This window comes from Marmota flaviventris, chromosome 4 (genome assembly GCF_047511675.1).
Source record: "Marmota flaviventris isolate mMarFla1 chromosome 4, mMarFla1.hap1, whole genome shotgun sequence".
NCBI lineage: Eukaryota > Metazoa > Chordata > Mammalia > Rodentia > Sciuridae > Marmota > Marmota flaviventris.
Window position 1 is genome coordinate 78,446,499 of NC_092501.1, and position 144,179 is coordinate 78,590,677.

At 43.5% G+C, this 144,179-nt stretch overlaps 3 protein-coding genes and 3 long non-coding RNA genes across 14 annotated transcripts in view; 4 read left to right on the forward strand and 2 right to left on the reverse strand.

Annotated features, from left to right (window-relative positions):
* The window catches only part of Hnrnpf (heterogeneous nuclear ribonucleoprotein F), a 22,030-nt gene extending 14,431 nt beyond the window's left edge, over positions 1 to 7,599 (forward strand). For all 4 annotated transcript variants that reach the window (XM_027947865.2, XM_027947867.2, XM_027947866.2 and 1 more), the window contains exon 4: positions 5,674 to 7,599. In XM_027947865.2, the coding sequence (XP_027803666.1) occupies positions 5,725 to 6,972 (1,248 nt within the window). In that variant the 5' untranslated portion in view covers positions 5,674 to 5,724 and the 3' untranslated portion in view covers positions 6,973 to 7,599. The remainder of the gene's footprint in view (positions 1 to 5,673) is intronic.
* A 9,421-nt stretch (positions 7,600 to 17,020) lies between these two features.
* Positions 17,021 to 23,087, reverse strand: Fxyd4 (FXYD domain containing ion transport regulator 4). 6 transcript variants are annotated; one of them, XM_071611293.1, is made up of 8 exons: positions 22,897 to 23,087; positions 22,329 to 22,371; positions 20,260 to 20,292; positions 20,120 to 20,143; positions 19,510 to 19,584; positions 19,392 to 19,428; positions 18,991 to 19,028; positions 17,021 to 17,464 (listed from the first exon to the last, which is right to left on the reverse strand). In XM_071611293.1, the coding sequence occupies exons 1-8, from the start codon at positions 23,065 to 23,067 to the stop codon at positions 17,418 to 17,420; spliced, it is 468 nt and encodes a 155-aa protein (XP_071467394.1). In that variant the 5' UTR covers positions 23,068 to 23,087; the 3' UTR covers positions 17,021 to 17,417. The 6 variants fall into 6 exon arrangements, with proteins under 6 accessions (XP_071467394.1, XP_071467396.1, XP_071467397.1 ...); XM_071611292.1 differs by lacking the exon at positions 17,021 to 17,464 and adding an exon at positions 17,465 to 17,551; XM_071611294.1 differs by lacking the exon at positions 17,021 to 17,464 and adding an exon at positions 18,704 to 18,905.
* LOC114102432 (uncharacterized) lies at positions 23,031 to 79,545 on the forward strand. The gene is made up of 3 exons (XR_011707337.1): positions 23,031 to 23,146; positions 77,149 to 77,245; positions 79,340 to 79,545. It is a non-coding gene; the product is annotated as an uncharacterized lncRNA (long non-coding RNA).
* On the forward strand, positions 52,878 to 53,895 carry LOC114102409 (small ribosomal subunit protein uS2-like). The gene has a single exon (XM_027947872.2). It carries the CDS (start codon positions 52,893 to 52,895, stop codon positions 53,778 to 53,780), a length of 888 nt encoding a protein of 295 aa, XP_027803673.1. The 5' UTR covers positions 52,878 to 52,892; the 3' UTR covers positions 53,781 to 53,895.
* LOC139705440 (uncharacterized) lies at positions 63,741 to 65,358 on the forward strand. The gene is made up of 2 exons (XR_011707339.1): positions 63,741 to 63,830; positions 64,730 to 65,358. It is a non-coding gene; the product is annotated as an uncharacterized lncRNA (long non-coding RNA).
* On the reverse strand, positions 71,875 to 72,711 carry LOC114102413 (uncharacterized). Its single transcript, XR_003584508.2, has 2 exons — positions 72,445 to 72,711; positions 71,875 to 72,350 (listed from the first exon to the last, which is right to left on the reverse strand). It is a non-coding gene; the product is annotated as an uncharacterized lncRNA (long non-coding RNA).
* Positions 79,546 to 144,179: the final 64,634 nt, after the last annotated feature.

The following is a 144,179-nucleotide window of genomic DNA, read 5'->3' on the forward strand; positions in this document are numbered from 1 at the left end:
AAGCAACATTTATAATCTGTAAGGGTTTCTGCTAGGGGTCATTTTAAGTCATTCTTTGAAATGTCTGTGTTGTTTTATGCTTCTCTTGCATGTCTTTTCAGCCTAGCTAGGCTGCTGCATTCTTGAGGAAGCTGTTGACCCCACATTGGCCAGTTAATCCTTTGCTAATCTTGGTCCTGCTGTGCCAGGCCTGTGCTGAGGATGAGGTCACAGTGGACAACAGAACAGAGTCTGTTCCCAGTAGATATCCAATGCAGTTTTTAAGACACTTTAAACCACAAAAAGAGTACTATGGGAATGTAGGACTATGAGTTTTAGGTTGTGGATAATGGGAAGATCTTTTGGAAAGATGAGCTATTGAAGCAGAGACCTAAAGGATTAGCAGGATTTAGCTAGAAAGAAGGTTGGGCAGGGTATATTTGGAGGGAGAATTACCATGTGTGTCAAATCCCTGAGATTGGGGGTGTGTGTATCTCAGAATAAAACAAAAAAAAGCTTGAGCTATGATTGGGTTGGATTGTTTTTTGTTGTTTAATATTTATTATTTAGTTGTAGTTGGACAGAATACCTTTACTTAATATTTATTTTTATGTGGTGCTGAGGATCGAACCCGGGCCGCACGCATGCCAGGCGAGCATGCTACCGCTTGAGCCACATCCCCAGCCCTGGGTTGGGTTTTTTGATGGAGTGTTTGTTTGGTACTAGGGATTGAACCCAGGGCCTCACACATGCTGAGCAGATACTGTACCACTGGATTACATCCCCAGCCTATGCTTGGAAAAAAATTTTTAAATGAGACAAGGGTAGCTAGAAATAGGCTATCCTTTGTATTGGAATTAATAGATGGATATGAAAGAAATGCAGAAAGAAAATTCTTTCCTTTGGTAAAGGAGGGAATTAATGAGTTCTTACTCTGCCATGCAATGTATATACCTGTGAGAAACTTTTTATATTTTTATTTTGTTTGGTACTGGAGATTGAACCCAGGGGTGCTTTACCATTAAGCTACAGTCTTTTTTTTTTTGGTAAGAGAGTGTCTTGCTAATATGCTTGAATATCTTGCTAAGTTGTTGAGTCTGACTTCAAACATGCAATCCTCTTCCCTCAGCCTCCTGAATCAAGTTCCTAAGATCACAAGCATGCTTCATCACACCCAGCTGTGAGAAACCTTTAAATGGTCCCTAACTTATCATGATTGAATGATTTTTCAACTTTCTGATGGTGTAAAGAAGGCCCCATTCAGCACTATTTTAAGATGGACTTTGTGTAACTATAGACTGATGTAAATATGCTAAGCATATTTAAGTGTATTAAAAGGCGTTTTAGGATATGTCCAACTTATGATGATAGGTTTATTGGCATTTAACCCCGTCATGATTATATCTGTTGTTGGAAATCAAGAAATAACACAGGGCAGGAGACAGTAGCACATGCCTGTGATAACAGCAACCTGGGAGGCTGAGGCAGGAGGATTGCAAGATAAAGGCCAGCAGCCTCAGAAACTTAGCAAGGCCCTAAACAACTTGGTGTGAGACCCTGTTTCAAAATAAGTAAAAAGGACTGGGGATGTAGCTCACTGGTAAATTGCCTCTGAGTTCCAGTATCAAAAGAAAGAAAAAGAAATACTGAACAGGATTTAGGAATGAGAGCCCTGTGGAAAATGAGATAACATAAGGGTTTGAGAGGCTGGGAGAAGTTAAGAATTCAGTTATTTTCTGATGCCTCTGGTTGCAGGTAAGGCCATTCATGCTGTTATTGGAAGGCTATAGAGATAGAGAAAATGATGAGTTCATTTTTGGTACAGGGGAGCTATGCATTTGTATGTATACATCAGGCTTATTATTAAATAGGTTGCCAGAAGCATATTTTATCATTAGGAAATAAAGTGAAAATGAGGAGAGTTAAATGTTAGTGGTGATGCATGTGTATAATCAATCCTAGTTACTTGGGAGGCTGAGGCAGGAGGATTGTAAGTTTGAGACCAGCTAGGGCAACTTAGCTAGGCACTCCCCAAAAATGAAAAGAATTGGACTGGTAATATATGTAGCTCAGTGATAGAGTACTAGAGTGTTTGTCCTAGTATGTGTGAGGCCCCAGCTTGGATCCCCAACACTGCAAAAAAGAAAAGTGTTTTGGATGTAGGTCAGTGGTAAGCACCCTGGCTTCAATTCTCTGAAGAAGAACTTCTCTAGGTGGTTGTCCAGGACAGAGGTATGGGTGAGGATATCAGCTATAAGAAGGGGCAAATTTTTGTTTTATAGATTCCTGCTACAGCCATGGAACAGATACTTGGAATCTTCCAAGGGTCTGGTTTTATTGGCATATAAAATAATAAAGAAGCACATGGAAATTCTGTTTTAGAAGGGACTGAAATATGGTTCATGAAACCTAAGCTGGGTCGTGAGAAATAAGGAGAGAAGGGGGTGTGGATAAGGAAGCTGGGGTCTATGAAGAACATTGGCAGTTGTGAAGTTGAGAAGATATGATTGCAGAGTGGGATTTCAACAGGGTTATGCTTGGACTTGTGGAAGTCAACTGGTGGTAACAGTACCTAGGGAATGGGGAGATCCCTAGGTCATTGGACATAGGAATCCAGGAAGAAATGATATGTTAGATGAATTATGTATTCTCCAGGGTGGCTAGACCTAAGGCTGGGAACAGAAAGTAGTATTTCCAGATTCTTCCATAAGTGAGAAGTATATCCAGAGTGTAGGTCATGGACAACAGGACAGAGTGTTGGGCCTGACTGGGCAATGGGAATGGAAGAGCTCAAGGAACCCTCACTTTTTTATTTATTTATTTATTTATATGTGATGCTGAGGATCAAACCCGGGGCCTCCCATGTACTAGATGAGCAATCTACTGCTGAGCCATAACCCCAGCCCCTAGGAAGCCTCACTCTTGGTCATCACCCTAAGGAGTCCAATAAAAACGTTTCCTGAAAAGATTACTAAATTGTTAGTGTAGAATTTCCTTAGTGGGCAGGAGGAGAGCTATTAGTACTTTTTGCCACAGCAGCATGTTGTTGCACTGAGGGGACCAGTGCCAGTTACAGGGTCTTCAGTAAGGCCTAGGAGGTAGTGCTCAGGAAGTACATGTTTATTCAATTTGTATGTGCCGTTGATATGTTTATGCATAGGAGAACAATATAGATTAGTCCCCCCTCATCCCTTTCCCATCAGCAAGGGTAACACCTTAAGTACATGTGGCATTTGCATTCTAAATCGTGATAATGTGGATAAATTCTCAGTGTTAGGTCTTGGTGATATTTTCAGGTTATCGCATATAGAGGTGTTTTTTTGTGCCCTTACACCATTACTGGGGGATGTGGAGAGGCTATTTTTCAATTCTTCATTTACAAGTAAGCATGCAGGTAGCATTCTTGTCATTTGTGGTCTGATGTAGATACAGGTGAGTGAAATTCTTACACAATGTAGTGTGTGCCTTTTTAACTTTAGAAGAATTTTAAAATTAACCTGCTAAGCATGGGTGGTTTTGAATGAGTTGTATATCACTATGGTACTAATATAATGTCATTAATTTGATTTTCCTTGATGCCTGTGCAGCTCAGTAGTCCATATATCATAAATTTCCCTTTTTTTCCCCTTTCCTCAAATCTTTTTCTACATGATAGTTTACACTTCTTAAGAAAGCCACCAGTTTTTGTTTGATTTGGGGGGGAAGGTTGATGCTGGAGATTAAACCCAGGATCTCATACATGCTAAATATACACTTTACTACTGAATGAAATATACACCACAAATTTCCATATACTTCAGTGTCATCTTGTACATTGATGATTTAAAATATTTTTTACTGTAAATTGCAGTATGCTTATTATTATACCTCATATACAGACTTTTCTTCTTGTCTTTCAGTTTGGCTTCAGACTTGACTGGCATTTGGTTGAAGTGACAGGAGAACAGAATCATACTTGTTATCTTGTATTCTGACAGCATTATTGCTGAGGAGAATACTGATGATTTTATTTACTTGGATTGGAACTAGGGTGCTCTACCACTGAGCTACATCCCCAGCCTTTTATTTTGAGACAGGGTCTCACTGAGCTGCTGATGCTGGTCTCAAGTAACTAGAGTATACCACCCCACCCAGGGAGAATAATGAAAAGGTTTCACCCCAGTATTTAAAAAAAAACAACACTTAACTGTCTTGATTTTTATGTGATGCTGAGGAGCAGATCCAGTGCTTCATGCATGCTAGGTGATCACTCTACCACTGAGCCACAACCCCAGCCCCAAAAGAGCTATTTTTTATTTGGTGCTAGGGATTTAACCTAAGCCTTGTACAAAAACATGTGCTGTGCACCGACCTTCACACCCTAACCCCAAATTTTATTGGGTGCCAGGGATTGTCTCTGGGGGCTGGGGAGCTTAATCATTGAGCCATATCCCCAGCCCTTTGTATTTTTGGAGAGAGGGTCTTACTAAATTGTTTACGACCTCGCCAAGCTATTTGATATGGGGTTTTCCTAAGTTGTTTAAGACCTAGCTAAGTGAAGACTGGCTTTGAATTTCCAATCCTCCTGCCTCAGTCTCCCAAGTCCCTGCGATTATATCCATGCAAACTATGCCCAGCTCCAAATTCATTTTTTTACCAATTATAAAACAAAACTACATATTAGTGGAGTAATGTAATATTTCCAAGTGTGTGTATGTATACATACACTCCGTACATGTATAATATTTTAATCAGGCTAAACATACCTGTTAAACATTTGTTTTTTCATGGTGAAAACTTTGGAATTTTTGTATGTAACTGTCTGTGGTCATATTCTGCTGTGTAGTAACACTAGAACTTGTTCCTATCTAACTAACTTAGTGTATTCATTGGTCAGTTTTTCCCAATCTCTGGAAACTACCATTTCTGCCTAACTTCTATAAGATCAACTTTTCTTCCCCCCCCCCCCCCTTCTTATTTAATTCTACACATATCTATCTTTCCTGGGTTTTTTCATGTATTGTCCACTTCTACCTCAAATTTTTTTTTTTAGTGGGTTGACACAATGATGCTGAGGATTAAACCCAGTGTCTCGCGCATGCTAGGCAAGCACTCTACCTCTGAGCCACAATCCCAGCCCCATCCACTTCTATTGTTAAGCAACAGAATTCCATCTGTTTTATTCATTAGTTGACAAGACATTCTGCTTGTTTCCATTTCTTGGCTATTGTGAATAGTGCTACAATGGACATGGGAATTCAGATGTCTCTTTGGTCAACTGATTTAATTTCCTCTGGATATATACCCAGTAGTGGGATTGCTGAATTATATGGTGTAGCTTAAGAAGCTGGTGTCTCTCTCTGGCACAGGCTGCCCTGAAATTCCTAGGTTTAAGTGATCTCCCACCTTAGCCTCTCAAATGCTGGAACTACAGGTAGGTACCACCACATACCTGCCTTTTGTTTGTTATTTAAGACAGGGTCTGACTAAGTTACCAAGCTTAGGCTGGCCTCCTACTTGGTCCTCCTACCTTGACCTCCCAAGTCATTTGGATTCCAGGTGCATGTGGTACATCTCACTATTTCTATTTCACTCATCCTTAACCTTCTGCATTATTAAAAAAAAATGGGGACATTATTTATTGCATGTTGTTTTGCGTAGTAATGAAAAGTTATGTAAAGTTGTTTTTGCCTTTTTTTTTTTTTTTTTCTCCAGCCACAGAAACCTGTGCCCAAGCTTGTCTGACATCTGCCTTGTCAAGTGTCCATGATGCTGGGCCCTGAGGGAGGTGAAGGTTTTGTGGTCAAACTCCGTGGCCTGCCCTGGTCCTGCTCAATTGAGGACGTGCAGAACTTTCTCTCCGACTGCACAATTCACGATGGGGTTGCAGGTGTCCATTTCATTTACACTAGAGAAGGCAGGCAGAGTGGTGAGGCTTTTGTTGAACTTGAATCAGAAGATGATGTAAAAATGGCCCTGAAAAAAGACAGGGAAAGCATGGGACACCGATACATCGAGGTGTTCAAGTCACACAGAACCGAGATGGATTGGGTGTTGAAGCACAGTGGTCCAAACAGCGCCGACACTGCCAATGACGGCTTCGTGCGGCTTCGGGGACTCCCGTTTGGATGCACAAAGGAAGAAATCGTTCAGTTCTTCTCAGGGTTGGAAATTGTGCCAAACGGGATCACATTGCCTGTGGACCCCGAGGGCAAGATTACAGGGGAGGCCTTCGTGCAGTTTGCCTCACAGGAATTAGCTGAAAAGGCTCTAGGGAAGCACAAGGAGAGAATAGGGCATAGGTATATCGAAGTGTTTAAGAGCAGTCAGGAGGAAGTTAGGTCATATTCTGATCCGCCTCTGAAGTTCATGTCTGTGCAGCGGCCGGGGCCCTATGACCGGCCAGGCACAGCCCGGAGGTACATTGGCATCGTGAAGCAGGCGGGCCTGGAGAGGATGAGGTCTGGTGCCTACAGTGCAGGCTATGGGGGCTATGAGGAGTACAGCGGCCTGAGTGATGGCTACGGCTTTACCACCGACCTGTTTGGGAGAGACCTCAGTTACTGTCTCTCAGGAATGTATGACCATAGATATGGAGATGGTGAATTCACAGTGCAGAGCACCACTGGCCACTGTGTCCACATGAGGGGGCTGCCCTACAAAGCAACAGAGAACGACATTTACAACTTCTTCTCTCCACTCAACCCTGTGAGAGTCCATATTGAGATTGGCCCTGATGGTAGAGTGACGGGCGAAGCAGATGTTGAGTTTGCCACCCATGAAGAAGCTGTGGCAGCTATGTCAAAAGACAGGGCCAACATGCAGCACAGATACATAGAACTCTTCCTGAATTCAACAACAGGGGCCAGCAATGGGGCTTATAGCAGCCAGGTGATGCAGGGCATGGGGGTGTCAGCTGCCCAGGCCACCTATAGTGGCCTGGAGAGCCAGTCAGTGAGTGGCTGTTATGGGGCCGGCTATAGCGGTCAGAACAGCATGGGTGGATATGACTAGTTTTGTAGTAACATTTGAGTTATTTCAATCAAATTTTCACAGGCAGCCAACAAGCAGTGAAAGCAGTTTATAACTAGAGAAAGCTGTGGGACCCATTTTGCACCATGAGTTTGTGAAATCTGGATTAAAAAATTACCTCTTCAGTGTTTTCTCATGCAAACTTTTCTTCTAGCATGTGATATTGAGTAAACTAAAAACTATTTTCTTCCGCTTTTCTTGATTAACATTTTGGTAGTATACTTCAGAGTGATGTTATCTGAGTTAAAGTAGTTTTAAGTATGTTAAATGTGGATCTTTTACACAACACCACAGTGAACACATTGGGGAGATGTACTTTTTTGGAGAACTCAAAGGTGCTAGATCCCTAATTCAAAGAGAAACATTTCTCATGTTTGTTTGTTCTATTTTTTTTTCTTCTTCATTTAAAATTTTTAGGTTAAGATTAAGCTTTTTAAAGTTAGTTTTGAGAACTGAGACACAATACTAATACTGTAGGAATTGGTGAGGCCTTGACTTAAAGCTTTCTTTGTATTGTGATTTCCTTTTGGGTGTATTTTGCTAAGTGAAACTTGTTAAATTTTTTGTTAACTAAATTTTTTTCTTAAAATAAAGACTTTTTCACAATGACTGGCACAGATTATCTACTCAGCAAAGGTAGCAAAATGGGTGGTTGGAAAGAACTCATTTTAATCCTAATGTATTTTAGTGTCAATTTGAAAATTACTTAGTTATCAAATATATGATCTTTATATTCTTAGAATTGAGGTTAAAATAAAAGTAATAAAAATGTTCAATATGTGCATGGTGGAAATGGTGACTGGAAACATCCCAGCAAATATGAAGGACACAACCCCAGCCACCTTTGACTTGCATGCATTTGTGTATTTTGTTATCTATTTTTTGTGCTCCGTACTTAAGTTGTTTGCAATATCCCACTTTTCCCTATGATGCTAGAGTTCAATATTGTTCATAGCTAGAGCCGTTAGCCACAGCTCTTTTCACATGTTTTATAAAATGTGCTGTTTAAATGTTCTGGATTTTTTTTTTTTTTTAAGATTATTTCCATAGGAACATCATTCCTGAATTAGAATTAGCAATGACAGATTTTTACAGGATGTGCATACTTTCTTTTACTTTTTGTATTACTGGAGATTGAACTCAGTCATTTTACCACAGAGCTATATATCCCTAGCCTTTATTTTGACTCAGGGCCTTGTAGCAAGTTGATCTTGAATTTATATTCCTCCCCCCTCAGCTTCTCAAGTAGCTGGAATTACAGATATGTGTTGTGTACCTAGCTGGTTTGTACATATTCTTAAATTTGAGGCCTTTTTTCAAATTGCTACTAAAATTACTATGTCCAAATTCACTTCCAGGCAGTTCTACACCTTTTTTCATTTTATAACACTTAAACCATTAGGAGTTTAAGAATGTGAATGGAGGTTATTTTAGAAGCATTCTGTGTAAAAATGCTTTGCTATTATTTTCCCAAATTTCACATTTAAAAAAAAATTATAAGTGAACACAATACCTTTTGTCTTTAATGTGGTGCTGAGTATCAAACCCAGTTCCTTACCACATGATAGGCAAGTGCTCTACCACTGAGCCACAACCCTATTTTTCACATAAGTCAAAATATTATTTTAAGGATTTTCATCTGGTGTCCTAATTCCTGCTTTTGCAAAGAAAATGTTCTTGATGAAGTCCCTAGGGGTTTTGTGTAAAAAAAAAAAAAAAGTGACTTATAGACCTGAATCTAGCAATCTCAGGCCTCATTGGACTTCACAGGCCCACCTGACGAGCCAGCCTTTTCTCCAGTGTTGTGGGTTCTCCAATGGCACAACAAGGTAGGAGCATTGGCCTCTAATATATGAGTATAGGGCTATAAGTGGGTACTGTGGGAGGGGGTCCTGGAACACCCTGATTTTCACCATGCTCCAGATGTGGAGCAACAGTGCATCACGGGGAAGCAGAGATCCACAGGTTGTAAAGGAGCATTAGAGGAACTGATGGAATTCAATTCCAGGTGAGGTTTGGGCTGCCATGAAAAAGACTTTCATTGGGCAGTGGGCTTTCAAGGAACCTGCTTTCAGTATTCATAAGGATGGGTTCCAGGAACTTTGGTAGAATTTGGAGTGGGGAACCTACAGTGACAAGTAGGCCTATCATTGGAAGGTCAGTCATGCTAATATACGGGTTGATGTATGCCCTATGTTGTCTCATTTGCAGAATGGGTTGGTAAACCTGATCCACAATCTAAGTCTTCAGATGCATCAACTTTACCAGGAACTTAGAATCCCTCAAAGATGAAGAGCTGTAGTAAAAAGGATTTTACTGTTTTACACAGTGCTGGCAATGGAATCTAAAAATGTCCTATCACTGAGCTATACGCATAGGGCTTTATTTAATAAACAGGCTCTCCCCAAACAGGTCTCAACTTGGTCATAGTAAAAATACGAAGACAAGGTTTGCCTCACTTTCCAAATCCTGAAATAAAAGTTTGTCCACCCAGCTCAGCATGGTGGTGGTGGGAGTTCAAAGCCAGCCTTACCACTCTGCCTGTCTTTTCTAGTGTAAATGGGCTTGGGGTGTGGCTCAGTGGTTAAGTGCCCTTGCATTAAATCCCCAGTACCAGAAAAATGTTAATAGTCAATCCCAGTTGTAGAAAACTGGAAATGGGTGAGGACGTAGCTCTGGTAGAGTGCTTACCTAGCATGTAGGATGCCCTGGGTTTCATCCCTGGGGAGGGGGGGGGAGAGAGGCACTTGGTACAGAAGGAAGAGGAAGTTTATTTTCATCAAAGATTCTGAGGAGCCTGATGTTACAAATTTCGAATCAATTAGGATCATAGCATATGAAAAGGCCTTATGACATCTGTTGATTGGAATATCTCCCATATTACAGCTTAGTGGCAAGGGCACATAGCTAGGAAATGGTCTCTGTTGAAACGGGTGGTTATACTAGGAAACCCTGGGGCCAGAGAAAACAGCAAAGAATATTTTCTGGAAGTGACCAGGGACACTGGATTGATACAGAGGGATGTGCTGGAGGAGTGGCATCAGCATTTTGAGAAGCTTAATGGAAGATCAGCCCAAGGATTCCACACATAGGTAGTGTTGGCCATCAGGGGTGGTAAACATGATTGTAGTAATGGCAGTGAGGGACCTTGATCATCCTGGATCTGTGGCAAAGGCTAGCAATGAGGACAACTAATGAAGGTATATCTTGGCTAAAATAGCCAAAGGAGAAGACTGGAAACAACTGACATCGACCATGTTTTTCTTGTGGTTGGTTTTATGTTCTTAGTACTGAGGATTGAAACAGGCACTCTACCACTGAGCTACATCCTGAGGTCCCTGATGTCAGCCATTTTAGCAGAATCTTGTTCTATTTACAACCAGTTCTCAGACCCAAAGACCATGATCAGTTGAGGAAAGGCATGGCACCATTACAACTACACAATATTTTACTATATTTCTCTCCAGGGCCAGGGCAGAAGGAATGAATGATCCCAGTCTCTCGGGGCTGTTGGACATTGGGTCTAAGTCAGCATGAATATCGGGACCCATTATTCCCTGATGACCCCTTTGTTAGAGAACAATTCCAGAAAGGTAGAGTGGCCTTGGATTCTCTGAATGGATAACTGTGTCTCAGGTTTTATAGACCGTTATGATGTCAAAACCCAAGTGTGAGTGGGCAAGGGTACTCCAGAAAGCCAATCTCACTGGGTCCCTGGTTTGTGAAGAGTCACAATGGTAGGAAAGACCAAGAACAACCCAAATGGTTTTCCCCATCCAGGAAAGTAAATCAGCATTGTGCAACTTTTGAGGTTAGGAACATGTATAGAGACCAAAAAATTTCAATTTTTTTTCCTGCTGTATTGAACCAAAGCAGCACACATGCTAGGCAAGTGCTCTACCACTATATTCCCAGCCCTGCATCTTGCAACAATTTGTGGTAGGACATTTTGGATTTTGAAGAAAGATTGACACTTGAAAAACTGTTGCCCAATTGCCAAAAGGCTGCAAGAGTTCTGTCAGCTGCTCTGCCATCTGCTACAAATGACAGAGCAGGCCCTACCACAGAGGTACCTGTGTTCATAAATGATTCCAGCTGAGTACAGTGGCACATGCTATAATCCCGGAGACTCAGAGGCTGAGGCAGGTGATTCTCCGTTCAAGTCAAACCTGGGCAACTTAGTGAGATCCTGTCTCAAAAAAGTAAAAAGCTCAGTAGTTAAAGCGCCCTTGGGTTCAATTCGTAGGACCAAAATATAAAGGAGAGGAGGCTGCAAATGAAGCTCAATGGTAGAGTACTCCTGGTACTACCAAAAAATAAGATGATTTTATGTGGTGACTGAGAAAGCTAAATAAACAGTTCAAATCCCAAGTGTCTGAATCAAGGCCACATCTTCTGCAGGAGAGAGCTAGTAGTTATTAAAAAATCAGCCCTTAGCCAGGCACAGTGGCATATGCCTGTAATTCCAGCAACTCCAAAGGTGGGAACAGGAGGACAAAAGTTCAAACCACCCTCAGCAACTTAATGAGACCCTGTCTCAAAGTTAAAAAAAAAAGAAAGAAAGCTAGGGATGTAGCTTAGTGGTAAAACACCCTGGGTTCAATCTCCAGCAGCCACCCACTTAAAAAAAAAAAAAAATCAGCCCCTGAGTACTACTGAATTCATCAGAGCTGGGCCCAGTGCATGGGAGACCAAGTCACCCTGTAGTAAGACCAACTTCATGTGCCAGGTGCTGGCGGGTGCATTTATGTTTCCCAGTCTGGTTTAGAACTCCTGGACTCAAGCAATCCTCCTGCCTTAGTCTCCCAAGTAGCTAGGGTTACAGGCATATGCCCCTGTGTCCAGCTTATTTGTATTTTCTACATACAAAATCATATGACATTATGTAGCTCAATGATAGTGTTTGCCTGGCATGCAGGAAGCCCTAGGCTTAATCCCCAGGACCACAGAATAAATAAAAATATCATTCACAAATAATGACAGTTTTGCCAGGCTCAGTGGCACCAGAGGCTGAGGCAGGAGGATTGCAAGTTCAGCCTCAGCAAAAACGAGGTCCTAGGCAACTTAGTGAGACCCTGTCTCTAAATAAAAAACAAAATAAGGCTGGGGAGGTGGCTCAGTGGTTGAGTGCCCCTGAGTTTAATGCCCAGGACCCCCCAAAATAATAATACTGACAGTTTTATTAATTTCTTTTAATCCTTATGTATGGACATCATTCTGTCTATGCTTAGATTTGTTGCTATTTTAGCACTAGAAAATTTGATGCTAGCTGGCACGGTAGCCCAGATTTATAATCCTAGCATCAAGTTTTTGAGACAGGGTTTGGTCTCACTAAGTTGCTTAAGGTCTCACTAAATTCTGAGACTCGCCTTGAATTTGCAATTCTCCTGCCTCAGTCTCCCAAGCCTCTGGAATTACAGGTATATCACTGCACAGACACCCAACCACAATTATATTTAGGTTTTCTTCTAATCATTTCAACATGTGTATCTTCTGTTTGTTTAAAAATGTCTATTTATGGCCGGATACAGTGGAACACACCTATAATCCCAGTGGTTCAGGAGGCTGAGGCAGAAGGATCTGGAGGCCAGACTCAGCAATTTATCGAGGCCTTAAGCAACTTATTTATTTTTAAATAAATAAAAAGTGCTGGGGATGTGGCTCAGTGGTTAAGCACCCCTGGATTCAATTCCTGATTCAAAAAATAAAAATGTCTTTTTCTGGCCAGGTGCTGTGGTACATGCCTATAATCTTAGCAACTCAGGAGGCTGAGGCAGGAAGATTGCAAATTCAAAGGCCCTACGCAATTTAGCAAGACCCTTTCTCAAAAAAGGCTGGGAATGTTGCTCGTGGTTAAGCACATCTGTGTTCAATGTTTTCAAAAATAAATATTCATACCAAAAACATTTTTTAAAATAAAATGTTTTTTTGTTTGTTTGTTTGTTTTTTTGTTTTGTACTAGGGATTGAACTCAGGGGCACTGAACCACTCAGCCATATCCCCAGCCCTTCTTATTTTTTTCTTTTGAGACAGGATCTCACTAAGTTGCTTAGGGCCTTGCTTGCTAAATTGCTGAGACTGGCCTTGAACTTGCAATCCTCCTGGATACTTTTGATTATTAGACGTTATGTACATAAATTGTAGGCATGGGATAGCTATTAGAACCACATGATATTCTCATCTTTTGGAGAACTGGTGGAAGCAGTGCAACCAGAATATTTTTCCCTAACCAGGGATTGAATAACCACTGAGCCACATCCCCGGTGTTCCCACCCCCACCCCCCTACCCTTTATTTTTTTTTTTTTATTTCTTATTTTGAAACAAGTCTTGCTAAATTGCTGAGGCTGGCCTTGAACTTACAATCCTTTTGCCTCAGCCTCCTGAATCACTGGGATTACAGGCATAAGCCATCTAGCCTGGCACCAGATTTTTTTAAAAAAATTACCCTGAGAATTTGAAAACCTCAAAATAACCAATATGTACTTAATGGAAATCACAAAACTGCAATCTGAGAATGGCAAACACATGAGCCAAAACTCAAGAGAATTCATTCTGCAAATGAAAAATTGTAATTTACACTCTGGTAGGAGTGGGGGACCATAGCAACAAATAAATGGAATAGTTTGGGCTATGTACAAAGAGACGTCAACAGTGGTTGGAAGGATGACTTTGGTGCTGCAGTTTTAGAGATTCAGAGAAACCTACTGAGACGGTCCAAAGGATGGGAATTGGTGACCTAGAAAGCCTGGGGGGTTGGGGAAATGTGCAGCAGAGGGACTAAAGTACCCCCGTGCCTTAAGGCTACACTGGGAGGCATGGTGAGAGTACAGAAGGTAAAATTGGAGCTCTAATGATGAGGCCTGTTGAGCCTATAGGGGATTGATAACAGGTGTGCACCACAACACCCGACTGAATTTTTTTATATATATAAAATAAATAAAGCACATTTTGAGCAGAGTTGATATGACCTTGCCTTATGAACATTCTTCCACTTGCTGAGTTGGGACTTAAGTGATTCCTCTATAGAGCCAGGCACAGGACTTAATCAGAGAACCCTGAGACATCCTGTTTATCATCTCTCATGTTAACTGCTAACCCTCACTTCTTATCCTGCGTTTATAGTCTTAAAAAATAATAATAATAATGAGAGTAGGATTCTGCAACCTTCTGGGAAACAGAAATATAACAGTGTTCTCAAGCCAATGATCTTAGAATAAACCTTAAAACTGTTTTTCTTTAGTTTCTTACATAAGACCCTTATTTCTAAAGCACTTTCCTGGACTACTTAACAATAGAAATGAACAAACTATTGATTCACACCACAACTTGGAGGGAATTCTAGAGAATTATGCTCAGTAAAAAAAGCTAATCTTAAAAGGACACATATTGCCAAGTGTGATGGTGCAAGTCCATAATCCCAGCTACTAAGGAGGCTGAGGCAGGGGGATCACAATTTCAAGGCCCCTTCAGCAATTTAGCAAGACCTTGTCTCAAAATAAAATTTAAAAGGGTTGGGATGTAGCTCAGTGGTAGTGTGCCCCAGTTTAATTCCCAGTACTGCAAACAAAACAAAAAACATACTATGTGATTCTATTTATATAACATCTCTCTCCATTCTTTCCTTTCCTCCCTCCCTCCTTCCTTTCTTTCCTTGCTTCCAGTCCTGGGAATGGATCCCAGGGCCCACTGAGCTACATCCCCAGCCCCATTTATATAACATCCATGAAATAATAAGATTATAGACATAAAGAACAGGTTACTAATTGACAGGGGTTAAGCCTGGGGTTTTGATAGGGAGGGGGGGTAAATATGACTATATTTTTATTTTATTTTATTTTGGTACTAGGGATTGAACCCAGTGGTGCTTAACCATTGAGCAACATCTCCAGCACCATATATATATATTGTTTTAGGACCTCGCTAAATTGCTGACACTGGCTTTGAATTTGTGGTCCTCCTGCCTTAGCCTCCTGAACCACTGCGATTACAGGCATGTGCTACCACGCCCAGCATAAGTGTGACTCTAAAAGGTTGGCATGAGGGATCCCTCTGATTTGTGGTGGTTGCTACACAAATCTACACATAAACTGCACAGAACTAAACATACTTACACATACAAAAGAATGAGGTAAAACTGGTATAGTTTCAATAAGGTTAGTTGGTGTATCCTGGTGTTTGGTGTGAGGGATTGAACCCAGGGGAACTTTTATTACTGAACTACATCTCCAACACTTTCTAAAAATTTTTATTTTGAAAAAGGGTCTTGTTAAGTTGCCAGTGTTGTTCTCAGACTTGTAATCCTTCTGCCTCAGCCTCCCGAGGTGCTGGGATTACAGGCCTGTACCACTGTGCCTAGTCTGTATCCTGGTTTTGATAGTGTACTCTAGTTATGCAAGAAGTTTCCAGGGCTGGGAGTACTTCTCTGCATTATTTTTTACAATTTCATGTAAGTATCTAATTATCTCAAAATAAATGCAAAGTTTTTGTTTAATTGAAAAAAAAATAGCACAGGAACAAAAATAACAGATCTAATTAAAAGATTAGGAAGTCCAGAATTTGATATTTATTTTCTTATGCATTATTTATTTATCTATTTTTGGTACTGGGGATTGAACCCATCCAGGTTCAATCTGAGCCACATCTCTAGCTCTTTTTATATTTTATTTTGAGACAGAGTCTCACTGAGTTGCTTAGAGCCTTGATAAGTTGCTGAGGCTGACTTTGAATTTAGGATCTTTCTGCCTCAGCCTCCTGAGCCACTGGGATTACAGGCGTGTGCCACTACACCCAGCTATTTATTAATCTTTGTGATATTGAGGATTGATACCCAGGCCTCATGTATGCCAGGCAAGTGCTATACCCCTAGCTTTGTATATAAATATAAATAAATCCTATTATACAGTAATCAGAAAAAAAAAATCCTTTTCTCAATTGTCACCTTTGAGTTCTGTCATAGCCTGAATTCTGGTCGCCAACTCACATGTAAAAGAGAGAGGAAATGCTCTCAAAGACTAGTAAGCTTTTAGCCTTGATTATTTCTTGATGGTAGGTCAGGAATTGGTTTATCTTCTGAGTGATATGTCTTTGTAAATGCCTATAAAAATCGTGAAAGACCAATAATAAATCAAGATAAAAATAAATAATAGATAATAAAGTATCCAAAAATAAGATTTAATTATAAAAGAGGGAGCTCAAAAAAAAAAAAAAAAAAAAAAAAAAAAAAAGGCAAGCTTCCCCAGAGCTCAGGAACAGACTGCTGAGAGCTAAACCAAACAGTTTTCTATGAAAGTTTTTTTTTAAATAAACTTATTGACCAACAAGCTTATTAACCAAGCAGCAAAAGATTAATTAAACACATATTAAAATAAGAAATATATAATCACCTAGTAGGCCCAGCTACTGGGCTCTCTCTGGGACAGTATAAATGTCAGAAACAACCCAGTCCTTCAGAAACATAGCTCAGAAGCTATGGGTTGGAGGCTATCTGTGTACTTCATCTGCCTGTGAGAATTCTGAGTGCTTCAGTATCCCCTTATGAACAGCAAGGAAAATAGAGTCCCTATCTCATAAGTTACTGGGAAAACTGAATTAGCATGCACAAAGTGTTTATAACAGTATCTGTCACATAATAAGTGCTGAATATAGTGGAAGTTATTCTTTACCTTTTCTTTCTCCTGGGCAGCCCTTCATCTAGGAGAAGATGAGCCCAGGGAGTAATCGCACAAAGAGAAACCTGGAGAGAGATGCCTCTAATCTCATGGCTACATATTTCACTCCTTACTCCAAGGAGGGAAACATAAAAGCTTGTTTCCCTAGGGATTCAGCAGCCCAATCCCATGGCCCTCCCCTGTCCATCCATATGGCCCGCCCTTGTCCATCCATATGGCGCTAACACTGACTTCACCCTGCATCTTCTCGTACCACGAGCACACTGCCTCCCGGCACAGTATCACACGCCATGATTAACCCAATCTCCCTGATATCCCCTTCACAGGTGTCATATTTGACAATGTAAGGATAAGCCTGCAGTTGGTCACTGGTCAGGTTTATTGACTAATGGTGATAAGGGGGCTACACACAGGGCACTGTGTGACTTCTAGCCTAGAGTAGTTTCTTAAAGAAATGGAACAATTGTGGGATTTAAATTTCGAGTGACATTTATAAAAATAAAGCACGAAGCCAAAGCAGGATTGGATGTAACAGGTCTCCACTACCATGAAGCCCAGCAGGAACAACCTGAAGATGCATGTGGAATACCATATCCAGCAACCTGTCCCCCCATGCTAGATGCTCTGGTTGGAAATGGAGGCTGCATCTCATGTCAGTGACAAGTGCACCAAGCAAGGGTGGGGTTTCATTTTAACAGGATTTCATACAGTAGAGCTTCTCAAGGTTTGTTGATTGTGGTGATCCAGGTTTCTCTGAGTCAGAGTGCCATGCTGTTTCCTTTCACCTTGACAGGCTGGTTCCCTCCTGTTAACCCAGACTTGGATCAGGCAGAGCTTTTTTTTCCCTCCTCCTTTCTCAGAAGCCATCCATCACACCAACATTCTCCTGAGTCTAAAGATGAGAGGAACTCTTGCACCACTCCCTCTAAGATTGAAGGGTGGGCTTGGAAGCCACCTTGAGTGGGCTCTACTGGGATGGCCTCCCCATGAGGGCCCATCAATCCTCCTGCTCCAGCCCTCCCACAGGGCTCTGCTGCATAGCTAGCGGCCCTCTGTGTGCCTGAGAAAGGTGCTCCCTGCAGCGCTGCACCGCACCTGCCTCCCTTTTGATTTTATCACCTGCATTCCAGTCACACTGCCTTTTTTCTACTCCTGAGAATCAGCGAGGTCATCATGCCCTCCAGTAGTTTGCATGCACAAACTCTATGAAGGTGGTTTGTGTGGCTCCTCTAACCTTTCACCTCTGAGGACTCAGCTCCTGTGTCACCTCTTGGCTGGAAAACTGGTCTACCACAGAGCTTATCCCCGCTCCCGCTGCAAATGCTGGGATCCTGCAGGCTTTATGGGGCCAGCAGGGCAACGGGGAGAGCTTGCCCAGGTCCTCAGGCCTTTTGTCCACTGGACCTGGACCTGCCTGGGCCACTACAGCATGTCAAATGGCATGTCGAGAATGCATGACTGGCAGGCACTTCCACACACCTCCTGGTGGAGGAAGACAAAATGAGGCCTTCAGGGAGCAGGCTTTGGATATACCAAGGAACTCAGATTTGCATAGATGACTTTTGTTTCTAAAGTGCATCATGCATGGCTTTTTGGCATGGAGTTCTTTGTGAGGTCTCTCAGGAAATTGGGGATGGGTATATCATGTGTTGGTCTAGGGGGATACAGGGTTTTCCTGGGGTGGACAGGTCAATGAAGGAATTGCTGCATTTCCTGGGCTGTGCCAGCTAGAGAGTGCTCATTGAATAAGGGTAAACCACTGAGGGTCATTCTAGGTCACAGGACTTCTAGTGTTTCTAGGCAAGGGGTGAAAAGTATAAAGTTTTTTGATAAAAACATTGTGGTTTTTCATGTGGTGCATGGATCCCTATGGGGCTGGCTAGAATGGGAGATATGGTATATATTGGGGAAGGGGTTCAACAATGGGAAGGGTCTCAAAATCTTTCTATGAGTGGGCCTCCAGACACATAGGAGGCTAAAAGGAGCAATCTGCAGGATGCCCCCTGCCATTTCCTCCCAGACCTAGAGAGGATCACAAGATCGCTTGAGGGTGAAAACCAATTTAATTTATAAATAAATTTTGGACAGCCCCCTGATCAGAAGGGCACCTAACAGCCCATCCTGGAAGAGAGACCATTCCAGAGGGTAAGGCCTCCAGTGGGGAGACAGGAGCAGCCACTGGCAAAGGCTGAGATCATGAGGAGTCCCTCCAAGCTGGTCCTGCGCTCAGCAGGTATTGGCAGAGCCTGCAAAGAGTTGGGACCGGCCTCAGAGATGCATCCCTATGCAGTCACCCCTTCCCTCTCCCAACTCCTCAGAAGCCCAGCTCACCTGGAGTGATGAGTGGAGTGGTTTTTTCAGGTAAGGGACTAGAGAAAGGATGTAACCAGATTAGCATCAGGTTAGCTTTGAGGATCTTCTATCTTCCTCCCCCAGGACTCCTGGTTTCCCTCCCTCTGGGGGCACACCTTGCTTGCTGCATGGCCCCTTCTACAATGAGCAGAGCTTTCTCTGATTTGGGGCCCCTTGGGTAAATTATTTGTCAATAACAAATCCCACTGTAATCTCAGTGAGTAACCTCCAGGCTGCTTCCCAGGCCTTACTACTTTACCACCTAATAAGTCTGCTCATAAAAAAAGAAAAAGAAAAAGAAAGAAAGAAAGAAAAGTAAAGAAAAGAAAAGAAATAAGTCTGCTCAGCAGGAAGTGCACACAGTAGTGTCCCTGTCTCACCTGGGGGTCTGATTGCACTTGCATTTGCATTTGCCACCTAGGAGAGGAAGAGCCAGTGTGAGAGCCAGCTGGAGTCAGTTCCCCCCAACTCTCCCACTCTGACAGCCCCACCACTCACTCAGGGCCATGGCACATCCAGCGACACAGAAGAGACCTGCGAAGATCAGCCCACCCAGCTGCAGGCTTTCCCAGTCTGAGGTGGAGATAGTTAGGAGAGGACAAAGAATGAGCTCACATCAACCTGTGGACTCACATTCATTCAGAAGATATTTATGGGGATGGGGGTGTGGTTCAGTTGTAGAGCACATGTGGGAGGTTCTGGGTTCATTCCCCAGCCAAAAAGAAAGAAAAAAGGTGTTTATAAGCACTTGCTTGGGTGGAGTACTATAAATAAATGCCTGCCCACCCGGCACTTACATTCCAGGCAATGAAAAGATATGAAACCAGTAGATAGTACATCATGTAGTATTTGATGAGGTCAAACACTATGAGGAAGCCAGGCTTGGTGGCACATGCCTGTAATCCCAGCCACTCTGGAGGCTGAGGTGGGAGAATCACTAAGTTCAAGGTCAGCCTCAGCAACTTAGTGAGGCCCTGAGCAACTCTCACAAAAAACAGGTTGAATCTACCGCCCCGCTTTGCCTACACTGGTCTCCACACCACCCTTTGCCAACTTGTCTGGCAAAGAGGCCCAGGATAGAAAAAGGGTGGGGGATATCAGCTCTTACCATAGTAGAAGGGACTATCTTTATCTGCAGGAAAAAGAAAATAAAGAAAGAATAAAGGCCAGAACCAGGAGACAGGATGTGGGGTCTCAGAGGGGAAACACATGGGGCAGAGTGGGCATGCAGCTGGGGGCCTCACTCACCGAACAGCATGTTGGCTCTCAAGACAGGCAGGCCTGGATGGGAAAAGGAGAGGAAGTGACACTGGTGTCCAAATAGGTCAGTTGGGGAGGTGATTCTGGAACCACCAGATGCATTTTTATACCTTCTCCAGCTCCAACACTCCTGGGATTTTGCTTCCCACCCTGAATCCTTCACCATACCCATCCCCCACACACACACACACCCACAGGCTTCCTATTTCTCAGCCTTCCTGCTATTCTTTCTTGCATTCTATCTTATTCTTTTCTTTTGTGTGTGTTGAGGGGTTACCAGGGATTGAATTCAGAGGCACTAGACGACAAAGCCACATCCCCAGGCCTATTTTTTTATTTTATTTAGAGACAGGGTCTCCCTGAGTTGCTTAGCACCTCACTTTTGCTGAGGCTGTTTTTCAACTCGCCATCCTCCTGCCTTAACCTCCCTAGCTGCTGGGATTACAGGCGTGTGCCGCCACACCGGGCCTTCTTTCTTGCATTCTGAATGAGATAACTTGTTGGTACCTGTTTAACCTTTCCTGGGAAGCTTTCTGCCAGAAACAGGTGACTTTTCTGCCTTCTCAAAAAAACAGGACATGCCTTTCTTTTTTTTTTTTATTCTGGGGATTGAACCTAGGGCCATTTTACCATTGAGCTACACCTCCAACCCTTTTTATGTTTTATTTTGAGACAGGGTCTCACTAAGTTGCTTTGGGCCTCACTAAGTTGCTAAGGCTGATCTCCAACTTGCAATCCTCCTACCTCAACCTCTGGAATTGCTAGGATTACAGGCATGTACCACCATGTCCAGCCAAGGCATGCCTTTCTGTTTGTGCCACAGATAGTCAATTTTCCACAGTTCAATGACTCAGGAACCATTAGAACAATTTTGAGAGTCCACATTCCACCATACTAAAATATCCTTCAGTTGACAGTTTAAATGTAAACACATTTATTGGACACCTACCCTCCTTTTAGGAGAGGCTGTCTGATCTTTACTGCCTTGGTCAGTGAGTAAGATGACTAGACAACTATGTCAAGAGGCTGAGAGGACTTACCTGCCAGCACCAAGAGAAAGGCCCAGGTCACTCTTTCCATGTCACAACTTGTAAGGCAGTACTGCAGGGTGAGACACACGGGGAGAAAGAGGTGGTTTGGGGTCCACAATCCAAAATCTGCCCAAGGCTCATCGTGTAACCCATATTAGCGAGAGGGGGCAAGCGAAGGGCAGAGCCCCGTTGTGAGAGTAGGATACAAACCTGGACAAAAGCACCTGCTTATAGGGTGATTCTGGGCTATTTTGTTTTCTCATCTAGACTGCCTAGAGGAGTTATGTGGATTGGTTAATTCTAGTTAAGCACTCAGAGCAGTGCCTGTACATAGTAAGGACTATAGAAGGCTTTTGAGGAGATAAGATATTTACAGCACCTTTCTTCCCATTAGAAAGATATTATCATTATCTCCCTTTCCAGAAGGGAAAAAAAAGGGGGGGGGGCGATTCAGAAAGGGGAAACAAGATGCCCAAGATCAGGTGGCTGTTCTTCCAAGTCAGGGTTGGAGGGTGCTGACTATCAGACCCTGGCTATTCACAAGGGTCTGAGCTGGGGTGGCCAAACTCTGGAACTCTCTGGCTGAGTTCCCAGACAGCCCTAGAATCCCAGCACCTAGGGCAAAAGGGCAAAAAGGAGTGAGCCACTCATCTCTGAGGAAAAGGGACTGCTGCAGTGAGGACCTCCTCTTTCAGCCAACCCCCCATCTCTGCTCCAGGCAGCCCTAGATTCCACTCTCAGGATGTAGATGATATCGTCTAGAAAGATCCACTGAGGGTGGGACACTGATCCTTCTCAGGCAGGTAGTTGCTACCCACAATCCCATTTATTTGTCTCTAAGGTGGCTGAGTCCTTGAGATAAAGCCCTTCCCAGCTTTCTGCATATTGTTAGCCACCGGCAGGCTCGTGTCACAGGCTCAGTTCTGAAGCCACTGTTATTATCTGCTATGCCCAGCTTTGGCCTCCTAATGAGATCACAGATCCCAGGCCAGCTGGCTGGGCTTGAGTCCTCTCTGAGCCACTTACCAGTTTTGTGACTCAGCAAGTTGCTTCTCTGGGCTTCAGGGTCCTGTAAATAATAGCAACCTTGTAAGTTATAACGATGGAATGAAATGAACTACTATTTGTCTAGCCTAAGAAATATGCCTAGCACTGAAAACCTGTTATAATACATATATATGTAAACAAACACGTGGGTCCTTTCACCCTAGGAGGAGGTACTATTGGCATGGCTTCTGAATGCAGTAGGTGGGAGTGCATTACATGCTAGGCCAGTCTGAGAATCTGGCTTTCTTTTGCCCTTCGTTGGCCTCTCCCCCCACCCTTTTCTGCCAAAGTTTCTGAACTTTTAGGCTCTTATCTCCAGTTCATATATTCTTCAGCCAAAGGCTGGCTCCTCTTTCCTCCAGCCTCCAACCCATCATCCAGACAGCGATCAAGCTCCAGGAGGCTGCTACAGCCTCCGACCTCAAAACCTCTAAGCTCTATACCATAACTCAAATTCCTGGCGCACCCCCCATCCCTTATGAACATGGGTCCCAGGTCATCCCCCCTCCACCTAGCAGCTTCAAAATCCTAGCAAGTGCTTGCTCACCCGAGAGCTCACCTGAGCCAGGTGCACAGAGTTCTGAGGAGCCTGCTGGGCTATGGACAGCCCAGGTGGGTTCCGGCTCTTTAAACCCAGGGGCCCCGCCCAGGGCAACACACCAGCAGGCTGGAGGGAACTGGTCAGACTCCTTGGATTCCTGCAGCCACCCCTCCCCATGTGCTAATCTTAAGGAGACAGCTCACCTGCCACACCCAGAGCACGGCCATCTGGGGTCCCAGGCCTGCTCAGAGCTGAGGTATGAGGGGGAAAGGGAGAGGGATGGGCTAGGACTCAGACCCTCTCTGGAGGATTCAGCTTCCTTAATTCACCTAAATTCTAAAAGATGGTCCAGAGGGGTGTGATTGAGGGGACAGACAGGTGTTGCCATGGGGTGGGGGGTTCCAAGGCTTCTGTGTGTGGGTGTCCTGGGGACAGTAGAGTGGTTGAGAAGTTGAGAACTGGTCTTGAGGCTCCATTTGCTCAGTGGTCTCATTGCTTTTACTTGAACTGGGTGTTCGTGGATGGAGAGGGCTGGGGCTGACGGATACTCCTTGAATTGCTTCCCCTCTGACCAGGCCCTCATAACATATGACTCTGGTCATAATCAGAAACTGCCTACCTCACAGAGGTGGGGTGGAGTTGGGCGGAGGGGGGTGCAGTACCAGGAGGAAGACAGTTGGCTCTATTTGTTGCTGGCCAAACTCACCCTGTCACACACATGCCTTTAGATGACCTCATCAGGCCTCTGTTCTGCTGTTCTTCCTACCTGATTCTTCTTTGCCAAATGAGGGACAATTTATCTAGAAGGTAAAGGGGATGGCTGAAAAGGAAGTGGAGGTCTCTGGCCTGGACTTGCTGGGAAAGGCCACATGGATAAGTTGTTGGTAGAAGTTGGAGAGGGGATGCTCTCCACTCCACTAGGACAGAACTGGGACAGAACACAGAGACTCTATGAGTAGAACACTCTACCAGGCCATTGACCCAGAGTTGGGGGAGGGGTTGGGAGGGGCAGGCACACTCTGAAAGTAGAGATGCCAGGTAGGAGGAACCCCAGACCCACCGTCTACATGATTCCTCCAGGAGATTCATCAGACTCTGCACAGAATCAAGCAAGCTGGAGGGCTGACATTACTTCTCCCTGTGTTTACTGGGGACTGAGAGAGTTGCCATCAATGAGAGGGCTCAGGGCGGGCACAGGGCAAGGGAAGGTAGGGGAAGTTGGGAATAGAGAATTGGGCTTGGTAAGGTATCCTTGGGAACTAAGTGGCTGAGAAACCTTTGGGCTCGGTAAAAAGCATCTCTCATTCAGAGACATGGGGTTCTCTGTCTCCCTGGGAGGCCCCCAGCAGGATGGGGACAGATTGGGGATTTCTCCTGGGCACTGTCTATGACCTCTGCCCAAGATTTCATGACCAAGGGTATGGAAAAAACAGGCACACTTTCTACCTAAGCATGCAGTCTCTGCAAAGACTGAAGCAATTCTGTGCATACTAACTTGAAAATATCCCCCAGACTGACATGGTGACGCATGCCTGTAAGCCCAGTGTCTTAGGAGGTTGAGGCAGGAGGATGGTGAGTTCAAAACCAGCCTCAGCAAAAGCAAGGCACTAAGCAACTTAGTGAGACCCTATCTCTAAATAAAATAAAATTAAAAAAGGGGCTGGGGCTGTGGTTCAGTAGTTGAATGCCCCTGAGTTCAATCCCTGGTACCGGTACCCCACCCCCACCAAAAATTTCTCAGACATGTTTATAATTGAAAAAAGCATAGATCAGTCTGAATAGGATGCTGGCACACTTGTGGAAAAAATTATGAAATGTCCATAAATGCTGCAATCTGCAGGGACTCAGAAGCTGCAGGTGGCAGGGCTTCCTGGGCAAGAAGTCCAACAGCTGAGGCACAGGTAGAGGGGGCACTCTCAACTGGCCCTTCTGTGCCTACCACATGTGTTCAGAAACAGAAGTACACACACTAGTTAAGGGCAAACTCTGTGGGCCAGGCCTGCTGTGGCTGCTGTTGCCTTCATGACCTGTGCCCCTGTGTGCTCCTCCACTCTGGGCATAGTATAGAGGTGTCCAAACAGTCTCTGAGAGTTTGGTACTTACTCAGCCCAGCTCTTTCCTTGAGCTTATTTCACATAATATTTCATGTGTATCTCATGGCTCACAAGTGTCCTATGAGGTACATATTCTAATTATTCCCACTTTATGGGTAAGAAAATTAAGGAGTCTAGGGTGATGTCAGGACCGTACCTCAGCAGTTATGACAGTGACACTTTCACCTGTTATCACCTATGGCAGCTGCCTTGCTGTGCTTTTGGCCTTTCTGGGCACCAGTCTCCTGAAGAGTGGATCTGAGCCTTCTTGGCACTGACATTCTAGGTGTCTGTCTCCTGCTCTTTCTTTTTTCACATCTCTGGGTGTTCCCTGACATTCTCCCCAAGTGTGGGAAGTAGAGTTTGATAGCTTTGAAGTAGTAAGAGTTTGAACCTGAGACCCGTCTTCCAAGATGTGTGACACTGGAGGGGGGTTCAACCTCTCTGGGTCTCTGTGTTTATTTTATTTTTTTCATATGAGGGATTGAACCCAGGGGTACTTAACCACTGAGCCACATCCCTAGCCCTTCTTATTTCTTCTTTTGAGACAAAGTCTCACTAAGTTGCTGAGGCTGATTTTGAGCTTATGATCCTCCTGCCTCAGCTTCTTGAGTTACTGGAATTACAGGCATGCACCACCATGCCCTGCTGGGTCTCTGTGTTTAAATTTATTAAGGGAGAATAGTAAGGGGGGGCTAGAGATATAACTCAGTGGTAGAGCTGTTGCTTGGCATGCAGGAGGCCCTGGGTTCAACACCTAGCACTGTTTAAAAACAAAAACAAAAACAAAACAAAACAAAAAAAAAAACAAGAAGTGAAAGCCTGGTGTAGGACTTGATTGCTGAAAAGGGCTATCTTGTCATGGTGGTCTCCATGGTGGTATTAGGGTTGCACACAGCAGCACGTGTCTCTCTTAACTTCTGCTTTTTCTGCCTGAGTCTCTTGTGTCTTTTCAAGTCTCTCCCATTGCTGGGTGTGGTGGCATATCCAGCTACTTTGGAGGCTAAGACAGGAGAATCAACTTCGAGGTCAACCAGGAGCAATTTAGGAAGATCCTGTCTCAAAAAACAAAAGGGCTGGAATGTAGCTCGTGGTAGATTTCACCCCTGGATTCAATATCCAGTACTGCATAAACAAACAAACCAAAAAACTAATTAGTATGTGTATTCATACACAGCCTCTGTGTATGAATGTGTGTGTGTGTGTGTGTGTGTGAGAGAGAGAGAGAGAGAGAGAGAGAGAGAGAGAGAAACTCACATGCACATGCAGAGACATCAAAATAGACAATCTCAGCTTTCTGATGCCTATGACTTTTGGCATATCTTGGAAAGTAGGAGAAATCTCACTATATGCCAGGCAAAATAGTAGCCATGTCCTCTGGTCAATCTTAAATAATTCCTGTCTTGTTTCCTTACCCCAGGAAAATGGATGCTTTTGAGGATGCATCTATATTCTTTTTTTAAAATATGTTTAATTAATTAATTTATTTTTATGTGGTGCTGAGGATTGAACCCAGGGCCTTGCCCGTGCTCTACTGTTGAGCCACAACTCCAGCCTGCATCTATATTCTTCACAGAGCTAAAAATAGAGTTTGGAGACAGGAAAAGTGCATTTAGGGAGGGAAAAGTGCATTTTGGTAAGTATTAGACTAGTGATGACAGTGACTGATGGGAGGGATACAGGTGTATGTTCTTTTTTTTTTTTTTTAATATTGTTAGTTATAGATAGACACAATAACTTTATTTTTATTTATTTACTTTTTTTTATGTGGTGCTGAGGATCAAACCCAGGGTCTCACACTTGCAAGGCACATACTCTTCCCCTGAGCCACAACCCCAGCCTGTAAGTAGTGTTGTTTAGATTCCATACTCCTCCACCTTCCACGTTCTTTGTATCCTTGACAATGCTGGCTCTGGAGGGAGAAGAGTTGAAGCAGTTTTCTCTCTTTGATATTTTTTGATACCTTCAGGCTTTGATCTGTGCCCACCCAGCTCAGGTGCACTGGCTAGCTATCACCAGCTGCCCTTGATTTCCCTGTAGGTTTCATTGCCTTCCACTCAGCTTCCCCTAGTAGTAGATAAGAAATCAGACCCCAATACAAGGCTCCAGGGGCTCTGATAAGGAATGCATATTCAGGAAGCAGGGAAAGTAACTTCTGAAAACAGACTTCACTGCCAGTCCAAATCCTCAGGAATCACCAAGAGAGGGCTATCATTTATTCTAAACTCTCCTAGTGGATAAAAGGACAGTTAATTGAAAACTTTGTTGATCTTCTTTCCACTGTCTCTCTCTTTTTGGTGTTGCTGTGGATTGAACATAGGACCTTGAGCATGCTAAGCACAAACTCTAACATTGAGCTACATCCCCAGCCCTAGTAAACATTTCTTAATATACATAGCTTTGAAAGCTTCCTGCACCCACTTTTGTGACCATTTACAAGTAATGGGTTTAATATCTAAAAAGATAAGTTTATTAACATAGGAACTGGCTTTGTACCATTTCAGCATAAAAGGTGTGGCTGTGGGCCCTTGAATGTGTGGCCAGCCTTAGGGGCCTCTCAGAAGGGACAGAAACAGTGCCCAGTGCCCAGGCCACTTTATAGATGGTGGTGACTTATCATTGTGCTTGCAGAAGTTACACACAGGACCTGGGTTCCTAATTCCTGGACCCCTACCTTGGATGGGGACAAGTTTTCTTTCCACCTGTAAAAGGTGATGATAAGGGTTGGGATTATAGCTCAGTAGTGGAGTGCTTGCCTTGTACATGTGAGGCACTGGGTTCAAGCCTAACCATCACATAAAAATAAATAAATAAAATGTATTGTGTCCATCTCCAATTAAAAAACAAAAAAATATTTAAAAAGGTGATGATAATACCTCATGGCAATAGGGATGGAATGATGCATCCCTGAAAAGGGCAGAAGTTATGAGTAATGGGGAAATGCTAGGGTCTTCTGGAGATGTGGATCTGAGGTCCCTTCCAGGAGACCTTCCAAAGTGAAGGTGGCACTTGGGACTTACAAATGCCTTCTTTCTTTCTGCTTATTCTCTGTAGACTGATAGGATAGAAATTAGCAGGGGAAATGGAAATTTGTGGGCTGAGTCCTCACTCTCCTACCAGGGTGTAGTGTAACCTAGCCCAAGATCTTTCTTTTCTCTAGAACAGTTTCCTTCTGGAGGGGTCTCTCATGGTGGTTCCCTTTCTTTCAGGCTGCAGATCTTATCATTTGTGTATCAAGATCAACTACAATAACAGCTCCTGCAAACTAAGCCCTCACCATGCAACTGTCTGCTAAGCACAGGCAGTATAATCAGAAATAATTGTCACAAATACTCTAAGTATTTGGTCGTTGGGAATGCAGCTCAGTGGAAAAAGCACTTGTCTAGCATGTGTTAGATTTTGGAGTCCTCAGTAACACCAAAAAAAAAAAAAGAGGGGAGGGGATCAAAGTTGATTTGGTCATTCACTGTTCCTATTTCATGGGTGAAGGGATAAAAATAAGTTGGTTGTTGAAATGCATGCAGCAAATAACTAACAGGACTCTAAAATATGTGTTAGTGGTGCCTCTGAATCTGAGGTTAGGGAACTTTATTTACATCCTGACCTGAAAGGCATTCATTCCATAAATATGTATTGAGAGTATTAATGGCCCCTGCCTCTTGCTGCTTGTGCATGATTGCTCATCAGAAGATTGAGATTGTCTATTTTGAGGGATCTAGTAGAGGAAAAAAAATAAACGCTTCCTGAGAGAACCCGAGGAAGGGCAGAGGAGTCTCTCCTCTGGGGTCTCTCCCAGTTGTCTTGGATGAGGTCTGACCCCTTCTCAGTGCCCTCTTCCTCAGGTTCCCTATGACTGCCCAGGTAAGCAGATCTGGGGTTCACTCTCTCTGAGGAACCTCAGGAAAGATGCAGCTGACTTCTCGCCTGCCTAACTGTTTGAGGGCGGGAGGTGCGCAGAGCCCTACCAAGGGGGCCGTCCCTTGGGACGCGGGTTCGCTGTTCCGGTTCTGGGTTGGACACTTGCCGGAAGCTGCCCTTTGCCAGGCGGGCTTTGAACTCACTGGAGAAGGAGATACGGAAACAACGTGAGGGTCTCGAAGGCAGCCACGCCCCTCGGGACCCAAGGGAGGGCCTAGCCTCCTTTACTGCGCACAATCAGGCCCACACAAACAACCCCATAAGCCTCTTGGAGGCTCCTAGGCGAGGAGCCAAAAGACAGCCAATTGGAGCTGGCTCATTGGTGACAAATAGCCAATGAGCACAAGGAATGTCGGTTGAGGCGGGTCCTCAGGTGAAGCCTTCTCTGAGGCGAAGGTCCAGGCAATGTGGGTGGGGCTTTCCTGCAGCGGAAATGATTCCGCCCCTCTCCCGGTGAATTGGCTCCTCTGGTTCAACGGAAGTGCCTGTCAAGCTGCCACCTACGACGCTTGCGCAGCCCGTGGGGCGCTCCTCTACGTACTCAACACAGTGGGGGTTTTTGTGTGTTCTTTCACCCGTTTGAGGGTCTGCGGTCTACCTTGAGGGTGGTGGTCTTTAGTAATCATAGCCTTAGAGGATGTGAGGGGCAGTCGACATGAAGGGACAGCATAGTGGGTGAGGCAGGCAGGGGGGAGTGCGCCCTTGGCAGATCCTGTGAGTGAGGCCAGATGCCCAGCAACGGGCCTTAGATCCTGGAAGAGTTTCCAGCAAAGGGGAGATACTAGTAGATTTGCATTTGAAAACGTCCTTTGGGGAGCTGTTTAGGAGAGTAAGAATGAAGACCTGGGTAAGAAGAGAGCACCTGAAAAGGTTCTCCTTCTCAGGCTATGACTCTTATCAAAAGGAATAGACAATGGGCTATGAGCTCAAAAGTCATATCACTCAGCATGATCAGCCTGTCAGTGGACCAACACTGTTAGGAGGTTATGCAACACAACTCCCTTTCCCTGCCACATTCAATCCAGTTCTACAAGCAACTCCATATCTCCCTTATTCAGTCCTTTCTTTCCATCCTAGACCTTATCCCCTCACCGTGGGCACCGAGCCTTTCCCAATGTGAGCAACTCAGTAGCTGCCCTGTTTAGGCATACTTTTCCTGCTCATGTGCCTCTATTGCCCCCATGGAGGGGCCCACTCCATGCATTGGTGTGTTTATTTTGATCACTCGTCTCCCTTTTCTCCCATTTCCATTGACTGCTTATTATTCATGGCATTGCTCTCATGACTCGTGGCAGGAAGTGGATATATGTATGAAATAAATATTGAACAAAATGATGAATAAATTACTGAGCAATATGTGAATGAATGGATACACTTATGGATGGATAATTAGGTCTTTAAAAATTCCTCTTAAGCCAGGGGTGGTGGCACCACATGCCTGTAATCCCAGTGACTCCAGAGGGTGAGGCAGAAGGATTTTAAATTCAAAACCAGCCTCAGCAATTTAGTGAGGCCCTAAGCATTTTATCAATACTGTCTCAAATAATAAATAAGAAGGGCTGGGGGTGTGGCTCTGTGGTTGAGCGCCCCTGGGTTCAATCCCCAGTACCAAGCAGCATCTGAGAATTGACCATCCTCCTTGACCAGTCTTCTCTCTTTCTCTTCTCAGCTCTAGACCACCATGCCTACTTCTGTCTCCTGTCACCACATGAATGTTTCACTGGCTTCTAAATCTCAAAATTTCCCAAAATAAACGCTTGGTTTCCTCTTTAGACTACTCCACCTACTCTCTATCCTCCATCCAAGTGGTAAAAACAAAAACCCTGAGCATCATCCTAGATTTTACCTGCCCCCTAAGTCTTTATATCCAATCATAAAACAATGCTTGTCCTTTCTGCTTCCTAAATATCTCTATGACTCATGTGTTTTCCTCCTCTGCTAGTCACACAAAGTACAAGCTTTGGCTTTCAAGGCTCTGCTAGAACCACCCTCTCTGAACTCTGCCTCAGTTCTCCCCCATGCTTGATAAGCTCAAGCAACTCCAGAGTCTTTTGTCAATTCAAGACCTTTTAAGTCTTTGAACATTGCTACTCCTTCTGGAGCATTCCCTGTTCTCCTTATCCATGTACTGAAGTAATCTTTGAAGGTTTTTGAAGAACTATAATACTTTTTGCATAGCTTTAATTTATTTAAAGTTTTTAGCATAAACTTAAATAATTGCAAAAATATAATTTCTGGCATATTTTAATATAAATAAGTTAAAGTAAAAAAATTATGTGATGGGGCTGGGGCTGTAGCTCAGTGGCAGAGCAATTGCCTAGCATGCATGAGGTACTGGGTTCTATCCTCAGTACCACATAAAAATAAACAAATAAAATAAAGGCATTCTGTCCATCTACAACTACAAAAAAAAAAAAAAGATTAAAAAAAAAGTTATGTGACTCTTACTAGAGCCAGTGGAATCTGAATACCATACTATTTGACTTAAATCATAGTCCATTTGAGATTTGCATAAACTCTTTGTTTAGCATTAGTTTATTTCACACTCTTTTTCCTCCTCGGTCTATATTTCCTTACTCTTTCACCCATAGAACCTAACTTCATATATTTTATTCTTGAAAGGGTTTTATTGACCACCTGTCAAGTGTCAAATACTTTCTGTGTCTTCTTAGCCTAGTGCATGATCCTTATGTTTACTGAGTGCTTGCTATCTGGTTGACTTTTTCCAACACTTTCTTTGTGTTAACTCATATAATCCTCACAACTGTTCCTAGAATTAAGATCTGAGCTGCCTGAATCAAAGGCCAATATTTGTGAGAGGAAGTTTAGTAGGAAGAAATCAGGCTTGAGAGCTAGCAATCTTTTTTTTTTTTTTTTCCATTTTGGGGCTTGAACTCAGGGGTGCTTTACCACTGTGCTACATCTCCAGCTGTCTTTATTATTATTTTTTTTTAATCTTGAGACAGGCTCTTGCTAAATTTCCAATGCTGGCCTCAAAATTGTAATTCTCTTGCCTCAGCCTCACAAATTATTGGGATAAGACATGTAACAGTGGTCCACTTTATGTTTTGAGTATAGCCCTTCCTGCTCTGCCACATGCAACTGATTTTTAAAATGGATATATTTCTTTCTCTTCCTCTCTCTGGTCCTCCTTAATCTCTCCCCTTCCCTAATCTCATGGGAAATAGGATTACCCTTTTTTCCCTATCCTAAACAGTTATCTGTCCTTGAGTACTCACCCACCATAGGAACCAAGTAATCCAGATTTTGGGAATGGCATCAGAAGATCTCAGAAATGACTATCTCTCAGCTCTGTTGGTAGAGTGCTTGCCTTGTATGCACAATGTCCTAGCATCCCCCCACCCCCCCCCAAAAAAAGACTATCTCCCGACTTAACAAGTGAATTACAACTCTAAACAGAGAACATGAGGAATGTATCCTTTGAATCACCTCTTAAAAGCCACCTGTTCTTGCTGATGGGCAGAATCACACACATCCTTTGAGACAAGAGTCCCCTGTGTTTCTCCTTTGCTAACAAAGCAATAAACTCTTTTTTTTTTCTTTCTTCAAAACTGTATCCTCATTATTGGATTAGCATCAGGGACAAGGACCAAGCTTTTTTTTTTTTTTTTTTTTTTAAACATATTTATTTATTTAGTTAGTTATTGACAGACACAACATCTTTGTTGGTATGTGGTGCTGAGGATCGAACCCGGGCCACACGCATGCCAAACGAGCGTGCTACCGCTTGAGCCACATCCCCAGCCCCAAGGACCAAGCTTTGGGCAACACACAGGGCTGGTAATCTTGATAGAATGGAGAGTTTCTCTCCTCAAAGCTCAGTCTTAGGGACTTAGGGGCACAAAGGGCTTTGATAGGGAGGGAAAGGAAGAGTCTGGCAGGAATACCATGTGCTGCAGGGTCTTTCTCATCCAGGATGTAGGTATTCTTTCTTTTTATCAGTGGGATTGTGAAATGGACCTCAACTTCCTGTGGCTTGTTCCTATAGTCCTTTTTAGACAGAATTAAAATCTGAGAAGGTCTACCATGCGGCCTGCGCAATGGTTTCATTAATGAGGTTCTAGGCATAAAGTTAGTTAGAAGAGATCGAAATAAAACACACAGACTCAGTTACCTTATTTTTATTGCCAGGTCCGAGACGGCTCCCCTCTATGGCTCCAACCTCTAACCGCCCAGCAGGGCAGCAAGGATTACTCAGGACTAGCAGGAGAGAGAGAGAGTGAACACGCCAGGGAGTAGCCTTTTATTGGGGAACAAGAAATTTAGGGGATAATTCCATCCAATGAAGGTTGAGGGGGGACTGCACTCCAAGGTCAGGGTCAGTGATTGGGCCCCCGGGGTCAGTGGTCAGTCACACCCCCACACGGACGGGTTCTCTCATCAGGAAAGGGCCGGGAAAATTCCGACACAGCCAGAAGCCTCAGACCCTTAACGGGAGTCGCCCAGTCACGTGTCAGGATGGCTTCCCACAAGAAGGGGTGCTACAAAGGTTATCAGATATTCTCTGCTCTGTAAATCTAGTGAAATATTATTTAGCCGATTACACCTTAACTATTTAGGTGGGGCTTCTCTTTAGAATTTAGAATGCTGAGCAAAAAGAAGGGAACCTACAAGAATAAGAGGGGGCAGGGCAGGCAAGGCAAAAGTAACTGCCACAGACAACTTTTCAAAACAGCTGCTCTGTTTTAAAACCACCCTGGAGGGAGGCCTCATCACCCCAATTTTAGGATGAGAAAATGAGGTGCAGTGAGGTTAGGTGGTGTGCCTCAATAACATAGCTGGAGGTGGCTGCTTGTCCCCAGAGATCGATTTAAGCGATCTGTGCATTCTTTATGCACAGCTGTGCATATAATTTATTTTTTATTTTTTTAAATATTTATTTTTTAGTTGTAATTGAACACAATATCTCTTTTTATTTATAAATAAATAAAATATTAGATATATAGATAAACAAATAATATTTTATTTATTATTTATTTAATGGTGCTGAGGGCCTCTCATGTGCGAGGCAAGCGCTCTACCGCTGAGCCACAACCCCAGCCACTGTAATTTATTTTTAATGTGATATAAAAGCAGTTTTAGGGAGATGTGACTCTCTAACCATACATTTGACTCATTTAAAATGTACAGTTCAACCTGGTGTGGTGGTGTATACCTGTAGTTCAAGCTACTTGAGAGGTTGAACTTAAAAATAAAGAGGTTATCTTAAAAATAAATAAATACTCAGCAAAAATAAAGTTGTTGTGTAAGCTTAGAAATAAATAACGGGTACAATTCAATGGTTCTTAATAAGTTGATAAAATTTATACACATTTTTAAAAAATATGTTTCTCTTTGGGGTGTATGATTTTTATGCAGATAGTAATGTTCAATATTTTATGTAATCGTACATTTTATTTTCACGAGAGTGCCAACTGTTGAAAAGTTGTTATCATTATAAATGTACCATGTATATACCATGTTTTTAAAATAAAAAGTATTTTGTATTTTTACTTATTTATAGATAGGGTCTCACTGAGTTGCTTAGCACCTTGATTTTACTGAGGCTAGCTTTGAACTCATGATCCTCCTACCTCAGCCTCCAGAGCCACTGGGATTACAAGCATGCACCAATGTGCCTGGCCTGCGACTATTTTTAAAATGGACATGTTTCTTTCTCTTCCTCTCTCCCTATTCCTCCCTAATCTCAGGGGAAACATGATTACCTTTCTTCCTCATTTTAGGCAGAGTTGTGTACCCATCATAGGAACAAAGTAATCTAGACTTTGGGGATGTTACCAGAAGATCTCAGAAATGACTGTCTCCCAAATTAACAAGTGAATTACAACTCCAGACAGAGAACATGAGGAATGTAGCCTTTGAATCACCTCTTTAAAATACCCCTGTTCCTGTAGATAGGAAGAATCACAGCCTTTGGGGCAGGAATCTCCTGAGTTTCTCCTCTGCTAGCAAAGCAATACACCTTCTTTTTCCTTTTTCTCAAAACTGTTCTTGTTATTGGATTAGTGTCAGGAAAAGGACAGAGCTTTCAGCAACAATTTCATCTATATTAACACAAGAATGTTGGGGAACACATCATTTTTAAATCATAGCACTAACCAAGTAAGAAAACTGCCTCAGGGCTAGATTTGTAGGTTAGTGGTATAGACCATGGGTTCCATCCCCAGCACCAAAAACAAAAACAAAAAATGTGTAAACTAAACTCAAAATTTCGCCATGTTATTTTTTTCCCAGTTAAGCTGAGCCAAAGAAGCCAACTATAAACCAGGTGTATTGGCACACTCTTGTAATGCCAGCTATTCAGAAGGCTAAGGGAGCTTTGGCAACTCAGCAAGACCCTGTTTCAAAATAAAACATAAAAAGGGCGGAGATGTAGCTCAGGGGTAAAGCACCCCTTTGTTCAACTCCCAAAACCTGGAAGAAAGAAGTTAAATATATACCAAGAGGGGGCTGGAGTTGTGGCTCAGTGGTACTCACTTGGCAAGTGTGAGGCCCTAGGTTTGATCCTCAGCACCACATAAAAATAAATAAAATAAAGGTATTGTGTCCAACTACAACTAAAAAGTAAATATTAAAAAAAAAAAAAAATACCAAGATTTTATTGCAGGGGAACAGATGCTGGGAAATTGAACCCAGGAACTCATGCCTGTGCTCCTACTCCCCTCAGCCCTACACTGTAGATTAGAATTTAATTATGAAAAAGCTATCTTATCTCAGACCAGAGGCTCTCATTCCAAGAAATATCTTTCTAACTTCTTTATCTATATCTTTATCAAAATAAGTTAGTTATAATGAGATTAAGTGTCTGATAAGAAGAACCACTTGCTTAAAGTTGAAAGAATGTAAACATGCTACTTCAGAGACCAAAGGCCGTACAATTTGTAGAGTCTAACATTTCAGCTGCTTTTAGCTTTGTTTGTTAGCATACAAGTGGGAATGAATGTCTGTAGTTTCTAGAAGCTTGTCTGTTAAATAAATTACTCATTGAATTTGTGGCCACCTAAAATCTGGACTTCAGTGCAATCAGAGTTTGACAAAGTCTTTATTGTCTACACACAGCAGTAGCTAATTTAAAAACTGCAACATTTTGCAGTCATTTGTTATTCTGCTTTACACTAAACAAAGGGAATTGTGTTACATTCTACTAAATCAGACTACAAAAGAGAATAACAAGTTCCTTAAAGCATTGTTTACCAAACTAAAAAAAACTAATGAAAAAATTAAAATTTAGTAAACAATATGGAAAAATCCAATTATGTTAAGAAATTTGGAAGCAGTATTAACCTTTTTTTTTTTTTTTTTTAATAGAAGAAGGAAAAAGAAGTTTTATTGCTTTGCTAGCCCAGGAGAAACACAGGGGACTCCTGTCCCAGAGGATGTGATTCTGCCCATGGGGAAAATGGGAGTGGGAAGTGGTGGGGGGTAGGAAGGTGTTAAAGAGGTGATTCAAAGGTTACATTCCACATGTTCTCTGTCTGGAATTGTAATTCACCTGTTGGGAGATGAGATAGTCATTTCTGAAATCTGGTGCTGTTCCCCACCTTCCTGTGGTAGGTGCCATACCCACCTTCCTATGGTGAGTATGTGCTCAGGGACAGATAACTCTGTCTAGGATGGGGAAGAAAGGTAATCCTATTTCTTTTGAGATTAGAGAGAGGGAGGGATTAGGGAGGGAGAGAGACTAAAAGAAACATGTCTGTTAAAAAAATAAGTGTCAGTGGCAGAGCATCAAGGGATATATATATATATATATATATATATATATATATATATATATATTTATTTATTTATTTTTTATAGTTGTAGATGGATATAATACCTTTATTTTATTTATTTGTGTGGTGCAGAGGGTCAAACCCAGGGCCTCTCACATGCTACGCAAGTGCTCTACCACTGAGCTACAACCCCAGCCCCTATATATTTTTTTTAATATATATATATATATTTTTTTTTAGTTGTAGTTGGACACAATACCTTTATTTTATTTACTTTTATGTGGTGCTGAGGATTGAACCCAGGGCCTTGCATGTGCTAGGCAGGTGTTCTACCACTGAGCCACAACCCCAGCCCAGCAAGGGCTATATTTAAAGCATAAAGTGGACCACTGTTTCATTTCCCCACTGTCAATTTCTACATTTCATTTCTCTGGAAGAATGGGCTACAACATCTCCAAGCTGCTTCCTACTGAGAGAGGGTGAAATTGGGAAAAGGGACCTGAAATCCTTGTTCTTTATCAGGTGGGACATGAACAATTAAGATTAACCTTTTTTTCTTTTTTTTTACTTTATTTATTTTTTTATTAGTTGCTCATGACAATACAATGATCTTGACACATCATACATTTGAATCAAATGGGGTATAATTTCTCATTTTTCTGAGTGTACAGGTTGCAGAATCAAATTGGTTATACAGACACGTATATACATACATCAATACTAGTGTCTATTTTATTCTGCTGCCCTTCCTATCCCCTCTTCCCCTCTCCTCCCCTCCCATCACCTCTCTCTACCCAATCTAATGTGACACATTTCTTTTTTTTTTCCCCTCACATCATCATACATGTATTTTGTATAATGATGAGGGTGTCCTTCCATCTTCGTGCAATTCCCCTTCTCCCTCCCATTCCCTCCCACCTCTCTTCCCTATTTAGTGGTAATCTTCTCATGCTCTTCCTCCTTACCCCATTTTGAGTCATTCCCCTTATATCAGAGAAGACATTTGTTTTTTAGGGATTGGCTAACTTCACTTAGCATAATCTGCTCTAATGCAATCCATTTCCCTGCAAATGCCATGATCTTGTTATTTTTTTAGTGCTGCATAATAACCTTTTTTCAATAATAAAAATTAAAATGTCTTGTACTTTGCATGTAAATTATTTATTATTTTTTAGTTGTAGTTGGACACAATGCCTTTATTTTGTTTACTTATTTTTATGTGGTGCTGAGAATCGAACACAGGGCCTCACACGTGCTAGGTGAGCGTGCTACTACTGAGCCACAACCCCTGTCCCTTTAAATATAAATTATTATTATTATTAATATTATTATTATTATTTAATATATATATATATATTTTTAGTTTTCAGTGGACACAACATCTTTGTATGTGGTGCTGAGGATCGAATCTGGGCTGCACACATGCCAGGCGAGCGCGCTACCGCTTGAGCCACATCCCCAGCCCCAGTAATATTATTTTTGAGACAGGGTCTCACTATGTTGCCCAGTTGGACTTGAATTACTGAACCTAAGTGACTTCCTGCCTAAGTTTTTGGAGTATCTGGGACTACAAATGTACTTTTTTTTTTTTTTTTTGTATTGGACCCAGGGTGGTTAACTACTGAGCCACATCCCCAACCCTTTTTTTGCTTATTTTGAGACAGGGTCTTGCTAAGTTGCTGAGACTGGCTTTGAACTCATAATTCTCCTGCTTTATCCTCCCAAATCACTGGGATTACAGGCATGTACCATGGCACCCAGCCAGGGGCACCACCATGCCCAGCCAAAACATAAATTCTTAAGTGCTATTATTTGCCTCTAAGTCCTTCATAAATTAGTAAAATATTAATATATTAACTTCTAATGAACAACATTGGGATTTTCCATGCTGAGGATCCGAAGCCATCATGGATACCACAGAGGAGCTGGAGAACCGGTTTTTCCTGGAGGGATGGAGGAGTTTGCCATTTTCTACCTGTTTACCAACAGTAATGACTAATACCTTCTACTAGGCTCTTTCCATTTCTAATTGGTGCTCCTACCTTGGAAAAAAATTGGCATTGCTTGTAAAAGCTACTGTTCTGCAAACATGGTGCCCATTAGCAGTGTCCCCTTCTATCCCTCAAAATAACATACAGTCCTGCCCCAGGAACAGGAAGGCAGATCCAGAAGTGGGAGCTGAATTCAGCAAAATATGGGGGTTATCTCTAAGAAAAGAACACAAACTTGTGAATGTACCAGGTTTGTCTGAAGTTTATATTTACTTATTTATTTATTTTTGGTACCAGGGATTGAATCCATGGGCACTTACTGCTAATCCTATCCACAGTTCTTTTTAAAAATTTATTATTTTGAGACAGGGCCTCACTAAATTGCTGAGGCTGGTCTTAAATTTATGATCCACCTGCTTCAGCCTCCTGAGTCTCTGGGATTATAGGTGTATGCTACCACGCTAGGCTTCATATTTATTTAGAATTATTAAAAGTTAGATTAAAAGGTTGAGGGTTTAGCTTAGTGGTGGGTTCCTTGCTACCATGTGAGGGGCCCTGAGTAAGAAAAGAAAGGACTAATAACCATAAAATTTTAATAATCATGGATTTTAATAACCATGAAAGTTGATAAGCCAACTACCATGTATGGAAACAAAATATAATTTTGTTAATAATTTTAGAAGAAAATTAATATACCTTTTGGTATTTTAGCTAAATAAAAATATCAAGGGCCATTACATGCAAATCAATGCTGACATATTTATTTATTTGTTAAAATATTTTTTTTTTAAAGAGAGAGAGAGAGAGAGAATTTCAATATTTATTTTTCAGTTTTTGGCAGACACAACATCTTTGTTTGTATGTGGTGCTAAGGATAGAACCCGGGCTGCACACATGCCAGGTGAGCGTGTTACCGCTTGAGCCACATCCCCAGCCCTGCTGACATATTTAAACATTACAAATTTCTACCCCAAATATAAAATTAATGAATAAATAACCAGGCAGTATCAAAATTCTTAATTTCAATATCTTTTCAATATAAAAATTCTTTAGATGTAAAAGTTTGTTTTAAAATATTTATTTTTTTAGTAAAATAAATAAAATAAAGGACTTTTATTTTATTTATTTTACTAAAAAAATAAATAAAATAAAGGACTTTATTTTATTTATTTTTATGTGGTGCTGAGGATCGAACCCAGGGCCTCACACATGTGAGGCAAGTGCTCCACCTCTGAGCCACAACCCCAGTCCCATAGATGTAAAAGTTTTGTAAGTATGTGTAACCATAAACTTTAATTAATATGGTAGAAAATCTGGTTTTCTGGTTTTACTTAGACTGTTTACAATAGTGGATTATTCTATTCTGAAATAATTACACAAATACAGACCAACACATACTGCTTAATATCCTTTTCTGGATTCATAGTTCGTTGGCTTCTTATCAATCAAATATGGATTGGTCAAAAGTTAAGACAGAGAAACTTAAAAATAGAACATTGACATTTAATAATAAAAAGAAAGGGGGAAAAGAAGGCAAAGTAGCAGGATATAAAACCAACACCCATAAATCAAGTACATTTCTGTACATTAGGATAAATCCTCTGAAAAAGGAATTGGGAAAGCTACCCCATTTATAATAGCCTCAAAAAACAAACAAACAAAAACACTTGGGAATCAATGTAACAAAAAAGTGAAAACTAGAGAACACTAAACAAAGAAATTAAAGAAGATCTTAGAAGATGAAAGAATCTCCCTTGTTTTCTTGGATAGGCAAAATTAATATTGTCAAAATGTGTTAATATTGTCAAAATGTGTATTACCAAAAGTGTTATACAGATTTCATTCAAATCTAATCAAAATCCCAATGATATTCCTCATAGAAATAGAAAAAGCAATCATGAAATTCATATGGAAAAATAAGAGACTCAAAATAGCCAAAGTAATCCTTAGCAAGAAGAGTAAAGCACAATACCAGACCTTAAACTATACTACAGAGCTGTAGTAACAAAAACAGCATAGTATCAGCACCAAAATAGACATGTAGACCAATGTTACAGAATAGATGACACAGAGACAAACCCACATAAATACAGTTATCTCATACTAGACAAAGGTGCCAAAAACATACATTGGAGAAAGGATAGCCTCTTCAACAAAAGGGGCTGAGAAAAAATGGAAATTCATATGCAGCAAAATGAAATTAAATTTCTTTCTTTCACCCTGCATAAAACTCAACTCAAAGTGGATCAAGGAACTAGGAATTAGACTAGAGAGTCTGCACTTAACAGAAGAAAAAGCAAGCCAAATCTTCATCATGTTGGCTTATGACCTGACTTCCTTAATAAGACTCCTAAAGTGCAAGAAATAAAATTAAGAATCAATAAATGGGATGGATTCAAACTAAAAAGCTTCTTTGCAACAAAGGAAACAATAATGTAAGAGAGCCCCAACAGAATGGGAGAAAATCTTTACCACACACACATCAGATAGAGCACTGCAGGATATATAAAGAACTCAAAAAACTTAACACCAAAAAAACCAAATAACCAAATCAATAAATGCGCTAAGGAAATCAGCAGACACTTCACAGAAGAAGACATACAATAGATCAACAAATATATGAAAAAAAAAATCTTCAACATCTCTAGCAATTACAGAAATGCAAATCAAAACTACTCTAAGATTTCATCTCACTTCAGTCAGAATGAAGAAGTCAAGCAACAATATGTGCTGGCAAGGATGTGGGGAAAAAGGCATACTGATTCATTGTTGATGGGATTGCAAAATGGTGCAACCACTTTGGAAAGCAGAATGGAGATTCCTTAGAAAACTTGGAATTGAACCACTATTTGACCCAGCTATCCCACTTCTCGGTCTATACCCAAAGGACTTAAAATCAGCATACAACAGTGATACAGCCACCTCAATGTTTATAGCAAGCAGCTCAATTCACAATAGCTAAACTGTGGAACTAACCTAGATGACCTTCAATAGATGAATGGAAACTGTTGTATATATACACAATGGAATATTACTCAGCCTTAAAGAAGAATGAAATTATGGCATTTACAGGTAAATGGATGAATTTGGAGAATATCATGCTAAGCAATGTAAGCCAATCCCATAAAACCAAAGGCCAAATGTTTTCTGTGATAAGTGGATGCTGATTCATATTGGGGGGTGGGGACAAGGGAAGAATAGAGGAATTTTGGATTTGGCAGAAGAGGAGGAAAGGAGGGGAGGGTGTGTGTGTGTGGGGGGGGGAAGGTGGTAGAATGAGATGGACATTATTACCCTATGTGTGGGTATGATTGCACGAATGGTGTGACTCTACATCACGTACAACCAGAGAAATGAAAAGTTGCACACCATTTGTGTAAAAAGTAAAAGTAAATAAAAAAAAAAATCCTCGCCGGGCATGGTGGTACACATGCTGGGGAGGCTGAGGCAGAAGGATCGAGAGTTCAAAGCCATTTTCAGCAAAGGCAAGGTGCTTAGCAACTCAGTGAGACCCTGTCTCTAAATAAAATACAAAATAGGACTAGGGATGTGGCTCAGTAGTGGAGTGTCCCCCGAGTTCGATCCCTAGTACCCCCCCTCAAAAAAAAAACCCAATTAGAACAAATCCCCCAAATAAAAAAAAAAGAAAATTCCAAAAATTTTTAAAAATTAATTGCCTGTCACATTATTAATGCATAATCACCATCATTGCTTCATACAGCAACTTAGAATATTAGAATACTTTATGAGAAAGAGAATGGAAGACAATGGGTCCTCCAATGTGATTGATGTACTTCTTTTTTTTTTTTTTTAAATTTGCTTTAATTAGTTACATATGACAGTACAATGACCTTGACATATCATACATTTGAATCAGATGGGATATAATTTCTCATTTTTCTGAGTGTACAGGTTGCAGAATCATATTGGTCATGTGGTCACATATATACACACAGTAATAATAATGTCTATTTCATTCTACTATCCTTCCTTGAAAAAAAATTTTATTGAAAGCTTAGAAAACATGGTTCCTGGTGCATGCCTATCATTTCAGCAACTTGGGAGACTAAGGAAGAAAGATTCAAAGTTCAAGGCCAGCTTGTGCAATTTAACAAGACGCTGTCTCAAAATAAAAAATATAATAAAAGGGCTGAAGATATAATTCAGTGTAGAGTACTCCTTGGTTTAATGCCCAATAACACACACACACACCCACACACACATAAAGGGAAAATTTGCTTTCAGCCTCACCATTTATTATTGTTAATGTCTCAAAAGTTTTGGATGTTGTCAAATTTGGGAAAATCTCTATTAAGTGTTTTCAATAATGAGCAGCAAGATTCCAGGGTGTTTGAAGTCTTCCTGCGCAGTGCCTGGTCTTTGAATTGACAGATTCATTAGCCACATTGCTGCCACCAAACCTCCAAAGGCTTTTGGAGGGGGCCCTAAGTGGGTCTAGCCTGAAGAGGGCTTGGGGCAGTCTGGGTATGAGGTGGGGACCTGAGCGGAGAGAGGGACAGCAGTTGGGAAGGCCCTGTTCCTTGGGGAATAGCAAGACTATGGGAGTGCCTGATGTGGGGTGGGGGCTGGGACATGGGGGAGGATGGACTGGGTTGCAGGTGTGGAAGGCCTGGAATGCAGAGGTACTGGGACATTGGGAAACTACCTTGGGGGCCTAAGGGATGCGGGCAGGGCTGGGCATGGGAGGGGCCTCAGCTGTGGGGGATTGTAGGGGCAGCTTTAAGGCCTGAGTGTGGGGAAAGAACATGGGGAGGGTCTGAAAAGAGGGGTCTATAACTTGGGTATCCTCTAGCCATGTACGGTAGCTAGGCATAGGAGTCTGATCATAGGTGGAGATCTAAGCAGGAGAGGACTGGCTGTGTGTAAGGGGGTCAGGTTGTGGGGGTGCATGGGATTTAAATAAATTTCAGGAGGGCAGAAAAGGTCTTGTCAAGAACAGTTTTTCCCCCCCTTTTCCATATAAAGACTGTTTTTAATAGAAAAACCAAAACAATACTTAACTAAACCAAACAGCCAAACAAAAACAACACAAATCTCCATTAACAAAAGACATTTTCTCCATTGAGCAGAGAAAGATAATTACCATATTTTTTGTGGGTAATAATAAGGACCTTATTCCACATAAACTGAGTGAACTGGAGTCACATATACCTAATGTAATGTAAATATCAGAGTATGACTGAAAGGAGGATGCAAAGATAGCATATAAGTAAAATTCAAGACTATATATGTAGTAAAACTAAATATGGAAGTACAGAGTAGACACAATTTTAAAGGTAACTGTATTATTCAGACTGGGGTTGTCTCTGCCCCATCCCATACCCTGAAGAATCAAAGTGAGGTGATGGGGTTCTTGAGGGAGGCTTCCACTATCTGGGTAACAATGAGGCTCTTCAGCTGCAGTGGGTATAACCTATTCAATTGATTGTACATTAGGATACACAAGAAAATCAGCTAGGGCACTGTTAGCATAATTAAGATTCTTCTAAGGTTGCTGTTCCCCTTGAAGAGGCAAAAGGGTGGCTATTTGGGGAAGACAGGGGAGGTGTTTGATGGAGGTGGTACAGCCATTTTCTGAAGAGGGAACAGAGAGATTCTTTGAAGGATCAAGAGCTAGACACAGGGCAGCCTGTGTGTGTGTGTGTGTGTGTGTGTGTGTGTGTGTTGGGGGGTGCTGTTCTCCAGGACTGGCAATCATCCATTGTTTGGGTAGTCTGTGTGTGATGAGGATTGAGGGATTATTTGGGGGGATTAGCAGCCATAAAATAGGCAGGCAGGATTCTATGGGGAGGGAGGGACCAAGAGGAGAAGAGGTGAGGAGAATTTTGGAAAGTCACTGTAGCTAAACCTCCTGTCTTAAGTCTTGCATTAAGCTTAATTAGATACCTCCCACCTAAGGGTTTAGAGCCCTTGTGCTGCTTTTACAGATGAGAAACTGAAGTATCTTCCCTAAGGCCAGTCTAACTCCAAAGCCCTGTTCTTCATTCTTTTCAGTGAAATTGATGCTATCAGTATTCCATATATATGGGGTAAAACTGAGGCACAGAGAGGTAATCACTTGCTACTAAGTGGTCAGACCAGAATTAGAATTCAGGCAATCAGGATCCAGAATCTTGGCCTCAGCAGTGGCAGTGTTTGTGGAAGAAACCGGAATGTGGCCTGAGGCAGGTGCATGAGGTGGGGGAAGGTATGAGAGTGCAGGGGAAAGTTTCTCAGTGCAGATTGCAGGGGAGGGAGTTTGCATCTCTAACTTTCTCTAGTCCCTCCCCATTCACTTTCCAGCATGTTCCAGAGCCTGCTAAGTGCTGATGTGGGGCCCCATGAGGCCACTTCTTTGGGGAGGGAAACTATGCTGGGGATCTATGGTGATCAAACCCAGTGCCTCATATGCTAGGCAAACACTCTACCACTGAACTTTTACCCCCAGCCCAAGTTCTTAACTCCTTATGTTGGTAGGAGTCTAAAACTTCTGGTCTCAAGTGATTCTCCTGCCTCAGCTTCCGAAGGAGCTGGGACTACAACTGTTCGCCATCATGTTGAGTTGGTGTTATTAACAAAAACAACAAAAAGAATGTACACACATATATACATACATTTATATATAGAAAGAATATAAATACTCATATATGTATATCATTCATTCATATATATTTACTTTTGTCATTGATATATATGTCATTCATAGGTATATGTCATATACATACACACAATCACACACACTTTTTAAGACAAACATACTTTCTCGAAGAAAGATTCTCTTTCAGAGACATAACAGAGGTACAGAGACATAACAGCTGAACTTGGGAAGCAGTAAAGCTGAACCCTATCTACCAGAATAATCCTGGTCCAGCCTGGGTAAGTCCCACAACAAGCCCATTTGTACCAACAAATTCCAGAATGAATCAGGAATTGAAGCTTCCAGGAGTTTCTAGAATTGAGGTGGGAGAGACTAGGGTGGGTAGATTGGCTACAAGTTCAGAGGAAGAACAGAGTAGAGCTCTTCTGTCTGTCTCTTGAAGTCTGAGTTGTTTCCATCTTTATTCTGCGTCTTTGCATTTCCAAGTGTTTCTCAATGCCTCCCAGTATTTGTCTCGCTGGAATTTCCTTGGTCCAAGCCAAGCTCAATAGCTCCCTCTTCTGGACACAGTACCACCAGACACAAAGTGATAAAGTGAGGGCTTTTCATTCACTTGGGGCGCTTTCCCGGGTCTAGCCTCTGAGGGTGTGGAATCCTTTGGCAGTTTTCATTTGTGGGAGATCGGCCAGTTTTACCTCCAATGGCCAAAAGGGGGCGATGAAGGATTGTCTCAGCATCATTCCTACCCTCCCAGCAGCTCCTCTCGGTACTGGACATTTGCACCCGGAGTAGATTTCGGTGGCTAGAAATTTGTTCAAACCTGAAGCCTGTTCTCTGGCGTGCCGTCTCTCTGTTTCTCTCTCTGTCTAATGGGGATGGAACAAAGGGCTTCGTGTATGTAGTAGGCAAGCGCTCCATCACTGACCTATATCCTCAAGCTCTGAAGTTTTCAAGATCAGGTCTAGCCTACCCAATCTCATTTCATTGTGATGATTTGTAAAGTTACTGGTGTGCCAGCTGTTCTTTCTTGAGCTCTAGTTTCCTTTACTTGAACTTGGTAGAATAATCTACCTCAGGGTAGGTAAAAGTGAAAGAAGTAATTTTTGTACAGGTTTTAGGAGAGAGCTTATTATACATTTCATACCATGGCTGTCACTTTCTTGCATTTCCCATTCAATGTCCTCACTGACTATGGGTACGGGGGACCACAGGCTCTCAGTTTTCCTGCGGGCACCTTTAACACTGGACTGAACAGGACCACTTGCAGCTTGAGCCAACTGGAGTTTTTGGTGGAAAAAAACATGTTTGTTTAATGTCCAGGTGCCTTCACAGCTAAACTTAACTAACCATTAAATATCTGTATATACATTTATTTAATAACTACATACAGCTTATCTGTCAAGAAATGTGAGGGCTTGGGGTTTAGCTCAGTGATAGAGCACTCCTCTAGCATGTTCCAGGTTCTGGGTTCCATCCAGTACCCAAAACAAAACAAAACGAAAACAAACAAACAAAAAAACCCCCAACTTTTTAAAAAAGCAAATATGTGGGGCTGGGTTTGTGGCTCAGTGGTTGAGCACTTACCTAGTGTGTGTGAGGCACTGTGTTTGATTCCCAGCATTGTATATAAATTAAATAATTAAATAAAGTTCCATCAACAACTAAAAAAATTAATTTAAAAAAAAGCAAATATGTTTTTTTTTTTTTTTTTTGTCTCTTGAGTTTTGAGACTGGAGACCAGGCACTCTACCAAATGAGCACTCTACCAATTGAGCTCCATCCCCAGGCCTATAGTATTTTTATTTCCTCTCTCTCTTTCTCTCACTCTTTCTATATATACCCATCTAAACATTTACGTAACCACTGAATATAGGAAATGCATAATTTTCAATTTGTAGAGATTCATGTGTGTATATCTTTTCTTTAATTATAATTGATTTAAAAAATAAAAAATATATTTATTTTATTTTACTTGATAAGAGGACTGAATTCAGCTGGGGGCTTAATTATTGAGTCATATCCTCAGACCTATTTATTTATTTAGGTACCAGTAACTGAACCAAGGGTTGTTGAACCATTGAACCATCATTTTTATCCCCAATTTTTAAAAATATTTTTATTTTGAGACAGGGTCTTGCAAAGTTGCTTAGGCTAAGTTGCTGAGGCTGGCTTTGAAAATTAAGTTCTCCTGCCTCAGCCTCTTGAATCATTGGTATTTCAGGTATGAGCCACCATGCCTGGCTAGAATTGATTTTAATCCTATTCTACACTTTTAAATTTATCCTTTAATATTTTTATAACTACTGTATTTGTCTAACCATGCTATGCATTTTTATACAGATGCTCCTTTACTTATATGGTGTTGCATCCCTGCAAGCCTATCATAAATTGAAAATGTTATAAGTAAAAAAATGTAGTTTACACATCTAATCCATAAGACTGTAGCTTAGCCTTACCTACCTTAAATGTGCTCAGAACATTTAGGTTACCCTACAATTCGATTATTGTAGGGCAATCTACTCCAACTGTAGCGTAATCTAACATAAAGTCTATTTTATAATAAAGTGTTGAATATCTCATGTGATATATTAAATATCTATATCTAAAAAACAATGGCAACACACTCCATTGTAAAGTATGGGTATTCAATCCGGAAAAAGAGCAAAATTCCAAATTCTAAAATTCTCAGTACACCTTTTCTTTCTTTTTCCATGTCCTTAGCCCCCACTGCCCTTCTTTCTTTTTGGTGGTACTGGGGATCAAACTCAGGGGCACTTTACCTTCATCTATCTTTATTTTGAAACAGGATCCAGCTCCTCAGTAAAAATTTTTAACATCACTTTCCCCTATTAACATCACTTTCTACCTATTTTACCTCAGTTCTAATTGTTCCCCCAATCTAGTGTCTATTCCAGGTAGCCAGCTGTCCCAGGACAGTTCAAACCCATAGTGTGCTCAGCCTGATTGCCCCTTCCACTCTCCTTTCCATGCCTTTTGGTACTGTCTGGCAGTTTGGTCCTCATGGGATTAGAAACTGGAAGTATACTCATCCTCAGTATCACATATCCCTTGTGGAGCCCTGGAGCTGCACAGAGGGGCAAGGGATGATGGTGCTGGAAGGGATATTCAGAGAAATCTGTGCTTTGTGCACCAGGGGAAACTTCAGGGAAGGAATGGCAGTGGGAGCAGGGACCCATGGCCAAGAACCTCTCAAGGTATAGGCACTTAGTCCTGCAGCTACAGAGAACAGTGGCTGCTGATGGCAGTTAGCAGTCTCTTCCTGAAATTATCCTTGCCCCAAGGTCATGTCCCCTCTCTTGGAAACTTGGCCCTGGCTTGGCAATATAGATGTTTCTTGCCTCCAGGCAGGACATCTTTGACCAACAACCAGGCCAAATTCCAGAGCTCCCTGTGAAGTGAAAGGAGGCACATCCTGACTCAACACTGCTTCTGACCAGTCAGTTCCCCTCACCATCCATAGGTGCTGTTCCTGAGCATAGTCTCCAGTGAACTTCCTGCTGCACATGGCAAGTGTGTTCTATTTCCCAGGGAACCTAATCTAAGGCACTTGGGTCCAGGGAGGCTACAGGAAGCAGACTCTAAAATGGGATTCTGGAGCTGCACCCCGAGCTGGTCCCCACCTCTGAGGGACAAATGCCCTGGCATGCTGTAGTAGGTGAAATTACCAGGACTTTCACAGTTGGTGAGTTGGGATGGGATGTAATATCAAGCTTCTGAAAGATTCTGGGTCAGGACGAATGATAAGGTCTGGAAGTTGGATGGATGCTGTTGAGACTGTTGACTGAGAAAGACAAAGGCAAGCATGACTAGGTGATGAGTTAAGTGTCAAAGCCACTGGACTTTCCAGGCTGCATTTAAAGAGACTTTATTTCTTGTTGTTAGAGAGCTGAAAATGCCAAGAATGTGGCCCAGAGCTTAACAGAGCTCAAAAACAAAATGATGAACTCTCAGGCTGGGTCAGTCTAGATGGGAGGAGGCAGAACATAAAGTTGGATATGACAGAGTTTACTAATGTAAGAACACTCTTACAGACCATCCTGTTCACCCATTGCATTGACAATATCACTGCAATTGGTTAATTGGTACAGAAGATAAAGAAGCATGGAAATTATGTTTGAAGACTTTGTAAGGTATAGACACTTCAGAGGAATGGAGACAAATTCTATGGGTTCAGGGGGTTCCCACATTTGTGAAGGTTTTTTTTTTTTTTTTTTTTTTTTTTTTTTAAAGAAAGAGAGAGAGAGAGAGAGAGAGAGAGAGAGAGAGAGAAATTTTTTAGTGTTTATTTTTTAGTTTTCAGCGGACACAACATCTTTGTTTGTATGTGGTGCTGAGGATCGAACCCGGGCCACACGCATGCCAGGTGAGCACGCTACCGCTTGAGCCACATCCCCAGCCCCTGTGAAGGTTTTTCTTGTTATAATTTTACTGAGTAATATTTGACAGACAATAAGCTGCCTATATATATTTTAGGAGATGTGTCCTGAGATTTGAACCCAGGGCCTTGTGCATGCATGTGCTCTACCACTGAGCTACATTCATAGCCCTGAAACTGACTATATTTATATTGTAAAATTTGGACTGGTTAGTGCTCAATGATAGAGTGCTTGCCTAGCCTGTGCAAGACATTCCAGCATTTGATGTTATATGATCATCAAATCAAACAAACATAAAAATCAATGTAAAACATAAAGTTTGAAGAGTTTTTTGACAGGTGTATATGACCATGAAATCAGAATAGTCAAGAAAATTAACCCTAAACCTTCCTTTCATAGTACTATTTTTTTTTTTTTTAAGGTGGTGATGGTGTTGTGGATCAAACCCAGGGCTTTCTGTATGCCCTCTCCCACTGAGCCACATTCTCAGTCCCTAAAGCCCTAGAGGTTTTTTGTAATTCATTTCTCCCTTTCCTGCTGACCCACTCCCCAGTGCCAGTACCCAAGCAGCTTTCTGTCTGATTAGTTTACATTTTCTAGACTTTTATATAGATGGAGCCATATAGTCTATACTCCTTTATCTGGTTTCTTTGCACCAGTATAGTTGTTTTTAGATCCATATTTGTTGATTTCTCTCCTTATTTTGAAATAGTATTCTATTATTTAAATATGTCATAACTTATCAATTCACCTGTTGATGAACATTCAGATTGTTTTTAACTATTACAAATAAAACTCATTTTGGATGGTGAGGGGTTTCTGGATTGAACCCAGGGTTGCTCAAACACTGAGCCACATCTCCAGCCCTTTTTAATATTTTGTTTATATACATATAAAAAAAACCTTCTCACTAAGTTTTAGGGTCTTGCTAAATTGCTGAGGCTGACTTTGAACTTGCCATCCTCCTGCCTCACCCCCGAGCTGCTGTGATTACGGACATGTGCCATTATGCCAGACATATAAAACCTCTATAAATATTAAATGTGTAAGTCTTCCTGTGGGGCATATATTTTCATTAAACTTGGGTAAATACCTAAGAGTATACCTGGCTAAATCATATGATTGTAGCATTTTACATTCCCACCAGCATTGAGGGAAGAATTCAGTTTCTCCACATCCTTACCAATACTTGGTATGATCAGTCTTTTTTTTTTCTTTGCTGGGAAACAAACCCAGGGCCTCATGCATACTAAGCAAATGCTGTGTCACTAAGGTACACCCCCAGCCTCTGGTCAGTCTTTTTGGTAATAGGCATCCATAGTGAGTGTGTAAGACTAGAGGATAGAGAGACTTTGAGGAAGTTTTGCTTCCCAGGCCCCTCAGGAAAACCCCAAGCTCTTTATACTATTCATGTCTTTTTGAAGGATCTGTGTCACTATACTCATGATCCTGGAGAAAGGCATGGAGTTCTGGAGGTTTTATTTGTATTTTATTCAAACGCTGAGCATTTATGGTTTTATTCTTGGTGCTATTTTAAGAAACTGTTGCCTGTGATAGAAGAATGACAATAATGAGGAGAAGGTGAGGAAGCCTCTTTAAAAATAAGATGTACTGATGGGTACATCTTGCATGCATGTACTCCATGCCTATGATCCCAGTGGATTAGGAAGCTGAGGCAGGAGGATTATGAGTTCAAAGCCAGCCTCAGCAACTTAGCAAGGCACTAAGCAACTCAGTGAGACCTTGTCTCTAAATAAAATACAAAATAGGGCTGAGAATATGGCTCAGTGGTTGAGTGCCCCTGAGTTCAATCCCTGGTACAAAAAAAAAATGTATTAACTTTAAAAAAAATTTTTTTTGAAATGATTATAGATCCACAGGAAACTGAAAAAAGATGTATAAGGAAGTTTCATGTAAATTACTCTTCACCCAGTGGTAACAACTTCACTATGAAGCAATATGAAAAACAGGAAACTGAAATTGATATAGTCCAGAATTTATTCAGATTTCATCAGTTAATACATATTTGTGATGTGTTATGTATATGAATGTGACTAGGTCAATGCAGTTTTACCACATGTAAATATTTGTGTAACCAGCACCACAATCAAGATATGGATGGAGCTGTGGATGTAGCTCAGTGTTACAGCATGTGCTTAGCATGTATGAGGCCCTGGGTCAATTCCTAGTACTGAAAAAAAAAAAAAGATACTGAACAATTTTGTCATAACAAGAGTACTTCCTTTACTTACATCCATGTCCCTCTCCTTTACCCCTACTCTGGCAACCACTAATTTGACTTTTAGCTCTATATTTTCCCATTTCAGAAATGTTATACAAGCTGTGAACCGTCATATTCACCTGTAATCTCATCACTTGGGAAGCTGAGAAAGGAAGATTGTGAGTTCAAGGCCAGCCTTGGCTATTTAGGGAGGTCCTGTCTCAAAGTAAAAAATAAAAAAGAGCTGGGGATACAGCTCAGTGGTAGAGCCCCTGGGGTTCAGTCCCCAGTACAGCCTCATCCCAAAAAAGTTCATAATGGAATTAAGCAATATGTACTCTTTTTAGATGGGTTTCTTTTTTGTGTGGTGTTGGGATTTGAACCCAGGGCTTCATGCATGCTAGACACTCACTCTACCAGTGAGCCATGATCCTAGCCCCAAGGTTGGCTTTTTTCTTTTTCTTTCTTTCCTTTTTTTGAGTGTCAGGGGGATACTGGGGATTAATCCAAAGGGCACTTAACCACTGAGCCACATACTCATTCCTTTTTATTTGTTGAGACAAGGTCTTATTAAGTTGCTTAGGGTTTTACTAAATTGCTGAGGCTGGCCCTGCACTTGAGTTCCTCATGTGTCAGACTCCAGAGCCTCTGGGACTATAGGTGTGATCCTATAGTCAATATAGATAGACTATAGATTGACTTTTTTTTGCTCAGCATAATTTGCTTGAGATCCTTCTAAGATGTTGAACATATTAATAATCTGTTCCTTTTTATTGCCAAGAAATATTACATGGTATCAAATGTGCCAAAATTTGTTTAACCATTCATCCATGAAGGGCATTTGAGTTTCTCTCCAGTTAAGGCAATTATTAATAATGCCTCTATGAATATTTATGGTCAAGGGTTGGAGTGAGCATAAGTTTTCACATTTTTTTAAGCCTAATTTATTTATTTTAAAGAGAGAGGGAGCCTTTCCGCGCTGCCCAGGGAGGGATCCATAGGGCGTTGTTCTTGATTCCCGTCGTAACTTTAAAGGGAAACTGTCACAATGTCCGGAGCCCTTGATGTCCTGAAAATGAAGGAGGAGGATGTCCTCAAATTCCTTGCAGCAGGAACCCACTTAGGTGGCACCAACCTTGATTTCCAGATGGAACAGTATATCTACAAAAGGAAAAGCGATGGCATCTACATCATAAATCTGAAGAGGACCTGGGAGAAGCTTCTGCTGGCAGCTGGTGCCATTGTTGCCATTGAAAACCCTGCTGATGTCAGTGTAATATCCTCTAGGAATACTGGCCAGCGGGCTGTGCTGAAGTTTGCTGCTGCCACTGGAGCCACCCCTATTGCTGGCCGCTTCACTCCTGGAACCTTCACTAACCAGATCCAGGCAGCTTTCCGGGAGCCACCTCTTCTGGTGGTTACTGATCCCAGGGCTGACCACCAGCCTCTTACAGAAGCGTCCTATGTCAATCTGCCTACCATTGCTTTGTGTAACACAGACTCTCCTCTGCGCTATGTGGACATTGCCATTCCGTGCAACAACAAGGGAGCTCATTCTGTGGGTCTGATGTGGTGGATGCTGGCCCGAGAAGTTCTGCGCATGCGTGGCACCATTTCCCGTGAGCACCCATGGGAGGTTATGCCTGATCTATACTTCTACAGAGATCCTGAAGAGATTGAAAAGGAAGAGCAGGCTGCTGCTGAAAAGGCTGTGACCAAGGAGGAATTTCAGGGTGAATGGACTGCTCCAGCTCCTGAGTTCACTGCTACTCAACCTGAGGTTGCAGACTGGTCTGAAGGTGTGCAGGTGCCCTCTGTGCCTATCCAGCAGTTCCCTACTGAAGACTGGAGTGCCCAGCCAGCCACTGAAGACTGGTCTGCAGCTCCCACTGCTCAGGCCACTGAGTGGGTAGGAACAACAACCGAGTGGTCTTGAGTTGTTCTGCAGTCACACATTAATAAGCAAGGTGGAAATAAGGAGAATAAGCACCAATTTACGGAGAATAAACAACCAATTTCTAAAATAAATAAATAAATAAATAAAGAGAGAGGGAGAGAGAGAGAAAAAATTTTTAATATTTATTTTTTATTTTATTTTATTTTTTTTTTTGCGGACACAACATCTTTGTTTGTATGTGGTGCTGAGGATCGAACCTGGGCTGCACACATGCCAGGTGAGCACGCTACCGCTTGAGCCACATCCCCAGCCCGAAGTTTTCACATTTTTAAAAAGAATTTTTAGTGTAGATGGGCACAATCTTTATTTCTTTATTTACTTTTATGTGGTGCTGAGGATCGAACCCAGTGCCTCATGTGTGCTAGGCAGGCGCTCTACCACTAGCCACAACTCCAGCCCCAAGTTTTTACTTTTTTGTGATAGACTCCAAATATGTGAATGTTGAGTTGTATGGTGAGTGTATGTTCAGTTTTATTAGAAACTACCATCTGTATCCAGGGTGACTGTACCATTTTGTATTACTTTGAGCAATGTGTGCATTATTTTGTGTCACACTATTTTTTTTTCTTCCTACAGTACTAGAGACAGAACCCAGGGCCACTCTACCACTGAGTTACATCTCCAGCTCCCCCGCCCCCCGCTTATTTTTAATTTTGAGACAGTCTCTAAGTTGTGGACTCGTGATCCTCCTGCCTGAGCTTCTCAGTAGCTACAGCACCTGGCTCTTCATCTTCACTCTTTCTCCATTGAACACTATCTCCTAGCAATGTAATAAATAAAATAAAACAAAAATATTCTTTTGTATGTATGTGGGTGGTACTGGATGGAACTCAGGGCTTTGCCCCATACTAGGCAAGCACACTATCTCTGAGCTGTATCCCCATCTCTAATTTTTTTTTTTTTTTTTGGTTCCCAGGATTGAACCCAGGGACACTCAATCACTGAGCCACATCCCCAGCCCTCTTTTGTATTTTATTTAGAGACAGAGTCTCACTGAATTGCTTAGTGCCTCGCTAAGTTGCCGAGGCTGGCTTTGAACTCACGATCCTCCTGCCTCAGCCTCCTGAGCTGCTGGATTATAGGCATGTGCCACCACGCCTGGCCCTCTATGTTTATAGTGATATCTTATTGTGGATTTAATTTGCATTATTCTAATAGCTAATAATGTTGAATATCTTTTCATGAGTTATGCCAGTGTATATCCTTTTTGGTGAAATATATGTTCATGCCTTTTGGTCATTTACTCTTTGAATTGTTGAAACATTGGGTGTCTTTTTTTAGTGGGGGTACCAGGGATTGAACTCAGGGGTACTCAGCCACTGAGCCACATCCCCAGCCCTATTTTGTATTTTATATAGAGACAGGTTCTCACTGAGTTGCTTAGCGCCTCTCTCTCTCTCTTTTTATCTCCCTCTCTCTCTCTCTCTCTTTTTTTTTTTTTTTGCTAAAGCTGGCTTTGAACTAGTAGTTTTAGCTTTCACATTTAGATTGTTAATCCATTTTGAGTCATTTTCTGCATATACAATTAATTTGCATATATTGACCTTAGATATTCTTCCATTATGCTAAACTCATCACTGGAGATTTTAGGGGTCCGGTAGTTTAGGATATTCTTGAACATTCCCTCCAAAGTAAACTGATTGCATTTTTTTTAAAATCAGGGATTGAACCCAGGGCACTTATACCCAGCCCATTTTTTTTTTTTTTATTTAAAAATTTTTGAGAAGGACTGGGGATGTGGCTCAAGCGGTGGCGCGCTCGCCTGGCATGCGTGCGGCCCGGGTTCGATCCTCAGCACCACATACAAACTAAAAAATAAATATTAAAATTCTCTTAAAAAAATTTTGAGGGGCTGGGGTTGTGGCTCAGAGGTAGAGTGCTCGCCTACCATGCGTGAGGCACTGGGTTCGATCCTCAGCACCACATAAAAATGAAATAAAGATATTGTGTCCACATATAACTAAAAAAATATATAATTTTTTTTTTTTGAGATTGGGTCTTGTTAAGTTGCTCAGGGTTTCACTAAGTTGCTCAGGCTGGCTTTGAACTTGCAATTCTCTTGCCTCAGCCTCATGAGTTGCTGGGATTACAGGCATGTGCCACTGTGCCCAGTATAGATGATTTTTTTTTTTATCCCCCATCAACAAGATAAAAGTAACATGCATGGTAAACTTGCTTGGGCTTGAAGATAGCAAATTTCATGGGTGGAGATGCTGTTCCGGCTCATTTACTGAGCTGCATGAAGGGCTGTTGGCTTTGATTGGGATCCAGAGCAGGAAAGGGGTCTTATAGTAAGTTCAGGTTGTGGCAATGTAAACAGCTGTACCCCTTGTACCGTAAAATCTGACAGAACTTACTGTATTTCTGTGATAAGAAAAGATGCTATTTAGAGCTATTTATGGCAAGTACCAATGTGAGTATCACAATGTAGACCCTTAGGTTTCTGGATCAAGGCCATACCATGTATAATTGAGAATTATAGATATATGCCATCCAACCCAAGCCCCCCCCTGCTTAAACAAAATAGCCCCTAGAGTGCTCCTGGATTCTGATGGGGGAGAGAACACCTTCTAAGAGACATCTTAAGTGACAGCCAGAGCCACTTGGCTTGAGCCAGGTTCTGCTAGACTCATCAAGTCAAGAGGTCACTGGACCCAAGAGCAGCCCACAGTTAATGGTAGTATTTCATCCCAGATTGGGCATGAAAGAGCCAGATGACATATATAAACTGCACAGCAGATGGTCCGGGCCCTGCATCACCCACTAATATTGCATCAGGGCTGCTCTCTTATTCATTTCTGAACTGGAGCTGTGCAAAGTGTCCTGACACAGGTGGGAGGAAAGGGACCAAGCTTGGACAGGCTAGCTTGCTGGGTGGTTGTAAGCAAAAAACATTGCTGTACCATAGCCGAACATGAGGAAACCCTGAGAAACAATGGTGAGGGAAAATCCTCCCAATGGGCAGAAATTCTGGCAATGCACTTAGTCATTCAATGTATGAAAAGAAGTAGACTATGGTTATACACTATGTTAACACATGGACAGGGATTAATTGCTTAGCTGGTGATCAGAAACCCAGGAGAAAGACTGGGAGATATGGTAGGCTGAAAATTACATCCTCCCCAGATATACCCTTGTCCTAATCCTGGAACCTGTGAACATGATCTTACTTGGAAAAAGTGTCTTTGCATTTGAGATTTAGTGTTTTTCAAATGTGATCATTTTGAATTATCTGGATGGGCCCTAAATATTATGAGTGTCCTATAAGAGAGTGACAAAAGGAGATTAGATGCACACAGAAGAGGCCACATGACTACGAAATGCAGACACAAACCCCAGGTTGCTGGCATGTTCTAGAACAACTTGGTATCAGTATATGAGAACAGATCCCTAAAGTACCATAAAACCAAATAAAAAGGCAGACAGAGTCAGGATTGCTTGCGCTTGAAGATAGCATTGGGAGTGCATTGGGAGATATACTGACATAAATGTGGTGCTTGGTTAGGACTAAAAATGTCTTCATCCAAGTCAGAATGGACCTAGTTTATCTTAGGTTAATAATATAGAAGAGTTAGGCACATTCCTAGTGCCAGGGTCCTGTTGAAAAGCTCCACACAGCACTATAATGGTTTTATCTTTTTTTCTTTTTTGCAGTGCTGGAGATCCAACCCAGGGATGCTGGGCAAATACTCTACCACTGAGCTATACCCGCAGCTCTGTTTTATCTATTTATAGTATGCTAGAAAGCTTTGCAGCATCAACCAACCAGTGGTAATCAGACATGTGGTTAAGACTTCAGATGATGCAGTCATGTCAAGCTGAATTCAAACAAGTTGATACCATAAGCTGAAAGGAGCAAGGCACAGATTTAGCCCTCGAGCCTCTGTAGTGAGTTCAGCCCTGATGACAACTTGGTTTCCTTGATTTCAGACTCCTGGCCTCGGCCTCTGTAGTGAGTTTAGCCCTGATGACAACTTGGTTTCCTTGATTTCAGACTCCTGGCCTCCAGAACTGTGTGAGAAAAAAAAAAAATCTGTTCTTTTATGTCACTAAGTTTTTGGCAATTTGTTATAGCAGCTCAAGAAAGTAACAAGTGTAAGCACGAGAAGTCTCTGTAGAGGCCCATGCATGGAGCTGCAGGAATGGACATGTGAAGGTCCATGCATCACATGTAGCTATCTCAAGTAGATGTGCATTCTGCTTCTGTTGCAGAACCCCAAACATCAGTTGATGGAGGTCATAAAGCTTCTCCATAAGATCTTGTATTTACTCTCTAGTCTTACTTGGGCCTCTACAATGTATCATGACCTTGCTATCTGTGGCTCACATAGCATTGGAACTACTTGCCTCCTTTTTCAACCCTCATCAAGAAAAATTTTGTGTGGTGACATCTGTACTCTCTTGTGATGTTTATCTTCTCTCTCTGGTCAGGCCAGGTTTCTGCTCCCCATTGCAAGTGTTTGTAATCTCACATCATTTATTTTGTAAGGCAAAGCTTCTGGAAGAAAACTTCTGGGAGTTCTCACCGGCTCCTGCTGGCTTGGGGCTTCCTGTTTTAACTGCTCCAGCATCTTCTGCAAGCCAGTGTTTTCCATCTGAACTGGATGGAGTTCAGCTTTGTGGGGTGATGGGGCCTTTTAACCTCTAAGATTTTGGCCTGTAAAATTCTTTATAAAATCTTCAATTACTCCATAGATAAACAACTTTATAGTATATTTTTAAAATTCTTTTTGGTTTTTAAACTAGCAAGAAGATTTTCTAATATTAGCAAATCTTTAAGCCTAGACACTTCCTTGAAGAGATTTTTTTTTTTTAATTGTGTGCTTTGTGCCTTAGTTCCTCAAATAGGGGGTTTACTATTTGGGGCTTTTCTTCACTGTCTGACAAGGTTTGAAGCATTTTAAATTTTTGTTTACATTTTAGCTCCATTTGTGGTTCAGTTATTCCCCCCTTCCATAGAAAGAACTCTCCAGAAAAAAATGCCTCCCAAAATCATATGCTCAAAACCCTCCTGACAATTAGAACCAGGCTTCAGATTTTCAGGCAGAGGACCACTAGCACCTCTGTCATGAAGAGAGCTCTCTGCCGCGCTCTGAGCCCCAATCACTACCTCATTGGCAGCCTCAAAATCCGGTCTAAGCTCTTTCAGGCCTTTCCATTGGAGACATCCTGGTGTATGTTGCAGCTCCAGAGTCAAGGCTGTTGGCTGGGCCAGGATACTCCGAATTCCTTCATTGTCATCTGTCAGCCAGAACCCATTTCCAGTTGGTTCCTGTGTACATTTCTTTGCAGGCCAAGAAGTGGCCTATGGGTGGCACAAGCTGGGCATCAATGACATTACCTGTGGGGTGTATTTGAAGCCTCTGTCTCTTTTCTACAGCTCCTTTGCTCTGTGATGTCCATACAGGGTGGTAAGAAGGGATCTAAGTCTCTTTTTTGCCAGACCCAGGCAGAGCCTTTACCTGAACCACACATACGTCCCAGTATCCCAGCTTCCGGAGATCTCTCAGCCCCGCCCCTCCTGCCTTCCTCAGCTCCGCCCCCACCCAAACAACAAATCAGAGGCTCTGTTCAAGGTGCGTCACAAAGGTATTAATTGCCCCGCCCTCCACAATTCTGCCTAGAACTCGGTGTCCCCATGGTGAGCAGAGTTGTGCTGCTTTTCCTGCAGGAAGTGGTCTCACACAGGGAGATCCTAGCACAGATACCCTAGGAACAGGTGAGGGGCTGAGGGGCCCTTGCCCTTGTTGGTTAGTGACTTTGTCTCTGCCTGCATCTCTTCCTCTTTCATGGTTTCTTCACTTTCTTGCAGGGACCATGGTTTCCTAGGGCCTTCACTCCTTATTTCTGAAAACAAAGTTATTTCTTCCCCAAGAATCAATCCTTTTCCCCTCTAAGCAATACCATTCTTTGGGTGATCTGAGCCAAGTTCACAGAGAGCAGGGTCTTCTGACGGCCTTTCCTTTTGTCAGGGATTAGAGTTGGATCAGATTGACAGTTTGGTCCAGCTCTGTCCAGCAAGACTGGAGCAAGGGAGGAAGAGTATGGTGTGTGTGTGTGTGTGTGTGTGTGTGTGAGAGAGAGAGAGAGAGAGAGAGAGAGAGAGAGAGAGAGAGAGAGAGAATCAGGAAAAATATCCTCCTTAATAAGTGATGTGTGGAGCTCCTGTGCCATCTATACCATGAGGAGAAGTCTGCCAGGAGCCCTGCTTGTGTGGTTAAGAGATCTCTGACTTTGGAGATCATATCCCATTATCTAAACTACATTGGTTAGATTTTCCCATCCTTGATACTGGAAGCATCCTTTATGATATACCATCCTTTATGACATGTTGTATCCCACCTTAAACACCCATGTGGCTCCAGATCTCAGGGTTACTAGTCACTGTACTGCCTCCAAATACATAGGTTAGCAATCTCACACCCACATTTCCCAGCTTTCCATCTGACCTCACTCTCCCTTATCCTTTGAAACTCTTTCCCCACTTGGCTTGAGGTGACATTCCCTGGTCATTTCTTAACGGGCCTCCATGAGTTTCACTTTATCTACCTTCAACAGTGGCAGTGCCATGGGTCCAGCCTTTGGACTTTTCCCTCTTTAATCTTTTAATCCTCCTTAAATGAAGTAGCTTTAAATTTCATCTGTGCTAACTCTACAAACTTCTATCATTTTTGTGAATGCAATACTCAAGTGGCAGTTCTTGTGCACATCCATGCTTGAGTGTCTTATAACCAACTTGAATCAAGCATGTTCAAAATAAGAGTTCCTGATGATCATAGCTCAAGGAACACAGCCCTCCATCAGTATTCTCCATTTCAGTAAAAAGATCTAGGCTCAAAAAACAAAACAAAAACAAAAACAAAAAAACAAAACAAAACAAAAAGATTAGGCTCTCCTGGAGGCCTAGTCTGTTTTTCTCCCATTTTCTCTTTAATGCATGTCAAATCCCATCAGACTTTCACCATCTTCATTGCTCCTGCTCTAGTCTTTATTCTGGCATCTAAACTATTGAAAGCCTTAGATAGGCTTTTCCTGCTGCCTTCTAATTCCCAATGGACTCTCTGCAATTTTTATTTTATTCATTTATTTTTTGGTACTGGGGATTGAAGCCAAGGATGCTTAACCACTGAATCACATCTCCAGCCCTTTTTATTTTGAGTTAGGTTCTCACTAAAATTGCTGAGGGTCTGGTTAAGTTGCTGAGGTTGTCTTTGAACTTGTGACCTCCTGCCTCAGCTTTCTGCGTCTCTAGGATTATAGGTGTGCACCACTGTGCCTGGCTTTCTCTACACAATGAAATCAATCAGAGCGTGTCACTGTGATCTGTAGGCCCCTTCCCCATCTTCCTCTCCTTCCCTGCTCTGCTACGCTGACCCCATGCTATTCTAATGTGATAAGCCTATTCTTATCCCAGGACTTTTACCCTCCCTGACCATATCTAAAACTGTCCACTGGCCCAAGGCACCCCTACATAGACAACACTCCAAAGGAAGACATACTACTGCAGCATGTGCTGTAGCTTCAAGGTAGAGGTTGAATGATTGCTCTGAATGCTTCACTCTCCTGCAGTAGTAGCATTTAGCCATATGGCATCATAGTGATGGGTGTGGACTTCCAGCCTCCTTGACATTAGGCTTGGCAGGTGGATTGCTTTGGCTACAGAAACATACTGAGATGATTTCTTGAGCTTGCGTCCAATGTCATCAATGACCCTTGATGAAGCACTTACTTATTGTCTCAGTTCACCTGCAGATAGGGCTGAGATGATACCAGTCACCAGAGCTCAAAGGCATCTTCCTTCAGTTCTCCATCAACAGTAAAAAGAAGGGACCATACCACAAGTACAGTCATGATGTATGCTGTCTAAAGCTCCTTGCACATAGTAACTTATTTAAAATTCACAAGCCAAGGGGAGGCTCTTTTATCATTGTTCCATACAAAGGCAAAATGAAAGTACAGTGTGGTCACAGCCAGCTTGTGATATAGTTGAATTCAAGAGTACCCAGCCTCCACACCCTGAGCCAGGATCCCAGCTGCTGTGAGGGCTACCTCTCTGGTTTTTAGCCTAGCTCTCAAACTCCTCCTGTTTTACTCTGGCAGAGGAGCAGTCTTGTTCTGACTGACCATGATGGGCATTACTTAGAAATATAAGGATTCTCCATGATGTTGAAAACCAGGTCTGAAGCAGAAGATGAGTCTGCAGAGGTGTCCCTAGTAGAGCTGGGCTGTCCTGCATCTGCCCAGGCATACCCCACCTACCCAGGCACCTCACTTGTGGGGCAGGAGCTGGACAGCAGGCTCACTTAGCTATTACCAAGTCAATGTGTTTTCTTCTCCATCACCAGAGCAAATGCAGATGGAAAGCCACATCATGTTTATTCATGGAGTTTGTAAGTTAGTGTGAGGGCACATTGCCTGGAGCTATGTGACTTGGTTTACCTCACATTGAGGGCAATGTGGTGCTAATGCCCAATGCAACATGCTTACCTCCATGGATTCCCAAATCAAGTCCATGCCCACCAGCTACAGAGTCTGGTGTTTTACTTGCTTCTGTTCTACCCTAAGAGTCCTAGAAGCCCTCACTCAAGTCCCCAGTCAAATCTTGTGGGACATGTTAGCTGGTGCGAAGAAGCCTGTATCACCATCAGTTTCTTTTTATTTATTTTGAAATGGGATCTTGCTATGTAGCCCAAGCTGGCCTCAAACTTCTGGGTTCCAGGCTATTCCCCTGCCTCAGCTTCCCAAGTAGCTGAGACTATAGGCACATGCTATGGCATCTGGCCTACCATCAGTTTCTTTCTTTTTTATAAAAAATTTCAATAATCTATTTTTTTCCTACCATAAATTTCTTGTGGCATCATTTGCTGAATATCCAATCCTGTCCTTACAATCCTGGCTGTGAGACCACCATTTGTTAAAGATGTAATTTCTGGACTTTAGTTTAAAATGGGTCTTTTGGCAAGCATGGCCAAAAAGCAGAAATCATCCAATGATGTCAAGACTAAGTGGCCTGGTTAAATGATTACAATAACCAGCAATAGAAGAATGAAGGTGAGAAATCCCTTCTGGGGTTTGATACAGAACTATTTTATAAGATTGTTCCCAGGGGGAAGATAGCAAGGACATTGACACAGCTCCAGGCCTTCTAATCACCCTGAAAAGTGTATGAATTCTAGGACATTTTTATTAATATAACATTCTATTAATATTTTGTACATTTTGCCTGTGAAAAATTAACCTCTGAACTACACTTTTAGATTTTAGAGATTTTTCTACCCTGTGGGCTGGATAAACAGGTCAGCAGGTCATCTTTTTAATGTTGTGCAATTAAAAAATGTGAAGCTAATTAAATGTAAAGGATGTCATCATGCCTATTATTTCTAGGACCTCACTTCTGTTTGATTACCATGCCAAGGTGGTAAGGTGAGGGGAACTTTTGGCTGTCCAGGAAGCACCAAGTGTTTTTGGATCTTGGTTATTTCCAAGTTTAGCGTCCAATCATAAGGAAGACAACATCACAAAGGCTTGTCTGAAGATATTGGCTGCTTGGCTGAGGTTGAATTATAAGTACCTGAGAGGAGACAGGTACAAGATCATGTATAGAGAATGGTAAAGGGCATGCAGAGACAGCTGATGCATTCTTTCAAACTACAACACAAATGTTGGAAAACTACAAAGGAAAGTAAGGAAATGATTACAATTGGGAGTAAGAGTGAAGCCCTATGGTTGGGGGAATGTGTTCATCTCCAAGGTCATCAGTTTGCACCCTTAAGATGCAAACTCAGGCAGACACAGGTTGTCTGAGGTAATAGTGTGTCTAGCTTTATATGCTGAGTCCTTATTATTATTATTATTATTGGTACCAGGGGTGCTTAATCATGAGCTACTTCCCCAGCCCTTTTTATTTTTTATTTTGAGACAGGGTCTCACTAAGTTGCCTAGGGTCTTGCTAAGTTGCTGAGACTGGCCTCAAACTTGCAATCCTTCTGCCTCAGACTCTCAACACTGGGATTACACATGTGTACCACCGTGAGTCCTTAATTTTAGACTTATTTTTTATATTTTTTACTTTCCCCCTTGCAAAGATCTCTCTCTCTCTCTCTCTCTCTCTCTCTCTCTCTCTCTCTCTCTCTCTCTCTATATATATATATATATATATATATATATATATATAAAAATTATTTTTTTGGTGCTGGGGATTGACTCCAGGGCCTTGTACATGCAAGGTAAGCAGGTAAGCACTCTAAAAATTGAGCTGTACCCCTAGTCCAGGATATATTTTTATTACTGTTTCCCCTATTGGTCCTGTTTTGTTTTGTTTTTTTTTTGGTACCAGGGATTGAACCCAGGGATGCTTAACTACTGAGCCACATCCTCATCCCTTTAATGTATTTTATTTAGAGACGGTTTTTCTGAGTTGCTTAGTGCCTTGCTGAGTTTCTTAGTCCTTGCTGAGTTGCTGAGTCTGGCTTTGAACTCATGATCCTCCTGTCTCAGCCTTCCAAGTCTATAGGATTACAGGCATGCACCACCGCCCCCAGCTCCTGGCCCTTATTTTTGAAAATAGTTTTTATTGGTGCATTATAATTATACAAAATAGTGGGATTCATTGTGACATATTTAAACATGCACATAATTTGAAAAATCTTTTATTTGGGGGGGTACTGGGGATTGAACTCAGGGGCAATCGACCACTGAGCCACATCCCCAGCTGTATTTTATATTTTATTTAGAGACAGGGTCTTACTGAGTTGCTTAGCACCTCACTTTTTTTGCTGAGGCTGGCTTTGAACTTGTAATCCTCCTGCCTCAGCCTCCCAAACTGCTGGGATTACGGATGTGTGCCACCATGCCCAAGCTTTTTAGAACTCTTTATGTTTTATCTTTATAATTTTTCATGTTCAAAATATCTCATTTGTTCTTTAAAGGTGAGGAAAATGACAACGTACAAAACTTCAATCACAGCAAAATCTACATGAGCCTAGGAAACAGCCCTGGATTGCTCCTGACAAACATCCTGTGAAAACCTGGTTCAGGAAAAATTCACTTTCATACATTGAGTTAGGTGAAAGGAACCAGCAAAGGATCTCTCTAAAGACACTGCACACCTAGGAAGTGAAGGAAACACAGATAGATGAGTCAGAGCATTACTGCAAGATATTTCCACAAGGATTTAAAAAAGCAGGATAAGGCATTCATCAAATGATGCCCAGTGATAAAGCCATCACTTCTGCAAACCAGAGACTTGTGACTTTTTTTAAAAATATTTTTTTAGTTGTTGATAGACCTTTATTTTATTTATTTATACATGGTGCTGAGAATCATACCCAGTGCCTCACACATGCCAGGCCAACGCGCTACCACTGAACCACAGCCTCAGCCCGAGACTTGTGACTTTTGAGGAGATAAAACACTACCTGACCAAGCTCAGGGATGGAAGAACTCAAGTTGGAAATGATGTGCTCCAGATCTGACCATGGGAAAAGATTGAGTCACTCTTTTCTGTGACTTAGAGAAATATTTGATTCTTCAAACCTCATGATATAACTTTTTTTTTTTAAAGATCATTCTTCTTTTTAACCATTAATTAATTAATTAATTATTTTTTTAGGTGGTGCTGAGGATTGAACCCAGTGCCTCACAAGTGCTACGCAAGCACTCTACCACTGAGCCACAACCCCAGCCCCCTCATGATATAATTTTGATTTACGAATGACAGATAGAAAATATTTTCTTTAAATATTTATTTTTTAGTTTTAGGTGGACACAATATCTTTATTTTACATTTGTGTGGTGTTGAGGATCAAACCCAAGGCCTCGTGCATGCTAGGCAAGCACTCTACCACTGAGCCACAACCCCAGCCTGAAAATATATTTTTTTAAATATTTATTTTTTGGTGTAGTTGGACACAATACCTTTATTAATTATTTTTATGTGGTGCTAAGGATCGAATCCCAGTCCTTGCACATGTTAGGTGAGCACTCTACCTCTAAGCCACAACCCCAGCCCAGAAAATATTTTTTAAAAACTGACTGTATTAAACATGTACAGACTTTTTTCAAACAATACATTATAATAACCATTTACATAACATTTACATTGCATGAGTTATAAGTCATCTAGAGATGATTTAGAGTATATAAGAGGAGCTGATATAGTAGTGCATGTCTGTGCTTGGTGGGTCTCTTGAGAGCTTTAGGATAGGGGTTGGTCACCCAGTGGAACCAATCGTATGAATAGAGGGTAGGAATTTTCAGGGAAAGGAGAGGGCCTGGAGATTGCAATGACAAATGATTTAATCAGTCATAGTACATAATGAAACCTCCATGACAATCCCTAAGCTGTGGGTCTGGGGAGCTTCCAGGTTGGTGAATACATGACAGTGCTGGAAGAGTGGTGTACCCAGAGAGGACATGGAAGCTCTGTCCCTTGGGGACACCCAGGACATATGTCTGGCATTTGTCATGGAGGCGCACACACACATATACGTACAGACATATATCTCAAGAGACCCACCAAGCACATAGCACTTTCACTGTCTTAAAAAAAATCTTTGCTCTGTCTTTTCATTCCTCTCTTCTTCCTAACCTCTGGCAATTGCTGATATTTTTACTGTCTATTTTTGCTTTTTCTAGAATGTCAAAGAGTTGAATCATGCCAATATGTAGCCTTTTCATATTGTTTTCTTTCACTTAGTAATATGCATTTAAGTTTCCTCCTGTTCATGGCTTCATAGCTTATTTCTTTCTAGCACTGAACAATATTCTGTCATCTCCATGCACCACAGTTGATTTGTCCATTCATTTGCTGAAGGACAGCCTCCAAGCTCCTTACATGTAGAATCAGAAACCAGAAGTCCTCACATATTACCATTTTATTCTTGGAGCTCCACTTTATTGAAGATGTCAAGTGAATCACTGATGAATCGAGCCAAAGTTTCAAAGCATCTATACAGAAATGCAAGCACTTAGACTATTGCCAAGTGAATAGAAGGCCAAAACAGTAAAGTTGGCCAACTTGCAGAAGTTCATGAAACCTTTCCAGAAAAATCACATCTGAGTCAAGAAGACTATTTTGGCCCATCCACTGGAATTAGGGAAGTCCTTGACAACTAGTTGTGTGCACAACGAATTTGCCTGGAAACAGGCTTCACTTAGGGAATCACCTAAGAAGCCTTCAAGAGCCAGGGCATAGTGGCACACACGCCTGTAATCCCAGCAGTCCCAGAGGCTGAGGCAGGAGGATCATGAGTTCAAAGCCAGTCTCAGCAAAAAAGCAAGGTGCTAAGCAACTCAGTGAGACCCTGTCTCTAAATAAATTACAAAAAGGGGCTGGGGATGTAGCTAAGTGGTCGACTGCCCCTGAGTTCAATCCCTGGTACAAAAAGAAGGAGAAGAAAGAGGAGGAGGAGGAGGAGGAGGAGGAGGAGGCGGCGGTGGCTCCAAGAAGTCAAGCCAAGAGTAGAGATTCATAGATCAGGGATGATAGGAAGCATAGGGCTGGAATGAGCAGTGGAGAAGGCCTTAGATCTATAAAGAAAGAGAAAAAAAGGAACTAAACGTGCACAAAAAGAAGGAACCAGAAAGATCATCTGAAGAAATAAACACAAGAAAAGGAGGGAAATAGTCAAATAGTGAAGTAAAAACTGACAGAAAAGACGCACTTCTCTGAAACACAGGCAGGTGTCCCTGGTAACAGAGAGCCCATATTTCCTTACTCCAGTGCCAGCTGCAGGGTAAGCTCTGGGCAAGGAGGACATAGACATTGCCAATTGCTAGACAGTTTTCAGAGAAGCACATCTCAACATTGAAGTGCTTCAAAGATTGAACAGCATAAAATCATTCTCCAAGAAGACCTGGGCCTCAAACAACTACTGAAGGAAATCCTAGACCCCAAACTGACCTTGTCTTCCTGGGGCGAGTGGTCTCTGAAGGCAATGCTTTGCAACATTTTCATGAAAATATGATGGTCTTAGAATAGAATCTGGGCCTGTTGAAGGCCTTCTTCCTTTCCTCCAGGGGATGGAGAACTTTAGTGTAAATGTTATTATTTTCAAGAATACTTTTAGCTGGATGCAGTGGTGTAAGCCTGTAATTATAATCCCAGCTACTCAGGGGGCTGAGGCAGGAGGATCACAAGTTTGAGGCCAGCCTCGGAATTTATTGAGATCCTATTTAAAAGTAAAATAAAAATAAGGCTGGGGATGTATATCAGTGATAGAATGCTTGCCTAGTATGGATGAGGCCCAGCCAGATACTGGGGCTTAAATCCAGGGGGCACTTTACCACTAAGCTACATTCTTAGTCTCCCCTCCCCCCTTTTTTTCTTTTCTTGAGACAGGGTCTCACTAAGTTGTGCAGGCTGACCTCCAACTTGTGATGTTCTTGCTTTAGCCTCTTGAGTCACTGGAATTACAGGTGTATGAAACCATTTCTGGCTTGTTTTGTTATTTTAATGTGCTCCAAGAGAATCTGCGGCAAACCTCTAGATGGGCACCAACTGTCATAGCAATTCTAGACCTGATATTTTAGAAATCAGGAGTTTATTACAATGTTCCCTTGAAAAGACATTCTACCTGTCATCCCATTTGGCACTCAGGATGGTGCGGTGAGGGAGGCAGGATCACCAAGTATAAACGAAGTTCTCTCATGACCTCCATAGCAAAGACATCATCTATCAGGAGAACCAACATTGGAGAACTCCTTGTTGACGTTCTGAGCACTTGGCACTTCTACTCATTCAAAACGGACAATCAACAATTTTTGGAAAGTGAGAGGAAGCCAGAGATATAGAATTATTTGCCCGAGATTGCACAGCCAGAGCGTGACCGAACTGGCATCTGAAATCAGGTGCTGTGAGTCAAAGTTTATCCCTGTTCTCTGGCTTCCAGAAATTCTGTTGCCTGCATCTAAAGTTCACTACTTCATGCTTCCACCTGAGGCTTATTCTCTCTGGGAGGGCAGGTTCAGCCTCAGTCTCCTTAGTAATGGTCAAGGTGGTGAGGCTTGTGCTCAGTTCTAATAGAGTCCCTTTTCCACCAAAGTAGAATGAGGGAGGAGCCAATGGATGCTGAGTGTTTATTGGTAGAGTGGGATAGTTGGCTTAGTCAGTGTTGGGTGAGCAAAGGGTTTATTGTCCCCCACCTACCCAGCAGAGGCCAGTGCCTGCTCCCATGGTCACTGTTTTCACAGTCATTGAGAGGTCACCCTATCTCCAAATGCAATAGCACTTGGAACTGCATGGGTTCTTGTTGTTCCCATTAACTCTGATTTTCTCAGGCTCTCTCTGGTTTTCCAAAATACCTCGCTGAAGGTGGACAGGGCAGGGAGGTGGGGAGAGCCAGTGGAGCAGTGAATGAAGCTTGGTTTGCATCCATCCTGAGATACATCTCCAGGTGTCCCCTGATTCCCTGGCTCAGAGACACCTACCTCCTCCCAGAACTCCTTCAGCCTCCTCCCAGGGGTGAGCTCTGCTGTCTTCATGCTTTCATGATGCCTGGATCTGGCTAAGGCAGGTTTTCTGTTCTCTTTCCAGGGCACTTTGATGTTGATCAAATGACAGTAACATCCTTGCCCTAGAATGAGCTTGTCCTGTGCACTATCATCCTAACCCCAGCTGACCATTGGAGTATCCAGCATTTGGCCCAGCTAAAAGACAGCCCCAGTGTTCAAGACCAACTCCTGCCTGGATGACCCCTGGGTGAACAGTTGTTCTCATCACTTGGGTCATGTGGCAGGCAGTGAAATAACTTTTCTCCAAGTCCTCGACTATTTTCCTGATGTATGATCATGAAACAGCGTGGTGGCTAATGAAATAACTAACTTCAACTAGCTGCCTGGCTGACAGACACCCTATCTGGTCCCAGGAGGCCTGGACAATGTTGGTTGGCCCCTTCCTCATGCTTAGGGCCTTGAGGACCATTAACAGTCCTCAGGAGTGGGTCTGTGCAAACAGTCTTGACTTGAGATCCACGCTTGGAATCACATTCAAACTTGTGTAGGGAGATGATGTATTCAGAATTATGGGATGATGTGCATTTTCTAAGATAACCAGTTTTTTCAGCTCTCAAGAGGTCCATAAACCCTGAGGGTGAGAATCACCTGAGGAGAGCCATCCTCCTCTTTAAGGCCAAAGATAAGCCTCCCTTGGATCCCATTCTTCTCCCATTCCCAGAAGCTAACGGGGCAGAGACTGGGGATTCTCAAAAACTGGGCTGGGATAAGGTGTTAGAGTCTGTAAACAAGTCAGGTGGTGCCTGGCATTTTGCCAGAGAATGTTAGAGTTCATAAACAAGTCTGGATGGTGCCTGGCAAAATGCCAGAGGGAGTGGTTTGAGAAGTAACAAAAGCGAGCCATTAAGTGTGGAGATTCCTTATTGGTTGACTGATGTATCTAGTTTATGCTAATTAGATAAGCTGTGTGGAATGTATAAATACTGCTCCTGTCCTGCAATAAATGGCTCCCATTCCTGCTGTATCAATCTACACAAGTTGTTTGTCACCCCCCGGTTATTCTGCTGCAGTCGGACTGCGGCAATAAGGTCCTGGGAAGCAGTTCAAGACCCATGGCTTCTGTGTCTCATTTAGGGTCCTGCATGAATGACCTAATGACCCCCACAATAGCTTCAAGGATATGTGAAGGGCACTGCTATGCACAAAGGTGGAGTGACTTCCAAGGAGGATAAGTGTTGGTCTTTGCTGCAGGCTGGGGATAGCTCAAGGTAGCATGTTCTGAAGCCAGTAATTTATCTGTGATTAAAGCATGTGACCAGTTGACTAGTGGGGCTTGTCCTCATTTTTCTTTGGGACTTACTCAGGTTCCCTTGGTGGCAGTATCTTGTTCCTGGGCAAGTGGACTGAACCATGAGGTGACTTTTTAGGTGACAAACACCACAATGGATCAGGTCTCTAAAACCAAATTATGTACTACCTTAACAATTCTGGGGACATTGGTGGGAGCTGCTCTGTGTATCTGGCCTTTCACTGAGCCGGAACTGGATGGCAGCAGACCAGGGTGCAGATGTTGCCTACCTGGAGGCGGTCTTGCCTGTTATAGCTCTATTTGACGCTTTTCTTTTGCCTTAGACCTAATGGTTTGGAGGTTGCTAGTTTCATTGCCTGGCATCTAGGTTTTCTTGGGAAGTGATACCCAAAGTGTAACCCAAAGGCCACAACACTGTGACTATTTGACTGTCTTAAAGTGGTATACATGCTCTTCAACTTAGGATAGATTTATACCTGGATAAACCCATTGTAAGTTGAAAATAATGTAAATAAAATGCATTTAATAACCTAACCTACTGAACATCATAGTTCAGCCTTGTCTGCCTTCAATGTGATCAGAACTCTGATGTTAACCTACTGCTGGCCACATTCACCTTAGTATAAAGCCTATTTTTATAATAAAATGTTGAATATCTCATTATAAAATACTCTACCAAAAGCAAAGAAAAGAATGTTGTATAGCCATACTTCTGTACTAAAAGTAAAAAAAAAAATCACTGTTACTGAGGAAAAAACCTAAGTAAACCCTCTAGCTTCACTTGCTCTTTTTTATACCAAATTTTTTATTGGTGCATTATAGTTGTACATAATGATGTGATTTGTTGTTATATATTGGTATATTCTCACATTATAGCAATATAATTTTACCAATATCAGTTGATCCTCTTGGTTGATTTAAAAATGATGAAACTTGGGCTGAGGATATAGCTCAGTTAGTAGAGTGATTGCCTTGCATGCACAAAGCCCTGGGTTCAGTCCCCAGCACCACACACAAACACACACACACACACACACACACGATGAAACTTGCTGGGCATGGTGGAACATACCTGTAATCCCAGAGACTCAGGAGGTGGACGCAAGAGAATTGTAAGTTAGAGGCCAGCCTCATTAAATTAATGAGGCCTTTAGCAATTCAGTGAGATCCTGTTCAAAAAAAAAAAAAAAAAAGCTGGGGGGTAGCTCAATGGTAAAGTGCCCCTGGGTTCAATCCTCAGAATAAATAAACAAATCCAGGAAGGAAAAATAAAAAGAGACAAAAAAGAGAGATCAGAATGCAGAATGTGACTACTGTTATTCTTGATGTTTCTCATTCTTCAAATTGCAGATAAGATTTGTTCCTTGGGATTAATCTGGAGTCATCTGCTCTGGCCTGAAGAGCAACTACATACTGATGATAATCTTTCTCTGCGTTCCATTGTTGACTGTTTTATCTTCAGGGTGCTAACTGATGCTATACAGGTGTGCCCAGTAAATGATCCAACAGATGACCAGCCTGAGAAGGGAACAGGAAAACCTCAGGGAGGCAGAAACCACGCCTCCTTCCAGGACAAGCGACCTTGCGGACTTCTGCTTTGAATCAGCCCAGGCACGAGCACATGTGATCTTCAGACCACAAGGGGGCGCCAAGGCAACGTCCACAGCTCAGGGTCCACGCAGGTGGACGTTGCCTTTGGGTTTCCTTCATCAGCACAGTCTTCAGTCTTCCTATCTTCCCTGACAGCATTAGTGTTCATTCCAGAGACTTCTGGAAAGATGCATCAACTGTTTAGTAAAAAGTAGGAAACAAGTTTATACCCTAGACTCTGAAGTCCTAACCAGCCCCTACCCTGAAAGATCCACCCCAAACCAGACTTACAGTCTTAAGTATCTCAGCTGTGCCCTTTGGTTCATAATCTCAGTTTCATTTGTGAGAAAGGAAGGAGCCGGGTGCAGTGTCACAAACCTGAAATCCCAGTGACTTCAGGGGCTGAGGCAGGATACTAAGTTTGCGACCAGCCTCAGCAACTTAGCAAGGCTCCAAGCAACTCAGTGAGCGCCTATCTCAAAAAAAAAAAAAAAAAAAAAAAGACTGAGGTTGTAGCTCAGTGTAAAGTGCCCCTTGTTTTAACCCAGTAACCCCTCCCCCCACCCCCAAGAAAAAAAGCAGAACAAAGGTAGAGAACAAAACCTAAAACAAACAGAAGGAGACAGTGAGATGGAAGGAAGGAAAATAGAAAAGAACTAAAAAATAAAAATAAACATATAGCTGGGTGCATTGGTGCACACCCATTATTGCAGCGGCTCAGGAGTCTGACACAGGAAAAGCACAAGTTCAAAGCCAGCCTCAGCAACTTAGTGAGGCCCTAAGCAACTTAGCAAGACCCTGTCTCAAAAAGTTAAAAGAGCTGGGGATGTAGCTTAGTGGTTAAGCACCCCTGGGTTCAATCCCTGGTACCAAAATTAAATAAATTTTTTTAAAAAGATAAAATTGTATCTTATTTAATTAATTTTTGGTTCTGGGGATTGAACCTAAGTCTGAGCTACATTCCTAACCCTGTTTATTATTTATTTATTTTGGGGGGTATGGGGGATGGAACTCAGGGACACTTTTTATTTAGAGAGAGGGTTTCACTGAGTTGCTTAGTGCCTCACTTTTGCTGAGGCTATCTTTGGACTCATGAGCCTCTTGTCTCAGCCTCCTTAGTCACTGGGATTACAGGCGTGTACCACAGCCTTTGTGATAGAGTCTCACTAAGTTTCTGAGGCTGGTCTTGAAATTGCCATTCCTCTGCCTCTGCTACTGAGTAGCTGGGATTATAGGTATGCTCCATCATATCTGCCAACCACACTGCTTTCAATGTGACAGCCATGTTCCCTCCCCAAAGTACCTTTCTAGCCCCCATTTCAGCTGGAGATAACCCTGAGACTACTATCCATCCATTGATATGTACCCAAATGACTGTTTATGGTTTATTTTCCTTAATAGGGAGTGTGTGGGCCCTTCTTCCCTTCCTCTTCTTTGCAGTCCAGAACATGGTTGTGATAGGTGGAGCAAAGCAGCAATTCTGGGCCATCCTGCTCCCTAGGATGCTGAACAGAAAGTTATAAACCTGAAATTTCTGAGGATAAACAAACTCTTATTCATGTTCACACTGTATCTACTCAGGGTTTGTTTAGGACAACTGTTACTCCTCCCAAAAGGGAGGTGTTGGAATTGCCTTGTGGACATCCAGGTCCATGTGGCAAACATCTGAGAAGAACCTTCTAGAAGGCCACAAAATAAAGCATGTCACATAACTAAGCTTTGCATTGGGGAATTTTAGGTGACTACCATTTTTTCTTCTTTCTGTTTTTTTTTTTTTTACTAGTTATTATATTTTGGTGGTACTGGGAATTGAACTCAGGGGTCCTTTAGCATTGAGGCATGTCATTAGTGCTCTTTTTATTTTTTATTTTTAGATAAGGTCTCTCTTACTTGCTGAGGCTGGGCTCAAACTTGCCATCCTCCTCCCTTAGCCTCCTGAGTGGCTGAGATTACAGGTTGCCACTGCTTCTGGTGGTTTTTACTAATTATTATGGCTTAAATATGACATCTCACCCATGTCCCACGCAGGCAATGGAATTTGGGTTTCCTCTGCATGAAGCGGCTTGGCTGCGAAATAAAGCTAAGAAAAGAAGGTGGTGAAAAAAACACTAAGCAGAAAGTAATTTTAGAAAGCGAGGGCTGGACGGCTCTTCGACCTCAGAGGTCGACTTCCACAATGGAAAGAGAAAGCTAAAGCCCGGTTTGCTTTATTTATATTTTATTGAATATATATTTATATGGAACTTCAAAGGCTTTCTACAGAATGTTCTTCACCAAATAAAGTAGGAGGTGGGCTTTCCGGTTCCCAAGGGTCACGCCCAACTGGGGAGTTATGGATGGATCAGTCTTCCTAGGTGAGCCAGGATAGAGGTCATGTGCATTGTGCAATCCATTAAGTGGGAGGAACCACAAAATAGCTTGCAATGCCAAACCAAAATCTCCTTGGCTCAAGGCCAAGTGAAGACTTCTCAAATGGCTCAGGGGTGGCTCCCCACAATGACATGTTCCAGAAAAGCTCCCATGTCAATACAGGACTATTCGGAGGTAAAAGATCAGATTTTATAAGAGCTATAACTTAATCAGTCCAACCGAGCTTGAATAGACTGGGTGGTAACTGTGGACAGATGGGAAATGGCTGGAGAGGGTCATGGTCACCGGGGGCAGGCCTTAGAAGTGGTGGCCCTTACCTGCTCTTGTTCTTCCTGGTCACCATGATTAGAGCAGCTTACCTCAGCCATCCTCTTCTGCCACAATGTTCTACCTCATCTTGGGACCAGAGCAATGGAGTCAGTCAATCATGGACTAAATCTCTGAAACTGTGAGCTCCAAATAAACGTTTCTTCCGCTAAGTTGTTCTTGTCAGGTATTTTGGTCACAGTGACAAAATGCTGACTAACAGACATTTTCTACAATCAACAAGTGTTACATAACAAATACTAAGAGGAATTTAAAAAAAGGAAATAGCAAAGAGCACCAACAGATAATTCACAGAACCAGCAACACACATTGACTGCTATGAAAACAGTGTTCAATATCTTGGATTATTAAATGAAAACCAAAATACTGATATTCCTTTTTTCAGTTCTCATAGGAACGCATGTACCTTACATAACATCCAGGGTAAGACAAGACACTATGAGCCATCCTCCTCCCTTAGCCTCCATGTGGCAAACGTCTTATAAATGTACATGAAACTTTTAAGTGAGACACAGGATGTATGGAGTGGGAGATGTGGCAGGAGTTTGAGAGTTTGCTAAGGTTATTTTTGTGGTGGGAAAGAGATACTATTCAGTTTAAGAAAGAAATATAAGTAAATAAATATGAGTTTTAAAGGATAACCACTATAAAAATAAACAGAGTATGTTGCTTTTAAGGGACCAGGAAAACAAAAACAACAACCAAAAAAAAAACAACCCAATAAAATCCAAATCTTGATGTAGCCATGGACACACGAGAAACAGACAATACTTCTTAGTCAACTACAAGGGAGTTTCCTTTCTTTGTTAAAGGTCATATTCTAAAACCTATAATATCTACATTTAAAACTTGAGGGACCTTGAAGCTGGGTGTGGTGGTGCACACTCCCAGTAACCTGGGAAGCTGAAGGCAGGGGAAACACAAGTTTGAGGCTAGACTCAGTAGCTTAGTCAGACCCTATCTCAAAAAAAAAAAAAAAAAGGACTGGGGATATAGCTCAACGGAAAAGCACCCCTAGATTCAGTTCCTAGTAACCCCCTTGACAAAAACAAAACAAATATTTAGGGATTTTGATAGTTGATTGACCAATAGAAGATTGGTAGGTAGATGATAGATACCCATAAATGAGAGGAAAGAATCGGAAGGGGTGGGTAGTACCAACATGACTTGCAGGCAATGTGACCAACTATTTAGAATACCTACCAAATAAAACTCTTGTTTCTTGCCTTTTGTGCAGGAGCTACCTCATGTTCCTTTTAATCTGGTGTCTTGTCCCTGTGGATATGCCAGGGTTGGCTTTAAGGAAGGAGGTCAGAAATGCTCAGAACCATGACTTCTCCCATGAAAAAAAGAAAAGTGTTGATTTCCACCACTGGCATCCTATGGGGATCCTTGGATCAGCGTCAGAGGCATCAGAAAGGATTATCCCGGCTCTAAAAGCCAGCTTTTCTATTTGATTCAGTACAAAAATAGTATATGTGTGTATCATATACCCACACTCACAGACAGACCCACAGACACCTTGACCAAGGAAGTGCACTCTGGAATGAGGAAAAGTTCATTCGCGACATCTTTTACTGGGCCTCTTAGGTTTTACTTTTCAGATTTTTCTCTTTTGTATTGCTGGTTGAAACCCTGGGCTTTGCCACTGAGTTATGCACCCTCTCCCTGCTTAGGTTTTTTTTTTTTTTTTTTTTTTTTTTTGTACTGGGGATTGAACCCAGGGGCACTTAACTACTGAGCAACATCCCCAGCCCTTTTTAATATTTTATTTAGAGACAGGGTCTCACTGAGTTGTTTAGGGCCTCACTATGTTGCTGAGGCTGGCTTTGAACCCATAATTCTTCTGCCTTGGCCTCCCAAGCCGCTGAGATTACAGGCACACACCCCCCCCTAGATTTTACATTAGGAATATTAGTAATTTATAATAAGTAATTTCACAAGGGAACAAATCCCAAACCCTATAATGGCCAAAGAAAACTCTCTGATTTACCTTTTCTGGGGTCAATTCCAGGATTTGTTTTGTCGTGAAGGGAAATTCAAGGACCAACACATGATCCCAGTGATTGTTTTCAGGAACTGAGCCCAGAGCAAGGAAGGCATTTATAATGAAAACCCTGTTTCCATTTTTGGGAACAGATTTCCTTTGATTGCCACTTCTTGCCTTTCCGGATGAATCAGAAAATAATTTGATGGGACGAGTTAAGCACTTAGCCTGTGCCTGATGCATGCTGAGATTTCAGTCTTCATGAACTCAGATGGCATAAGCCACAAGCTCACATGGCTGGTCCCTTCCAGGGCTCAAGGTTGGGAAACTACCAGATCTGAGTATGTCATCCAGTTACATGGGAGCACACAGACAAGTGGAAGATACTCTGGCTATCAGTATACAGAGGTAAGAAATAAGCCGTATGTTAACAGGCTAATTTATAATCTAAGCACTATCATTTTGTTTTGTTTTTTTTGTTTTTAGGCATACTGAGGCTTGAACACGGCACTCAACCACTGAGCCACATCCCCATTCCTATTTTGTATTTTATTTAGAGACAGGGTCTCAGTGAGTTGCTTAGCACTTCGATTTTGCTGAGACTGGCTTTGAACTCGTGATCTTCCTGTCTCAGCCTCCCAAACTCTGGGATTACAGGTGTGTGCCACCACACTCGGCTAAGCACTACCATTTGGATAAAATAAAACAATCTTTATTATTAAAAAAAGCTACATTGTGAGATTAAAATGTACAATTGCTAAAGAATTCTTCAGTAAGTGACATGTTTCATATAAAAAGGAACAAAAGATTGGAGTAGAACTTGAGAATGTCATATTTTCTAACTCAAAATATTAGTTCTCAATTTAAAAAGTAATAGGAAGAATAAGGGGTAGGTAGAAAGTGAGTTTTCATGTCAGATCTATGCAAAATGATACTTAATTCAAATCACCTGGAATTTTTTTTTGTAGGGCTGGGTTTTGAACTCTTAGACAAGCTCTATCATGGATCTCCACCCCCAGCACCTGAAGAGATTTTAGATCACAATGCTCGGGGTCATATCCAGAAATACCAGTGCAGGTGTAGACTGGGTAATACATACTTTTAATAGAAGTATCTCAGGGTCTTTGCATTTAAAGATAGTGACACAAGATGGACATTTCCTTTTTCCTGTAGTGGGGGCCTAGTTGGGGGAAGTAGGTCACTGGGACTGTCCTTGGAAGGCATATCTTTGACCTTTTCCTCTCCCTCTTTGCTTCTGGGCTGTCATGAGGTGAGCTACTTTCCCCTCCACATTGCTCTGCCTTACCACAGGCTCAGAAACAATAGAACCACGTGACCATGGACTGAAATCTCTCTAATGGTGTTTTTTTCCCCCTCTTTTTTCAGTTGTTTTTATCAGGTATTTTTCTCACAGCAGTGGAAAGCTGACTAACACAGAATGGGAATACAAATGTGGTGAAGGATGTGTTCTAAAATTAGATTGTGGTGATGGTTGCACAGCTCTATAAATCAACTTTAAAAAACCATTGAATTTACACCCCAAATGGGTGAATTTTGGGGGGAAGGGAGGTACAGGTACCGCCTCTCAGGAACAGGTCAAGTTCAGATGAAATGTCCCAGCAGGGGAGATGACTGTGCTGTGGAAGGCTATGTTGGTGGCAGGCTGGGTCTGCACTGAATTCTGCTGCCCATTTGTTGGACATTGCAGAAGCCTCAGCCTCTTCATTTTCATAGGCTGGGATGAGGATACTGTCAGACAGGTTCCATAAGAGATGCAGCATCCTGCCTGGAAGGTCCCCATTTACCCCTCAGTCCAGGAGGAGCCTCCCAGCCAATCTTGGTGTTTTCCAGGGCTGTATAGCTCCCATGTAGATTTAATTTTTTTTCTAGTGAAAGCAAAAAGAAGCAGGTATAATTCATTCCAATGTTTTACTTAACCTAATATATCCCAAATATCATCAACGGACATGTAATCAGTATGACTCTGTGTGTGTGTGTGTGTGTGTGTGTGTGTGTGTAGCACTGGAACCTAACTCATGGCCTTTCACATGCTAGGCAAGTGCTCTGCCACTGAGCTGCACCCCAACCCCTTTGATATAACTGTTATTAATGAGATGTTTTATATCCCTTTTTCTTATAAACTATTCAAAACCCAGTGTCTACTTTGCACTTATATCATACTTCATTTGGGGCCAGCTGTGTTTCAAATGCCTATCAGCTGCCTGCCTGCAGTGGCCAACATGAACTTGAGTTACAAAGGGCCTGAAGGGGGTTCACCAAACCTGGGGTGCCTTTGTGTGTGACTTCCCTTTTTCTTACCTGTGGTAGAAGCAAAGGAAATTCAAGGCCAAATAGAGTCTGGCCCCAATCCCAACCCTGGCTGGCACCTAGGGTCATTGGGATTCTCCTCCAAGGCCTAAGAATCTACTCTCATAGAGGTGGACCCAGGTCATGTGAATTCTTACACTTCCCTGTGCTTTGAACTCCTGTTGTCTTTATCAGGGTGTCATCAAGAGCTTCGGAGTGAGGACCAGGGGAGCCCCAGACCCAGGAAGTTGGCTGTTCTGGAGAGTGCTGATGGAGGCCCTGGGCCACGGTGTCAGGAACAGCAGCAGAACTGATGACCAGCTCATGCCTGGCACAGATTAAAGCACACCTTCTCATCTTTCTTCTTCTTTTAAAATAAAAATACTGTATTTACTTAGAAGCATTCAGAATGTCAGCAAAACTATGTCTTTTTTTTTTTTTTTGCAATTACAGAGTGATGTTCAGTTAATAATTATTTCATATAAGGTGCATCAGATAAAACCAAAGATGAAGCGACTACCTTCTTCTGCTCATTGTTCTTCGCAAGTCCTCTTCCCTGCCAAAGTGTCCTGATTTGGCTTAGGTTCTCACCAGGTTTGTATTGCCCACATATCAGGAACCAGGTTCCATTCTAAAGGCTGGAACCCAAGTCCTCCCCTCCCATGTCATCATACCTCCAAGATGAGAAGATGAGCTGCATCTATCCCACCAAGAAATGCCTTGACTCTGAACTTCACCCTGCTCCAGAGCCTACCTGAGAGCAGCTGGCAGAAGCCTTCTTGTTCTGACCTGGGAGATGGGGCTGTGTCCCTACTCTAAGCAGGTGGACTCATGTGGATTTGTCTTCCTCAAGGTAGCTTTCTTCACATAGAGAGCAAAATGAGGCAGGCACTCGGCACTGTCTGGGCATTCATACCTCCAGGGGGCTGTTGAGCTGTGTCCACCCTCAGGGGTGCCTAGCAGGAACAGGGCCAGGACCCAGGGGGAGGTAGCTCCTCTGTAAGAGCAGCAGGCATGGCTCCCTCACACAGGAAGAAGTCTGGAGGTAGAGGGTTTCAGAGAGGAATAATTCTTAGTATTGGCAGAGGTCTATCTTCTTGTCTATCTTCTCTGCGGTTATCTTGACTTTTCCCAAGTGCCATTGCTTTAAATATCAACTCTTCATATGACTTTACCAAAACAAGAAAGAAAAGAAATTACTCCACGGTGCCTTTTTTTCCCCCCACCTCTGGTACTGGGGATTGAACCCAATGGCACTCTACCACTAAGCTTTATCTCCAGCTCCATTTTTTATATATATATTTTTTATTTTGAGACAGGGTCTTGTTAAGTTGCCCATGCCTGAACTTGTGATCCTCCTACCTTAGCCTCCTGAGCAGCTGACATATCAGGTGGTTCCACCTTGCCTGACCACTTGTCCTCTCTTGACTGAAAGGACTTTCTTTCAGGAAAAACTTCAGGGATTTCCTTTCAGTTACCACCCATGACTGGCAGTGTTGATCCCCAACACAGGGGATGGTTTGAGGTCAGGGAGAGGGTTGATTGAGTTCTTTACTCTCATGCATTGATAACCCTTTGGAGTCCCAGACCTTTCTCTGGCAAGTAAGAAGGAAGAGATATTGCTTTCTAGGTACACCTAGACTCTGTTACATCTGGAGTTAAAAGTGTTTAATATGCACATAAAGGGATATCTAAGAAAACCCATTCCAAATCCTGATACTGCACAAATATAGACAACTCTGGATAATGACATGCAAAAAATAATGTTCAAAGAAGAACATCACACTGGAGAGAATCAGGGCAAATTCTTTTATTGAACACCTACTATGTGCCAGGTACTGTTCTAAGTGGTGGGAAGATAACAGTGAGCTAAAAAGAAATCCTGTCTCAATGACCTTTTTATTCTAGGGCATGTGGGGGACAGGACAAATAAAAAGGTAAACGTACATACACACATTTTTTGAAAAAAGACTAGAAGACAAATGAAGGGAGAAGTGGGAGAGGGGTGCTAGGTCCTTGTTCAATAGGGGGACCAGAGATGGCCTCCCTGGGAGATGACACCTGTGTCTAAAGCAACTGTGGGGACTAGTCTTGGGGGCACTTGGGGAAAAAGTATTCCAGATAGGGAGGACACAAGAGTCCTTGGGTGGGACATTTGAGGAACAGCAGGGAGGCCATATGGAAGGCACGAAGAGCCATGGACAATCAGGGGGTGAAGTCAAAGAGAGATGGGGCCAGAGGGCCATTTTGTGGGCATGGTGTACATTCCTAGTGAGGCAGGTTCCTGCTCACCTTCCAACAGGGTCACTCCAGTATTTTTTTTTTTTTTTGTGGGGGTGGTTCCAAGGATTGAACTCAGGGGCACTTGACCACTAAGCCACATCCCAGCCCTATTTTGTAATTTTATTTAGAGACAGGATCTCACTGAGTTGCTTAGTGCCTCGCTTTTGCGGAGGCTGTCTTGGAACTTGCAATCCTCCTGCCTAAGCCTCCCAAGTGCTAGGATTTTAGGTGTGTGCCACTGTGCCTGGCACCCAGTACTTTTGATGCACAGATGGCAGGGTGGCAGAAGGCACCCTGCTGACCTCTTGAGGAAGGTCAGGGAGAGGGGTCGATTGAGTTTGACCTTTGAAAGATGGGGGAAGCTTAGATCAGAGTGGTAGTTGTGAGGGTGTATGATATATAGCACTTGTATCCAAGCCATATCTGCACAGTAAAGCCAGAGGGAGTTGTTTGAAAGAATTGGGGCTATCAAGGTCAGTCCCATGATTTTTAGTCAGAGGAACCAGAATGATGGAGTGGCTTTGAAGGAAGCAACTGTAGGAGGAACAGATTTGGGGAGAGAAGATCAGAAACTGGGAACATGAGAATGTGAAGTTACAAATGTGTCTCAGACCTGGGCATGGTGGCGCACTCCTGTAATTCCAGCAATTCAGGAGGCTGAGGCAGGAAGATCACAAGTTGGAGGCCAGCCTCAGTAATTTAGGGAGACCTAAGCAACTTTGTGAGACTGTGTCTCAAAATAAAAAATAAAAAGGCTTGGGGATGTAGCCCAGAGGTTAAGACCTCTGGGTTCAATCCCCATTACCAAAAAGAAAGAAAGAAAGAAACAACCCACGAATGTCTCTCAGAATTCAAGGACAGGGATCATGACTTGATGGAGGCTGAAATTCTGGCTCCAACCAGCAATGACCAGGCAGGCTGGACATGTGTTTTGGAAAAATCTGGTTTTTGAGAACTGGCTGCTGAACGCAGAAAGTTATGAGATGGAAAAATGAGGTGGACAAATCCAGGACGGCACAAAGTGCAACTTATGGGGACTTGTAGACAGAAATATTAGATGGCAGGAAGACAGGAGAATCCCTGCATTCAAGGTAGGAGAAAGGGGTTTATATGTTTAGCTAGACAAGGGTGGGCCACGGCCAGCCAGAATGTTCCTGGGCTTTCCAAAGATCTATTAATATGTCAAGTGTCAGATAAGAGAAAATCTAGGCATTCAGTGGCCAGCACAAAATGCTGGGTTAACTACCTTAACAACTTGGTAGTTTTTTCCTATAGGGTTTGAAATGTGTGTCAGTGTCACTGGGGCAGGCAAAATGGCAGTTATGACCAAGGCTACAGTCATGTCAAGCCTACACCATTTGAGCTTGAACTGAAAACATGCACACAGTGTTTGTAATACTGAGAGAGTCAGGATTAGAGAATAGGTGGGCGCATCTAGAGAGAGAGAGCCTAGGGCTTAAGTCATTGGCACAGCAATACATCAAAGTTGGGGTATAAGGTAGAACAAGAAAAGGGAGCTGAGGAGGAGCAGCAGGAGAAGAGAAACAGGGGTGTTATGGAGATAGGCAAAGGAGGTAATAGGAAGGTGTAAGTCCATGCAAAAACCCACGAGAGGTTATATAAGTGGGATTAGTTGTTAGGTTTGAGGGTCTTTGAAACCTTACACCACCAGTTTTGGTGGATGAAATTAATTGTAACAGGTTCAAGAGTGACAGGGTGAGAGTGAGCATAGACTGTGAATGTAGATAATTTTTTTTTAGAATATTTTTCTGAAAATGAGAAAAAAAAGACATAAGAAAAATAGAGTCAAGAGGATATTTTTAAGTGAAAGACATCTTACTTGCCAAGGTGTCTTACTCTGTTCAGTCTGCTCTAGCAAAATACTGTAGATTGACTAATTTATACACAATTAAAAATATTTTTATTAGTTGTTCATGGGTCTTTATTTTATTTACTTATTTATATGTGGTGCTGAGGATTGAACCCAGTGCCTTGCACATGCTAGACAAGTGCTCTACCACTGAGCCACAGCCCCAGCCCCACACAATACAATTTTTTTCTCTCGAGTTCTGGAGACTGGAAAGTGCAAGATCAAGGTGCCAGGAGATTTGGAATCTGGTGAAGCCTCTCTCTCTGCTTTAAAGATAGGGCATTCTTGTGTTTTCCCATTATGAAGGAGCAAAATATCCCCCTCAGGCCAGGTGTGGTGGCACAAACCTGTAATCTCAGCTACTTGTGAGGTTGAGGTAGGAGAATCACATGAGTTGGAGTCCAGCCTGGGCAACTTATTGAGACCCTCTCTCAAAATAAAATTATTTTTTAAAAAGGGATGGGGTTGTATCTTAGTGGCAAAGCGCTTGCCTAGCACATGCAGGACCTAGGTTCAATCCCCAGTTCCACAAAAGAAAACAAAAAATCCCCTTCAGACCCCCTTTACTTGGGCATTGTGTTACTCAGTTTTGTGTCACTGTGACAAAATACTTGGGAGAAATCAACTTAAAGGAGGAAATATTTATTTTGGCTCACAGCTTCAGTCTATGTTTACTTGAACCAGTTGCTTTTAGGCCTGTGGTGAGGCAGAAGCACTTGATGAGGGAAAGCTACTCAGCTCATGACAACCAGGAAGCAAAGAAAGAGCTTGATTTTATAACAAAGCCCTCCCCACCAACAGATTAAACTGTTAATCCACCAATGGTCAAAGCCCTCATGATTCAATCACGTCCAAAGGCCCACCTCTGAACACTGCTGCATTGGGGACCAAGTCTTTAACACATGAACTTTTTGGGGACATTTAAGATCCAAACCATAATAGCCATTGTTGAAGGGACAGACGAGGCAAGGCACCGAAGATAGCAGGAAACAATTTTATTTGGCTGCAGCCAGGTTCAGAGGGCACAGCTTTTGCTGTAATCAATTAATCCCCCGAACCCCGAGTTCAGATAGTTTCAGAATTTTATACCCAACATGTAAGGGAAGGGGCTCAGAAGTTCACATAAAAGCAGCTTTTTCTTTCACTGTTCTGGGCAAGTTAACTCTTCAAGGACAACATCTGAGAAGGGGAAAGCTTCTTCTCCCCCTTCCTTCCTCCCTTGCCAGCTGTTACCATGGAGCCCAATTGGTAACTTCTCTATCTTAGAAATGTAGACATCTCTGTGAAGCCCAGCTCAAGGCCAGAGGCCTTGTTAAAGGATTTGTCTTTTTTATCACATTTTGCATTTGCAAACACACTTCTACAAACTACTATACTGGATACATGTTTGTGAAAAACAAGTAAAGGGGTGTTCAGCACCTGGAGTGTTGATTTCTTCCCAGCCAGTGGCCAAGTGAAATAGGGCTACAGGAAAATAGGAAGTTTAACTACATTGAACTTTTTTGTAGAAACTCTTTTGCTTATAGTTTTAAAATCAATTATGGTGAATATTTCTGGAGAAGCTTAGTGAAGACTCTTTTTGTGTGTGTGTGGAGGAGGGGGTGCCACTACAGCATTAATCCCATTCATGAGGGCTGTGCTCTCCTGACCTCCCAAAGACTCCACCTCAATACCAACACATTAGGGATTAGACTATAGCACATGAATTTCAGATGGACACCAATATTTAGCCCACAGCACAGAGTGTTTAAGGTGGATGTTGACCACCCAGTTGATGGAAAAAGATACTGCAGAGGCAAAAAAAAAAAAAAAAAAAAAGGGAGGGATCCTGATGGAAGCCAGTTACCCCAGGGCTGGTGTTGCCCATTGTGTGGGACGTAAGGAGACAGGTGGGGCAGACAGGTGGGGCAGTCAGGTAGTGAGGTGCTGGTGTTAAATCCAGCTACCAGGAATCCTGTGGAGGCTAGAACTTTTCTTCTTCTTTTTTTGAAATTAGAGCTTTATATTTATACATAGTAGTTGGGTTCATCCCAACAAACTCATACATGCATTGAATTCAATTTCAGTTTATGATTTCTCCCTTTTCCCTCTCTTCCTCCCTCCCCTCTCCCATTCTCCTTGCTCTACTAGATTTACTTTCTCTCACCTATTAATTTATATCTGATTGGTTCTTTCTACCTACGCTTAAAGGGGAAGTCCCCTGTTGTATATTTATACATGCTCTAACATGATTTTTAAAGAATTCATTCAGCATTGAGGCTGGGACTTTTCGAACAGCAGCAGGATGTGGAGCAGCTGTCCATGCTCCATTTACCTGCCTACACTTCCACTAAGAGCATAAGAAATAACACTTAGGTGGCTCACAGATTTGGGCAGATTCTGTGCAGCCATTCCATCTCTCTCCACTCCACATCAGTCAGGGGAAGGCTGGGGATGACTCCCTTTCTTTCTCCACGTATGACAGTGCCCCCATCCCAAAACAGCTAGGGTTTAGGATTGGGCATCCTTGGGCATCTACATCTGGTGGCCACTCCTTGACTCCTCAATTGATAAGACCAATAACTCAAGGGACAGAGTGATAGGAGAAGAAAAAACTGACCTCAGTGGAGACAGACTTCATAATTGTGAGCTCAGACTCCCAAAATGCATGATGTCCTGAGAAGGAGGTCCAGGACAAAGCCATGTTGTCTTGTAGGACAGTTACCATGGAAACACCTAAATAAAAAGTTTAGCTTCACTTGTTCTTAATTGACTTTAAAATCACTAATTTTGGAGGTCATAGAGCTGAGCAATATACTACTAATCTCCAACTAGTTTTTCTGTAGATAATGCCTCTGACGTGTGGGTTATGATGTTAATGGTTACCTAAGGTTACTTTTCAGGGACTCAAAATACACATTTGCTGAAAACACTGATTGGGCCTTCAGATGTCCTGTGCTTGACTGGAATGGGATGAAAATGTTTGGTATATTTAGATTTATGTTGTGTCTGTCTCCTATGCTGACTTAACCTTTGGGTCAGAGTCTACTCAGCTCGGCATGTAGACATGCCAATCATTTGAGAAATATTTTGTTCAGAACTATAATATGGGGTTAATTTGACCTAGAATTGCCTAGTTTCTTTTCTTCCTCTTCAAGGTGTAAGACACCTACCAATCACCATGACCAGAAACACTAGACCATAAAAGGATGAAAAGAGGTGGCAGTTGAGTTCCTGGAAGATCCCTTGTCAAATCCAGGGAAAAACATGAATATCCCTCCCTTTTACTAGCCAGTCTCTGTCTCTCATTATTCTCATCCATATCTATACTCTTCTATTCCCTGAAGTTGAGAAGCTGTTTTGTGACAAGAGCTCCTGCTACTTCATTCTTTGCTGAATAAAGTTCTTTCTTCTCCTATCACTCTGTCCCTTGAGTATTGGTCTTATCAAGTGGCAGCAGAATCAGACGTCTTCTTGTAGGACCTGTTTCAGAAGCCACAGATTTTTGGTTATGGCAGTTACCGAGGGCCTCCTAGGTCAAGGGAGGAATGACCTTATTACATGTGGCCACCTTTGAAAATGTAATCTGCTGCAAGCGCTCCTAAATGAATGTGCAGCCTAAATCACAGTCCATCCCATTGATAAATGCTTTCCCTAACTTTTCTATCCAACTTGACCAATGAGGCGAGGCAGAATTATTCCCACCTGCAAAGGCAGACTTCAACCTTTTGGATCTGACAGATCAGAGTTCTCATTCCTGTTCTGCCACCTATGAACTAAGGGGACTTGGGCACATATCCTAATTTCCCAAGTCTTATTTTCATCATTTTAAAATTATGAATGGAGCACTCTGGTGCATCCCTATAGTCTTAGCTATTTGCACCTGTAATTTCAGCTACTTGGGAGGCCGAAGCAGAAGAATTGCTTGAGCCCAGGAATTCGGACCAGCTTGGACAACATAGGACCCATGTTTCTAAAATAAAATAAAATGCGGATGATAATGTTCCGGGTTGCTCGCAACTAAAACACTCAGGGGTTACTCCAGGGGAACTGGGCTCACTGGGTTGCGAGAAACAACCACACAAGAGACAGAAATACCTTTTTTCTTTGGGGTTGCTGTGACGGCTCCTCTAACCTTAAGGGTCGGGTGTGTGTGTGTGTGAGAGAGAGAGAGAGAGAGAGAGAGAGAGCGCCCACACATGCTGACCCCTTTTATTGAGAAGCTATTCAAATGAGATGAGGCAGGGGGTCAGGTTTCAGGGGGCTGAGTCTAGCTTCATGATGTCCGCTGTCAGCAGGTTGACTGACATCTAGGAAGGCCACACCCAAGGGCAGAGTAAGATAAGGGGACGCGAAAAGGGTGTTTCCATGGAACATTCTATTCCAAACAGGGCAAGGGATAATATTACAAAGGAACAGGTGAGCATAGCTCCACCCATGGGGCTGTAGGAAGATACGCCCATGCAAAAAGACAGTCCGTCCCTCGAACCCAAGAAGGGTGGGGCAGTCTGGCATGGCTGCTGCTGATGCAGCCTGGGAATGACTCAGTCAGGTGCAAGATTGGTCTCCCACAATAATGACATTTCTTTTAAGAAAAACAAGTATTTATTGATCACCTACTATATGCTAGGCCTTATTCCAAACACTTGGCTACAGTTGTTGACACCCCACCACCAAAAAAAAAAAAAAAACTGCCCAGGAGCTCACATTTCAGGTGGCTGTGTCCACCTCAGCTATTGAGAGAATTCAATAGACAATACATGAAAAGCACACACAGCCCAGCCTGACTCAAAATCACTGTTTGGGAAAGCAGGTGATCATCATCTTCATCATCTTCACCATGACCATCATCATTCATTCTCCTGTCTCTGATGCTCTCCATCCTATTTCAGGCAAAATAAACACATTCCCACAAATGATGATGCCCATGAAGGGACCTTGAACTTCATAGTAAGAGTCAGAATCCTTTGGGATAAAGAAAGAGAAGGATTGGCTGGCAATAAAAGTAAGAGCCTTCCAAGCACTTCATCATCAGCGCTGTAATCACTTAAGAAAGGTTAAGTCAACCATGAAATTAACAAGGAGCAAAAGTCTGTGTTCCTTCCACTCCAATCTCTGTGGCTGGGCTTCATGTTTGTTGAGATAAATGTCCCTCAAGAGGTTACCCTGTGCCTCTAAGGGGAGCATCCCTTCTGGGAGATATTCCTTGTTAATGTTAAAGTGCAGACTTCTGCTGCTGTTCCAGCCCTGACAGTTGAGGACTGAGTGGAAATCTCCCTCCTGCAGGCTAAGACCACACAGAGAGATGCCTTCTAATTCTCTGAAAAGAAAGGTATAGCCTACTTGTAACTGACCTGCTCCATTGCCTGGACTGCCGTGGAGGAGCATGGGGCAGGGGTGGAAATGCAGGCCTTCTCTCTGTGGTTCTGCCCGACTCTGGTCTACCCCATCCACTCCTAATCAGTGCACCCAGCCTCCAGCCTCTGATTGTCGCACCCACACCATCTGCTTCCAACCAAGTACTCGTGGGACCTGCCTTGGGCTTCATGCCTGTGCTATAAAACCCTGGGATAGTGGGCATGGCCTCCACCTGCACATCTACAATGGGACCCTTGATCTTTCCTCCCAAATAAGGCACCCATAAAATTTCATCATTACTGAAAATCTTGGAAGATGATATAAGGGGCACTATTTTTATATGCAAACACAGCCAAGAATGCAATTTCAGTTAATGTTGCCAGATTGTCAACCCACGCCCCTATCACCTTCAGACCTACTGGTAAACTTTTTTGCTGCAGGGGTTAGTAGGATTGGAGGGGTCCAAGACTTCTGGGTAAAGTCTCCACCCCCAGCCTGACATCCAAGTTTTCTCCTCTGCTTATCCCTTCCCCATCACTCCAACCTCTGCCCCTTGCTGCTGCTACTCGTCAAAGACCCTACTCTTCTCTGCCTCTGAGATCTGTAGTCTTATACACAATGAACTCCTCATCCCTAAAGGGGAGATGGGAAGGAAATAGCATGGTCCTCTGTATGCTTATAGCCAGCTCAGGCTAATATGTATTGCTGGAACAAATGAGTCCACACTTCAGTGGTTTATGATGCAGAGGATCTTTTCTCACCCACATTGAAAGTCCACTGCAAGTCGGCCTCAGATCTGCTGAGGTCTGCATCATTAGGGACTCTGGATAAAGAGGCAGACTACACCTGGGACATGATGGGCTCATGAAAGGGGGATAGGAGTGACACAAGATGAGCATAACAGCTCTTCATATTCTGCTTGGGGGTGGGGGAGGCAGAGACCACTTCCACTCAGAACTCTTTGGCCAAAGCAACACCATCTCCAGCTTTCTGTCATGGGTGGGAAGTACCATATTGATGGGGGAGGGCTGCTGGAGGGATAGCAGAGACCCTGAACAATTCACACAACTCACAACGGGCTACTCCTGGGCTGGGGCTTCCTTATGCTGATTCCTTTGGGCCCCATGAGAGAGGCAACTCCATTATGCAGGTATAGACAGAAATCAGGGACCAGGTGAGTAGCAATCTATTCAAGCATGGATTGGGACCAGAGTGACCTGGGCACTCTACAGAGATCTCAGCCATAAGCAAGGTAAGCAGAGGGACAGACAGTGCTCAAGGAGTTGGCTTGGAGGCAGGAGAGCTCAGGTGAGACTATTCAGGAGGGGCAGGGAGCCCACAAGAAGGTAGGGTAGGGTTGTCACTCGAGGAGTTCCTGGAGAGTGATATCTCAGCTTGTGGACAAATGGGGTCCTTGGCTTTCAGTTAAGAAAGGAATCTGAGCATGTGCCAGTCAGAGACATGGATTTATTTAGGAAAATAAGTACACATTTAAGGCGAGATGCCGGCCATCTTCAGGGTGAGCAGCTTTTGAAGGTAGAGCAAGGAATTCAATACATTCAAGGAAGAATGCTGGCTATTTCCAGAGGGAGATACAGCAACACCTTGGTGTGGGGTGTTAGTTTTTATAGAGGGACAGTTCTAGGACTGGACTAGAGGTAGAGTCAGGGTGGAGTTATACAATTCCATGCCAGTTTTCCCTTTGCTTGAGTATGGCTCACATTACTTTTTGCAGGCAAGGGCATGGGTCAAGGGTGTGGCCTACGGGTGTGGGCTTGGCTGCTCTCCAATGCTTGTTTTGCATTTCAAAAGTTCATGGGCATTTCCTGCATTCCAATGGCACTTCTTTTTTTGAGACTCAGTCTATTTTTCTTTTTTCCAAATTCCTATCTCAGATTGACCAAAGGAGTGATGGAGTGTCCACAGGAGGCATGTGGGACCCCAGGAAGAGGGTGACACAATATCCCTGGTGGACCATTCTTGCCCTGCAGGCAGCAGTTGGCAGCTCTGGAAAGCCCTCCTGGCTCACCTCTCCCCACCTCCCACCAGCCTCTCTCAGGATCTGGGGAGGACTTTTCTGATGGTAGTGAAGCCAGATTTAAAGTTAGGTAGTCAGTGTAGTTAGATAAATCGGGTCTAATACCGAGTGAAATCTAAAATGGAGGCCATGCTGAGAATGATTCCAGGAAACGCTGGACAACTCATGGAATGTTAATGAAGTCCTGAAAAGGCCTTAGGCTAAAGTACATCCCAAAGAAGTGTTAATGAAGTCCTTCCTGCTCAGACTACTTCTTTGGCCCACCTGTGTCCCACCCCTCGGGCCTTCCCACCTACATTCCATCACTGAAAGAAACTATAAAATGGAGAGACAACCGCACTTCCACGGATTCCACCTCTTGGGTCCCCTTCTTCCTCCGGGAGAAGTCTTTTCTGCTGTCCTTTAATAAACTTCTAATTTCTACTCTGACCTTGCCTCTGTGTGCTTCTTTGGTGTTATTCTTCAACATTGGGGAAGCAAGGACTCGTCACCGGTCAACAGCGGTAACAGTAGAAGAGACCTGCTCTTCTCATTCTTGTTTCTCCTCTGTCATTCAGGATTTCTAGAAGGTGGCCCAGCTGCCCAAATGTAGGAGACAGGATCCACTGTCCCAAGGCTAAAGGCTTCTGCTTTATGGGTGTTCCCTGGACTTGTTGTGGCTATTCCCCTCACCAGCCACAGTTCATTCAGTGAACTTCAGCAACATCTTTCTCCAGGGTCCAGGGTCCCCAGGTAGGAAGAGTTCCCTTCCTCAGTCCAAGCACAGCCACTAGGCCCTTGAGCCCATGAGATGGAAGAGGAAGCTTAACTGCTTCCTGGAGTTACCAGACACAGAGCTCCAAGGGCTTTTAGGGACCCTAGTGTCTATCTCTCTAGAAAGGGGGTCAATCTAGCAGGGGGTGAAAAGGTCCAGAGCAAGGTAACCAACAGGTCAGGGTTGTGACAAAACCAAAGCAGATCCCTGCAGCACAGCTTGGATGGTCCAGCAATAGCACTTCCTGGTCCTGTGAACAGGGAGAAACATGCAGGCCCTCAGGAGTTCACGGGAGACCATGCACACGCAGACCTCCAGGGAGGCTCCCTTAGACATGTAGCAGAGAAAATGAGGACTGAGTTCAGAGCTGTATGTCCCAAGTTCAAGTCCAGCCTCTGTCATTCATGACTTTGTGCCCCTGGGGAATTGACTCAATCTCTCTGAGAATCCATAAAATTGGAGTGGAGCTGTCTCTACCACAGAGGAGTGATGAGAGGAATATACTGTCCTTTCCTGTCCCACTGAATCTCTACTTACCTTGGCAATTGAGGTTGATGCAAAAGAAACAACACACTCCCTCCTGAACCACACACTTCACATCCCAGCAGAGGCTCTCCATTGGTCTAAGTTTTCTGTTGGCCAGGTGGCACCCCTGAAGGGACTGTCACTCTGCTTCTCCTGGGAGCTTGACTGGAGGACTGACCGAGGCCTTTATTGTTTCCATCAACAAATCACCCAGGGACCCTGAGGAGGAAACCAGAGTCCTGAGCAGTGTCAGAAACGTTCTGCTGACCCCTTCTGGTAAGATAAGAGAAACGTTAGCATCAGATCTTGCCTTGGGTACAAAGAACCTAGAGAAAGATGTTCTGTTCCAAAATGCTGCATCATCCACAGTCCTACTGGCTCAGAGGACAGCGTCATGGGAAAGACCTGGACATTGATGTCTCAGCGTTAGAAAATGAACATCGGCATCCCTGTTTCTCTCTTTCTTTTTTGCGCGCACACATAAACAATTGATATTAAGGAAGAGAAATGTGTCTTTGGGGAAAGACGAGACAAGGATTTCTTTGGCCAAAAGGACATGGTACCTCCTAAGAACTGGCAGAGCACTTGCATTCTCACCTTTTTTTAATGCCTCCTAGGGATTTCACGACCTGGGAAAACAGCCCAGAGTCCATATTCAACAGCGTCAAGACCATCAGGTGCTTTTGAAATATACACCTGTACTATGTTCTGAACCAAGTCAGATCTTCTCTCTCTCTCTCTCTCTCTGTTTCCTTTTTTGGGGAAGGGAGGTACCAGGGTTGCTTAACCACTGAGCTATATCCCCAGTCTTTTAAAGTTTTTTATTTTTTAAATTTTAGACAGGGTCTTACTAAGCTGCTTAGGGCCTCAGTAAGTTGCTGAGGCTGTCTATGAACTTGAAATACTCCTGCCTCAGCCTCCTGAGCTGCTGGGATTACGGGTGTGTGGCCACAACACCTAGGAAAGTTACTGTTGTTATTATTATTATTATTATGTGTCACTGGGGATTGAACTCAGGGTCTTGAGCATGCTATGCAAGTGCTCTGCCACTGAGCTACATTCCCAGCTCTACTACATTCAATTATATTCTAAGTAAAAAAATAATACACAAACATGTTCTGTTTTTTATTTTTATTTTTTTTAAGAGAGAGAGAGAGAATTTTAATATTTATTTTTTTTAGTTTTCGGCTGACACAACATCTTTGTTTGTATGTGGTGCTGAGGATCGAACCCGGCCACACGCATACCAGGCGAGCGTGCTACCGCTTGAGCCACATTCCCAGCCCCATTTTTTTTTTTTTTTCAATTTTTTTTTGGTGGTGGTGCTGGGGATTGAATCCAAGGCCTTGTGCATGCGAGGCAAACACTCTACCAACTGAGCTATATCCCCAGTCCAGTTCTGTTTTTTAAAGCAAGGAACCCATACAGATGCAGCAGAAGTCCTACTGCATTTCACTGCATTAGCCACCTGCTCCTTGTCACCGAGCCTTAGGTCTCACCGAAGGTGGTGAGGTTCCTGCTTGGTGTGCGCATCCCTCTTGACTGTTTTTAGTTAATTTGCTTTGGCATGCTTTGGGCTTCATCTATGAATTAACAAAAATGGTTAACGTGAATTGTGTCCTACATGTTCATGCTTCTGCAATTTGCTTCCTTAAGACAGTATTATTTTTGGAGAACTTATCTATATTAATGCAGATAGGATGACCTCATTTGTAAACTATAGAATAGTGAACATTTATTTCCATTTTTCCATGTTGATAGACATTAGTTTTTTTATTTTATACATTTGTGTTGCTCTTAGAGACATGGCTAAATAAACATCCTTGTATAACCTTTTTTATGTATATGTGTTGGAAGTGAAAATTTTTTGGTCAAAGAGATTGCACATTTTAATATTAGTAGCTATGGTCATTTGTCTCCAAAAATACTGTACTTACAATACTCCCATCAGTTCTAAATATCATTAGTATTTACAGTGTTTGCCAAACTGATGAGTGAGAAACGTATCTTGTATCTTGTGGGTGCACATTTTTTCATTTCTCTTGGTTGTTTGTAGTTCCTCTTCTTTGACTTCCTTGTCCACATCCTCTTACCTCTGAGTTGCTGGATTTATTTCATCACTGACCTATGGAGGACTGTTTTGCCCTTTAAATGTGGCTATGTAGTCTCCACATTGTAACTTGTCTTTTAAGTTTGCAGTTAGTCTTTCATCACAGAGAAACTTCTTGTTTTTAGTTGGATTTGGACAAATTATTAATCCTTTATTTTTTATTGGACATACTATTTTTAAAAAAATGAACATATAATAATCATACAAATTATTTTTTCTTTCACAAAAATACATTAATTGTACACATTTTGGGGTACAGTGTTATATTTCAATACATGTACACAATGTGTAATGATCAGATTAGGGTAATTGGCATATTTCAACTGTTATCATCTTTTCTCTGGATATTTTATAGATTAGTGATTTGTGTATTAAGAATGACTTTCTGGACTGGGGTTGTGACTCAGTGGTAGAGCGCTCGCCGACCATCGTGCAAGGCCCTGGGTTTGATTCTTACACCACATAAAAATAAAATAAAATAAAATAAAGGTATTTTTTAAAAAAGAATGACTTTTCTACCTCAATACATTTTTTTCTTTTTCTTTCTTTCTTTCCTTTTTTTTGGGGGGGGAGGGGCGGGTACAGGGGCTTGAACCCAGAGCGCTTAACCACTGAGACACATTCCCAGCCCTTTAAATATTTTGCTTAGAAATTGGGTCTTGCTAAGTGACTTAGGTCTTCCCTAAGTTGCTGAGGCTAGCTTTGAACTTCCGATCCTCTGGCCTTAGCCTCATGAGCCACTGGGATTATAGGCATGTGTCATGGTGCCCATTTCAATACATTTTTCTTCACTTATGAATATATTTTAAACTCCTTTCTTTAAATTCTATAAACTTTTTAGGACAGTTCTGATAAACATATCATCTGGATTTTAGTTTGTGAGATAGATACCTGCCTTTATGATATTATAAGTGTGTATTCAGTTAACCCAGTACCATTGTTTTGAATAAACCATATTTTTGAGGTCTTTTAGTTTATAGGAAATTCCTTGAATGGAACAGTTTTAGGACACTATTCTCATTCAAAATGAATATCTATTTCACTTATTTATCCTTACATTTTCATCTCCTATAGTAGTTTACTATATATTTTTTGTGTACCACAGAAAATTCCTACCTCATTGCTTTCCTTTTTTGTAACTGTCTTGACTATTATTGCGTATTTTTTCTTTGAATATTAGCCTGTCAATTTCATAGGAAATATCCAGTTTAGTTGTAGTTGATGCTGAATTTAAATGCCACACAAATTTTTGGGAAAGCTGACATTTGTACCATATTTAATCTTCCCAACAAGGAATACATCATGTTTATTTTTTTATTTTTGATTAAAATAGAGACACTATATTTTGCAATTTTCTCCATACAAATCCTGCCCAATTTTGTTGGGTTTACCTCCAGTATTGCAACAGTGCTGCTATCATGAATGGCATATGTCCTATTATTATAATTCATCATTGCCGATACGTAGTAGGGATTGCTACTTTCAATTTGTCCTGGTTATTTTTACATTTTATTAGTTCAATTTTCTAGATAGAAATTCACATTGTCTGAAAAAGTTAGGCAACATTTCAGGGTAAACCTTGTACTCTTTTATGCATTTCCTTCCCATAATTCTTCATCTACTGGTATTTTCTTGCTCATTTTGATAAGTCATGTTTTCCTATAAATGTCTCCATGATTACTGTGATTTCAAACCTTTTTATAATACATATATGTTGGCCTACCATGACTTATTTAATTTCCTTTATCCTCCTTCATCTTTTTGATACTTTCTGTTTCTGTCTTCTCTAGTTTGCTTCCAAGGGCCTGACCAGGTTGCACAAACCAAGGCGGAAACTTGCATTTGCAGCAGAGTCTTGCCCAGCATCTGTTCAAATTCACAGTGCCACTGTGTTCCAAGGGCCTGCTTTTTTTTTTTTTTTTTTTTTTTTGCTCAAGGTGGACATAATACCTTTTTATTTTATTTATGTGGTGCTGAGGATGGAACCCAGGGCCTCACACATGTGAGACGAGTGCTCTACGGCTCAGCCCCAGACCCAGCGCCTTGCTTTGGTTTTAATGCATTAATGGTATGAGGTATTTTAATTTTCCTAATGAATATTTGATTTCTACTTCATTACTTTCTGCTTTCTTCTCTACCAATCACTTATTTGACGTTTTTTTGGGGGGGCTTATTTTAATGTTGGCAGACATGTTTTTGAACTAGGAGGGTAATTCATTCATTTCTAATCTTCCTTTTCTCAAATAAATGTATTTAAGTCTCTGGATACAGCTTTGAAAATATTTCAGAAGTTCAAAAAAGAGGAGCACTCTGCCATTCATTTCTAAGTGGTTGGTAATTTGTTTTGATGTTCTTTGGAAAGTTACTTTAAAGTGTGTTTTGTAATTTTGGGAGTCACTAATCTCTAACCTTATTGTTTTGAGGCCAGTGAATATGAATTGAATTTTTTGACTTGATTAAGAAATACTTGAGGGGCTAGGATTATGGCTCAGTGCTAGAGTGCTTGCTTAGCACATGTGAAGCACTGGGTTTGATCTTCAACACCATATAAAAATCAATAAATAAAGGTATTTTGTCCATCTACAACTTAAAATTTTAAAAAAAGAAAAACTTAAAGAGTTTATATCTTGGGAAATTTTTGTGTCATTTCAAAGATTAATTTTATTAATCTTTAAAACTTTAATGGAGTTATCATTCTCTTTCTCTCCACACACTCACATATACACACATATATGTACACTTGCCTCTTTTCTACTTGATCTCTTGATTTCTCAGTGAAGTGTATGAAAAAATTCCCATTATGAGGTCAGTTATTTTAATTTCTCTTGATTTTTCTATCAGTCTTCAAAAACAGATTTATTGACCATATAAGTCACATAGTATAAAATTTACATAGTTTACAATTAAATGATTTAAACATATTACATTATTATATTATTAATGTTTTATTTTTTGTAGGGGGCACTCTCACAAAAATTGATTCAGGGGCACTCCACTGAGCCACATCCCCAGTCCTATTTTGTATTTTATTTAGAGACAGGGTCTCACTGAGTTGCTTAGCGCCTCACTTTTGCTGAGGCTGGCTTTGAAAAACTTGCTATCCTCCTGTATCAGCCTCCTGAGCCACTGGAATTACAGGTGTGCCACTGTGCTTGGCCATTATTAATGTTTTAAAATTATGGTTAAATATATATAGCAAAATTTGCCATCTTGACCATTTTAAAAAGTATAATTCAGTGGCATTAATTTAACCATAACATTGTACAAACATCACCACTGTCTATTCCCCAAACCTTTTCATTATGCTAAACAGAAACTCTGTATTTATGAAACAAAATTCCCTAAACAGGGCTAGTAGTGTAGCTCAGTGAAGAGCACTTGCCCTAGAGGCCCTGGTTTTGATCCCTAGCACTACCCAAACCAAAATGAAACAAAACATCCTCTATCCTTCCCCCTTCCCAGTTCCCATCCCCTAGTAGTCTCTAATCCACTTTAGTTTCTATGAATTTGCTATCCTGAGTACCTCATATAAGTGGCATCATATGATAGTTGTCCTTTTGTGTCTGACTTATTTTATTTAGCACAATGTTTTCATGGTTCATCTATGTTGTACCATATAACATGTGTCATCCTTCATATGGCTGAATAATATTCTATTGTAGATAAACATTTTGTTTATCCATTCACCTGCTGATGAATGCTTGAGTTGTTTCCATTCTTTGGCTTTGTGTGTGCATAATACTGCAATGAACATTGGTCAATAGGTATCTATCTGTTCAAGTCCCTGCTTTTAGTCCCTTTAGGTATGTACCTAGGAGCAGAAGTGCTAGGGCATACACTATTTCTATGTCGGGTTTTTTTTTTTGGCAGGGGAGGCGGGACTGCCAAACTATTATCCATTGTAGCAGTATCAGTCTAACATTCCTTCTAGCCATGTATGAGGATTCTAATGTCTGTGCTTTTGATGTTTAAACCAATAAATCTTTGCCAAATTCAATGTCAACGATTCCCTCCTATGTTTTCTTCTAAGAGTTTTGTAATTTTAGCTCTTACATTTAAGCATCAGATATATTTCCAGTTAATTTTTAAATATGATGAGAGGTAGGGATCCAACTTTATTCTTTTGCATGTGAACATTCGGTTTCCCAACATCAGTTGTTGAAAAGACTATTATTTCCCTTGTAAAATTGTATTGACCACCTTTTGAAAACTCAATTGCTTGTCAATGCAAGGGTTGATTTTTGTACTCTCAATTGTATTCATCAATCTATATGTCTGTCCTTGTGCCAGTATGGTACATCTTTGATTACTGTAGCTTTGAAGTATCATTTGAAGTCAGAAAATTTGAGTCCTCCAACTTTGTCCATCTATTTCAAGATTGTTTTGGCTATTCTGGGTTTTTTTGAATTTTTGGAACAGCTTCTCAATTTCTGTAAAGAATTCACTTGATATTTTGAAAGAGATTATATTTGCTTTTTGGGGAATGTTGCCCTCTTAATATTAAGCCTTCCAATCCATGAACATGGGACGTCTTTCCATTCATTTTTCTTCTTTATTTCACCAATGCTTACAGTTTTCAGTGTATAAGTCTTGAACTTTTTTTGGTTCAATTTATTCATAAATATTTTATTCATTTTGAGGCTATTGCTTATGAAATTTACTGTGGGTTGAATTGTTTCTCTGCAAAATTCACATGTTGAAATCCTTACCCCTAGTACCTCAGAATATAGCCTTGTTTGGAAGTAGGGTCACTGCAGATGTAATTAATTGATTTAGAATGAGGTCATGCTGTAGCAAGATGGGCCCTAATCCAACATGAGTGGTTTCCTTATATTAAAGGAGAATTCAGATGTGAACACAAACACATAAGGAGAATGCAATGTAAAGATTGAAGTTACACTGCAACACTCACAGAGAGAAATTACTAGAAGATGACAGAAGGACCTGGAACAGATCTTTCCTCAGCAGCTTCAGAGGGAGCACGGCGCTGCCAACACCTTGATTTTGGACTTCTGGACTCTGGAACAGTGAGATAATACATTTCCATTTAAGCCACCAGGCTTGTAGCATTTTGTTATGTAGCAAACCAACATTGTTTTCCTAATTTCATTTTCAGGTTATTCATGGCTAGTGTATAGAGATACTTGATGCCAGGCATGGCTGTGCACACCTTTAATCCCAGCAACTCAGAAGACTAAGGCGGGAGGATTGCAAGTTTGAGGCCAGCCTCAGCAACTTAGCAAGGCCCTAACCAACTTCGTGAGACACTATCTCAAAATAAAAAATAAAAAGGACTGGGGATGTAGCTCAATACTAAAGCAACTCTGGATTCAATCCTCAGTACCAAAAAAGAAAAAAAAGAAAAGAAAAACAAGCGATTTTTGTGTATTGATTTTGTTCCCTGTAATCTTGATAATCTCATTTAGTAGCTTTAATAGTTGTGCGTATATTTTTTTGTGTGTGTATTCCTTAGGATTTTTCTATATACAAGATCATGTTATCTGCAGAGATAGTTTTAGCTTTTTTCCAACAAGAATGCTGTCAAAATTTATAATTGAATATTTTTTCTGGCTTCCTATGCACTCACATCTCTTTGGGGATATTCATTATACTTATTCCGAAGTCTTATTCTGTTTTCTCAATTAACTCTGGGTACTTGAATGTTGTTTTCCATTGGATGTTCTATTTTCCTCTTGTGTGGTGTTTATTTTCCTTGGGTGTGTGTTAAATCTCAGTGATTCACTACTGTGTGGTCATCCTTGTCTTTGCCATTTCCTGTTTACCCAGTGCAGAACATTCTAGTTCTTCTTGCAGCCCCCTGCCCAAGGAACATGGGGGCAGGGGCTAGCCTTGGGGTCAGTGTGGCCGTATGGGTAGGGGTTCCTTGTTAGAGTTGCTCAGACTTCTTATGACCTCTGAGTCCAGGTGCCCACACCTACTAATCCTATCCTGGGGCAAATGAAGAGGTCCCAAAATCAGTATCCTGATTCTTATAAGTTCCTATTTTCCTTTTTTCAAAGTCTTGAAAACTTGAATATAACCCATAATTTGCAGACGTCTTCACCTGTTTTTTTTTTTTTTTTTTTTAAGATATTTTGTTATTTCACCAGTTTGTGGCTATAAGGGACTAGAAAACTGACCTACTTGGCTTCATTGTCTCTTTGGTAAATGAGCATACTATTTCTCCTTCCAGAAGTCACCATGGTAATGAACATGGGGCACATTTGGAATGGCACTTTGAGGTCTGTTTAGATGTCTGAGACTACCCACATAAACTCTTGGCAAGCAAGATGGAAGGTACCTGTAACACACTGGCCTATTGGTGACAGCCAGAGCCTGGAGGAACTCACAGAAGTAGAAAAGGCCAAGGCCTTAGCATCCTGGGTCCCAACCCAATGAGATTTCCAGAAACTCCTACCATTCTTGGGGTCTTGTGGTGGACATGTGTCCACATGCACTGGTAGCTTGGACGTGCATCTCTTTGTGTGCATGGCTCACATGCCTTATTCCCATGTGTGCACTCTTGAGACAGCAAGCTGGCCTCCACCCTGTGAAGTGCCCAACACAGACGGGCACACACCTGGGCTCCCCCACAGAAAGCTTGTGATCCTCCCCAAGAGTGAATTATTCTTTTTTCCCACATAGCTAGCTCTGCTGCTTCTTCACCTTTCCCTACTCTTTCCTGCCCTTTCTCAAGGAATTCTTTATCCCTCAGCCCCAGCTGGGTTTCTTGCATCATCACATCAGCCTCAGTGTGCTGGGAGAAGAGCAGGGAGGCAGACTCAAGTCAGCTTTCCTTAGGCCAGGTCCACTCCCCTGGCCAGCAGGGGAGGAAACTTCAGGAGCCTGGAGGTGGCAGATGACACATCATGTCAGATGACAATGGTGAGAGCTCTGTGGGAACAGGTGACTCCATCACCAGATAGGAAGCAAGCAGACTGAGGGGGCCTAGAGTCGGGTGGGGACACACCTGGTAGAAAATCAGGAGTAGAGGCTTGCCTACAGGTTTCTCATACAAAATCGCCATCCACCCTGGGTGAGGCAGGATACTCACTCTCTTGTCCCTCGTCTCTCTGGGGCTGGGGTTCAGGAATCACCCTCTCCAGGGTCTGACTGAAGTACCTTCTTTGGTCCAATTTGGAAGAATGGCTGGGGGTCTGTTATGAACAAGCCGCCACCCCACCTCACACTCCAGTCTCTTTTCCTGAAAATGACTGCTATCTTCCCAGCTAAGCATGGTGCTTCTCTGCATTTCCCACTTCTGCTCTGGCTTCCTCCACTAATTCATTCATTGACTCGCTAACTCATTCAATGAACACACACTGAAAGTCTGCCGTGAGCTGGGCAGCACACTATGAACTGGGGCATGGCAACACAATCCAGGCCCAGCCCTCTGAAGTGCTTCTCGGATATGCTTTCACCACCCCCCTGGCCTTCTCTAATTTATGAATACTTCCAACTCAGATCCCATTGGCTGCTTCTTGGAAGCTGACATTTCAGAGCTGAGAAATCAGAAGGATTGAGAGACCTTTCTAAACAGTTATGATCTATTTAGATGAAAAGCAAATATTGTTAACAACAGCACCCACGAGGAGCTTTTTATTCACATAGAGTTTTTTTTTCTCTAAATTTCAAGCAGAAATGAGTCATTTAATCTATGAAGAGGGACAGCAGTTGTATTTTGACAAACATATCAACCTCTGGAAAGACAAAAGTGCTCAACACTCTTTCCGCCTCAATTACCAGCAAGATAGCACACGTATTCCCTCTGCATGTTGTTTTTCTCTTTCCAGTGGAGAAAGGAGGAGGGAAAAAGAGAAAACAAAAAGGAGGTCTCCATAGACTATGAGCATCTTTAGATTGTCCACATGACTATGTTCTTTCCTCTTCAAGACCAACCAAACCCTACAGTGTCAGTCAGCTTTTAGTTGCTATAACAGAGACAGTCTATTTTATAAGAAAAGAGGTTTATTTAGCTCATAGTTTTGAAGGTTCAGGGGCATAGCACTCACATTAACTCAGTTCAGGAGAGAGCCCTCTCAACTGTATCACATCATGGCAGATGACGATGTTGGGAGCTCTGTGGGAATAGGTGATCACATCATCGGACAGGAGGCAAGCAGACTGAGCGGGGACAAGCTCCAGCTTTTATAACAACCCTCTCCTGGGATCTACCTTAACCTCTTCCAAGTGCAGGGTCTCCAATGACTCAAGACCTCCCAATAGGCCCCACCTCTTAATGGGTCTATAGCACCTCCCAAATACTGCCACTCTAGGAACTAAGCTTCTAACTCACAAACCTTTGGGAGTATTATGGTTTAGAAATGAGATGTCTTCCAAAACTCATATGTGAGACAATGCAAGAATGTTCAAAGGTGAAATGATTACATTATCAGAGTTGAAACCTAATTAGTGGGTTAATCTACTGATATGGATCAACTTGGTGGTAACTGTAAGCAGGTAGGGTATGGAAGGAGGAGGTAGGTCACTGGAGGCATGCTTTTGGGGTTTATGTTTTGTCCCTGGTGAACAGAGATCTCTGCTTCCTGTTACCCTGTGCTGAGCTGCTTTTCTCTGCCATCTCATCGTGATGCTATGCTCACCTTAGGCCCAGAGCTGTGAAGTTGACTATCTATGGACTGAGACCTCTGAAACCATGAGCCAAATAAACTTTCCCTCCTCTTATTGTTCTTGTCAGGTCTTTTGGTCACAGTGAAAAAAAAAACTTATTTAAACAGGGAGCCACTCAAATCATATCCAAACCATAGCAACTAATCCCCCAAGTAGGCCCAATACATTGTATGGGAGGCAGGACACCAACCATACTTCCCAAGAAATGCTTTGAGCCTTCTTAGTTAATTGTTCTCAAACAAATGTTTCTATTATTCAAAACCCAGTCTCTGAGAGCTTGCCCTGCTGGGCTGGGGAGGTTTTGTGTGCACGTACGTGTGTGTACAGGTGTGTGTGTGTGTGTGTGTGTGTGTGTGTGTGTGTGTCTCCCTTGTGTCTTATACATGTTACCTCTCCTTCATTTGATGAGGAGGACTCAGTTTACTCCACTTTACTGATGTTGAGAGGGTGGCTTGGAGAGCACTAGGAACTTGCCCACATTCACACGGCCAGTAAGTGGCAGCACTGGGACTAAAGTTAGCTTTGACCATCTCTGAGTTCTCTGTTCTGCTGGTGCTGCTAGGGACCCCCTTACCTTTTAGTTCAGAACCCCAGTACTTTCTTGCAAATTTCCATGCTTTGTGTAGGTTCCAAATGGTCCTCTTGCTAAGAGCCATCTTGGCTTCCAAAGAAGGCCACAAGGTCAGGTGGCCCTCATTGTCAGCCTTCTCAGAAACCTTCCTGGAGAGTTGCTGGTGACTCCATGTCTGGCAGGACTAGGTTGAGGTCACAGGTCCCCAACAGGGAGCCGGGAAGGAGGGTCATGTTTGTTTTGGGTGTCCTTCAGTGGAATTTCTCACTTAATACCCTGGACAGTGCTATGATTGACTGTCATGATTGTCATGCCCCCTCATAGACAGGGAGAGAAACAGGCCAAGAAAGATTAAGATCATAGAATTGAATAATTCAAATTCTATGTGCATTCAGGTTAGCATTCCTCACTGCACTCTCAGCTTCAGGACACAGAGACCTGGTAAACCCAGCACAATTCATGTTTGTTGACCCCCAAATATTTTTTAAAAATATTTATTTATTTATTAGTTGTAAGTGGACACAATATATTTATTTTAATGTGGTGCTGAGAATTGAACCCAATGCCCCACACATGCTAGGCAAGCACTCTACCACTGAGCCACAACCCCAGCCCAACCCCCCAAATCTTAAATGAACTCTCACAGCCTAGAGAAGACAGGTACTGGGGTTCATTGTAGTGTGTCTTTTATCCCCAAATCCTTGTCCCAGGAGACCTCTGCCCTTGGAACCATGCAACATGGCACAGGAAACAGCATGAGAAAGGCCTGGGTTAGAGTTCCAAGAACCACCACCTACTAGCTGTAGGAGCCCGTGAGTCCCAGTTTCTTGTTTGCAAAATGGGAACAACAGTAATACCCACTCCAGTGTTCGGTGATGATCAGAAAAGAGAGGTTAGCAAAAAGCGACTAGCGTATGCAGAATATGGAAAAGATCAGTAGACTGTACCCCTCAGCAAGCAAAGAAGAAGTGTGTTGCATCACTGGGTGATGCTGGGAACAAAGAACTTTGACTCAAATGGCCTCGACCCTGACCACAGTAGAGCTGTGTTAGAACTTGTACAGGAATGGGGGGCAACTTTATCCCAGTGGGAACTTCTCTTGCGAAAACTCTTGTTGCTCTGGGGATTTTTCTATATAAAGGTAGACCAGTAGAGGCATTTCCATTCCCATGCCAGGGGTCCTTGGAAAATACAGCAGTCCAGGATCAAGAACGTTAAGTATGAAAACCAGAGGGAGACATGTTCTGAGCCAGGAGGCAGAACCACGAGGCAAATCTGCGTTGATAAGGCAAAGTTGGCCATTTTGGGGGAATGCATTGTGTACAACCTTCAGGGAGGTTGTCTAGCCCCTAACCCTCCCACAGCATCAACTTGTTCCAAATGTTTGGTCTCCTAGCCCCTAAGGTGCAACTAGATAGTCCTGGCTGTGCTGATCAGGGGACTTAACTGCCTATAGCACTCACAAAGCACTTAGGCGCAACCCTTCCTCAGCCTAACCCTTCCTGATGTAAGTAAGGAATTCCTTCTGGTTTGACACCTGATATGCCTGGTGCTAATAGCCCATCTCCTTGAGGCTGGCTGCTAAATAGGTTTTCCAATCTTCATAAATAGCTGAGTGAGGTTCTGAGGAAATAAGTCAAACTCAGAAGGTCAAGGGTTGTTTTCTCTCCTATGTGGCAGCTAGAGAGAAAAAAGGAAAAGAAAGGTGGGGGCGGATCTCATGAAAATCAAAGGGAGATCAGTACAGGAGAGGGAACAGGATGGGGGGGGTGAGAGTGTTGGGGAGTGATGTTGGCCAAATTATACTGTTCCATTGTGTGCATGGACAAATATGTAACAACAAATCTCATCATTATGTACAACTGTAATGCACTAATGAAAAGAAGTAGGTGCTGAGGCCCTGTGTGGATCTTTTCTGTGTAGGACAGCTGCAAGGGTGCACTTCCTTTCCCTGACCCCCTCAGAGGCAGAAGCTTTCCAAGGAACAAGTATATCAGTCTTGGCCTTTGCAGTAAATAAGAGTTGCTTTGATGTTCTCTTTCCATTTTCATGTAATAAAACAATCCTTACTCTTGTGAAATGAAATAAATCGGACATTCTTCAGGTACAGTTGGAACTGGATTTCCCACCACTTCTGGGCCAGGGTCCTTCTGGCTCTGCTCCACTTTGTGGCTCAGGATGAGGACTGAACCTCAGAAGCACCTGCACCCCTCCCACAAGAATGTCCCTGTCTTGATTATGCTTATATTGCCCATGCAGGTCTGACCAGGATCTGGACTGTGTTCCTAGAATAGATCCTTTCACAGAGCTATTTGGGTGAAGTGGGAATGGGATCCCTGGGGCCTTGCCCTCAGCCTCATCCCATTCCTCAGGGATCCTTAAAATTTACATTGGAAACCATGACCCAAGAAACTTTTAAACAACAGCCTTGAATGGGTGCAGGTGGGATGAACTGAAAAGTGTAGCTTGAGGACATTTCAAAGGGCTCAACCTCCTCTACCTTCCAGCTCCTCCTACCCCTGTTAATTTGTCAAAGGTGCATACTATGCAATAGTTATGTTACAGAATTCTTTTCCATATTTTTATTGGTGCATTTTAGTTATACATAAGAGTGGTGCTCATTATTGCATATTCATACATGCATAAGACATAACAATATAATTTGGTCAGTATAGTTCCTCAGTATTTCCCCTTTCCGTCCCTCCTTTTCTCTCTCTGGTCCCTTTCCTCTACTGGTATCTCTTCAATTTTCATGAGATTCTTCCATCTTTTTGTTTTCTTTTTCCTCTCTAGCTTCCACATAATGCCCTCAATTCCATCTATTTTCCTGCAAATGACATAATTTCATTTTATTTGTGGCTGAATAAAACTCCATTGTGTGTATACACGTTTTCTTTATGTATTCATTCATGGACAGGCTTAGGCTGGTTCCACAGTTTGGTTATTGTGAATTGTGGTGCTATAAACATGTGTATGTGTGTATCCCTATGGTATGCCAACTATAATTTTTTAGGATAAATACTGAGGAGTGCATTGTTAGGTAATGTGGTAGTTCCATTCCTAGTCTTTTGAGGAAACTCCATACTGATTTCCATAGTGGTTGTACTAATCTACAATCTCACTAACAGTGTAAATGTGTTCCTTTTCCTCTACAACCTTTCCAGCACTTATTATTGTTTGCATTCTTCATGGCTAACATTCTTACTTAAGTGAGATTTGCATTTTCCTGGTTACTAAAGATGCTGAACATTTTTTCATGGCCATTTGTGTTTTTTCTTTTGAGAAGTATCTGTTTAGCTCATTTGTTCATATATTAATTGGGTTCTTTTTTTGGTAGTAAGTTTTTTTTAATATATATTCTGAACATTAATCCTCTGTCAGAAGAGCAGCTAGCAAAGATTTTCTCTAATTCTGTAGGTTCTCTCTTCATTTTTTTTTTTTGATTCTTCAGCTAAAACAGCAGAAGGGATGACTTATTGTATTCATTTTATACTGGCCACAGTTGAGAAATGAACTAATCCAGAATGCCAAAGGTCCTGGGCAAACGATCAACAGGTGCTGTTATGAGCAAAGTGGGTCTTCTCTCAGTGGTGGTCTTGACAACAGAATGGCAATGTAAATTCTAAATCCACTCAGACAAAATCTGGACATTAGGAGGTAGTCCAAAAACTTGTACCAATGTCTCTGGAATTCCTTATTTCTATTCCTTTGGCCTTCATGATTTCCATGAAGATAGTGCTAAGGCTGAGAGCTCTCTTCACATTTTTAGTTGTTTCCTTTGTTGTGCAGAAGCTTTTAAATTTGACACCATCTCCTTTATTAATTTTTGATATTATTTCCTGAGCTTTAGGAGTCTTATTTGGGAAGTTGTTGCTTGTGCCTATATGTTGGAATGCTGACCCTGTTTTTTTCTAGGAGTGGCAAAATTTTTGGTCTTTAATCCATTTTGAATTGACTTTTGTGCAGGGCAAAAGATAGTGAACTAGTCTCATTCTTCTACATGTGGATAACCAAGTTTCCCAGCACCTTTGTTAAAAAAGGCTGTCTGTCTTTTGCTGGGTGTGGCGGTACAAGTTTGTAATCCCAGTGGCTCAGGAGGCTGAGGCCAGGAGGATTGCAAGTTCAAGAGCAGCCTCAGCAACTTAGTGAGGTCCTAAGCAATTTAGTGAGACAAAATAAAAAATAAAAAGGGCTGAAGATGTGGCTCAGTGGTAAAGTGCCTCTGGATTTATTCCCCAGTACCCCCCCCCCCCAAAAAAAAAAGGCTGTCTTTTCTTCAATGTATATTTGTCAAGGAACATCTGTAACAGTTTGTCTCTGTGTCTTCTATTCTGTTCCATTGGTCTATGTGACTGTTTTTTATGCCAGTACCATGCAGTTTTGGCAGTATAATTTGAAGTCAGGTATTGTGATGCCTTCAGCATCACTTTTTTGGCTTAGAATTGCTTTAGCTATGCTGGGTCTTTAAGTCTTCCAATTGAATTTTTTCCCTAGATCTGTGAAGAATATCATTGGTATCTTGATGGGGGATTGCATTAAATCTATATATTGTTTTTGGTAATATGGCCATTTTAACAATATTAATTTTGCCTATTCTTGAACATGAGAAGTCTTCCCACCTTCTAGTATCTTCGTCAATTTCTTTCTTCAGCTTTCTATAATTTTCACCTCCTCAGTTAAAAGATTTTTTTTAAGGCTATTGTGAATAGGATTGTTTTCTTTTTCAGTGAATTCATTATTGGTTTATATGAAAGTTGTTGATTTTTGCATGTTGATTTTTGTATCCTGTTATGGAGTTTTTTGATTGCTAACATATCTTTCTTTTTCTTTTTTTCCTTAGAATTTCCATTGCTTTGATTACATTGGTCATCTGTTCTAACATGCTGCCACTTTTTCCTTAAAGCCCATAACATATTGGTCATTGTTATTTTAAATTCTTGGTCTGATAATTTCAACATCTCTGCTAGTTGTTGGAATCCAACATCAGTCTGGTTCTGATGTTTGTTCAGTCTCTTTAAACTATGTTTTTTCCTTTTAGTATGTTTTATGTCAAGTAAGAAAATTGAACAGGAGTGGTATTGGTTTGGGCCACTTGAAATGGAGTTGAGAGGCCATCATTACATTAGGTCTCAGACATGTCTGCAGTTGAACCTTTGAAATGGGCTGAAGACTCGTCCCCCACTCCCAACAATGTGAGCTGACAATCAGACTGGGCCAAACTGTAGTTTCCTGAAACACTGTTTATTGACCTCTGCTGACCTTCTGTGCAACAGAGCTATTCCCCAAACTATTCAGTTTGAAATAGCACCCAATCCCTTTTTTCTAAGATGGCTTAATTTTTGCCAGCATCAATCATAATTCTTGACTAATAAGTTGTATAATTTCCAATCCCCTTGTAGTTAAAAGCTATAAATACAGCTGTCATTTTGTGAAATATCAGAGCACATTTTCAAGGTTGCTTAAATCTGTGTTTTCCAGGATTTCAGTCGTAATTAGCCCCCAAATAGTTTTCTTTGTTCTCAACTAGGTTGATTTCATTTGTGGTTGACACATGCAATATCTTGTTGAAATCTAGACATGATATACTGGGTGGAAGGAACTTCTGGGAAGGGACTTTTAGTGGCGCACTGGCAAGAGAGGGCAGAATTCCAAGCCCTCTTATCAGTTTTCAGTCTTGGTAAGTTTATATGCTTCTGGGTTGTGAAATTTACCAGTGCTTTTCAGATTATTTTTTCTTTCTCCTTAGGTGGGACAAGAAGGCTAGAGAAGCAGGAGTTGAGTATTTATTTCTCTTCCCCAGGTTAGTTCAGCTCTGATAAAACTCCAGCAGGTTGAGGTACAATAGTTTCTGCTGAGGGCCGACTTTGATAAGAATAGGAAGCACTGACGTATTTAAAAAATGGCTCCTTTTTCTTTTTTTTTTCCAGAGGGAATTTTTCACCAATATTCACTTTGAGTAAATTTTCACCAATATTCACTTTGGTAAAGCTCCTGGAAGTAAAACTCACAAGTATGTGGGCACCCTTTAAGACTGGCTTTCCCTGGAATTTTTAATTCTCTGGCTTCTTCATGTTGAGCCTACAGAAATTTGTCAGTTACAGTTCAGAATTCCCTGCCCTTCCCTGATTCCCAGGGAGGTTTCTGCTCTGATAAATTATGATTCCTTTTACCTGTCTGTCTGCATCCCTAATTTTTAAGATAGTGATTTGCCTGTTGTTGGTTTTTCAGCCTATTCAGCTTTTTAGTTGTTAGGATAGGAATGCAACTTATAAGTTGCTCCTGCACTGGAGTGGAAACTCAAATAGTTGAATATTAATGTCCTTTGTGATGAGATGGAGAACAACCATGAGATTCCTCTATAAATAGAGAGGTCTTCTGGTCATCCCATGGCAAACTCCTGAAAAGAGTTATTGAAATTCATAACATTACACTTTTATTTTTGACAAAAGGACAAGTGTTGCAAATTGTTAACATTAATGGAACTTTTTCTTGATCCTAACTGTGATGGAAAATGACTGTCACTTCTCAAGGAAGTGACAAACAAACACTATCAAATTTAAGTGTTTGAAATCCCTGTTGAATCATTGCCTAGCTCAGCAAGAACAGTTTGAATTTTTCAATCCCTAGCACCTCAAAAGAATTAACAAACAAACAAACAAACAAAAGGGAAAGGTCTTAATGCAATGTTTGTGTATAAACCAGATTTGAAGGAAATCAGGAGCAAAGAATATATGCTGGGGATCGAACCCAGAGGGTTTTGCACATGCTAAGTGTACACTCTACCACTGAGCTACACCTTCAGCCACAGGAGAGGACATAATTCTGCAAATAAGCCTGACTAAGTGGTAAGAGACAGACAGGATATGAACTGGGAGACATACAAGGGTTCTAGGTATCTTTTGAAGAGAAAGGTAAGATATTTAAATGGAGGATATTAAAGAGAGGTAAAAGAGGTCTGAAAGCGAATATGTTGCCCAAAATATATCTGTAGGAGACCAGAATATGGCATCACAAAATATGCCTATAGGGGATGCAACATGCCACCCAAAATTTATCTCTTTGGCATGGGGATTAGTTTCAACTGATTATTTTGAGAAATAGCAGACACAGGAGAGGACTTGTCTCCTGGTGTCCAAGTGCAAGAGCTTTTCTGTGTGTAGGCTGGAGGCACAACTCCTGGGTCATAGGAAATGCACATGCTTAACTCTCTTGGGAAATGGGCAGTTGTATTCTAAAATGGTTATACCAATATCCACCAGCAATGTGTGGGGTTCCCATTGTTTTAATCTGTGATAAGTAGAATACCTGTGTCAGTAGTACCAAGCTGGAAACCAGGCCTTTAAACAAATGGGCCTTTGGGGGACACTCAACATCTAAACTAAGCCTGGCATGGCTGCACACACTTGTAATCCCAGCGGCTGGGGAGGCTGAAGCAGTAGGATCATGAGTTCAAAGCCAGCCTCAGCAATAGCAAAGCACTAAGCAACTCAGTGAGACCTTAACTTTAAATAAAAAAATACAAAGTAGGGCTAGGCTAGGGATGTGGCTCAGTGGTGGAGTGCCCCTGAGTTCAATCCCCGGTACCAAAAAAAAAAAAAAAAAAAAAAAGAAAGAAAGAAAGAGCTAAATTATAGAAGTTCCCTTCCTCTGTTTTCAAAACCAGCAATGTAGTGGCTTTCAAAGCTCTCTCACTCTTTCCACTTCAGCATCACATTTCCTCTGACTCTGACCCTCCTGTCTCTTATGAGGACCCTTATGGTCACCTTGTGCCTGCTAGAAAAGATTTTTTTTTTTATGTCAAGATCCTTAACTAATCACATTTGTAAAGTCCCTTTTTATCATGTAAGGACACACATTCATGGATTCCAAGGAATAGGACAATTATTCTATCTGCCACAGGTCAAAACAATGAGAATTCCACATGGTGGGAGTGGATATTGGTATACCCATTTTAGAAGACAGTTGGACATTTCTCAAGAGAGTTGGGTATGTGCATTTCCAATGACCCAGGAGTTGTACCTCCAGCCTACACCTGGGAAAACTCTTGAACCTGGGCACCAGAAGATGAGCACTCAATGGGGTCTAGTTGTAGTATTGTTATGCCAGATTCGTGGGACCCCAATAGATCTCCAGCAGCCGAATCTGATGCAATCACACAAGAGTCTTTATTGCAAGCTCGAGCCTAGACTCACAACCGTTCCCGATGCAGCGGTCCCAGGGAGTGAGTTCCCGTCCTTTGTTCAGTGAGATTTTATAGGTTTTTGGGGATACTCTATACGTCACTACATCACACAGCAAATCATTCCATACCGTGGGAAAATCAAACAATAACTCTTAACATTGATTAGCACATTCAATGGCGGGAACAAGATGGGTAGGGGTAATTGGTTAGTACAAGAAGAGGATTCCTTTGAACTGATTGGTTTAGGCCATGAGGGGTGTATGTGCTGAACTACATGGTTTCCCAACTTGTTATCAACCACCATAAACTACTTGGGGGTCATCTGGCATTCCAGGTATTCTCCCTGTCTCATGCTGATTGGAGGTTGCTAGGGGGGTTGCTATGGGTCCTCACCTAGCCTAACTGAGTCAGGGACACCTGGCACCGCAGACCTCTCCTGTTATTTACAGACAAACAACTCAGCAGGGTGAGTATGTGCTTAGGAGTGCTCTGTAGGTTTTTCCAAGGACAAGGGTCAAGCCCCCTTCCTTAGGACAGGCCTTGAGGTAGAAGCTGCTGTTATTCATTTATTTTTCAAAAAATGGAGTCACATCAGTTTCTCAGTATCTCTCTGATCTTCCCTCCCTTTATGATTGATCACACAAGCTGTTGTACAGTGTTGAACTGTGCAGGCCTTTGTCCCTGGTTCCTGGGAGGAAGCCTCTAAATCCTTGGAATTCCCCCAAGTGATTGGAGTGTCTTCGTTATTTGTGGTGGGCCCCTTGAATCCCATCTGAGTTTGTGCTAAGAAGATGCTTCAGAATGGGGGCTCATCATGCTAGAAAGGCAAATCCATGTGATTTGGGGGCATCCATTGAGCTATCAGTCTGACTTCCAGGAGGAGGAACTAGAACCACCCAGGGGATGGTTATGCCTACATGATGAAACTCTGGAAACAGGAATAGAACTCTGGACACAAAAGCTCAGATGATTTTCCCTGGTTAATAATACCATGTGTTTATTGTGAAATAAAAATTATAAAAAGCCATTGTTTGGGACTAGGTTACAAATATACATAATAAAATGACTAAAAATCAAAATGGAGTCACTGTTGCTAACCTAAGTTATTATCTGACCTTCTAGGAAATTGGGAGAGAAGTGTGACCGCCAGATTTCCTTAACATGCCGGTTTTAATCTGATAATGAAGTCCCCTCTGCTTTAATCTTTACAAAAAATAATTTGAAGTAACCTGATGTTAATCACTTATTTTTCTATTATTCTGTCTTCTTGTCCCTTCCTTTCAAGGAAAGTAACTTTGAAACAATTAGTCTGCTTTTTTTTTTTTTCTGCTCCCTCCTCCCCTCTGGAATTTCTCTATCTAGAAGAGCAATTTCTTCTACTCAGTCCATCAGAACACTTATTCTATTTTATGGAGTGAAGTGTGGCCCAATTCTAAAATTGCACAATAAAACTGACAAAGATCACTCAACTAAGTTTGTAGCAATTCTGTTTTTTTTTTGTACCAGGGATTGAACTCAGGGGCACTCAACCACTGAGCCACATCCCCAGCCCTATTTTGTATTTTTAAATTTAGAGACAGGGTCTCACTGAGTTGCTTAGTGCCTCTCTTTTACTGAAGGCTTTGAACTTGCGATCCTCCTGCTTTAGCTGGGATTACAGGTGTGCGCCACTGTGCTTTTTTGATAGTATTGTTACACACAGATGTTTCAGGAAGGTGATGCATTCTGACTCCTCACTTTTGTTGTAGTTAAACTGTAACTTTGAGTGCAGCACTTTCCTGAGTTCTGTGAGTTGTGTGAATTTCTATTTCAGGAGGTAGTAGGAACCTCCAAATTTGTTATCAGTTGGTCAGAAGTACAAGTGGCCTGGGGATGGCTGGGTTTGCAGCTAGTGTCGGAGGTGAAGGCAGTTTTGTGGGGCTGTGCCTTTAAGTTGTAGAAGTTTGGGCTCACTCTGGGGATTGTCCCTGTGTTGCATAGACCCTTCTCGTTTGGCCTCAGTACAGCTGCACCATGCCCTACGAGTCTTAGGACTTCCATGTGGCTCTTCGCCCTGCAGGTCCCTCTTCACCTCAGGGATTATGCTTAGCTCTTCTAAATTTCTGTTTGGCTGTCACCCCAGTGGTGCAACTTCTTCACCCAGGTGCTTTTCAGATCTTTCCTGCTTTTTGTTCCCAATCAGAATTTATCATCTTTTAATATACAATATATGTTACCTATTACTTTTCTGCTTATTGTAGTCATCCATCCACTTCTAGACTACTCAGGAAGGGATTCTTATCTGCTTTGGTCACATCTCTATTCCAATACCTGGCACACAGTAGGTGCTCAAGAAATGTTTATTCACCCTCATCATTATACAAAATACATGTATGAAGATGTGAATTTGGTGTCAACATACCTTATATATAATCAGAGATATGATAAACTATTGTATAATGGTGTATTAAGAATCATAATGCAAAAATAAATAAATGAATGAATATTCATAATAGCATTGTTCATAAGAGCAAAAATATGTCAATTCCTCAAATGTTTATTAGTAGTAGATTGAATAACTATATTATAGTACATTTTTTAAAAAATCAGCCTTTTAAAAATTGATGAAAATCATCTCTATATACGATATGAAACATGTGGGTTTGAAATATGTATACATTGTGGAATGGTTTAAATGAGCTGATTAGCATATACATTACCTCACATTCTTATTTTAGTTTTTTGATACTGGGGATTGAGCCCAGTGCTCTATCACTGAGCTGTCTCCCCAGACGTTTTTATTTTGAGGCAGGGTCTCACTAAATTGGTGAGACTGGCCTTGAATTTGAGATCCTCCTGCCTCAGCTTCCTGAGTTGCATGGCTATACTTATTACGTTTTTTTTTTTTGTGTGTGGTGACATATTACAGTATATTTACATAACAGAGCACCAAACAATGGTCAGCTTGAATAAAATACAGATATTCTCACATATAACATTGATGATGCGGATTATCCCTTACCTGAAATGTTTGGGGCCAGAAGTGTTTCAGATTTCAGATTTTTAAAAAAATTTTGGGATATTTATATATACATAATGCAATATTTAGGGGAAGACTCAACTCCAAACATAGAATTCACTTAGTTCCAAATATACTTTCCATACATAGCCCAAATTTTATATGATACTCTTGGAGTACCTACATTTCAACTGTAACCATCACATGAGGCCCGGCATGTAACTGTCCATTCATGGCGTCACACTGGTACTCTAAAAGTTTCAGATTTTGGTGCATTTAAATTTCAGATATTTGGATTAAAGTTGTTCAACCTGCACAAAAAAGCAACAGGAGAAAATACAGATTATGATCCCATTCACAAAAGTTAAAAAACCAGCATATTATCTAGGGGTAAAGATTAAACAAGAGCAAGGGTATAAATACCAGAATAATGATTATCTCTGGGAGGGAGGGTTGCTCCCAGCGGAAGAGGGGGAACCACAGGGGAAGGGCCCAAGAAAGAGGCTTCTCCTGAGAAGCAGTGCCCTGTTTCTTAACCTGAGTAGTGATTTTGTGGGTGTTCTTATTTTGATTATTCTTTTTTTTTTTAGAGAGAGAGAGAGAGAGAATCTTTTTTTTTTTTTGTAGATGGACAAACAAAATGCCTTTATTTTTATGTGATGCTGAGAATCGAACCCGGGTCCCACCCGTGCTAGGGGAGCGCTCTACCGCTGAGCCATGATCCCAGCCCTCATTTTGATTATTCTTAAGACAACACAAACATTTTTCATATGCTCTTCTGTGTATAGGACATACTTCTCAATTTAAAAACAGGACACTGAGTAGTGTTCTCAGTTCCACTGATAGACTTATTGTGAATTTAATGTGACCACAGGGCTGTGTGATTTCCTCTACAGTAGCAATTAGATACCTGAGGAGTATTTGGGATAGGAGGAATGAGATTCCTCTGTCACTAGAGCTTTGCTGTGGTGGGAGACACAAAGGACAAAGGAACATGGAAATGCAAGGTATTGGCAAAGGAAAACTGAAAACCTTGTGTATGGAAACTAAGCTGAATGGGAAGGCAAGTAAAATCAGGAGACAGAAAGTTGAAATGCTGGGCAGACTTGGATGGGTTCGGGGGGAGCAGAGTTTTTTTTTTTTTTTTTTTGGTACTGGGGATTGAACTCAGGTGCACTTAACCACTGAATCACATCCTCAACCCTTTTTTTGTATTTTATTTAGAGACAGGGTCTCACCGAGTTGCTTAGGCCTCACTAAGTTGCTAAGGCTGGCTTTGAACTCTAGATCCTCCTGGCTCACAAGCCGCTGAGATTAGAGGTGTGCACCACTGTGTCTGGCGTGAGCAGAGATCATGATGAAGTGAAGTCATGAACCACAGATGCTGTGGAGTACGGTGCTGTGGGCCAGTCTAATAGTCATAATGGGAGGTCAACATTAAAGGTCTTGAAAGGGGAGCACATTTGGGGCAAGATAATGTCTGGTGTGACAGTAACATTGGGTAGACATTAATATTAGGTGGCTGAGGTGTCATGGACATAGGAAATGGACATTTCAGAAAAAAACAGTCCTGATGTATGAGAACCAGTGGACAGAAGCAGAAGGTACCTTGCAAATGAAGAGACAGACAGACTCAGGAATGCACAAAGTGCAATTTATTGGGAACTTATGGGCAGAAGCATGTGGCAGCAAGACAGGAGGATCCCCACACCTTGAGGCAAGAGGAAAGGGTTTATATGCTAAGCTAGACAAAGGTGGAATGTAGTCAACTGGAATGCATCTGGCCTTTCTTGAATACTACTCACATATTCAATGTCAGTTAAGAAATAGTTCAGGTATCAGTGGTCAGCACAACATGGTTGGCTGATTGTCTTAAAGATTTTGTCCTACAGGGCTTAGAATGCATGCCAAGGTCACCTGGAGAGCAAAATGTCGCTTAAAACCAAATGTTATAATTATGCCAAGCTGGATCCTCACCTATGAGTTCCTGTAGTCTATGGAGTCCCTCTAACCCACAACCATCCCAAATGAAGCAACTCACAGTACTCCTGTGTGCTGCTATGCAGCTGCACCTCAGTACTGCCCCCTAGCCCCTCTGCCCTGGATCCCACCCATGGCCAGAAGACCCTTCTGAAGTCCCATCAGAGGAGGTCTGGGGAGAATACAACAAGCCCCTGCTGAAGTTGTCAATGTCAGAGTTTTACCATGGAACTGGGCTACTAGTGTGCCCTGCCTGGGTGAAAGGATTGATGTACACTAAGGTCATCCTTGGGTCCTTTCTTTTCTCTGTTCCAAGTACTCATGGCTCTGTAGGTAATGTACATTCAACTGCAAACACTTCTTATCACCGTAACTATGACTGTCCTGGTCTAAGCCACCTTCATCCCTCATCTGACTATTGCCAACTGCTCTCTCCACTTCATCCAGAACACCCTATAGACTCTTCTTCATGGCAGCAGGGACATATTAATATTTTAATCATCACTATAACAAAATACCTGAGTCTTGGTAGTATAAAAAGAAAAAAAAGTTTTATTTAGCTTACAGTTTGGAGGCTGAAAGGTCAAGAGGAAGTGGCTCCACTGGTTCAGCCTCTAGTGAGGGCCCCCTTGACTGTGTTACATCATGGCAGATGTCAACATGGTGGAAGCACATGTAAGAGGAAGAAATCCAAGTGAGACAGGAGGGCAGAGAGTGGGGGGAATCCTTTGTGAGGGAAGTATCCCCAATTACAGAATCACCTTTTCCTACGTTCAATATCTTAAAGGTTCCAATACCTACCAATATTGCCACTCTGAGAACCAAGCTTCCAACATTTGAACCCTGGGGGGACATACTCAGGCATATCCCAACCATGGTAAGAAGCAATGGGATACTCATTGGCACCAATGAATCAGTCTAATTCCCCTGAAAAAAAATAGAGGTGGCAAAAAGGAGGGAAGAACCCCAAATTCACAGGCAGCATCTGAGCAAAAGAGATGATAAGACATTCAGAAATGCCTCTAATTATATTGGAGATTTAAAATTATTTTTGGGCTGGGGATGTGGCTCAATGGTAGAGTACTTGCTTGCCTAGCTTGTGTGAAGTGCCCTGGGTTTGATCCCTAGAACCACATACACACAAGATTTTACATACAACAAAATTGGCTCTTTTTGGTATATAAGTCATTTTAAGTCTTGACAAAGCATAGTCATGTGCCCATCCCTACAAATCAAGATATAGGTATACTTTAATCCTTCTAAAGTTTTTCCCATGCTGTAGTGAATGCTCTCCCTACTACCAATACCTGGCAACCATTCATCCATTTTCATCTCTATAGTTTTGCCTTTTCTACAATGTCATATAAATACATAGAAGTAGAATTATTCGGTATGGATTTTTCTGGTTTTTTTTCCATTTAACATAATACTCTGGGAACCATTCAGGTTGTGTTTAATAACAGCTCATTTCTTTTTACTCCTGAGTAGTATTTCATTGTATGGATATACCACAATTTATCCATTCATCCATTGAAGGACTTTTGGGTTAGTTTCCAACTGGGACCATATTGGAGATTTTAAGATATCTCTTTCAGGAACTGATAGAATATGGGACTTGATTCAGTAATAATATGGAAGGTTTGGACTTGATTAACTAACCTGATCTAATTGATGCATACAAAATATTCACTCTTTTCAAAGGCACATCAGGTATTTACCAAAATAGAACATATTCTGGGCCATAAGAAATGTAAAAACAGATTTTGGAAAATTGAAATAATACAGAATGCCCTCTATAGGCTGTGTGACTAAATTGGAACTCAATGACAGGAGGATACCCAGAAGATTCCTTAATATTTGTACAGTAAGCAATACCCTTCCAAATAACTTATGGGACAAAAGAGAAGTAAAAATGAAAATTCAAAAAAATATCTTGAGCTACATGAAAATGAAAAAGATTGTGAGAGATCATAAAGCAGTGTTTAAAAGGAAAATTTATAGCTCTAAATGTGTGTAGTAGGAAAAAAAAAAGACTGAAAACCAATGAACCTGGCTTCCAATTTAAGAAAGAGCTGGGCATGGTGGTGCCACCTAAAATCCCAACTACTTGGAGACTGATGCAGGAAGATGCCACGTTTAAGGCCAGACTGGGCAAATTAGAAAGAATGTGTCTCAAAATAAAATTAGAAGGGCAGGGGAAGTACAATCCCAAGTACCTTCACAAAGCAAAACAAGCAACACAACAAACCAACCAACCAAGATATAAAGAAAGGGGGCTTAGTGGTAGGACACTTGCCTAGGATGCTCAAGGACCTGGGGTTAATTGACTTCTAGTGCTTAAAAAAATAAAAATAAAAATAAAAAAGAAGAAAGGAAAGAAGGGAGAAATGGACAATATATAAACCCTCAAAATAGAAACAAAGACAGACTAATCAAAGAAGAATGTCTCCAATAGCAGAATGAAAGTAGAATACCATTACAGATTCAACAAACATTCAAGGGATAATATGAGGATGTTATAAACAGCCTGTCAGTAAGTCTGAAAGTTTAGACAAAATGAACAAAATCTTTGAAAAACTCATTTTACCAAAAGTGACACTAGAAGAAGTGGATAAACTGCATAATCCTGAATCTATTAAAACAAACCTATCATTAAAAACCTCACAGTGAAAATCTAGGTGCAGATGCTACTAATATTCTCACTGAACAGGTGTATTCTTACTGAAAATTCAGTAAGCACAAATTTGATTTTATCTATGTATGTTATGCTTACAATTTTTTAAAAGTTCACTTAAAATGAACCCACAGATAATAAGGGGAATGATGGATGGGTGTATACATGAAACAAAATTGGCCATATAGTAATATATGTTGAAACTGGGCCACTACTATTACTACTGCTACTACTACTTGCAGTGCTGGGGATTGAACCCAGGAAGTACTAGGAAGTACTCTACCACTGAACTCTCATCAAAACACTCCACTAGCTCCACAGCTCCCTCTGATTCAAAGCCACAGTGGGTTGATGGCTGACAAGGTCACCTGATCTGCCACCTTAGAACATTCTGGAATCTCTTCTCTACCACACTTTCATTTCTACTGTGGCTTCTTCCAAGGCACACTTCACTTCAGAGACTTTGCACTTGTTTTTGTTGTCTCAAATATTCATTTTTCAATCCAGCATGACTTGACTCATTCATGAGGTCTTGGTTCAAACCTCACCTTTCAGCAGACTTCCAAGACTACCAAAAATCAAATCCCCAACCCCAAAACTGCACTCCCTATCCTACCTCCCTGCTGTGTTTTCCTCCAGGGATCTGCATCATCAGGCGAATAAATTATTTTCTAGTATTTTTAATTTACTACCTACTTCCCACCAGAATGCAAACTCTAACCAGACAGTAACACTTACACCTGTATCCCAGTGTCCAGACTGAGACCTGGCATACAGTAGGCGTTCCAAAAACATGTACTGAGTGAATAAGAAGGGTTCCCAGCCTCTTCAAGAAGGTATTGTTGGGTTTCTCTGCACCTCCCACACAGACCCCTCCACATTGTGGCTTCCTGGTCCTAGACCAACATGTTCCACACTTGCCTAAGTCTGGCCTAGGTGCAAGAGTCACTCTGGATGTCCCTTCAAAGGGACAGGCGGTTTCAGCAGGAGCCCAAAGACATGAATCTTGTCTTTAGTGGTTTTGTAAATATAGGGGCCACAGAATCTCTCAAGGTGACTTTAGACTCTTGATCTGCCACGCATCAGCTCTGAGGTCGTGCATTTCCCGGAGCATTAGTTTACTTATCTGACCAAAGGGAACAAAAAACAACACCAACCTTTTTAGAATGATTATGATAACAGGGGGAATAACTCCAGAGACCAGGATTTGCCCTCGGAAGCGTTTTCACTGTCAACTGCCACTGATAAAAATTTTGGCAGCTCCCCGGAGTTCCCAAAGGTTTTTTTTTTTTTTTTAAGGAAATGGCCACATACCTTTTGGGGGTTGCCTTACCCTTTTCAAGTGAAAACCTGGCCCAACCTCTCTCACCGGTGTCCCTTCCCCGCGCCCTCCCTCTAGTTGCACCTTCGCCCCGCACCCTCCCTCTCCTCGCCCCGCGCCTGCCCGCTCCCTCCCGCACTCGTGCCCGCCTGCTCCGTGCCCGCTCGGTGCTCGCTCCGCGCTCTCTCGCGCTCCCCCGCGCCGGCTGCGGAGGGAGCTGCTCTGCCCGCAGCTGGCGCAGCGCGGGGGCGGCCGCGGGCCCAGGCGCCGAGCATGAGCCGCCGCCGGCGCCGGCCGCGCGCTGCTCGGGGCCCGACTGCGGCGCGAGGGCGGCGCGGGAGCGACGCTGGCCCGGACCGAGGTAGGCAGCGGCCGCCGATTCTCCGTCCCTCCCTCCGGCGGGTCCCCTCCGGTTGCCGGCGCGGACAGGGCGGGGCGTGCGCGGGCCCCGGGTCCCGCCCGGCGCGGCCGTCGTGGGGCCGGGGCGCGAGCTCTCAGCGTGGGTCAGGGGACGCGCGCTGGGTAGGGCGACCGCTATCCTAGCGCGCGGAGTTACTGAGAACTCCGCCCCGGGCTGGACGGCGCTGGGACCCCCTGCACCCTCCGCCCCAGCAGGGCACCGGGAGGTCCGGGTCGGGCGTGGCGGGAGAACACGGCAGGCGGGCGTAGGCACCGCTGGCAGGTCCGCTGCCCCGGGCCTGGCGTGGGGGAGGGGGCTGGGGAATCCAAGGAGCTCGGGGCTGCGCAGTTGGAAGTTTCCATTTGCTCTTCTGCGTTCTGGGCCCCGTGGTGACATCTCACGCACTCGCTGTTTGGCGAGGAATTGGGGTGTGAGTACCGCATTGGAGAGGAGAGAACCGTGGCCTGAGGAGATGCTCCCTCTCCCCAGTGGATCAGGGTCGTTTGAAGGACCACGCTCTTTGCCCTGGGCCTTGCTTGGGATCAGGGACTGGGGCAAGGTGCGGCTGGTTAAGGTCTGCGAGAGTGTGCGTGGGTGCGCGTGCGCGCGCACACGCGGTGCGGGGGTAGTCCTGTTTGGGGAGAGAGGCGCTGGCAGGTTTCTGCACCCCGCATTTCTAACTGCCCCAGAGCGCTGGAGCTAGTGGTATTTATGGGGAGGCTGGGGGTCTGAGAGGTGGCGGGGCTCCCTCTTCTCCTGTTAGGGGTGTGAACCTCCCCCTTTGGTTCACCTTCCCTGCTACTGTCATTCTTCCGCTATCAGGAAAAGTGAAGGACTCAGATGGCCACTTGCCCCAGGAGTCTAGGACCTTCAGGAAGGTGATGGTCTGCCCCTTCCCTTGAACTCCCCCACCTGGGTCTGGATTCCGTCTTGCCCAGCAAAGCCTGTCCTAGGTCTGGACCATTCTTTGCCCAGGCAGGGGTCCTCCAGAGCACAGCAGTAGCCGCTGTTCTGAGCAAAGCACTAGAAAGTGGGGAGACCAGTTTTGACTTAGGAACCATGGTGGGTTGCAGGCCCCTCGCAAACTGTTTCTTTGCCAGCAGAATGACACCATGTATCTGATGACCCCTGAAGGCAGTTCCACAGTGACATCCAGTGACACTGCTTTGGAACCTCAGGACCCCAGCTCCAGAAGAAGAAATTGAGTGGGAGGACATGGGGGACCTCAATTGGGTGGTCTGGGGACACATGAATGGGTTCTCTGTCCCTCTAGTTTTTGTCGTTAGGACCATGGATTGTAGTGTTCCAACAGCCCTCTTGGTGGTGGTCAGCCTGAGACAGGGGTGCTGCAGGGCTGAAAAGAATTCAGCAGGCTCCATGGTGAAGCTTGGAAGCTGTGTACTCTTAAATATGGCCTCCCTGGTTTGGGAGCCCATGCAGGTGTGCCAGTGGGCCCAGTCCAAAAGCCAGGCAATGAGTTTGTTTTTCTCTAGGAGGCATCTTTGAGCTGCCAGCCTGATGGCTTCCTTCCACCTGGCAAATCGTGGAAATGGAACAGTTCACATAGAGCAGAGGATTTTTTTTTTTTTTTTTTTTTTTTTTTTTGGTGTAACTTAGCAACTGCAGGCAGAGGAGGAGGAGGAGAAGGAGGAGGAGGAGGCATGATGCTTGCCACTGCATTTCTGTTGGGTACTGATGGATGGGCCTTGTCTGCATGTGGGAGGGGCCAGGCTGTGCTACCTGGCTAGGTGAAGAACAGACCCACCTACCTACCCCTGGGTCCTCTGGGGGAGATCAAGTAAAAGGTGGATTATGCAGGTGTGGTCTGGGAGCCCCTTAGTATGCCTGCCTCCCCACCTGTAGAATGATGGCCTCCAGAGCAGTATTGGAATAGGTTAGTTTGGCTTTTTTAGACCCAGAATCATGTATTTCACAAAAACCAAATTTATCAAATAGGTCAAGTGTAGGTGCACTGCCGAGGCAGGGTAGGGGGCTTTGAGCCTCAGGAAATTAGGTGGGTGTGCTGGTGTGGGATGGTTATGTCTGTATGGCCCTACCTCTGGGGAAGGGCCCTGCTGCTTGGGGCAGAGTCCCGGGCAGGGGAAGGAGACCTGGGTCAGGACATCTCCCAAATCTCTTCTTGCTGCCCCCTGATGGGACTCCTCTATCACTCCCTCCTGCTTTTCCTCCCGAGGCCATCTGCTTCAGCCCTGGTTCGCTCTGGCTGTTTTTCTCTCAGCTTCCAAATGCTGAGCAAAAATCTGCCTCCGGTAACTCCCACTCCCTCCAGGCTGCCTCTCTGGTTCTTTGCCCTTGCCTGCTCACCTCCCTCCCATGGATGAGTGTTTACCTAGCAAGGATGTGATGTGTGGAAGGAGGGAGGCAGGGAGCAGACAGGGGTACTAAATCTTCTGGCGCAGTGGCCATGAGAGAAGGGCCTCTGACATGCACGGGTCACCAGCAGGGCCTCCTGACCCTTGAGGGTCTGGGGAGATTGCCCTCTTTTCAGACATATGCCTTACTCCTTTCTGGGCACAGAGCCTGTGATTGTGAGTATGTGAGAAAATGAATGTAAGGGATGGTCCAGAGTGGGTTGACTGCTACAAGCCCTGTAGAATGCTCATCGGCTGGGGACACTAGGAAGCTCCCATCTGACAACCCCTAGAACAGGGTTTGAGAGGGTCAGCAGGCATGGTAAGATGAGAGCCATGCGATGGAAAGTCCTAAAACCCCTGGGTATCCTGAGCTTTCAGATTTTCAGAGGGGTTTGGATCTCTGGGATTTGTGCCCTGGGACAGGCTGGCTATAGTTGCCTTAGACACTATAAAGAGAGGACTGAGAGGGGCTTCATTGTGATACCTACCACATGAGGGTGGCTGGGGGTGTGAATGCTGCTGGTGGCCTCCCTTGCCTGAGGATGACAGAAGGGAGGGATGCTACTCTGATAGTCATATATCCTCAGGGGTCTGGATGTTCTGTCTGCAAAGGCATCTAAGAACCACCTGGGTGCCTTTAAACATCACTTCAGCAAACCTCTGTGGTCCTTCCCTAGCAGCCTCTCTCCACCTCATTCACTTGACACAGAAACTTCTCAGGTCCCCTTGGTCTGTACTGGGATGTGAGCACAACCCTGGGCCAGAGCCAGGCTTTGCCCAGTGTTGCCCAGGGGCCCTGAGGCTTCATGAGCTGGCTGTGGTTTTTTTTGTGAGTTGAGAGAACAGAGATCAGTGCTAGCTTGAGGAGGGGAGGCTTGAGGCTGGGCAGAATAGCTTGAAGCAGGTACTCCACGTGTGAGTATGAGCTCTGTACAGCTGGGGTGTTGACTCCAACCCCAGGGCATAGTGTTGGGCACATAGGTTGCTCCTTTCTGTTTGCCTAGCTCTTGGGCCGTCTGCTCACAAGTGGGATGATACCACCCAGTTGACAGGTGACTGGCCTCAGAGGTGAAGTTATTTTTGTAAAACTTCTTCCATCTTAAAAGCAACAAATCTTGTCTCCTTCAGCTTCCTCCCACCCTCCTCCTCTGCGCGTGCTGACTTTGAAGACATGTTCTCGGCTTGCTCACTCCACATACTCACTTCCCACTCTCCCAGCCCACTCCAATCTGGTATTCATCCTCAGTTCAGGAAGACCATCTTCAGAGGCCATGGACTTCATTGTCCTTGCTTCAGGATAGACCACCTGGCCCCTAGTTCTCCTCCTTGTTCTATGGACTTCCCATAGCCCCCCTCATGGCTCTTCCTCCTGTTCTGGGACACAGGATCTGGGGCCATACCCTCTCCCTAAACACAGCGTCTGTTCTTCTCCATGCCCAACTCCTTTCAGCCTAAGCCTGAATTTGGGGGCTTCTTTAGCATGTGTGCTGTGCCTCCTGGATGCCTCCCAGGTGACCATGGGTGTCATCATGCCCTTGAGCATTGCCAGCCTCAGGATCTCTATCTGAGCAGGTAGGCAGCCACAGTATTCCTTGTCCCTTCTGTCAGGTCACCCTTGTATTGAGTCATTAGCCAGTCTGGCCCTGCCCTAGACCTCTCTTCTTTTTTCTTTTGGTACCAGGGATTGAACCCAGGGGCCCTTAACCACTGAGCCACATCTCCAGCCCTTTTTAATATTTTCTTTTAGAGGTAGAATCTCTCTAAGTTGCCTAGGACCTTGCTAAGTTGCTGTGGCTGCTTTGAACTTATGATCCTCCTGCTTCAGTCTTCCAAGCTGCTGGGATTATAAGCCACCATGTCTGGCTTCCTAGTCCTCTCTTCTGCCCCCTCCTCCACCTTTCCCTGCTCACTGTCACCTCCATTCTGGCCTGGACAATTGCAATGGCTTTCTTCTCATGCGATCTCCTTCATGGCACAGGACTCTGTCTTGACCTCTGCTGGGTCTCCTCCCCACAGTTGATTTCCAGAGGCTTCCTGTGCAGGTGTGATGTGCAGGGAGATCCTCTTCAGAGGCCTCTGTGGTGTTGCCCTAGGTTTACTTGTCTGTGATTCTCTGGGGACCTGTCTACTTCAGGTCTCAGACAGACCCCAGGGTTGAGATGGTAGCTGTGTTTGGGATGTATGCAGAAGTCTCTGAGCTGCTTTGTGCGGTGGGGCAGACTTCCTGTCTTGAGCCACATTGATGTTAGATGCCCCCCCCCCCCCCCCGCCCCCGCTTCAGGGAGAGGAGAAGGGGCAGACCAAGAGCTGTTGGTCAGATGAGTTTTGGGGACAAATGTTGGTGACTGGACCAATCCAGGAAGGAGTATTGGGGGGGCAGGGCTGGGAGGCTAGCACCCTGCTTGTTGTCACCACCACTTCAGTTTTTTCAAGTGTCACCCTCAGACTCTACCTTGAAGAGAGCTTCTCCCTAGATCCAGTTGCCATGACAACACTGTTAACAAAGAGTAGCTTCCATGGAGGAGGCTAGCTTACCCAGAAGCTGAATGTGCTGGGAGAGAGTGTGTGCGCTCTGATGGGTATATCAGCACAGCCTGTCTCCTCACCCCCTCCAAAGCTACCCAAATCTTGAGGATCGTCCCCTACCCTTTCTGCCTGGGGGGCTTTCCAGACCTCTGGTGCCCAGATCTATCCAATGTGAATGTCACTGAGCCTGGATCCCACTGGGGTGTGGCTTGGTTCCCAACCACAAATGAAGCTTTCTACCTAGAGTGTGGGAGACATGCCCAGCCCCAGCCCCAGATGCTTCCCAGGGCGAGAAGCTACAGTTTGCTGCTGTAGAAACCAAGGCTCAGAAGCCAGACTTCTCTTGTCTGGGTCTTCTCTGCAGACTGATTCTGTGCTCTAGACCGTCCTGGCTGTGAGCTATGAACAGGTCCCCTTGGCTTCTATTTTCTCCTCTAGGTGCATGGTCTGGATTAAATGAGGTAATGTTGTACAGTCCTGAGCTCATGAAAAGGGCTGGCCAGGCTGTTGGGATCCAACTCTGAGCTCTCAGAGCTGAGGGGGAGGGAAGGAAGGTAAGACTGAGCAGGTTGATCAGCTGGGAGATTAGAGTTGGAGCAGGGTGAAGACACAGAAGCTTCTTGGGGAGTTCTTGAGGATGTTTAGATGCTTTCATGAGTAAATTACTCAGAGGAAGCAGGAGGCTGTATCAGTTTGTATCATTTTGACTACTGTTAATAGGATACCTTCCCCAGGGGTACTGGACAGGGTCTTAAGGCTGCCCTACGAGAGCCCAGTCCTGCCCAACAATGCACTGCAAGCCCTGTGCCCTTCCCTACTCTGACCTTGTAACTCATGCCAACCAAGAAAGATCTGCTGTGAGGTGCTGGGCCAAATCACCTATTTCACTATGTGTGTTGGTGGAAGGGTGAGGACACTGGAGGGTTTGGGAGGAGGGGTTGACAGTGGTCCAAGCTGGCAGGGTTGGCCAGAGGTCCCAGTTGTTCACTGATTGGCCAAGGCAGTGGGAACCACCTCCAAGAGTAGGGGTGGGATGGGAAACCCCCACACGGGCAAGACCTGGAGGGAACATACCCACAACCCATGCATCACTGCTGACCTCACCCTAGTGATGGTGTCCTTAAGGGCACATATAGAACCACCAGCTCAACAGTAGGCACGTTGGTGAAAATCTGTATCCTCCAGACTATGTTTTCTGACTATAATGCAGTTTAAAAGAATTTAGTGACAAAATAGGTAATTCCAAAATCAAATCATATTTAGAAAATTTAAAAGATGTGTAAAAAATGGGTAAAGAATAAATAATAACAGGAATTATAAAAACCTTAATTTTAGAGCCAGGCATGTGTCACATGCCTGTAATCCTAGCAACTCAGGAAACTGAGGCAGGAGGATTGCATTTGGGACCAGCCTTGGCAACTTTTAGTGAGACTCTGTCTCAAAATAAAATTAAAAAGGCCTAGGGATATAGCTCATTGGTAAAGGAGCCGTGGATTAAATCTCAAGTATTACCAGGAAAAAAAAAAAGCTTAGGTTCAATTGATAAAAATACAGTGAAGGGGATTTGTGGGGTGTGACTATTGTAGCACTTATAGACAGATTCCCTGCTGAATGTCTAGAAAGCCTGTGTTCTCTGAGGACAAGTCCACATGTCTCCTCCATGGGTCCTGGGGTGGAAAGGGGCTGGGAAGTGGGCACCTGGGAAGGGTTTAGAGGCAGTTGAGCCAGTGCCAGGCCCTGAGATGGAAACCCTGGGGCCGTGGGCATGGAGTCTCAGTTCAGTTCCATGGTTAACCAACATGCAGAGGCTCCTGTGAAGGAGCTGCTACTTGGGTCGTGCTGTGAGATAGTCTACACTAGAGACATCTTGAGCTTCACTGTGGAGGGTCCTGTGCTTCCTCCAGGAAAGAACTGGGAACCTACATGTAGGAAGGGGCTGAGATCTGTGGAGTTACAGTGTGAGGTACCCTGGGAGCCGAGACAGGGTCCTTGAATCAAAATGCAGCTGGGAACTCTGAAAAGGCCATTCCAGATCTGATGGCTTATACCTCATTTTCTCAGCCTCCTCTGTTGGCTTCCGAACCCCTCACTGCTCCCCACTTCAACCCTTTCTCTCCTTGAGTTCCCTTCCCCTCGACCTCTTTGCTTTTTGGACACTGGGGAGAACCCAGGAGCATGTACCACTGAGTTACATCTCTAGTCCTTTTTATTTTTAAATTTTGAGACAGGATCTCACTAAGTAGCCTAGGTTAGCCTTGAACTTGTTATCCTTTGCTTTAGTCTCTGGAGTCACTGGGATTACAGGTGTGTAACACTGGACCGGTGCTCTGATCCTTTTTATCTGTGCCATGGACTCCCAGAGCCCCTACCCGTCTCTCTCAGCACACACACTGGGGAGATCACAGCCAGTCTCAGCACTTCAGTAGCTGGGTCAAGGCCAAGAACCAAGCTCTCTACATATTATTGCCTAGATCCAGGCTGTTCCTAGGGGAGTTCAACCCTGAAAGAACTCTGTCTTCTTACCCCCTGTCTGCATGTACTTTCTGCCACCTCATAGCCACTTTTACCTTCCCTGACTGCCCTCTCCCTTAACCATGCCTCTGCAGCAAAAGAGGATTTTTGTAGCCTCAGTGTTCAGTCCCCCTTTAGCTGTGTTCCTGCAGCAGCTGCTTCTCTCTCTACTCCCCCTACAGTGTCCCCCTCCTCACCTCAGACTCACTCCTCACTGATTCTAGTGTGGCCATGGCCCCTCCCTCCATCAGAACTCTTCCTACCAAAGAATTTAATAAGCATTTTGATTCTCATATCTGTTAGGGGTGATCACATGGCCTTTCTCAAGTCTCTCTCTCCTGCGTTCCTACTGCCTACTCCTTCTAAGTGTCCTTGGCCCCCTCTCACATGTCCTTTTCTCCTTGTCTTCCATCTGGGACTTCAGGGCTTTTGGTCCTAGCTAAGAAGGTGGAAACCCACCTGGTCTCCAGGACCTGGAAGGTGCAGTGTCTCCCCCATCTTTTTTCGTGGGCCTATAGGTATCTGGCCCTGAGACCTCATGCCTTTGCTGCAGATCTGCTTCTTTTGTAGGGCTCTTGGCCTCTGTTCCTTTGACTTCAGATTGCTGGTGGTATTCTGTTGTCACATACCAATCAGCCTCCACCTGACCCCAGAGTGGAGTGGAGTAGGAGGCAGAGACAGAAGACTTTCTTTGTGGTAGGGCCCGGGTAGCCTTCTGTGGCCTGCCTTCTCCTCCTGCACAGTGGCAGTGATGTGTCCTGTTGGTTGAGGGCTAAGCTTGCCAGTGGGCACTCTCCCAATAGGGGGCATAGTGCAGCCATATTGGGGTGAGCCAAGCTGCGCAGAATCTGCAGGGCTGCTGCTAATCAGACAAATGCCTTGGGTAAGTTCTTTGACCCATCTGAGCCTGTTTGCTCTAAGAAATAGAGATGAGGGTAGCTAGGCTCCCTGATTTAAAGATTAACTGTGATGATGTTAATCTTACATGTGAAGCACTTGGCACCGTTTCTGGAACACAGTAAACTCAGTAACTGTGAGGGCATGGTGGGAAATTCTTGTAATCCCAGCTACTCAGGAGGTTGAGGCAGGGGGATTGCAAGTTCAAGGCCAGCCTGGGCAACTTAATGAGATTCTATCTCAAAATAAAAAATTAAAAGGGTCGTGGATGTAACTTAGTGGTAGTGCACTTGCCTAGCATACATGAGGGTTCAATCCCCAGTACTAAATAAATAAGCAAATAAATAAATGTGAGGAGGAGGTGGTGGTGGTGAGAGGGAAGCATTTTGTTTGGATTTCTGAAAAATTCTGGCATAAAGGCATTCTAAAATGTCTTTCTTATCTCAGTCTGAGAAATGCTCTGCTGGAGAATGACCAGGCCTGTGTGGATGCATTGTGTGTGTGTGTGTGTGTGTGCCGTGTATGTGGGTGTATGGGGGTGTGGCTCTGTCCTTTCTGCCTTTCCTCTTTTATCTACCCTGGACAATTGTCCCCATGTGCCTGTGGCTGTGTGCCCCCGGCACCCTGAGTTTGTGGGAGCAGAACAGCTGCAGGAGAGGAATCCCTAGATAATAACGCAGCAGGGAGTAGGCTAGTACCCTTGAATCTACTCAGCAGGTGGGATTAGAATAGAAGGGAGAAGGATTAGGAGTGAATTTTGGAATTATCCACTTGGGTTCCTTTTTGGCCCTAATTTTGAAAATCAAATTTTGTAAGGTCTTGGGCAAGCTACTTTGTGCTTCTAAACCTCTGTTTCCATATCCAGGAAATGGGATCAGTCCTTACTTAGAACTGTTGGAAGAATGAAATAACATCCAGGGAATAAACACCCAGTGCAGGGGCTGGTACGTTGTAAGTGCTCAATAAATGGTAAGTGGGCGGGGAAGCTGTCTATCAGTGGGATGTTAGCAGCACTAAGTGCAGGGAGGGGGATTGGTCTAGGAGAGTTGTCATGGGGTCTAGGTTGGCATGGGTGGTCCCAGGGCACATGGCTGGTCTTAGGTATATGATTCTTGGCTGTTTTTCTAAAGGCCAAGGGCCTCCATCTGTTTGTAGTGGGGCAATGGTTCTGGGCTGGACTGGAATCCTCAGTGATTATCCTTGAATCATTAATATGAGAGGGAGAGCCAGAGGGTTGGTGAATAAGCCTTAGATCCTCCATGTGAGGATTCCAAAGAGAAAATGGCTCAGCATTCAGGAAGTAGGTGGAAGAGCTGGATTGGCCTCGGTTTCCTGTCTCTCAGTCCTTCTGCTACCAAGAAAATGTGACAGAGAGGCTGCCTTCTGTCTACTTCACCACTGGAAGCTGCTACAAGACGCAAGCCTGGATGCCCTAAAGATACCTCAGAGAGGAGAAAGCAAGGGAAGCGACTTCCCCAAAGTCCTAGAGCAGAATAGTAGCAATGCCAGGACTGAAGCTCAGGGCTCTCTGCCCCTCATCAGTGGACAAATCCTGTATTTATTTTAATAGCATTCAGAAAGTAATAAGAGTGCCTGTGGGAATATATGTCCTCTCATTCCCTGGCCAGCTCCAGCTACCCTTGTCAGAGGCTTTGTTGTCACCTGTTTTGGAAGTTCCTGGTCTGTGCACACATACAGTGTAGTATTCCTTTGGTGCATATGGAGGCCATATCACAGGTTGTGTACCTTTTGTGTCAGTGCATCTTGGAGTCCCCTATCTCAGTGCATGTAGAGTGGCCTCCCTGTTTTGAACAGGGCAAAATGGAGAAGCATTTGTTACTTTGGGAAATTTTGCCAAATTGTCCTCCAAGCAGTACTAATTTATGCTTGTTTTCGATGTATATGGTGCCTGTTTCTCCATTTCTTATCCTTGCCAATCTCATCAATGAGAAATAGCTTATTGCAATTTTAATTAGCATTTTTCTTGTGATGAATGAGATTGTATAAGATCCATTATTTTCTGGTGTTCATATTATTAATATAGTGTTACTTTTGGGGTGTTGGTCTCTCTCTCTCTTTTTTTAAATCAACAGATGGTACATGAATACTGGGATTTCTGACTTTTTTTTTAAATTTATTTTTTAGTTGTAGTTGGACACAACACCTTTATTTCACTTGTTTATTCATTGTTTTTAATGTGGTGCTGAGGATTGAACCCAGAGTCTCGCACGTGCGAGGTGAGCATTCTACCGCTGAGCCACAACCCCAGCCCAGTTGGTCATTTTCTTGTCGATTCATAGATGCTCTTTGTATATTTAACAAATAGTTTTTAAGATAAGTTGCAAGCATTTTCTCCAATTTATTGATTCATTTTGTTATGTTAGGATTTTTGCCATGCAAAAATTTTAAAATTTAGGCATTCAGACCCATCATTTTAAAAATGATTTTTGGATTTTGTAATTCACAATGGGTGTGAATTTTCTGATATTAGTTTCTGTGGGTTACAAATAGTTGCCTATTCAACTGGGGATGTTGCTCAGTGGTCGAGTGCCCTTGAATTCAATCCCTGGTACCTTCCACTGCAAAACAACAACAACAACAACGACAAAACAACCAAATAGTTGCCTATCAGAATTTGCTGGGTTTTAAATAAACAGAAAGGCCCTTTCTACCCTGAAACTATAAAGAAATTCTCATGTGTTTTTCTTATAGACTTACGGTTTCATTTTTCAAATGTGAATATTTGATCCATCTGGTAGGAGTCCAATTTTACTTTTTTCCAGATGGCTACCCATTTGTCCAACACCACTTATTAAATACCTTTTCTTCACAGATTCAAAGTATCACCTTTACCATGCTCTGAGCTGCCATATGTGTTTGAGGCTATTTCTGGACTTTCCCCCTTGCTTTGTGGCTCTGACTGTATATTAAATTGAACTTTTATTCTGAAAAATTTCAAACGTACTGAAAATTAAAGAGCATTATGAAACCCCCACATATTCTTTCTGAGATTCAGCAGTTCAGACTTTACGCATCCTGGCTCATGTACTCATTTTTCTCTCCTTTCACTTTTCACTTCCCTCCCTTCTTTCCCCTTCCTCTCTTTCTTTTCTTCTTTCTTCCCTTCTGTTTTCTTCCTCCTTTTTTTCCCCTTCTCTTTGCTCTTCATTTTTTTTTTGTCTTATTCTTTTTCACTTTTGTCTGAAATATTTAAATTACATCCCTGACCTTCATCACTTGTCCTCATATGTTTTTGATGTGGATCCCTAAAACAAAGGAACAAATGAATGAGGAATTTTTTTCTATAAAATCAGTTATTATCACAAAATTATCAGAATTAACAGCAATTCCTTGCTATCATCTAACATGCCCTGTGCCTATTCATTTTTTCTTAGTTGTCTGGAAAAGACCTTTTTTACAGTTGCTTTATAAAATAAGTAACAAAATAAAATCCTGCCCCATGTGGCACTTGGTAGTTATGTTTTCTTAAGTCTCTTATATGTAAAGCAGTCCCTCTCTGGCCTCTCCCTCCTTTTTTTGAACATTGATTTGCTACGGAAACTTGGTGTCTGTAAAATGGCATTCTTTGATGACTTGTCTGTACTTTCTCCTGGTGTCTTATAACTAGTTCCTTCACCCTCAGTGTTTTTTCTAAACCAGAATTTTCATTCTGCACTATTTGTGTTATTTTGGTAAGGATGCTTCTGTGGTGCTGCTCTGTATGTCACACTGCATTTCAGCAGGACTCTACTGTCAGGTCTGCTTGCAGGGGTGTGGATATGGGGAAGATGTACTCTTATATCCTGGAATCTGTTTGTTCTTCTGACAGTTTCAACCATTGATGAGCATGAAGTTAAGTGTTGCTTGAAGGTCTGCAAGATGGGACCTTTGTATTTCTATAATTCCTTCTGAATGCATTTGAGGACTCCTTCTGTAAATGACATTCCTTCATTAACCAGGGCTGATTGGTTATTTCACTAGAAAGAACAGGATAAGTGTTAAATTCTTTCCTTTTCCAATACATGATTCCCCCTGATTTTCACATTATTTTTCCTCATCTCTCTAACACAGTATGCTCCTTCCAGTCAAAGTACCATTATCAGTTTTCCAAGCATACCCCTATCTTTTCTGTAGCCCCTTTTGTCTGGGAGGACACAGCATACCTTGTTAGCTGTGCTGGTGATTTACTGTGGTTGTTGCTGTGGTTAACTATCTTCTGGTTGTGACATGGATTTGGGAGGTGTCTGCCCGACTTGTGTTCCCATCAGTCCCTCCTATACTGAGAGGTGACCTGACACCCTGGGGTGTCAAGAAAGCTAGGTCTGATTGTAGCATAAATGCCTACTTGTGGCAGAGACGGATGAGAAGGGAATGTGGTAGGAGGCCTGCCTGGGATGTGGTAGGAGTGTCCTAGATGTCCTGTGCTTCCTCTCTGTTGGTGGATGTAAGCTGTCTGTGTTCTAGGAAAGAAGGTGGGAAGGAGGCTGGAGGCTTGGCAGATGACTCTGTGGGCCTATCAATGGACACCAAAAAGGTACCTTCACAAGGTTGAGAACAGAAGGTACGATAAGCAGAGCACCTTCCTAGTCTGCAAATGGCTGCTTCTCTCAGAGTTCCAGACAGACCACACACACACACACAGAGTTCCAGAGACAGGAGATGAGAGGCATACTTTTGTGGGGCCCAGGCCAGGGCTGGGGTACTGACTGGAGCTGGGTACCCACTTCTGTACCCAGCCTGCCTGTGGCCTACTGGGAGGAGGGCACAGAGTGAGGGGTGAGCTGGCAGGCCCCCGGAATCCAGACCCTTGCTCAGAACCTGCCCTGTCTAGGCTGGCCCTTGGGGATTTAAGCCCTATCCCTGCTCTGTTGTGCCCTCAAAGTCTGATGCTAGACTTGGGAGGCAATAAGCGGATAGCTATCTCTGGTTTTGCTGGCCAGAAGAATCCACCAGGCTCAGAGTTAACACACAGGAGACCTCTTTCCTCTTGGTTGTTGGGCTTGGAAGACTGCTCTTGACTAGTACTTGTTCAAGAGGGAAGGAGGATATCTATGGGTCATTGCAGGTGGGCTTATCACAGACTGGTTTGTTCCTCCCATGCTGTGTGACCCTTACCCAGAGCCATCCACTCTCTAGCCCCACCTACCTATCAACTGGCTCAGGCCAATCCTGAAGCTAACCTGGCTTGATTCAGGTGAGGCATGCAGGCTTTGTGGGTGCAGTGCCTCTTGGCTTCTGCTTCCCAGACTCTCCTCCAGCTATGCTTTTAGATCAGTAGTTCTTCAGAATAGGGTCCCGAAGCCAGCAGCATTAGCAGCACCTGGAGATTATTAGACTCTGGCCCAGGCCTCCTGAATCAAACACTCTGAAGGGCTGGGGGCAGCAGTATTTTCATAAGCCCTCCTGGGGATTCCAGTGCCCATGAAAGATGGAGAATTCTAGGGTTCAGGCCTAGGCAAGAATAAAATTCTTCCTCTTGGTTCTAAAACTTTCCCAGACCATAGCCTGCCATTTTAAGCTGAAGCCCATCAGGGTCCCATGGTTTGGCCCTGGCCTGCTCAAGCCTATTTGAGTCCTGACTTTGGCCAGGTGCAGCCTCCGTCCATGCCTTGTGGGCTATCCATACCCTGCAGCTGTGCACCTCTTCACCCCACCCTCACTGGTCACCACACCCTGGACTATACCCCTTCCTGACCACCCTCCCTTCCCTGCAGCTGAGCCACTTGCCCTCATCCACCCACTTCCTGGGGGGAAACCAAATGTGGAACACTGCCCAGCCAGAGGACACTCAAGCCCAGACCATCGTGACTCTAGAGCTTTTTCTGGGATCCAGAGGAAAAAGGAAAGGAAACAGGGCCAGGCTCTCCCCTGTAGTCCTTCCTTCTCCCTCAGCACTCCAAGCCCTGCTAGTGGCCCAGGGACTCCAGAGGCACCAATGAGAGCTGTAGGTGCAGAGAACTCAGAGAGGGCTGGCCGAGATCTTTCCTATGGGATATGTGAGAGGTGGGTCTTCTCCAGACCATGTGGGCAGTGGGCAGGAGGGTTTCAGATAATGATGCCAATGCTTAGATAGTTTGCTCTGTGCATTCTGTTAACACAACTATTCTCATCACAACCCTGGGAGACAGGGTGGTTCTGGTGCCCATTTTACAGATATGGAAACTGGGGTCATGAAACTTGCAAGGAAGTTTGACGGGATCCAGCTGCCCTGTTTACTGCAGAGGGAGGAAAGGTGCTGTGGAGAGCTCAAGATAGGGGGCTTTTGGTGGCCTGGGGTTCTCAATACCCCATTAAGAGGTGCCCATGGGGCAGTTATTGAGGGTGACAGATGCTTGTTCTGGTTCCTCCTCCAAAATCTGGGTCCCTGATGTGCCTGTGGTGTCCCAGGGCTGGGGGCAGGAAGCACCCACCTGGTAAGATGCCATGAGAGGGCCCAGGGCAGGGAGTGATGGTGCTAGCAGGTCTCTAAAGGGCAGTCATCCACTTGGACAGGCCACTTGCCAGGGCTATTGGGCTCTGTCCTACTTTCTGAGTTACTGAGCCCTTCCCCGGCTCACTGGACAGGAGCTCTTTTGGCATGCCATGGAGAAAGACCTGGACTCTCTGGTCCTGTGTCCTACCCCTCTAGTCCCCAGGCAATTCTGGCTTCTGAGTTACCCCCATAGAGCTAGGTCCATGAAGCAATACCCCAGTTTTTTAGATTGTCATTGCTGGGCAGGGTGGGGTGCCTAGATGTGCCCTCCCTCTTCTTGTCCTTGTGACATAGTGCATGCTGCACTCTGGGCCAGGAGGGTCAGCCCAGAGCTGAGACCTTCAGCCTGGCTAGGCTCAACACAAGCAGGTGGACAGTCTGTCTGGAGCTTCCCTTGCTCTCTCGAGGATGCACAGAAGTTCAGTGCATACTGCTGAGCAGGAAGCATGCCCGACTTTCCAGGGAACTCCTTCTGTGATGCCAGGCCAGTGTGTCCCTTGTGAGGCCTAAATCCCTGGTGCCTTTGTCAGAGATGTGCCCAAGTGTCCTGCCCAGGGATGCTGGGCTGTAGTTTTAGCCCCTGCCCTGTGTCTCCCCTGGCACTCCTAGATCCTGACTCATCAGTACTGTGCACCCACCCATCGAGCCTGCCTCCCTGCTCCTCTGATAGGTGCAGGGATCCTGTCTCTCTCTTTTGTCCAACCTGCCCACATGATCACCCCTGGTGGGGCCCTTAGGAAGCACACAGGTGGCAAGGTACAGCCCTGCATTGGAGTCCAGCCTTGTCACCTCCTGCCTTATGCAAGCAGCTGCCCTCTCTGGGTCTCAGATGCTGCCTCTGTAAAACTGTGCTCTAGGGAAAGGCGAGGTTGCCCTTTACTGTGGGTGGGCACTCTTTTGGTGTTCTCTGCCACACTACCTGGCAAAAGGTTTCCTAGGCCCCTAAGCCTAGGCCCACACAAGCTCTCCCATCTCTGATCCTATGTCCCAGGGTCAGGAGTGGGATAGCCTAGCCCACCCAAACAGATACAGACAAGTAGTACACAGTAGTATATACCAGGGTGGCCAAGACAATCAGTGATGTGGGTCCCCTGCAGCCAGGCCCACTTGGGGTCCCCATGGGGCCTCATCCTGTATAGTGTTTCCCCAGGAAGGGAATAGTCTCCATGGTAAATTCTTTGACAGAGGTGGTGGGGGAGGAGTAAGGCAGGAAGGACCTTTCTAATTTTCATGCATGCTGCAGCTTTTAGTGTTGCTTGGCAACCAGAGGAGGAAGGAAGATGACAGAGAGAAGTCCAGACCACAGCGATGCCCTCTCCTTCACCCTGCTTGACTGGTTCTCCTTAGGAAGTGGAGTGTTGGTGGGTGGATGAAGCCAGGCATCGGCCCCAGTGGCCCCAGGCTCTCCCTTCAGAGGGTCTTCCCAGAGAAGCCAATGTGTTTGGGCTCCAAGGAATGACTACATGCCTACCACCTGATGGTCCTAAGCAAGAGGCTGGGCTTTCCCCATCTCCAGCACCTGGCACTGAGGTGCCCTTGATGTGGAGTCTGGTCTTCAGTTTCAGGTCTGGCCCTGACTTGGGACTTCTAGCTTGGACAGCCCCCATCACATCTCTGACCTCAGTTTGTGCTTCTGTAAAATGGGACAGCAACATTTCTCACATGTGTTACTGCAAGGAGTAACTGACTTAGCTGTGAGGTTTCAATTCTGGAACAGTCCATCACTAAGGTATGATTAGCAACTGTGGGGACCCTGTGGGCAGGGCTATAAGATGTAGGAGTTGCCTTGAAAAGATGGGGTCTCTTCCCGGGGTCCCTGAAAAGATGGTTCCCTGTGAAACATTGGGAACTCTTCCTGGGGTCCCTGAAATCCTTGGCTTAACAAGGGAACAAAGGAGGCAGCCCTTAAGAGGGTAGGAGGATAGGCCTCACAAACTGAGGTCTTTTGACAAGGGGGCAGCCCTAAGATCTGACCAGGACAGAGGTCAGCTCTCCCACTTCATCCTGCTCTGCCATCCGGGACATCCTTGGAAGAGACCAGGTCTAGGGCAGTGGGCCGGGCAAGGGTAGTGGCAGTGGGTGGAGCAGGCGTGATGGTGGACGGGCTGGTGTGAGAGGATTAGAGGGTGTTGGCTCCTGGCAGGGGCTGTGCAGGGCAGTGACTTTGGAGGGTTTCCTGGATTCCAGTGTACTTCCCTCTGGGCATTTCCATCTCAGCCAAGCCCAAAACCAGCTGGCCAGAGGGGCTGGGCTGGGTGGGGCTTGACTCTGTTGGGCAGTAACTGAGCTGTGACCCACGGGGCTTCCCAGGAGGGGGCTGAAAACACTCAGTGTTTCCCAGTTTCCCTTATGGATACCTGGAAATGTTGTTCCTCTGCCCAAGAGGAAAGTCCCCAGCTTTCCCAGCTGTGCTCTGTGTTAGGAACCCTTGAGGTATAGGGGTCTCCAGTCAGGCCTTGGGTGTCCCTGAGGCTTAGGGCTTATTCTCCCTCTGTGTGGGGCTGGCTATAGAGGAGGTCCCATGCCATCAGACCTGACGAGGATATATCCAAGTGTCAATGAAGTTATTGTTCATTGCTTGTGTGCCACGAAGGGGCTGCCTCCTTTGTTCCCTCTGTTTAGCCAAGGATTTCAGGGGCCCCAGGAAGACTCCCCACCTGGAACTCACCCATAGTGACTGACTCTGCCTCTTCATGCTGCAGCAGCAGCTTCCAGACTTGGGTCAGTAAATACAACCTTGCATAGTAGCACTATCAGAGTGAGACACCAGGTGGGGGGCCACCTGTTGCACCTCTGAGCCTCCATCCACTCCAGCCTACAGCAGGGGCTCAAGAGGCCTAGGTGTCACAGAGGTGTGACCTGGGTATGGAGGGTCAGTTCTAGACCCTCTGCTGCCAAGGAAATTGGACTGGCATGTGGTGTGGCTAGCAGTGCTGCTGGGAGCCCCAAGATCGAGAGGACAGGGTGGATTGGCAGAAAGAGCCACCACCTGAGAAGGTCTGGGCCAGCCACAGAGCTGAAAGGATAGGTGCCTGTTAGGGGAAGCCCTCAGGGCAGGGTGCTATTGGGGGGCACAACACTAGAGTCCCCACTATGTCCAGTCCTGGGAAGTTTGGCCTTGGCAAGCAAGCATGCTCTCATAGATCCAAACAAACAGAGTCTGGAGTCTGTCAGGATGGGCTGACAGACTGGGGGGTCTATGGTACCTCCATGGCCCCTCATGGCCCCATAGCTGTCTCGGAGTCCCCTGCCTCCTCTGCAGCCCGCAAACTCCTGAGTCCCCACCTTGGATGGTTTTGTCCAATTCACTTCATCTTGCTCAGCTGGGATCACAGGAAGTGCAGCCTGGGGTGGGGACGACTGGAGCAGCATTGCTGGAGGGATGCCTTTCGCAGAGCATGGGCTAAACTGAGCACTGGCCCTGCCCTGGATTTTAAGTCTTGCTCAGTTCTCAGCAGAGCCTCTTGGGGTGTGGAGGCCTGGATCCCAGACACAGAAGAGCAGTAGGCAGAGTGGGCTAGTGCCATGCATGGAGTCTCAGAGATGTTACAGCCCTTTCCCTCAGTTCCACCACAGCCACCTCCCAGTGCTCAGGAGCAGAGCTGGTTACCCTGCCTTCCAGGGACTCGTGCAGGGCTGTTTCCTATTACTTCCATAACAGCTCACTTACCTTGTAGTTCTGTAGGTCAGAGGTCAGTCAGGGTCTCAGTGAGCTGAGATCAAGGTGGAGGCAGCTTTCCCCTCTGGAGGCACCAGGGCAGAATCATGGTCATTCAGGAGTCTGTTGTCTTGTTTTGTGAGGTCCCCATTCCCTGGGGACTATCAGCTATCCTCTCAGCCCAGAGAGCCTTTCTCTGGTCCTCACAGATGTCTCCCTACATCCCAGCACCAGCAGTGTGGTGTCAGATCCTCTTATTCTGCTGTCTCTCTGACCCTGATCTGTCATCAAATCCATTTCTCTGACTATAGCCAAGAAGATCCTCAATTTAGAGCACCATGTGATTAGAGTGGGCCACCTAGATAATCCAGGAAATTATATCTGCAAAGTCTCTTTTGACATATAAGGAAACATTCACAGGTCCTGGAAATCAGGGTGTGGGCATCTTTGGGGGGGGGGCTAGTTCCTTCCATGAGGTGAGAAAGATAGCTGTCTTCCATCCAGGTGTTTGCAGTTTGGGGAGCTAGTCAGGCATGAACCCATGCATGGGTCACTGCACCTGCCTTGAAGGACACATCAGGATGAAGTGGTGGGGAGTGTGGGTGTCAGGAAAACTTCTTGTTAAGGGTCTAGTGTCATCAGAGCCCAGGGCAGACCTGGTTGATCTGCTGCCCAGCTTCACCATAGCCAGGGATAGGAATTTGAGGAAGCAACCTCCCAACCCCCCAAAATGGACCTTTCCCAGGGTTAGTTATGCACAGTCCCTGTCTCTGGGGCATGGACATGGAAGAAACATGAAGCTCTGGCCCATAACTGGGCTCTTTGTGAAGTTGAATGGTCCTGAAGGAAAGGGATGCTGGTATTTTGTGAGGAGAGTTTTGGGGAAGGGCCTTTGTATGCAGGTTGTGGGTTATAATGGGGTTCAGATGATGGATAATCAGGGTACAGGGTCATCAAGCTAGTCAGAGCTGGCCTGTGTTGTGGGTGAGAGGCAACTGGGGCTACTCTCATGTGCAGACCAGTCCCAGCCCTGCACCCCAGCCCTTTCTGAGGGCAGTTTGATGGGTATGTGGCCAGGTGAAGTCTGCAAGTACCCTGCAAAGGTGCTCAACCATTCATGCAATTCAGGCAGTTCTTGCAGCCTGAACCCCAGAATATCTCCTCTACCACTGCCAAAGTCATCAATCTCAGGGCAGGTGAGGGAAGAAGAGACTTAAAAATAAAAAGCACTGTAGATACTTAATGTGTGCTTGCCCCAAGGAAGATCTCCCTCCCTTTCCTCCCTGGGCAGTAGATGCTTTGGGGAGTCACAGGTTGAGGTCAGAGGCCAGGAAGCAAATCCACATCTGAACCTACCTGGTGGCTAACCAAGGCTTGCCTACCTCCTCCCTGTGCACAGGCTGCCCCATTGGGCTCCAACTGCACCTGGGGGCTGTTCTGCTTAGTGTTGGTGGGGCTCCATGCTGCTCCTTCCCTCCCCAGGCAGACCTATACACTAGAAAAGGCTGCTGGATGTTGAGCCCCTACCTGACTTGCAGCCTGGCTGGCTCCACCCCCCACCTTGCCCTGAGTGCCTGACATGGTCAAGGCCCTTAACTTCCCTGAGATCTGGTTCCTCCACCTTTCCAGTCCTGGCCTGCAGTTTGGGGTCTGCTATGTCTTGGGTGTCTTGATCTGTTTTCTACCTGCTGACATCTTTTGGCCTGGAGGTCTATCTGCTAACATGAGAGAGAGTATGAGGGGATAGGTGGGTGGCAGTGCCATGCACACACATCAGAGGGGTGCCCATTTTGGTCTGCTGAGACTCCAAGATCTTGCTCCGGGGGTCTTGACTCAGGTAAGTCACTGCCCTTGGTCCTCCCAGCATGGGTGAAGACAGGTGCTTGCATCCAGTGCTCTGACAACACCCCATGGTCAGGGTCAGGTGGGAGCTGACGCCATCCCTGTGTATTCTCAAGGTGCTACCACCACCTGGCAGGGCTTTCCTGTCTGCCTATTCATTCCTGCATTACCAGTAATCAGTTGTGTTGCGGAGACTCCCTGTTCACCTGTCCCTTCGGAATTGGATAGGAATGAGGAAGGAACTGGTGCTCATGAGGGTCATGAGGCTGGTCTGTGAATCCTTGCTAAGCAGCACCCTGTCCATGGTCCTGGAGGAGTGGGCCACGGATGGGGAGGCAGAGGCACAAGCATCCTGTTAAACCAGAGTGCTGAGTCAACGACCTAGATTCCTGACAGTCCTGATGGGACTAATGCTCTCCAGCTGCCGCATCGAGCACATTTCACAGTCTGCTCAGGGCTTGCACAATTAGCAGGACTGTGCCGTCCCCTGACCACGTGTAGAGGTGAGGTAGCTCGGCTGTGGGCTCCGGGTTGACGTCTCAATTTTCACAGCTGCCTGCATCCCTCACACACACGCTCAGCTGCAAATGAGGAACAGGAAATCAATCTATGTGGCTTTTTTTTTTTTTTATGCATGTGTGGGTGTGTGCTGGAAGCTAAACTCTTGGTGCTACAGAGATTGTGCTTCCTGGGGAGCTTCTGGTAGAGCCCCAACTCACAGAATGGTGAGGAGGCCTCTCAAGATACTTGGGGACAGACCTGGGAGGTGAGGGTGGGTAGCACACAGACCCCTCATTCCTGAGGTAATGGCAAGGGGCAGCAGGGATTTATTGTTGAACCCACTGGGAAACTTCTCAGGAGTGCTCCACATGCTACATGCCAGGACTAGGATGGGAAGGAGAAAGGAGTCCCAGAAATGGGGTTGCAAGCTTCAACCGAAAGAGCAAGCCTCTTTCCATGGTTCTTTCTATTGGATTTCTGGAACCTCCCAGCCTTTCCCTCTTGGCCTGGCATCCATCAGAGGGATTATCACCAACTGGGGAATCAGAGAATCATTAAAGCTACTCAGGATTGTCCTGTGATGGGGTCTGATTTCCTCCCTCCCTGTCGTTATCATCTCCCCAGCTGTCATGAACTCAATGTCCAGTTTGTTTGGCTCCCTGGCTTCCCATACCCACCATGGTACCAGAGACCCTTGCCTTGGCTGTGGATGTGCAGTGCTGGAAGAAGGGAGCCAGCTGTCTCAGGTGTATGCCACCAATACTCAAGAGAGCTGAAAAATTTGCACTGATTCCCTTGATTAGACATAGAGTTGGGACCTTGCCCTGGCTTTGCCCTGCTGTAGGCACTATGCTGTGTCTCCAAGAGGGATTTACCTGAGAAAAACACTGAATAATCTTGCTTTTAAAATATCCATTAATCTCATATGTTCTGATATCTGCAGGAGCACTGTCAGTAGCTAAGGAACTCTCTGACCCTGCTGTCTGCATCAGCTCCTTGAAGTAGGGGCAGGAGCATCCTTTGTTTTGTACTCTAAGAATGCAGGATACATCAGAGGCCAGCAGATCTCAGTCCCACTTGCCCACTAAACCTCACAGAAAGCTTTTTCTGAGGGATGCAGGGCTGGCACTGGCTAGTTAGCAGCCGGTAGTATGAACCTAGGGCCAAGGTGGGGTTAGGGAGCCCTGCTGGCTTGAGCAGTGTACAGACACTGACATTTCCATTTCACTTTTGCTGTGTTATTCGATGGCTTGGGCAGAACCTTACATTGCTGTGTGCTTGGGAACTATACCAGCAGCAGTCCTCACATCCCTGAGACCAGATGTAGAAGGCCTCAGAAACTCAGAGTAGAACAGGATGTTGCCTTGCATTTCTAGCTATGGTAGCAGGTACCCTCAGTACCTGGCACCACAGGGACCATCCACACCTGGACACAGATACTGAGACTTCCCCAGAAAGATTGGAGGCTGCTTTGCCCCAGATCAGGGACTCCCTCAGCCACTCTAGATAGGTAGCTATCTAGTAGCCACCAGATGACTCTGGGATACAAACTCATCCTTCTTCAGCAGCTCAAAGGTCTTCCCCATCAGGATGGCCCCAACCCCAGACCTGGACAGTGAGTACTGTTGACCCAGACAAGTCCATGCTGTGGGGCCACTTCATCCCAAAACATGTCTCCTGGTTCCACCTAACCAGGGGCTCCTTGCCCCAAGACTCTTGACCTCATCCCCTTGGGGGCCCACTGAGTTTGTTGGGCACTTTCCTGGGCCTGACACTGTCATGTGACTTTTATTACATGTGACTTTTATTACATTCTAAGGAAGGTTCCGTCACAGCTGTTACAGAAATCTGTAACAGTCTGAAGAAGGTCGTGCCCACACAGGGAAGTCTGATAGGAGAGGAGCAGAACTCCTTACCTGCTTTCTTCGTTCTCACAGGTCCGTGTCCTTCCCTCTGAGAAGAGGTGCTTATGGTCTTCTTCCCACAGTGACCACAGAGGTAGGACTTGAGCCAGACCACAAAGAGGAGTGCATATGGTGGTGGGTGGGCATAGCTCCTTGCTCCCAGTGTCTCTTCCAAATTGAGGCAACATGGGGTATGGCAGGCATTTCCAAGCTTTTTTGAGAAGCAAAGGTTTTCTTGGCATGAAAGAAATTTAAAAAAAAAAAAGTAAAATGGAGTGAACCTGCTGTGTGGATGGAGATGGGAAGGTGGTTACCACCTGGCAGAAACAGGTGGTTCTGGAATGATCCCAAGACAGCTTCAACCCTGGGAAACGCTCCTGACCTATTGGCCTATTCTGAGCAGGCTGGAGCCTGTCAGGCAGGGAGCAGAGCTGCCCAAGGGGAATCTGGGCCTTGCTGGCCAAGTTAACAGCTTTGTCTTCCTTCTTAAGCAGTGGAAACCATTGAAGTACTTTAAAAAATTGAGACAAGTAGAAGCTGTTTTAGTCTGTTCGTGTTGGTGTAACAGAACATCACAGACCTGGTAATTCATAATGGACAAAAAATTATTTTATCACTGTTCTGAAGGCTGAGAAGTTTAAGGTCAAGATGCCAGCATATGGGGAGGGTCTTCTT

Bases quoted from the DNA above. Each gene is read 5' to 3' on its own strand.
- LOC114102409 (XM_027947872.2), top strand. From the start codon at position 52,893: ATGTCCGGAGCCCTTGATGTCCTGAAAATGAAGGAGGAGGATGTCCTC.
- Fxyd4 (XM_071611292.1), bottom strand. From the start codon at position 23,067: ATGGGGAGGGGTGGCTGCAGGAATCCAAGGAGTCTGACCAGTTCCCTC. The intron at 20,293-22,328 runs GTAAGTGGCTCA...TTTCCCATCCAG, and splicing joins CTTGCTGAGTCACAAAACTG to GCCTGCCTGTCTTGAGAGCC. The intron at 17,552-18,990 runs GTGAGCTGGGCT...TCTCATCTTTAG, and splicing joins CACTCCACTCATCACTCCAG to ACTCAGGAGAATGTTGGTGT.